General features: G+C 43.2%; 2 protein-coding genes, 1 long non-coding RNA gene, 1 other non-coding gene and 2 pseudogenes across 4 annotated transcripts; 3 read left to right on the forward strand and 3 right to left on the reverse strand.

Annotated features, from left to right (window-relative positions):
* Positions 1-42,704: 42,704 nt before the first annotated feature.
* LOC129020696 (uncharacterized) lies at positions 42,705-48,466 on the reverse strand. Its single transcript, XR_008495887.1, has 3 exons — positions 48,069-48,466; positions 45,863-45,985; positions 42,705-44,888 (listed from the first exon to the last, which is right to left on the reverse strand). It is a non-coding gene; the product is annotated as an uncharacterized LOC129020696 (long non-coding RNA).
* Positions 48,467-57,571: 9,105 nt separating this feature from the next.
* LOC129006650 (antizyme inhibitor 2-like) lies at positions 57,572-65,539 on the reverse strand. The gene is given in 9 exon segments (XM_054436595.1): positions 57,572-57,841; positions 59,088-59,184; positions 59,319-59,470; positions 60,501-60,578; positions 60,580-60,667; positions 61,322-61,456; positions 62,623-62,799; positions 63,739-63,908; positions 65,411-65,539. Coding segments are annotated over 9 exon segments (1,296 nt in total).
* Positions 65,540-69,906: 4,367 nt separating this feature from the next.
* On the reverse strand, positions 69,907-86,270 carry LOC129020697 (neuroblastoma breakpoint family member 3). The gene is made up of 14 exons (XM_054465420.1): positions 86,150-86,270; positions 85,838-86,047; positions 83,997-84,099; positions 82,947-83,161; positions 81,823-81,895; positions 81,148-81,353; positions 79,808-79,859; positions 76,460-76,623; positions 75,366-75,417; positions 74,549-74,721; positions 73,795-73,846; positions 73,006-73,178; positions 72,241-72,292; positions 69,907-71,623 (listed from the first exon to the last, which is right to left on the reverse strand). Exons 2-14 carry the CDS (start codon positions 85,968-85,970, stop codon positions 71,380-71,382), a joined length of 1,692 nt encoding a protein of 563 aa, XP_054321395.1. The 5' UTR covers positions 85,971-86,047; positions 86,150-86,270; the 3' UTR covers positions 69,907-71,379.
* On the forward strand, positions 86,208-95,117 carry LOC129006708 (profilin-1-like; annotated as a pseudogene).
* A 5,875-nt stretch (positions 95,118-100,992) lies between these two features.
* LOC129022943 (U6 spliceosomal RNA) lies at positions 100,993-101,099 on the forward strand. The gene has a single exon (XR_008496610.1). It is a non-coding gene; the product is annotated as a U6 spliceosomal RNA (small nuclear RNA).
* An 8,668-nt stretch (positions 101,100-109,767) lies between these two features.
* LOC129006759 (elongation factor 1-alpha 1-like) lies at positions 109,768-111,676 on the forward strand (annotated as a pseudogene).
* The last annotated feature ends 32,503 nt before the right edge of the window (positions 111,677-144,179 follow it).

Below are 144,179 nucleotides of genomic sequence, written 5' to 3' on the forward strand. Positions count from 1 at the left end.
TAATAATCTACCCACACCATGCTGTACCTTGTTTGTTTGTTTGTTTGTTTGTTTTGACAGAGTCTTGCTCTGTCAGCCAGGCTAGAGTGCAGTGGCACAATCTCAGTGCACTGCAACCTCCACCTCCTGGGTTCAAGCGATTATCCTGCCTCAGCCTCCCGAGTAGCTGGAATTACAGGAGACTGCCACCATGCTCGGCTAATTTTTGTGTTTTTAATAGAGATGGGGTTTCACCATGTTGGCCAGGCTGGTCTTGAACTCCTGACCTCAACTGATCCATCTACCTCGGCCTCCCAAAGTGCTGGGATTACAGACGTGACCCACCACGCCTGGCCCTTGTTTGTTTTTTTAACTAATCACACATCTTAGAGATCTTTATCGGTAATTAGAGAGCTTCCTGGATCTTTTATATCACTGCATAATATTCTATTATATAGACTAGAATAATTCAATTTACCAGTTCTCTATTGGTGGACATTTGTTTCTAGTTTGTTTGTTTTTTCTTTTTTCTTATCACAAACAGTGCTGCAATAAGTAATTGTGCATATGCACTGTTTCACATGTGTGCAGGTATACCTGCAGGATAAATTCCCAAAAATGAATTGCTGATTTAAGAGTATCTTTTTTTTTGAGACAGGGTCTTGATCTGTTGCCCAGGCTAAAGTGCAGTGGCATGATCATGATGCACTGCAGCCTCAGCCTCCTGGGCTCAAGCGATCTTCCCACCTCAGCCTCCCATGTAGCTGGGACTACAGGCATGTGCCACCACGGCTGGTTAATATTTTCAACGTAACAGAGTTTCATCATGTTGCTCAGGCTGGTCTTGAACTCCTGGGCTCAAGGAATCCTCCCACCTCAGCATCCCAAAGTGCTGGGATCACAGGCATGCGCCACCGTGCCTGGCAGGTTGAAAGTACTGTATGAGTTATCTATTGCTGCATACCAGATTATCATAAACTCGGCAGTTTAAAACAACACCCATTGATTAGCTCACAGTCTCATCTGAACTGGGTGCTCAGTTCAGGGTGAAACCAAGGTGGCGGCCAGGCTTGCTTCTTTTTTGGAAGCTCTGGGGGGAAAATCTACTTCCAAGGCCATTCTTGTTGTTGGCAGAATTTGGTTCCTTCTGGTTGTAGAACTGAGTCTCTGGTTTCTTGCAGGCTTCCAGGAGGGGCCTCCCTGGGCTCCTGGAGGACACCCACAGTCCTCACCATGCAGCTCCCTCCAACATCAAGCCAGGAATGGCCCAACAGATCTTTCTCATGCTTCAAATCTCTGATGAATTTCTCTTGCCAGAGAAAGCTTGCTGCTTTCCAAGGACTCACCCAATCAGATCCATCCAACAAGGGTGACCTCCCTACCATTAGGTTAACTGACTTGGAACCTGAGTTAATCTGCAAAATCCCTTTTGTCATATAATGGAATATAATCATTTCGTTCACATGCTCATCTTATTCACAGGCCCTACACTCATAAAAGGGCAGGGGACCACAGAAGAGTGAAGGCCAGTGAGGGTCACCTTAGAATTCTGCCTAACACAGGTGTTTTGAAATTTGGGTCGATGTTGCCATGTTGTCCCCAGTAGGGATTGTGCAGAGGGAACTCTCCTTCTCCAGCAACAGTGCACGTGCCTGCTTTTCCATGGTGCTGCCTACAGAATGTTATCAAACCTTTGGATTTCTGCCAGTCTGATAGGTAAAAAACAGAATCTTAATTGTATTTTAAAATTGTAATTATTGCCTTATGAATAAGGCTGAGCATTTCCTCAAAAGCGTAAGAGCCATTTATATATTTTTTTCTTTATGGCTTCTGGTTTTGAGGCATAGAAAGGTCTTTCTTGCTCTAAAGTTAATCAGAAACTCTATGTTTTCTTTTTTCTTTTTTTTTTAAATTTTACTCTAAGTCCTGGGATACATGTGCTGAACGTGCAGGTTTGTTACGTAGGTATACATGTGCAATGGTGGTTTGCTGCACCCATCAACCTGTCATCTAGGTTTTAAGCTCCACATGTGTTAGATATTTGTCCTAATGCTCTCCCTCCTCTTTCCCCACGCCCCCAACAGGCCCCGGTGTGTGATGTTCCCCTCCCTGTGTCCATGTGTTCTCATTGTTTGGCTCCCACTTATGAGTGAGAACATGCAGTGTTTGGTTTTCTGTTCCTGTGTTAGTTTGCTGAGGATGACGGTTTTCAGCTTCATCCAGGTCCCTGCAAAGGACATGAACTCATTCTTTTTTATGGCTGCATAGTATTCCATGGTGTATATGTGCCACATTTTCTTTATCCAGTCTATCATTGATGGGCTTTTGGGTTGGTTCCAAGTCTTTGCTATTGTAAGTAGTGCTGCAATAAACAAACGTATGCATGTGTCTTTATAGTAGAGTGATTTATAATCCTTTGGGTATATACCCAGTAATGGGATTGCTGGGTCAAATGGTATTTCTAGTTCGAGATCCTTGAGGAGTCGCCACACTGTCTTCCACAATGGTTGAGCTAACTTACACTCCCACCAACAGTGTAAACGTGTTCCTATTTCTCCACATCCTCACCAGCATCTGTTATTTCCAGACTTTTTAAGGATCGCCATTCTAACTGGCATGAGATGGTGTCTCATTGTGGTTTTGATTTGCATTTCTCAGCTCATTGCAACCTCTGCCTCCCGGGTTCAAACGATTCTCCTGCCTCAGCCTCCAGAGTAGCTGGGATTACAGGGGCACGCCACCAAGCCCAGCTAATTTTTGTATTTTTAGCAGAAACAGGGCTTCACCATGTTGGCCAGTCTGGTCTCAAACTCCTGATCTCAAGTGATCCATCCACCTCAGCCTCCCAAAGTGCTGGGATTATAGGCGTGAGCCACCGCAGCTGGCCATTCTCCTATGTTTTCTTCTGGGGCTTTTATACTTTCATTTTTTAAAATCCATAGTTTCTTGGAGCTGGAGGCGTCCCTTGTCATTTTCTCATCAGTGAGTGCAAAGCAGGATCCCAAAAGGATTGGAGTCCAGAGTAGAGAAAGGAGCTGCTGTGGTGGAGTCTGTTCAGTGCAGGCTCTGACCTCCTTCAGCCCTGCCAGGAATCCCAGCCAGCAGATCTTCTTCCAGCTTCCCTTTCTCCAGCACTCTTGATCTTCTGGGCTGGCACAGGGGTCCAGGGTTGATGGGGATCCTAGCTGCCTGAGGAGCTTCCAGTCTGGAGGGTGATACAAGCACATGGCCAGACCTGAATTCAAGCCATGAGAGAGATTCAGAGCCTGGGCTGCGAGTGCAGGGGAGGGAGGGGGGTGCTGATGGGGGGTGGACAGGAGGCTCCAGAGAGGAGGTGGCGTCTGAGCTGAGCCTTAAGAATAAGGGGAAATGTAATGGCAGCGATGACAAAGGGGAGGCACTTCAGTGTAGAGAACAGCAGGAGCAAAGACAAGGAGGTGGAAAATCAGCCAGAAACGTGGCCTGGAGAGGGTTTAGTGGACCATGGGTCCTCGATGGTAGAGACATGACATAACTTATCTCTGTGTCCCATCCTCTGTGCCAGAGGCGGCATCAACCAGAGTTAGACAAATGAAGCAGAAGGGACAGGGGACTTAGAATACTAGGCTGCATCATTTTCTTTTCACTTTGACAGTGAGAAGCAAAGACCTCCACAAAGAAAGAAGCCCTTGACTGTGCCATCATTTTAGAATCTGGGCACTCTCTGCACACCACTGCCCCCTTATGGCTGATCTAGGAATTCTCTCTAAATCCCAGACTGAAGGTGAGGAGAAGGCTCAGTGAGTCTTAGAGATTTGAAAAGCCATGAAATCCTGGTTGGAGAACATCTGAGTCCAAAGGGCCCTCAGAGACTGTCTGACTTCCTCATTACATATAAAGAAGTCAAGAGGGTGCTACCAGGGAGTGGGGACAAGAACACTGAATTCAGTGTAAAACGGCCCTCAGCTTGCAGCCTGGCTCTATTTCTTACTGGCTGTAAGGCCCTAGGCAAGTGGCCTCACCTCTCTAAGCCATAGTTTCCATCTCTCTCAAATGGAGTCTGCCATCTGGCCAGCTTCTCTTTTCTGGGAATGCCATGCCAAGTTCCTCAGATCAATTCTCCTACTGAAAACAACTAAAGGCCGGGCACGGTGGCTCACGCCTGTAATCCCAGCACTTTGGGAGACCAAGGTGGGCAGATCATCTGAGGTCAGGAGTTCAAGACCAGCCTGTCCAACATGGGGAAACCCCATCTCTACTAAAAATACAAAAATTAGCTGGGCATGGTGGTGCATGCCTGTAATCCCAGCTACTCGGGAGGCCAAGGCACAAGAATCGCTTGAACCTGGGAGGCGGAGGTTGCAGTGAGCAGAGATCAAGCCACTGCACTCCAGCCTGGGCACCAGAGCAAGACTTGTCTCAAAAAAAAAAAAAAAAAAAAAAGAAAACAAGTAAAAACACCGACATATTGGTACAACCATAGGGTAAGGCATCACCAGAACAAAGCTAAAGGGAAAACAGAAACTTAGACAGATAAACCACGCAGGAAACTCACATTTACTCGGAGGGCACTTCCTGATTTGAGCCAGTTTGAACTGTTGTTTTGATAACTCCTCTAGGCAAGATACACAAATAAAAGTCCAGAGCACGTGGTGGAAGATCAAATAGAAGATCCTCCCCAAATTAGTTGGGATCCCAAAGAGCCATACTCTCAGAAGTAGACCAGCCCCAGTATAGACTTGTCAGAGGCGTTTGAATCAGAGGAAGAGCAGCTGCATCTTGAATAGGGGCTGGGTAAGATAAGGCTGAGACCTACTGGGCTGCATTCTTAGGAGGTTAGGCATTCTTGGTCGCAGGATGAGATAGGAGGTCAGCACAACACACTGGTCATAAAGCCCTTGCTGGTAAAACAGGTTGCAGTAAAAAAACCGGCCAAAACCCACCAAAACTAACACGGCAATGAGAATGACCTCTGGTCATCCTCACTGCTCACTATATGATAATTATAATACATGAGCCTGGTTCTATTTCTTACTGGCTGTAAGGCGAGGAGGAGGCTAAAAGACACTCCCACCAGCACCATGACAGCTGACAAATGCCATGGCAACATCTGGAAGTTACCCTATAGGGTCTGAAAAGGGGAGGAACCCTCAGCTCCGGGAATTGTCCACACCTTTCCCTGGAAATTCATAAATAATCTACCCCTTGTTTAGTGTATAATCAAGAAATAACCATAAAAATGGACAACCAGAGGCCCATGCTGCTGCTCTACCTGTGGAGTAGCCATTCTTTCATTCCTTTACTTTCCTAATAAACTTGCTTTCACTTGACTCTATGGACTTGCCCCAAATTCTTTCTTGCACGAGATCTAAAAACCCTCTCTTGGGGTCTGGATTGGGACTCCTTTCCAGTAACAGACTTGCAGCTCTAATTTGTATCTCCTGCGTGGTCAGTAACCTCAAGCCTTGAACTTAGATTGAGGTGACCCCAGACTATTTGTGCCAAAGGTTTCTGGAAGAAGCAAATGAAAATCTTCTCTGGAGAGAGGTCCTTCAGTCAAGGCTCCAAATGAGTCACACAAAGAAATATTTAAGTTCGATGGCCAGGACATAGTAAAAGATAATCAGGGCCGGGTGGGGTGGCTCACACCTGTAATCTCAGCACTTTGGGAGGCCGAGGCGGGTGGATTACTTGAGGTCAGGAGTTTGAGACCAGCCTGGCCAACATGATGAAACCCTGTCTCTACTAAAAATTAGGCGGGCATGGTGGCGGGCACCTGTAGTTCCAGCTACACAGGAGGCTGAGGCAGAAGAATTGCTTGAACCCAGGAGGCGGAGGTTGCAGTGAGCTGAGATCGCACCACTGCACTACAGCTTGGTGACAGAGTGAGACTCCATCTCAAAAAAAAAAAAAAAAAAATGATAATCAGGCACATAAGGAAATGAGACCACACTGCAAGAACCAGAAGAAACAAGAGACAATAGAAACATATCTATAAAGAATTTAAACACTGGAATTATTTTACATAGAATATAAAACAACCATATTTAAATAAACAATAGAGTAGCTTGAAAATATTTGCTGTAACAGGATGAAAAGTGGCAGTAGGTTTGAAAAGAGACAAACTGAACTTTGAAAAGAGACAAAATGAATAATACAATTAACTAAAATTTAAAAATCAATAGCAAATTTAAAGCATTTTGGACATAGCAAAAAAGATAATTGGTGAATTGGAAGAAAGGTCAGAAGAAATAATCCAAAATGAGCGTGGAGAGACATAAAGATTAAAAATAATAGCAAGAAATAGTAAAAGACACGAAGAACAAATGAGAAATGGATCTAACACTCTTGTAACTGGAACTTCAGGAGAGAAGAGAGAGAGTAATGAAGACGTGATATTGGAAAAGTCAGTGGCTGAAAATTTCCCAGAACTGATCAAAGCCATTACTCTACAGATTCAAAAAGCCCAACAAATCCCAAGTGGGATAAAAAAAATTTTTTTTTGAAACAGAGTCTCGCTCTGTTGCCCAGGCTAGAGTGTAGTGGCGTGATCTCGACTGACTACAACCTCCACCTCCTGGGTTCAAGCGATTCTCCCCCCTCAGCCTCCCAAGTAGCTGGGATTACAGGTACCCGCCATCATGCCCGGCTAATTTTTGTATTTTTGTAGAGAAGGGGTTTCACCATGTTGGCCAGGCTGGTCTTGAACTCCTGACCTCAGGTTATCCACCTGCCTTGGCCTCCCAAAGTGCTGGGATTACAGGCATGAGCCACTTTGCCTGGCCAGATAAAAACTTTTTTAATTTGCTGGGTGTGGTGGCTCACGCCTGTAATCCCAGCACTTTGGGAGCCCAAGGCGGGCAGATCACGAGGTCAGGAGATCAAGACCAGCCTGGCCAACATGGTGAAACCCGTCTCTAGTAAAAATACAAAAATTAGCCAGGCGTGGTGGTGCATGCCTGTAGACCTAGCTACTTGGGAGGCTGAGGCAGGAGAATCGCTTGAACCCGGGAGGCGGAGGTTGCAGTAAGCTGAAATCGCACCACTGCACCCCAGCCTGGCAACACAGCGAGACTCCTCTAAAAAAAAATTAATTTACACCTAGAAAAGCTTACATAGTGTATGATTCCAACTATGTAACATTCTGGAAAAGACAAGGCCGTGGAGACAGTGAAAAGATCAGTGCCTGCCAGGGGTTTGGGGTGAGAGAGGATGAATAGGTGAGAACAGGAAATTTTTAGAACAGTGAAACTATTTTGTATGATGCTGTAATAGTATATACATTTCATTATAAGTTTGTCAAAACCCATAGAATTTACAAAGAGTGAACCCTAATGTAAGCTATGGACTTTGGTCGATAACGATAATGTTGGTTTATTGATTGTAACAAATGTACAACACCCATGGAGGATGTTGATGTTGAGGGGGGCTGTGTGTGGAAAATGAGGGAAGGGCATATGGAAACTCTCTGTACTTTGTTTTTTTTCTTTTTCTTTTTTCTTTTTTTTTAATTTCGAGACAGGGTCTCACTCCGTCGCCCAGGATGGAGTGCAATGGTGCAATCACAGCTCACTGCAGCCTCGACCTCCTAGGCTCAAATGATCCTTCTAATAGCCTTCCTAGTAGCTGGGACTACAGACATGCACCACCAGGTCTGGCTACTAATTTTTGTATTTTTTTGTAGAGATGGGGTTTGCCATGTTGCCCAGGCTGGTCTCAAATTCTGGGATTAAGCGATCCTCCTGCCTTGGCTGGGATTACAGGCATGAACCACTGCATCTGGCCAACTCTACTCTCTACTTGATTTTGCTGTGAACCTAAAACTGCTCTAAAAAAATGAAGTCTATTAATTCAAAAAGAATTTGCCCCTAGACATATGTGGTGAAATAGCAGAATACCAAAGACAAAGATAATATCTTAAAAACTGCCAGGAAAAAATGTCAGATTATCTTCAACAGAGTAAGGTAAGCTGAGAGCTAACTTCTCAAGAGCAATATTAGAAGACAGAGGATAGCAGAAAGATCATCTTCAATGTGCAAAAAGAAAATAATTGCAGGCCAAGAATTCTATACCCAGTGAAAATATCCTTTAAGAATGAATATGAAATAAAGACATTTTCAGACAAACAAAAGCTGTAAGTGTATTTCACCAATGGACTTGGAATAGAAAGAAAAAAAAGCTCAAATTGAAGGTCAAAAATGTTAGAAAGAATGAAGAGAATTCAAATGGCAAATACATGGCAAACCTAAATGAAACTCAACTGTATAAAACGTTAATAATAGTGGTTAAAATGGAATTAAACTGTTGTAAGCTCCTTACATTGTCTTGGAGTAAATGTATTAATTAACTCTAGACTCGAACAAGTTAAATGTTCAGATTATAACTTCTAGGTTACTGGATAATGAGTAAAACAGACAGTGTAATTTCCAAATTAGTCGAAGAAAGCAGAAGTTTTTTTTGGATGAGATCTACTAAAAACAACAACAACAACAAAAGTTAATATCAGACAAAATGGACTTTAAGGCAAGAAGTACCATTAGGAATAGAGAAGATCACTGTATAATAATAAATGGGGCTGAGCACAGTGGCTCATGCCTGGAATCCTAGCACTTTGGGAGGCAAAGGTGAGCAGATCCCTTGAGCCCAAGAGTTGGAGACCAGCCTGGGCAACATGGCTAAATCGCATCTCTACAAAAAATACAAAAATTAACTGGGCATGGTGGTGCATGCCTGTAGCCCCAGCTACTCGGGAGGCTGAAGTGGGAGGATCACTGGAGCCCAGGAGGTGGAGGCTGCAGTGAGCCATGGATCGCATTACTACACTCCAGCCAGGACAACAGAGTGAGACCCTGTTTCCAAAAACTATGATAATAGTAATAATAATAAATGGATCAAGTCATCAGGAAGATATATCAACTTATATACACCTGAAAATCAATGAGAAAAAAGATAACCAAATCAAATGTTGAACAAAATACTTGAACAGGCATTTAGCAAAAAGGAAAACCTAGTTATGAATAAACATATGAAAAGATGCTCAACATCACTAGTAATCAGACTACAAATTAAGACCACAACAAGATATCACTACACACTCACCGTATTGGGATAATTTACAGTTTTAACCATATCATGTGTTGGAAATTTCTAGACCTACAGAAAAATGTGACTGTTAAGAGAAAAAATAGATAGTAGTATCGGAACCACAGTGCCCCACATACTGGAGTTAGCAGACAAAAAATTTAAGATAACCAATTAATATGTTAAATAAAATAGATGAAAAGATTGGCAAAGTAGATAAAAATAGAGATTGTCAGCAGAGGAAGTGGAATATATTTCAAAAATAAAATGTTCTAGAACTGAGAAATACAACATCTGAAATTAAGAATTTATTGAATGTGTTTAGCAGAAGGACAAAGGACAGGGTTAGCAAACGAAGACAGGTCAACAAAAAATATCCAAGCCAGAAACACAGGAAAAAAAAAAAAATAGAAGAAGGAACAGAGCATAAGCTATGTGGGACACAGTTAGAAGATCTAACATTTGTGTAACTGTGCTTCCAGAAGGCAAGAAAAAACTGAGGAAGAAGCAATATTTGAAGTAATATGGCTGATAATTTCCCAAAACTGTTGAAATATATCAACCCTTAAATTTAAGAAGCTTAGTAAATCCAGGCAGGATAAAAACAAAGAAAAGCACACAAGCATATCATTGTTAACAGCTGGAAACTAAGACAAAGAGAAAACCTTAAAAGCAGCTAAATAAGCTACATGGTGCCTACATTTCAACAGACACTGTAGAATCCAACAGGTAATTTTTTAAGTTCAGAAAAAAGAAAAAAACAAAAACCCTGCTAACCTAGAATTCTATACTGAAAAAAAAAATGCGTAAGATTTAAGGTAAAACAGTCCGGGTGCGGTGGCTCACGCCTGTAATCCCAGCACTTTGGGAGGCCGAGGCAGGCGGATCATGAGATCAGGAGATCGAGACCATCCTGGCTAACATGGTGAAACCCCATCTGTACTAAAAATACAAAAAAAAAAAAAAAAAAAAAAAATTAGCCAGGCATGGTGGCGGGCGCCTGTAGTCCCAGCTACTCGGGGGGCTGAGGCAGAAGAATGGTGTGGACCCAGGAGGCCGAGCTTGCAGTAAGCCAAGATCAGCCACTGCACTCCAGCCTGGGCAACAGGGCGAGACTCCGCCTCAAAAAAAAAAAAAAAAATAGAATTCAGGTAAAACAAAGACATTTATATACAAAGAAAAGGCTGAGAAAGTACATTGCTAACAAACCTTAATAATGTTACGAGAAATATTAAAGGAAATTCTTCATGCTGAAGTAAAATGATCTCAGATGAAAGCACAAACTTTACAAAGCCTGGCGTGGTGGCGCACGCCTGTAATCCCAGCTACTTGTAGGGCTGAGGTCGGAGGATCGCTTGAGGCCAGGAACTCAAGACCAGTCTAAACAACATAGCAAGAGCCTGGTCGCTTTAAAAAAAAATTGTCAGAAAAGAGGGGAGTAATTTCTTTTTAAGCACAAATCTCCTGGAAGTAATACAGGGCACCAAAAAGGACAAATATATGGACAAAAATGAAATAATTAACTAATAAAACGATAATAGGAATGCCTTGTAGGGCTTATAACAGGTAGTAAAATACACAATAATAGCACATAGGGTGGAAGGCAGGTAAATGGAGTTGAACAGTTGTAAAGTTCTTGCATTGTTTTCTTTTTATTTCTTTCTTTTGTTTTTTGAGACACAGTCTTATTGTCAGCCAGGCTGGAGTGCAGTGGCACGATCTCAGCTCACTGCAACTGCCTCCTCCTTGGTTCAAACGAGCACATCCTCCGGCTAATTTTCATATTTTTAGTACAGGCAGGGTTTCACCCTGTGGGCCAGGCTGGTCTCAAACTCCTGACCTCAAGTGATATGCCTGCCTCAGCCTCCCAAAGTCCAAAGTGCTGGGATTACAGGTGTGAGGCACCACACCTGGCCAGTTCTTGCGTTGTTAAAACCATGGGAAACATTAATTTAATATGACAATATATCTGTAATAGGTCAAAGATGCATATTTAAATATCTAGAGTTAAAACTTTTTGTAAAAATGTATGAATAGAACCTAATAAAGGAAAAACTGAAATAGTGAAAACAACTTGATTATCCAAAAGAAGAAAATAATGAAGGAATAAATGAACAAAGAACAAATGAGACAGAAAAACAAATAGCAAGATGGTAGCTCTAAATCCAACTATATCAGTAATTACATTAAATGTACATGATGTAAACAAACAGAAAGACACATATTGTTAGAATGGATTTTTTTTAAAACCCCAATTACATTTTATTTTTAAGCAACACAATTTTAATGTAAAAACACAGAAACGTGAAATAAAAAGATGAAAAAGTATATACCATTTAAATACTAATCTTTAATAAGTTGGTATTACTACATTAATATCAAATAAAATAGGCTTAAGACAAACAGTATTACTAGAGGTAAGATGGACATTAAATAATGATAACAGATCTTTCCAACAGGAAAATATAACAATTCTAAACTTGTGTGCACCAAATAACACAGCTTAAAAATATACAAAGTAAGAATTATTGAGACTGAAAGGAAAAATAGACAAATATGCAGCCACCACTGGAGATTTTAACACACTTTTTTTTTTGAGACAGAGTCTCTCCCTGTCGCCCAGGCTGGAGTGCAGTGGCAGTGGTGCGATTTTGGCTCACTGCAACATCTGTTTCCTGGGTTCAAATGATTCTCCTGCCTCAGCCTCCCGAGTAGCTGGAATTACAGGTGCCCACCACCACGCCTGACTAATTGTATTTTTAGTAGAGACGGAGTTTCACCTTGTTGGCCAGGCTGGTTTAATACACTTTTTTAAAGAAACTCAAACAAAAAATCAGTGAGGAAATGGATTATTTGAATAAAGTGGTTAGCCAACTTAACTCAATTGACACACATAGAATATATATGGAGAATACACATAATTTTCAAGTTCATATGAATGATTTACAAAAATTGACCCTATGCTGGGCCATAAAGCAAGTTTCAACAAATTCCAAAGGATTGAAATCATACAGACTATGTTACTGATCACAATTAAACCAGAAAACAATAAAAGAGAGATACTAAAAAATAAAAGAGAGATATTAAAAAACAATAAAAGAGAGATAATAAAAAGGAACATACTGCTGAATAATCCACAAGTCAATGAAGTCAAAAGAGAAATTAGAAAATGTATTGAATTGAATAAGACAAAATATATTAAAATGTATGAATACAGCTAAAACAGAGCTTGTAGGGAATTGTTTAGGTTTACATTATATTAGGAAAGAATAAATATTTTAAAAATTAATGAAAAGGCTAAAACAAAGAACAAATTAAACCCAGAGTAGGTAGTAAAAAGGAAATAATAAAAATAGAAAACAAACAGTAGAGAATAACAAAAAGTCTAAAGGTGGTTCTTTAAAAAGATTAATAAAATAAATACACCTCTAACAAGAATGAAGAGAGAGAAAAACAAATATCACCAATATCGGGATGTACAAGAGAACATCACTTCAGATCCTGCACATAAAAAGGATAATAAAGAAACATTATGGGCCGGGCATGGTGGCTCATGCCTGTAATCCCATCACTTTGGGAGGCTGAGGTGGGTGGATCACTTGAGGCTGGGAGTTTGAGACCAGCCTGGCCAACATGGTGAAACCCTGTCGCTACTAAAAATACAAAAATTAGCCGGATGTGGTAGCGCATGCCTGTAATCCCAGCTATTTGGGAGGCTGAGGCAGGAGAATCGCTTGAACCCAGAAGGTGGAGGTTGCAGTGAGTTGAGATCATGCTACTGCACTCCAGCTTCGGCAACAGAGCAAGACTCTGTCTAAAAAAAAAAAAAAAGAAAGAAAGAAAGAAAAGAGAAGAAATATTATGAACTACTTTATGTCAACAGATTCAACAACCTCGATAAAATGACCAAATTCCTTGAAATAAACAATTTAGTAAAACTAATGCAGAAAGAAATAGGAAATCTAAATAGCCCTGTATCAACAACAACAAAAAAATCCTGAATTTGAAGTAAAAAATAAAGTTCTAACAAAGATTACTTCAGTTCAACTCAAATGGCTTTACTGGTAAACACTAGCTAACATTTAAGGAAAAAATAACAACAGTCTTACACAAACTGTTTCAGGAAATGAAAGACGAAAGACTTCCCAACATATTTTGTAAGGCGGGCATAAACTTAATACCGAAATCAGATAAAGATATTACCAAAAAACCACAGACCAATTAACATAGTCACAGAAATTCTTAACAAAATATTAGCAAATTGATTTAGCAACATATAAAAAAGATAAAACCTAATGACAAAATGAGGTTTATCCCAGAAATATGATTGATTTAACATTCACAAATCAATTATTGGGATTCACTATGTTAACAAAGAGAACTATAAAAATCACAAAATAACCTCAAGCAAATCCAGAAAAAAATTTTACAAAAATTAACACCCATTCTTTATTTCAAAACAAAAACCAGACAACACACACACACACACACTCACACACACAAAACCTTAGTCATCTAGGAATAGAAGATAACTTCTTGATAAAAGGCATTTATTAAAGAATCTACAGCTCACATCATACTTAATGGAGAAACACTGAATAGGTTTGTGTTAAGATTCCCTATGGCAAATATTTGGCTCTTACCACTTCTATTCGACATTGTACTAGAAAGTTCCAGCCAGTTCCATAAAGCAAAAAGCAAGAAAAGGCATAAAGAGTGGGGGTGTGTGTGGAGGGAGTAAAACTGTCATTGTTCCATACCACATGATTGTGTACATGGTGAACACTATGGGATCTACCCTCTCCACCTCACCGCCCCTCTCCAAAATCCTACTAAAATTAAAAGTGAAGTTATCAAGGTCACAGGCTATAAAATTAATAGGTGAAAATCAATTTTTGTTGTATTAGTCACAATCAATTGGGAAATGAAATAAAAATACTATTTATAATAGTAAATATAGAGTCAATTTTTTTTTAACCAAGATGTGAAGTTAATTCAATGGAGGAAGAAAAGACTTTTAATATATGGTGCTGAAACCACTGGGTATCCATACAGAAAAAAATGAATCTCCATCCCTGTCCTTTTCCATAAATAAAAATTAATTTGCCATGGATGATAAACCCAAATAAAAAAAATAGAACCATGAAGTCTAGGAGAAAATAGATAGAATATCTTTCTGACAGAATATCTTTATAACCTTGGGGTTGGCAAAAGTTCCTTGGAATACAAAAAGCACTATCCATAGAAGAGGAAAATACACATATTGGACTTCATCAAAATTAAACATTTCTTCTCTCAAGAGACACGTTTAAGAAAACAAACAGGCAAGACATGGATTTGGAAAAAATATTTCCACAACACTTGTGTCTAACAAAGGACTTGTATTCAGAGTATAAAGAGCTAAGGAAGGCCGGGTGCGGTAGCTTGTGCCTGTAATCCCAACACTTTGGGAGGCTGAGGCGGGCAGATCACCTGAGGTCAGGAGTTCAAGACCATCCTGGCCAATGCTGTGAAACGCTGTCTCTACTAAAAAATACAAAAATTAGCCGCCCATGTAGGCGGGCTTCTGTAATCCCAGCTACTCGGGAGGCCAAGGCAAGAGAATCACTTGAACCCCGGAGGCAGAGGTTGCAGTGAGTTGAGATTGAGCCATTGCACTCTAGCCTAGGCGACAAGACAGAAACTTTGTCTCAAAAAAAAAAAAAAAAAAAAAAAGAGCTAAAGCAATTTGGAAAAGACAATGCATTTGAAAATAGACAAAAGATTGTGGTAGGCTTACGTGGGCAGTCCGCAATGACCTACGCCTCCCAGTATTCATGTTTCTGTATGGTCCCTTCCCACCTTGCCCTTGGGCTCGGACATGTGATTTATCTTGGCCTGTGGAGCACAATGCAAGAAGATAAACCCTTGCACATTGGGTATTGTCCTCTTTGAATGCTCTATTTTGGAGCTCTGCACCACCGTGTAAAATGACCAGGCTACCTTGATGGGGGACCATGAGGAGAGAGAGACCTGGCCAGCCTCCATCTGCTTCAGCCATCCCAGCAGAGGCACCAGACGTGTGTGTTAGGCCATCTTTGATGCTAAGTCACTGGAACCACGGACCCTCCAGATGATCACAGTCAATATCATGTGGAGCAAAAGACCTGCCCAGATATGGCCAAGTCAGATCGTAGAAGAATGAGCAAATAAATGGTTTTGTCTCACGTCACTAATTTTTGTGGTGGTGTGTTACACAGTAATAGAGAATTTAAATAAGACCTGGAAAACATTTCACAAAAGAAGATATGCAAACGGCCGATAAGCACATGAAAGGGTGTTCAACATCATTAGTTATTAGGAAACTTCAAATTACATTCAAATTCAAACCACAATGAAATAGCATTTCATGCCACTAGAATGGCTAAAATTTTTCTTAAAAAAAGATTAACAATACTAAATATTGGTGAAGACTTGGAGCAATTGGAACTTTTCTGCATTGCTGGTGGAAGTGTAAGTAAGTACACCACTCAGAAAACTGTTGAACAGATTCTTAGTAAGTTAAACATTTATCTGCCTTAGGAACTAGCAATTCTACTCCTAGGTATTTCCCCAAGAAATCTGGGCTGATTTTTTATCTGGTTTCACTAACGAATGAATTATAAGAGTAAAAAAGATGGAAAGGGAACCAAAGATAAAACAATATTTAAAGACACATCAAGACAAAAAAAAAACAGGCAAAGCAAAGCCGTATGTAAACAAAACCATACCAAAAAAAAAATAAAAAATACAGCCAAGCGCGGTGGCTCATGCCTGTAATCCCAGCACTTTGGGAGGCTGAGGCAGGAGGACTGCTTGAGCCCAGGAGTTTCAGACCAGCCTGGGGAAATCCTGTCTCAACAAAACCCACAAAAATTAGCCAGGCGGGGTGGCATGCACCTGTAGCCCCAGCTACTCGGGAGGCTGAGATGGGAGGATCACCTGAACCCCAGGAGGTCAAGGCTATGGTGACCTGTGATTGAGCCACTGCACTCCAGCCTGGACAACAGAGTGAAACCCTATCTGAAAAGAAAAAAAACAAAAAAGCCTAAAAGACACCAGTCTTTGGGATTTGAGTATGAGAAATCAGAATTCCAGGGAATTCCAAGAATTCCTAAAAATTACACACTATTCTGTATTTTTCCTAACAGCTTATGTGTTTTGAAAAGATAATGACTGACCATAAAAACAAATAGTGAACATTTTTCTGTGACAGGGATACACTAAAAATGTCAGAGGTTTTCTGTTTAGTGCACAGTTTTTATTATGCACTAAAGTGCATGGTTTTAATTTATTTTATTATTTTATTTTAATATACCATGACTCAGTGATGTATTCCAAGGACATGTAAAAATGATCTCTACCTTATGCAGACATTTAATAATATAAAACATTAAAAGGAGACATTAACTCAAAGTAAATGCCAAATAAAAGTTATTTAAAAAATGAAACAATAGTATCACAAATGTTTACTTTTTTTTTTTTTTTTGAGATGGAGTCTCGTTGTTGTCGCCCAGGCTGGAGTGGAATGGCACGATCTTGGCTCACTGCAACCTCTGCCTCCTGGGTTCAAGCGATTCTCCTGCCTCAGCCTCCCAAGTAGCTGGGATTACAGGCACCTGCCACCACGCCCGGCTAATTATTGTATTTTTAGTAGGGACGGGGTTTCACCATGTTAGCTATGCTGGTCTTGAACTCCTGACCTCAGCTGATCCACTCGCCCCAGCCTCCCAAAGTGCTGGGATTACAGGCATGAGCCACTGCACCTGGCCAAATGTTTACTATTTAAGTTACTCTTTTTTGAACATCTATCAGAAAAAAGTGTTATTCTTACAATGAAAATTTAAAACACTCAAAGTATTAACTGCCCTATCCAATAGTCTTGATCTTTGTTCTTATGACAAATAATTCAAACATAGGACATTTTATTTCATTTTGCATTGATGTTAGTTGAATTCATAAGATTGTGTCTAATCACATCTTCAGGTTGGGTATGAGGGTACATGCTTCATATAACTTTCTCTCTCTCTCTCTCTTTTTTTTTTTTTGAGACAGGGTCGTGCTCTGTTACCCAGGCTGGAGTACAGTGGAGCAATCATGGCTCCCCCCAACCTCTGAACTCTCAGGATCACGATGTTCCTGCCTCAGCCTCCTGAGTAGCTGGGATTACAGGCATGCGCGACTAAGCTGGGCTAATTTTTTCTTATTTTTTGTACAAATGGAGTCTCACTATGTTGTCCAGGCTTAACTTTCTCCTTTTTAAGGATGAAAATGTTTTGCATTACAAAGAACCATACCCTATAGCAAATAGTCATACACTGGAAAATACCAGCTAATTGGATAGCATTTGAGTAACATATGGGAATTGCCAATGGACTTACTGAATCACAGACTTATTTTACTCCCACACCTTATTTCTTGAACACTACTCATAGGATTTGAACAAAGCATACTCATATCTATAAACTTATAAATAGACACTTTATTTGCAAGAATGACTCACCACTAGCAGCAGACAGGGCCATCAACACACTTATAACATGGTGACAGCTGCAAGCAAGACTGACTCCGTCCTGACCTACCTTCCCTGTCCCAGTCCAAGAAGTGTTGACTTTGACCTTTGACATTGCATGCCACTGTTTTCTGCTCTAGCCTTTGACACAGCGTCAATGGCTTCCTTCAAACCAGTAACAGCTCTATGTTGGTGGTTAAGTTTTAATTTTCACAAGAGAATAATAATAGTTTTTCCTGCCACCGGAGGTTGGTGTTGAAAAAGCTGAGAGAGGAGAGAATTTTAAGGAGGGAGTGGTCAGCTGTCTGGGGACTGGGAGGAGGCTGTGGGCTGACTGACAGGTCAGTGACATGGCCCTCTGAGAGAACGTTCTACACGGATCTACACGGATCGCTCCATGTTCTTCACGGGTAGTTGTGTGTTGAGGTGTGGGCTCCACCTCCCTGGCCGCCTGTGTTCCTGGAACCCGCCCAAACCTTTCAGCCTCTCAGGGCCTTTGTGACGCTGCTCCCTCTTCCTAGGGTGTCTTTCCCCGTCCCTCTCACCCTTCAGGTCTTCCCTCCACTGGCAACTCCTGACCACCTTCTCCAGTCTCTGTCTCCTTGTTCCTTCCCGGCACCCATCGCCATCTTTCATCCTCTCACTGATTTACTTGTTGATGGTGTGTCCCTCCCTCCCGCTCCCCGACAGGGCATGTCAGCTATACTGAGCAGCGCTCTCTGCTGTCTCTTTCCCTGCAGAGCCCTAGCACCTAGCACATAGTAGGTTTCCAAGAAATATTTATTGAATGAATAAACAACTGAATAGATGGGGTAGGCAAGTGCAAATGAAAGCTTAAAGTCGCCTCTCTGGACCTCTATTTCCTGGTTTGTCTGATTTGTCAAAGAGATAAGAACTCCGGTCCTCCCCTTTGAACCAGGCATGGTCAGACCCAGACCGTGAGCAAATCCTACGTGGTTGCAACACTGAGAATGGCCAGTAGGTGGCAGTAAGTCACTGTGGTCGAACTGGGACAAAGCCTGGCCCAATCAGGGCGCGAAATACCTAAAGTTTAATCCACCAAAGTTTATTTCCACCACGAGGCATGCAAGTCTTTCTAAAACACAGCACGCGTGCCCCTGCTACCCTGAATGGAGAACAATGAACCTCCATTTGGATTCAAATCCCAACTCTGCCACCAACAGCTGGGTGGCCAGAGTAAATGGCCTCTGTAAAGTGGGAGCATCATGAGCGCGCAGTGGGTAACGGATATGGAAGGACAGCATGCTGGAGCAGGGCGAGGATCCGGGGACAGCAGGCAGCTGGCTGTAGGGAGCCCACGGCCTCCTCATACTCCAAGCCAGACCCCCGGCCCCCGTTGGCTCTTCCCCAAAGCCCTCCACCCATTCTGCTTCTGCACCCACGCAGCCGCATGTGGCTGAGAACAACGTACATCAGATGACTGGCCTCACTCCAAGGTGACCCCACAAACCTGGAATGGGCCCCTGTGCTTCCGGCAACACAACCAGACTTCACCGGCCCATTAACTCTCCCACCCCCATCCCTCTTCTCCTCGAGTCATCACCAAGACCCCCTCCTGCCCCCTGGCTATTGGCTGTGACCTTGGTCCTTGTCTCACTGAGAAAAGAGAATCAGACGAAAATGCCGCATTCTCAGGATGCCAAATCTTCCACCAACCAGCACCACCCAGGTACTAACTATAGAGGCACCCACTGAGGGCACATCCTCCCTCATGCACAGGGTCGCAAGCCCTTTCACCCCCCTGGGTTTTGCCCTGGCAATTCTCACCTTTCTCTTCTGCATTTTTTTTTTTTTTTTTTTGAGATGGAGTCTCAATTTGTTGCCCAGGCTGGAGTGCAGTGGCACAGTCTCAGCTCACTGCAACCTCCGCCTCCAGGGTTCAAGTGATTCTGTTACCTCAGCCTCCCAAGTAGCTGGGACTACAGGTGCCCGCCCACCACCACACCCGGCTAATGTTTTTTTTTTTTAAATTTTTAGTAGAGGCGGAGTTTCACCATGTTGGCCAGGCTGGTCTGGAACTCCTATCCTCAAATGATCCACCCACCTTGGCCTCCCAAAGTGCTGAGATTACAGGCGTGAGCCACCACATCCTGCCTCTCTTCTGCATCTTAATTACTTTCCCCTCTATGGCTCATACCCATCAGCCTAAAAACAAGCTGTGATCTCTCTCATTCAGAATAAACTCTCCTTTGACCCTGCGTTCCCTCCCTCTAGTTGCACTCCCATGTGTCTGCCGTCTTTTACAGCACAACTTTCTGGGAGAAGGGCCCATGCTCCACCCATCCCCACTGGGCCCCACTGCAGTCCACCTGCCCTTGCCACTGAAACCCTCAGGTTAAGATCACCAGTGACCTCGGTTCTTCCCAATTCCATTCTCAGCCCTCAGCCCACCTCTCAGCAGCATTTGAGAGTTGAGCGTTCCGTCCTTGCAACATTTCTTCTCTAAGTTTCTGTGGCTTTGTCTCTTCTCTATCCGTGGTCACTTCCCAGCTGTCTCATTGGCCCAGGGAATATAAAGTCCATCCAATGCCAATCATTCCCACGTGTGTATCTCTCATCCTGACCTCTCCCTGGAAACCAGATCCTTCTATTTGGCCCCAGTTGGAGGTCTAACAGGCTGCTCAAACTTAACTTGAACTCTTGATTTTAATCCCACCTAACCTGCTTCTCCCCCCATGTCCCTGTCTGTGTAATGGCAGTTCTGGCCCCAAATCCTGAAGTTGCCCTTGACTCCTCTCTGCCTTACACCCCACATCTGATTCTGCAGCAAATTCTCTGGGTCCAACCTTTAAAATCTGTGCTGAACCTGACTGTTCTCACCATCTGCACCACAAACAGCCTACTCCATGCCCCCTTATTTTTGCCAGGAGTGACATAAGTGGCATAGCCTCCTCCTTGGTCCTGCCACATTCTCTCTGTCTCTCTTGCATGCACTGCATTCACCTGCTCAGAATAAAGTTCAAGTCCCAACACAACAAGTCTTGACAGGAGCAGTGGGGACCCTTCTCCTGCCTCATCTCCTTATACTTCCCTCTGAATCACTCTGCTCACCCACTCAGGACTCCTTGACACACCTCCCCGCTTTTCTTTGGTACAGTCTCCATTCCAGCCTTGGAACTTGCTGTTTCAATGCCTGTAGCTGCGACCCAGCAAACTGCACAGCTCCTCCCTCTTCCCTTCAAGTCTCTTCTCCTCAGAGAAGCCTCCCCGACCCCTCCACCTAAAGTAGCCCCGCCCTCTACCATTCACTATCCCCTCATCCTGTTTAATTTCTCTTCACAGCACCAATGCTTCCACTTCATCATTTCTTTATATGGTTTTTATGCCGTCTTCTCCCAACTGGAAGGTAAGTTGCACACAGGTGGGTTCTCACCCATCTTGTTCACCATGTGTTACCTGTATCTGGAACAGTGCCAGGAAGACTAGGACCTCACAGTTTTATTGAGTAGATGGATGGATGGATGAATAGATGCATGCATGGATGGGTGGATGGATGGATGGATGGATGATGGATGGATTCATGGATGGATGGGTGGATGCATGGATGGATGGATGGATGAATGCATGGATGGATGGATGATGGATGGATTCATGGTTGGATAAATGGATACATGGATGGATGAATAAATGGATAGATGGTTGGATGGTTGCACAGATGGATAAATGGATACATGGATGAATGATGCATTCATGGACGGATGGATGGATGAATGGATGAATGGATGGATGGATGGATGGATGCATGCATGCATGCAAAGATGAATGGATGATGCATGTATCCACGGATGGATGAATGGATGTATGTATGTATGGATAAATGGATGCATGGATGGATGGATGGATAGATGGATGCATGCATGGATGGATGGATGCATGCATGGATGGATGGATGGATGGGTGGGTAGATGGATGCATGGGTGGATGGATGGATGGGTGGATGGATGTATGGGTGGATGGATGGATGCATGCATGCATGCATAGATGAATGGATGGATGGATAAGTGGATGCATGGATGGATGGATTAATGGATGCATGGATGGATGGATTAATGGATGCATGGATGGATGGGTGGATGCATGCATGGATGGATGGATAGATATCCACAATCTCATAAGACAGTACCCATAGGGCAAACAAAACACACCAGAATCTCTTGCATCTGAATAAAATGTTATGTTTTCCCTAAAGTCCACTCATATCTGTACTTCCAAACACTTCTGAGGGGTAAGGGTGGATATTTTTACTTCTAATTTGCAGGCTTTGGGAGGATACAGATGAGTAACACATTGACCTGAAGGTCCCTCTGGCTTCTATGGGTGGCATCTGCAGTTCACCCCTGCTCCTAAGATGTCTGAGGGAGAATTCTCTTCAGCCCAAGGGTGCTGGATGATTCCTTCTGGCCTTGACTGAGCTGAGGAGGTAGCAGCAAGATTGGTGGGGCTGACTCTGGCAGATGGGGAGGATTGTTTGCAGAGGCTGTCATTCAGATAACTCCCTCAGCAGGTGAAGTTTATAAAGGGTACAGGATGGAGGTGGTCTTGGCCTCTAGGGCCCACTGCCCTCCCTGCACTGCAGGTATGTGGCTGGTCATCCTAATGTGCACCTACCCCCATCTCTGACAATGTCCATCCTTGTAGGGCACATGCTCTTTCTGAGCTCAGAACTCCCCAAATAGTGGTTTTGAAGTTTTAAAGTGCCTGGGAGACATGCCGTAGCATCTGCTCTATTTTAGAGTTGGCAGGATCCACACCTCATTCATCACACCTTCCAACCTGGGGGCTTCTCGTGGCCAAGGTGAGTTCTGAGGCACACCCTGCACTTGGCCCATTGGCTATGGTCAGATGCTGTGTGTGCTCTCTGAGGAGAGCCAGACCATGGGGCAGGGGAGGCCTCTGAGGGTCAGGCCAGGATCAGGACCAGCCAGAGGCAGGGCCCTGGATATGGACTGATGTTCAGCAAGGATTTGCATTATCTGCATTAACCCTCTCAACAACCCTGCAAGGCGGATACTCATATCATCCTCACTTCATGGGGGGGTGGAAACTGAGGCTCTGACCACACTGCTAGTATGTGGCAGAGCCTGGATTTATTCCAAAAGCCAGAGCTCTCACCACTAGAGCAGGCATCTACAGTTCATCCAAACCCTTTTCTAGAACAACGCAGGGGCCGCTAACTGAATGAAATGAGGACATGTAGGCGCCCATGGAGGGGAAGACCAGACAACTGCCTATGTTCAGCTTGGGCAGCTGTACATCCTTCAAGAAGAACCTGTCAAAGGAGTTGCACATGGGGCCATAGAGGGTGCAAGGGAAGAGGGGTGGCACAGAGCAGAACTCCTGCAGAACCCCACTGCCTGGGCACAAGTGGGGAAACAGCAGCGAGATCACAATACTTCAAACATTTTTATTATTGGCCAGGCGCGGTGGCTCACGCCTGTAATCCCAACACTTTGGGAGGCTGAGGCAGGCGGATCACTTGAGGTCAGGAGTTCGAGGCCATTTCGCTACTAAAAATACAAAAATTAGCTGAGTGTGGTGGTAGGCACCTGTAATCCCAGCTACTCGAGAGGCTGAGGCACAAGAATCTCTTGAACCCAGGAGGCAGAGGTTGCAGTCAGCCAAGATCACACCACTGCACTCCAGCCTGGACGACAGAGCGAGACTCCATTTCAGAAAAAAAAACAACTTTTTTTTCATTGTTATTATGTCTGTGTTGGTGATCTATAATCAGTGATCTTGGATGTCACTATTGTAAAAGTTTGGGGGTGCCATAAACCACACCCATACAAGATGGCAAACTTAATAAATACTGTGTGTGTTCTGACTGCTCCACTGACCAGCTATTCCCCCATCACTCTCATCCTGAGGCCTCCCTGTTCCCAAAGATACAACAATATTGAAATTAGGTCAATTAATAACCCTACAATGGCCTCTATGTGTTAAAATGAAAGGAGGAATTGCATGTCTCTCATTTTAAATCAAAAGCTAGAATTGATTAAGCTTAGCAAGGAAGACCTATCGAAAGCCAAGGCAGGCTGAAAGCTAGGTCCCTCACACCAGTTAGCCAAGTTGAGAATCCAAAGGAAAAGTTCTTGAAGGAAATAGAAAGTGATACTCCAGTGAACACATAAGTGGTAAGAAGGCAAAGCAGCCTTATTGCTGATATGGAGAAAGTTTGAGTGGTCTGGATAGAAGATCAAATTAACCACAGCATTCCCTTAAGCCAAAGCTTAATCCAGAGCAATGCCCTAACTCTCGTCAATTCTATGAAGGCTGAGAGAGGTGAGGAAGCTTCAGAAGAAAAGTTGGAAGCTAGCAGGGGTTGGTTCATGAGGTTTAATGAAAGAAGCCATCTGCATAACTTAAAAGTGCAAGTGAAGCAGTAAATGCTGATATAAAAGTTGCAGCACGTCATCCAGAAAATCTAGCTAAGATCATTGATGAAGGTTGCTACACTAAACAATAGATTTTCAGTGTAGGCAAAACAGCCTTCTATTAGAAGAGGATGCTATCTAGAACTTTCATCATTAGAGAGAAGTCAATGCCTGGCTTCAAAGCTTCAAAGAACTAAATGACCCTCTTGTTAGGGGCTAATGTAGTTGGTGACTTTAAGTCGAAGCCAATGCTATTTTATTATTCCAAAAATCCTAGGCCCTTAAGAATTATGCTAAATCTACTCTGCCTGGGCTGTATAAATGCAACAACAAAGCCTGATGACAGCACATCTGTTTACAGCATGGTTGACTGAATATTTTATGTCCACTGTTGAGACCTAGAAAAAAAAAGATTCCCTTAAAAATATTACAGCTCACTGACAATGCACCTGGTTACTCAAGAGCCCTGATGGAGATGTACAAAGAGATTAAGTTATTTTCATGCCTGCTAACACAGCATCCATTCTGCATCCCATAGATTAAGGAGTCATTTCAACTTCAAGTCTTAATATTTAAGAAATACAATTTGTAAGGCTATAGCTGCTACAGAGAGATCCTCTGATGGATCTGGGCAAAGCAAATTGGAAACATTCTAGAAAGGAGTCACCATTCTTGTGCCGTTAAGGACATTTGTGATTCCAGGGAAGAGGTCAAAATATCCAGATTAACAAGAGTTTGAAAGAAGTTGATTTTAACCCTCAAGGATGCCTTTGAAGTGTTAAAGACTTCAGTGGGAGGAGTCACTGGTGAAAACAGCAAAAGAACTAGATTAGGAGTGCAACCCGGACAAGTGAGTGAATTGCTGCAATCATGCCTGGGCCGGAGGGGTAAAAGGAAAAGTGGTATTTCCCAAGCCAGGTTCGGATGCCACTTTGCAGAAGCTGGAACCACGAAGACATAGCCACTACCTAAGAGCCACCTGGCACAGAGAGGAGAGAGAGACAAACCCTGGCTTTTTCCTTGTCTTCCCAGTCTCCTGTCAGTGGTCCCCAGCAGCTGCTCTCTGCTGGAAGCCAGAGCTCCTGTAGGATAGAACTAAGTGTTGGGGGGCAGAGAGTGGGTCTAGGGGCAACCAGGCCCAGGAGGAGCAAAGGCAGTCAGCGAAGGCGTCTCTGAGGTGGGGACATTTAACTCAGCCCTGAAGGATGAGGAGGCATCAGGCAGGTTAGACACCAGGGAGAGCATTCCAGGCATAGGTAACGGCTAGCAGTGTGAAGGCTCGGAGGTGGGAACAAGCCTAGCATCAGGAGGAATAGAAAGGAGTGTAGTGGGTGGAAGAAGGTAGATGGGAATTTCCTAGGCTCCAAAACCGATGTATGCTACATGTCAAATATTGTCCTGATATTCCAGATGTGAAAGAGGAGGGGCAGAGTGTGGCTTCCAGAACCCAAAGAACCCTTCTGATAAGACGACCTTATATGCAGATCTGATCTAGACTGAGCTGGATGCTTGGAGACCGAAAGGCATTCTGTGTCTTACCAGCCTCTCTTTCCTAGCACCTGCACAAGCCGGAAAGCTGATTCTGGCCCATTTCCCAGTCTGTGCAGCTGTATCCACCACCCTGCCCCTTCCTCCCTGATATGGTTTGGATGTTTTGCCACCTCCAAATCTCATGTTGAAATGTGACCTCCAATGTTGGAGGTGCGGCCTAGCGGGAGGTGTTTGGGTCATGCGGGCGCACCCCTCATGAATGTCATGGTGCTGTCCTTGAAGTAATGAGTGAGTTCTCACTCTGTAAGTCCATACGAGATCTGGTTGTTTAGAGGAGCCTGACACCCCCTCCTCTGTCTTGCTCCCTCTCTTGCCATGTGATGCCGGCTTCCCCTTTGCCTTCAGCCATGAGTGGAAGCTTCCTGAGTCCTCACCAGAAGCAGATGTTAGCACCATGCTTCTTGTACAGCTTGCAGAACCATAAGCCAAATAAACCTCTTCTCTTTATAAATCACCCAGTCTCAGGTATTCTTTGCAGCAACGCAAAACAGACTAATACACTTCCCCTCCAAAGCTTCGGAGGCTCACTTTACAGGAACACTCTTGTATCACCTGGAAAGATGCTCAAACTCTCCTTCCTTTTGCTTGTCAGAGTCAGATTCCAAGGTGAACCAGCTCAACTGCTGAGGCCTCAAAACACACAGGAAATAAAAGGAGAAGAAGAAAACCAAAGAGTAAAACTGTTTTATCAAAACTCAGTATGTGATTGGAAATAAAGCTTTGATAAATCACTTGGAGACAGGTGATGCTCAGGTACTAATGTCTCATGGTCCCCCTGGCTTTAGAAGAGGATGGATCTGGTAATCTGCAGGGTTTTTGTTTTGCTGAAGAAATCCTGCATGTCTGGGCAGAGAAACCTTGCTGAGGACAGAAAAGAGAGGTCCAGTGCTGTTAGCACAGGACCAGCCATCTACCCTCCCTCTACATACCTCCATCTGAATGAATGTTGAATAAATACTTCAAGAATAACTATTTATTGCTGGGACAACTGGGTTTCCACATGTGAAAGAATGAATCTGGACTCCTACCTCACACCATATGCAAAAGGTAACTCAAAATGAACCAAGACCTAAATGTAAGAGCTAAAAGTATAAAACTCTTAGAAGACAGCACAAGAGTATGTCATTATGACTGGGTTAGGCAGGGGTTTCTTAGATATGGTTTCTTATTTATTTATTTACTTATTTATTTATTGGAGATGGAGTCTCACTCTGCCTCCAGGCAGGAGTGCAATGGCTCAATCTCGGCTCACTGCAACCTCTGACTCCCTGGTTCAAGCGATTCTCCTGCCTCAGCCTCCTGAGTAGCTGGGATTACAGACACACACCATCATATCCAACTAATTTCTGTATTTTTAGTAGAGATGGGGTTTCACCATGTTGTCCAGGATGGTCTCAATCTCCTGACCTTGTGATCTACCCACCTTGACCTCCCAAAGTGATGGGATTACAGGCGTGAGCCACCACGCCTGGCTGATACGATTTCTTAAACACCCAAAGAAATGAGGAGATACCACGCGCGGTGGCTCACGCCTGTAATCCCAGCACTTTGGGAGGCCGAGGCAGGTGGATCACCTGAGGTCGGGAGTTTGAGACCAGCCTGACCAACATGGAGAAACCCTGTCTCTACTAAAAATACAAAATTAGCCAGGCGTGGTGGCTCATGCCCGTAATCCCCGCTACTTGGGAGGCTGGGGCAGGAGAATCCCTTGAACCCAGGAGGTGGATGTTGCAGTGAGCTGAGATCGTGCCATTGCACTCCAACCTGGGCAACAAGAGTGAAACTCCATCTCAAAAAAAAAAAAAAAAAAAAGAAAAAGAATAGAAAAAAATGAGGAGAGAAAAATGGTGACAAAAACATCTAACATTAGAGTGTGGTGATGATTGCATAACTCTGTGAAGATACTAAAAGTCATTTAATTGTACATAATTTTTCCAACTTTATTGAGGTATACATGACAAATAGAATTATATAAATTTAAGGTATAAAATGTAGATTCCACAGATAATGTGAGAATCACTGTATGTTACTCACATAGGAGTGAGATTATATAGTACTTGTCTTTCTCTGTCTGACATATTTCACTTAGCATAATGGCCTCAAGGTTCTATGTTGTTGCAAATGGCAGGGCTTCCTTCTTTTTTATAATGAATAATATTTCATTGACTGTAGGCTGGGCATGGCGGCTCATTCCTGTAATCCCAGCACTTTGGAAGGCTGAGGTGGGCAGATTGCTTGAGCCGAGGAGTTTGAGACCAGCCTGGGCAACATGGTGAAACGCCATCTCCACGAAAAATAAAAAAAATTAGCTAGGAGTGGTGTCACATGCCTGTAGTCCCAGCTACTAGGGAGGCTGAGGTGGGAAGATCTCTTGAACCCAGGAGATCAAGGCTGCAGTGAGCTGTGATCGTGCCACTGCACTCCAGCCTGGATGACAGAATGAGACCCTGTCTCAAAAAAAGAAAAAAAATCCATTGACTATACATCCATATAATTTTTTCTTTTTACACAGTAGTTCCTGCATGGAGCTTGGTGTCTGGCATACAAGTCTCTTCACAAACATTTGTTAAATCAGAGGTTAGGTGAAAGAGAGTATTACTGTCTTTCTGAACTTGGGCAAGTGATTTAACCCGTCAGTGCTTCACTTTCCTTTTCTATAATGACTTCTTAAAAAAATGAAATAATTTCCATCTGTCTCAGCTAATACTTTTGTAAAATACCGTGAAATCAGGCAGGGGAGTGGGGCAAAGTGGCCTTGCAATGGTTGGGGTAGGACTGCTGACCTGAGGGCTAGCTGGGTGAGGCAGCTGAGTGTGAGGTAAGAAAGAAGGAGCGATCCTCCAAGGTTTGTATAAAATTGGTCATGTGATCACAACTTCTGAGATCCCAGCAGGAGTCCTAACATCTATCAGCTCGACCACCAGGACACCGGCCCCCTAAAACTAATCCCAACAAGCACCTGTAAAGTCTTCACAGGTGAAGGCTACCTTTTCAGATAGTCCAACAGCTAAATCACCAGTTCCCAAGGCCATTTGCATCACCCACGGAAAACACCAGATCCTTATATACCAGATGCTCTTGATAGCTCATCCCATCATTCCCCCTGCACAAAAGCTGCTATACCAGCAGACAACCACGACAACTACTGAGCTTCTTTACATAGATATAATATCACTGCCAGCAAAACAGCACAAAATGTGTCTCTTCACGGTATCACTATCAATTGGGACCATGCTAGGAAAATCAGCTTGCCTGGATGAGGACCCCTTTTCTTCTTGGGTCACCAGGATTTGAAGGAGATACTCTGACCCGTGCCACTGGTAAGTGACTCACACTTTTACATCCTGAACTGGTCCTGGAAACTGAGATGTCTTCTATGTAAGTGAAGAATATACAACATAGTCTTGAAGGACTTCACAGTGGTGTGGGCCGCAAGCATACTTTATGTGTGTAATGGACTGAAAGAAAAAATAGGCTGGGCGCAGTGGGTCATGCCTATAATCCCCGCACTTTGGGAGGCTGAGTTGGGCAGATCACCTGAGGTCAGGAGTTTGAGACCAGCCTGACCAACATGGAGAAACCCCATCTCCACTAAAAATACAAACTTAGCTGGATGTGGTGGCACATGCCTGTAATCCCAGCTACTGTGGAGGCTGAGGCAGGAGAATTGCTTGAACCCGGGAGGCGGAGGTTGCAGTGAGCCAAGATCATGCCATTGCACTCTAGCCTGGGCAACAGAGTGAAACTCCGTCTTGAAAACAAAAACAAACAAACAAACAAAGAACATTTCAGCTCTACTCTCTTAACAAATTTCAAGAGTACAATATGATATTGTTAACTGTAGTTGCTGTGCTGTACATTAGCTCTTTATGGCTTATCCTGTGCAGCTGAAAGATTGTGCCCTTTGACCAATATCTCTCCATTTCTCCTACTCCCCACCATTCTACTCTTGCTTCTATGAGTTCAACTTTGTTTAGATTCCACGTATAAGATCATGCAAAATCTGTCTGTCAGAAAAAGAAAAATCTGAAAGAAAAAGTTTAAAAAGCCGCCCAAGATGGTTGCAGACTGGACATGTAAGTAATAGAAAGTAAGCCTATGAACTAAAGCTGAAGTCTCACCTGCAAGGCTGGCATTTGTCGAAATATTTCACTGGCATTACTGACTGTAACCTTGACTATCACATGAAGCACAAAAGCAGGATAGACTCAAATATCCCTCACCAGACCTTAAGACACCTATGTAATCATTAACTTTTTCCCCTATATACATTAACTGCACCTTTGCTTTATCTTATGTATAATGTCACCAAACACCAATCAAAATTGTAAGAACACCACCTTTGCTCCACTGCCCCTTCTCTCATTTTCTGTTTTTCTTTTTTTTTTTTTTTTGAGACGGAGTCTCGCTCTGTTGCCCAGGCTGGAGTGCAGTGGCATGATCTTGGCTCACTGCAAGCTGTGCCTGCCAGGTTCACGCCATTCTCGTGCCTCAGCCTCCTGAGTAGGTGGGACTACAGGTGCCTGCCACCACGCCCGGCTAATTTTGTGTGTGTGTGTGTGTGTGTTTTTAGTAGAGATGGGGTTTCACCATGTTAGTCAGGATGGTCTCGATCTCCTGACCTCGTGATCCACCCGCCTCGGCCTCCCAAAGTGCTGCGATTACAGGCGTGAGCCACCGCGCCTGGCCGTGCTTCTCCCATTTTCTACGTAGAAAACATATACATACTGTGCCTCATGGAACCCACCACAGGATGCATTCTGGGTTTGTACTGAGTCTGTGTTCCCGGGCTATAGTCCTCAAACTTATCTCAGAATAAAATTAACTTTGATTTAAGTTTATAGTGCCTATTCTTTCACCTTTTGGGTCAGCAGATGGCATACTCGGCAGAATTCCAGCAGGATCCTCAGACACCCAGAACTCATTCTTAGCACTTGGTGCTTGGTATCAGCACCAACTCATTGTGTTCAAATGGACTCCAGAGGAGCCACTGAGTGCACGGCGTGAGTTACCTGGAATCCGGAGCTCCCTCTCTTCTGTAGAGGTCCAGATCTACTTTATTCTGAGCTGTTTCCAGGACCACGAAAAGGAGAAGTAAAGTCTTCTTCTTTCCAGGACCACGAAAAGGAGAAGTAAAGTAGAGTTTGCTAGATTCTTCGTATGGTTGTTATTGCTTGTTGTTCTCAACTGCTAGAAAGGAAGGAAAAGGTCAACCAAGCATTGCCATGGTTAGAGCGGTAGTTTCTTTCATCAGCTGAGTGTTTCTCTTTTTAAAAGCTTTTTTTGGGCCCGGAGCGGTGGCTCACGCCTGTAATCCCAGCACTTTGGAGGCTGAGGCGGGCGGATCACGAGGTCAGGAGATCCAGAACATCCTGGCTAACACGGTGAAACCCCATCTCTACTAAAAATACAAAAAATTAGCCGGGCGTGGGAGGCTGAGGCAGGAGAATGGCGTGAACCCGGGAGGCGGAGCTTGCAGTGAGCCGAGATCGCGCCAGTGCACTCCAGCCTGTGTGACAAAAAGGCTTTTTTGTCTGCAGCAACCCTTTACCTTCTATATGAGGGCAATTGAGATAGAATTGCTCTCTCCAGCCCAAATCTCAGGTATTCTTAGGTGACTAAGAACCTTGGGGAGGTGTTGGAGGAGATTCCTCATGACTTGCAGCAGTCCCAAAGGGCATCACCATCAACACTCAAATTGCAATAGTTCCTCTAGGAACCTCTCATAAAGGTTAGTCACCTAGTGCTCGGAATAGCACGCTGCTTCAGCAGCAGAGCTTCTCCTGAGACATGCATAAGAGCAGACCACCTCTGGGGTAAGAACCAGAGGAGTGAAGCTCATATGCAGCACCCTTTTATTTTTGAGACAGGGTCTCACTCTATCACTCAGGCTGGAGTGCAGTGGTGTGATCATGGCTCACTCCAGCCTCAACCTGCTAGGCCCAAGTGATCCTTCCACCTCAGCCTCCTGAGTAGCTGGAACTACAGGCACACACCACCATGCCCGGCTCATTTCTTTTTTCTTTTTTGTACAGATAGGGTCTCACTATTTGTATGTCTTCTTTCAGATTGGCCTTGAACTCCTGGGCTCAAGCAATTCTCCCGACTCAGCCTCACGATGTGCTGGGATTCCAGGCATGAACCACTGCACCCCAGCCCGCAGCACACTTTTGACCCTGAAGACAACCTTAGTTTGGTGCAGACAAGGGAGAAATAGGGAGAAACAAGGAAAACACGACATCTAAAGTTGACAGGGTCACCACCTTCCAAGACACCAGTTGGATTTATAATTAAAAGTTATGGTCCTTATTTTGTAAGTTTCTGACTCATTAGACCGATATCACTAAAAATGAAATTAGCTTAACTTGGCCGAAATGGGGCTCATTCAAGATTCTGAAACTGGTTTATTTATATGCACAGTTGGAATGACCCAGCTCAAAAATTAAACAGAAAGCATGAGACAGTTATTTCAAATGGTATTTAGATGCTTCTAAAAGAGGGAATGATAGAATTGCTTCCTCTCAGGAGGTGAACCACAAGATCTTGGAAACTGTTTCTTGACTGGAAACATTGTTTGAAGTCTCTACAGTCTCACGTCCTCTACCTACCACTCCTTCTACTGCCTCAGAACCCTTGTACCCTTTGCTTCCAGCTCCTCCTTTATTCCTTTCTCCACCACCTCTAGAAGTTTGTTTTGTTTTGTTTTGTTTTTGAGACGGAGTCTCGCTCTTTCGCCCAGGCCGGACTGCAGTGGCGCGATCTCGGCTCACTGAAAGCTCCGCCTCCCGGCTTCACGCCATTCTCCTGCCTCAGGCTCCCCAGTAGCTGGGACTACAGGCATCGGCCACTGCACCCGGCTAATTTTTTTGTATTTTTAGTAGAGACGGGGTTTCGCCGTGTTAGCCAGGATGGTCTCCATCTCCTGACCTCAGATGATCTGCCCGCCTCGGCCTCCCAAAGTGCTGGGATTACAGGCATGAGCCACAGCGCCCGGCCCACCCACAGAAGTTTTGACAGCATCTTTTTAAAATAAAAAGCCTAACCCAAGGGGAGAACTTTTAGAAGCTTATACTCCTGGACCAAGGCAGAACTTACAGCTCTTACTAAGAAATTTCCAGCTCCTACCCAGGATCCTATAGGTTTCACTACAGGGTTTAGTCTAAATTGTACGAACTTACGAACCTGGCTATTCAGATGTGTATCAGCTGGTTCACATGTTAGTATCTGGGAAAAAAAAAAAAAAAAGTGAGGGAATCTTTATCAAAGGCTGACTGGAAAGATTCATTAAGCAATTTTCATAAAGAAAAAGCCGAAGACCAAGAAAGAACTCGGGAACTAGCAAATCGTTTAGCACAAGTAATTTCCCAGATATTTCTTAAGACCACTGCCTCGTCTAAAGACCAGCAATGTAAACAAAGAGCAAATGAGACTGTGCTGGACTATTTTGAAATATCTGAGAGGGATTTTAAATAATATTTGGGAATGAATAAAGAAAGTCTAAGGGACTATCAGAATGATTCTTTATTAAATTCAATCTTCTTTCATGGATTCATTGAGCAATTGGCCAAGGTGGTCAAATTGCACCAAATAAATTGGGATTCTGTGCACACTTCAGAACTACTGAATATTGCTGATAAATTGGCTAGAGTTATACAGCAGAAGAAAGATTAAAAAGCCACTAAAATAATGAATTTACAGCATCAACAACATACTGGTCAATTTATCTGATCTAAACAGAAGTCTCCCTTTCAAAAGGGAGTCCCATAAGCATCTAAAGATGTCTATTATTATTGCAAGAAAATAATACATCTAAAGAAAAATTGCAGAAAGTTGAAATGGGTACAGAAACAGAAAGAAAAAGAGAAAGGAGAAGAGGAATAGGGGGACTCTAAGAAGATAAAGAGGGCCTTCCCCTGTCTTTTAAGCAACACTCTGGGGGAAGTGGAACTATATAGAAATGGAGAAAAAATGAAGGCATTAGTTGACACAGGATCTTTCCTTTCTGTTCTCAACCCTACCTTTTTAAAGAGCCCTCTTCCTTGGAGTAATCAAATTATTCAAATGATAGGGTTGATTAGATAATCAACCAATGACTATGTACAAATAAAAACTTTTCCCTTTCCAATTAGGTCATTTAGATGGACATTCTTTTCTTTTGGTGCCCTTAGCACCAGTACATCTTATAGGAAGAGATTTTCTGGAGCTTTATAATGTTCATATTTCCTTCTCAAAAAGAGGAGAAATGTTTTTGAAAATGGCTGAAGCAGAGCTTGCAGTGAGCCGAGATCGTGCCACTGCACTCCAGCCTGGGCGACAGAGCGAGACTCCGTCTCAAAAAAAAAAAAAAAAAAAAGAAAAAAAAATGGCTGAAAGAGCATTGACTGAAAATGATAAATCAGGAAGTTTAGATCAAATGATCATCAAAATTCAATAAAGTAGTAAGACAAAAAAGAACCTGATGCTTTATTATGCCAAATCCTGGTTGTTTATGGTCCCAGTTGCCTACTGACATAGTGAAAAATTTAACATCCACTCAAATATGGATACAGGTGGATTCAAATAAGCCACTTACCAATATTAAATCATATTCATTAAAACAGGAAGCCATAATAGGAGTAAAACAAATAATCAAAGATTTCATTGATTTAAAAAATGATTATTCCTTGCACCAGTCCTTATAATACTCCTATCCTTCTAGTACCAAAACCTAATGGGAAAGGATGGAGATTCACATAAGATTTGAGAGCCATTAAAAATATTGTCATTCCTTGTCACCCAGTAGTTCCAAACCCCTACACTCTTTTATCTAATATACACGTAAGCAGTAAATATTTCACTGCAACTGATTTATGCAGTGCTTTTTAAAATATCAGTTGATCCTGACAGTCAATACTTGTTTGCCTTTACCTGGGACACCAGTCCATCTGGACTGTTATGCCTCAAGGTGATACTGAAAGCCCAACTTATTTTCCACAAATGTTGAAGGCTGGCCTGGATGAGCTAAATATTTAAGGAAATTCCACTCTACTTCAGTATGTGGACAATCTCTTGTTATGCTCCTTTAGCCTGCATGATTGTAAAAACAACTCCCTTTACTTGCTAGAACAATTAGCAAACAGAGAACACAAGGTGTGTACAGAAAAACTCTAATTTTGCTTAATGGAAGTAAAACATTTGGGACATTTAATTTCTAAAGAGGGACAACATATAAATCTGGATTGAGTTACTGGAATTCTTGCATACCTCACTCCAAAAAATAAAAGGTAGCTCCGGGATTCTTAAACTTAACTGGCTACTGCTCTAGGTGGATCCCCAATTTTTCTCTCATGGCACAGCCTTTATATACATTGTTAAAAGAAAACCAACTTGATTCTATACAGTGGACAGCAGAAGGACACACAGTAATTCAAGAAATAAAGGAAAATTTTACAAGGGCCCCTGCTTTGGGCCATCTAAATTATCAGCTGTTATTTTTCCTTTTTGTTTATAAAAAATATGATAGCACCCTGGGTATTCTGACCCAAAAACACAAGATATTCTATCTCGTCTATCTGACAAGATAGACCTATTGACCATTATAGTCAGCAGTGACACACCGTAGCACATGTGCTGCCCCCTTGGCTGAGGTCTATTTCCGTAGCTGCAAGCTCTTTAAGGCCACTCAGGCAACTGTAATGCAGTCTCCTTTGACTGTATATATACTTCATTCTGTAGAAACTCTTTTAAATTCACAATATATGCAACACTTTTCTGTTAACAGATTAGCTTCTTCTAAAGTACTTTTACTCTCTGCTCCACATATTATCCTCCCTTACTGTAATACCCTTAATCCCACAACATTACTTCCTGAAACAACTGATGAAATGCCTCATGACTGTGTTTTACTAACAGAATAGCTTTTGATGCCCAGACAGGATTTACAGGAGACACTGCTATAAAATGCTGATGTTATCTGGTTCACAGATGGATCATATCTAAAGGATGAATTTGGAAAATAATGAGCAGGCTAGGCCATTGTGTCTCTTGTGGACATTATAGAGAGCAATCCCCTGCCTAAAGTAGAATCAGCACAGTTAGCTGAGTTAATAGGGCTCACCAGAGCTTGTCAAGTGGCCAAAAATCAAATGGTTAATGTTTACCTTGACAGCTATTCTGCTTTGGGTGTAGCTCATGATTTTGGAATGTTGTAGAGATAGCAACCTCCTCCAGATGTCCTATTAATGTGGCTCTCAAGTTTCTGATCATTTAGAAGCCATCCAATTAACAACAACAACAAAAATAATGGACTATTATCAAGCCCATTTATAATAGCTCTGGACATGTCCAACTTTGCTCTCCAGAGAGTAAAGGAAATCATTTTTCTGATTCAACAGCAAAAAAGTCTGCATTAACACTGATATCAAATAAAACGAGAGAGGTGGCTATATTTAAAATGCACTCCATTGAAAAGGAACTCCAAGAGGCTCAAGAAAAGGCTTCAGAGAGGGAAAAGCAGATATGGCTGACAAAAATGGGGGTGCTTTTTCTCCACTTGCAAATTATGGTATGGACCCAATGACAGACTAGTTTTGCCTTTGGGATTTCAATTTTCTATGTCACAGCATGTCTATGAGCTCACTCACTGGGGGCCTGAAAAAATGATTGCCCGGGGAAAACAAGTATTATTGGGAATTCTCACCCACAATAGCTCATAGACTTTATGCTAAATGTCCAATTTGTCCTAAACCTAATCCAGGAAAGTGACTTCACAGATTTCAAGGGCATTTCCCTTTGCCCACTGGACCTTTCAATATATGGCAAATGAATTTTATCCAATTACCTCCAGCCCAGGGTTATAAATATGTGCTGGTTATGATTTGTATGTTCACTCATTGGATTGAAGCATTTCCTTGCAGAAGAGTCATGGCACAAGCAATAGAAAAATATGTGTTGCAGTGGATAATTCCCTCTTGGGGAATTCCTTCCAAATTACTTCGCAATAGGGGACTCATTTTACTGGAGAGATTATCCACTCCATTTGTAAAATCTGGCTCCTTTTCCAATATTTTCATTTTGCTTACCATCCACAGTCTTCTGAATTGGTAGAATGGAGAAATGAAATAATAATAACCCAGCTGGCAAAATTAATGAAAGCTTTTCATATTATGTGGCCCAAGGCTCTTCCATTGGTTTCACTCAACCTAAGAGCAAGTCCTTTCAGAAAACATCAATTATCTCATAAGATAATTACAGGGTGACCTATGAAATTGGATGGTGGTTTATATAAACCAACTTTACTGAAAGGAGATATACTCCATTATTGTCAAGGCTTAACTAAACATCTTTTCAAAAAAAAATCAATAAAACTTATTTTAACAGTGTGCTCCCAGAAGATGAAGATCTCAAATACCACAATCTCTAGCCAGGTGACTCTGTTTATTGAAAAAGACATCAACTAAAAGTCTTGCTTCAACCTCATTGGAAAGGAGCTTATCAGGTATTGTTGACTAATCACTGTGAAGCTAAACTTGAAGGAGTTGACTCCTGGATCCACGTTTCTCAGTTAAGAAAAGCTCCAACACCTAAATGGACTTCTAAGTCCACCAGAGACCTCCAATTAAAGATCTCTAAGAGTTCCGACTCCTCCAAAGGTGGGAAGGAGACAACATCTGAGTAGACAGCATTTCCCAAGATACAAGATCAGGTCTGTATTCACGATGATTTTCTTCTGCATATACCTTTTGTTTTTGCATTTTCCTGTCATGATGATGAGTATCCAGTAACATCCTCTCGTTTGTTTGATCCCCATTTCTCTTATTGGGAAATCACTCATCTAACTTATATGGAAGTAGAACAAACCTTTCTTTTTCGATATCAGGAGGATATTGGAACTCTGATGTTGACTTCTTGGAATCAGTTCGATGTTCCTATAGCCTATGGCACCTTCTTTTCAGGCATAATATACTATTAGGAACCCTATTTAAAGAAATACATCCAGAAAATTCTTCTCAATTCGATGCCTGGTTGGACAGTTTTTAATACTTTACTAATAGCTCACTGTATGACTGTGAATCTAGATAATCAATTACTACCCGAAGTCCTTGAGATAATTGAAAACAGCTGCAGCTTTTGTGCCTTGCCGCAGTGTCTCTTGCCCTAGAGATCAGAGGCTTTGTTTTTGTGGCTGTAGGTCTATGAAACATTCTAATGAAACTGGGAATCATACAATGGGAATTACTAAGTGATATGGTTTGGCCTGTGTCCCCACCCAAATCTCATCTTGAAATGTAATCCCCCCATGTGGAGGGAGGGACCTGATGCGAGGTGATTGGATCATGGGGGTGGTTTCCCCGTGCTGTTCTCGTGATAGTGAGGGAGTTCTCAAGATTGCTAATGGGTTTAATTGTGGCACTTCCTCACTCTTTCTCTCTCTCTCTCTCCTACCGCTATGTAAGATGTGCCTTGCTTTCCCTTTGGTTTCTGTCATGATTGTAAGTTTCCTGAGGCCTCCACAGTCATGTGGAACCATGAGTCAATTAAACCTCTTTTCTTTATAAGTTACCCAGTCTCAGGTATTCTTTATAGCAGTGTGGAAATGGTATTCTCCAGTAGTATCCTCATCCAGTTGGTGGATAAGAATACTGCCAGAGGATAATTTGGGAATTCAACCAGGGAGAATGTGAAAAGTCTTATGGTATACTCAAACTAAACTATATCTAGGGGTAACTGCTACATATCTCACCCTAACTTGGAACACCAAACATATTTGGTTTCACAATCTGTACCTAAATTGCACTTCTGCTATAGTTGTTCAATGGCAACAACATATTGGAGGATAAAACAGCACTGGCCAACTAAGGTAAAAAGAAACTTAGGTGCAACAGGGGAATGACTTGTGATATTAGGACAAGTTAAAAATGTATTTTATGAAAAAAGACATTCACAAGAAAAGTTGATACTTACCAGTCAAAATAGATTAGAAGAAATACTCTTTCATGAGGAAAGTAAGGATCAGGAAGCTGCATGGAAAGATAATGACACTGTTGCTAAGTGGATAAGTCAAACAGCTCAACTAATGAGGGACCACACCAAAACCCAGCAATGAGAAAGAGCATGCATCCAAACTCAGCAAGGTTTATTGACCATGCTAATCCAAATGGAAGCAAAAGCCTCTAAAACATGGACAACCATTTTGGATACAGAAGAACGAGGTGTGCATTTACGGAAAAAACAAATCCTCTTCTTCCTGGAAAATTACTACCAGGGCGAGTAGCCTAATTTGCTGCACTCTACAGCTTTAGCATCAGATATGGTTTGGCTGTGTCCCCTCCCAAATCTCATCCTGAATTGTAATTCCCATAATCCTCACAGGTCCTGAGATGGAGCTGGTGAGAGGTAATTGAATCACGGGGGTAGGTTTCCCCCATACTGTTCTCGTGACAGTGAATAAGTCTCATGAGATCTGATGGTTTTATAAATGGGAGTTCCCCTGCACAAGCCCTCTTGCCTGCCACCATGTAAGACGTCACTTTGCTCTTCTTTTGTCTTCCACCATGATTATGAGGTCTCCCCAGCCATGTGGAACTGAGTCCATTAAATCACTTTTTCTTTATAAATTACCCAGTCTTGGGTATGTGTTTATTAGCAACGTGAGAACAGACTAATACAGCACCCCATATACATAGTCACCGGACCTATTACATAGTACAGCTAATAGGAATAGGGATTATTTTAACAATACCTACATTCTCCCAATGGGCGGTTGATGGACCATATTAAGTAATAATACTTGGAATCCAATTTCAGTTCTAGATTGTAAACACATTCAGGGAGACTAGTACTGTGCCTGTTAGATTTGGAATCCTGAAATCATGGAAACATGACCTCTAATTTCTACCCCTGTTCAAAACAATATATGGAGCCCAGGCGACATAATAAGACCTCATCTCTAAAAAAAAAAAACAAACAAAAATTAGCTGGGGCTGTTGGCCCGTGCCTGTAGCCTCAGCTACTTGGGAAGCTGAGGTGGTAGGATCACTTGAACCCGGGAGGTCGAGGCTGCAGTGAGCCATGATCACACCACTGCACTCCAGCCTGGGCAACAGAGCAAGACCCTGTCTCAAAAACAAAACAAAATAATATATGGTATATGGGAAAAGAATGCTTTTGTTGGGAAAGGAAAAAAATAAGATTGTAACCATTCTCATTTTTACCTTAGTTGGCCAGTGCTGTTTTATCCACCAACATGTTGTTGCCATTGAACAATTACAGCAGAAGTGCAATTTAGGTACAGGTTGTGAATCCAAATATGTTGGGTGTTCCAAGTTAGGGTGAGATAGGTAGCAGCAAATAAGTTTGCAACCAGACAATATTTGATTTAAATTATACTGCCATTTGGTGCAATATGGAGTTCATAGAGAAGTTACTTTTAGGACAAATATAACACTTAAGATCATGATATGTGACATTATTATAATGTTGATAATAAAAAATTTTGAAAATTGAAACTCAGTTCACCTCAAGTTGTATTTCCAGCAAAAAAAATGAATGGCTAGAAGAGCAATTAGATAAATCATCAATTAGTTACAGTTCTAAGTGAAATACACTAAAAAAATCATAAGGTACAAATACAAACAAACAAAAGGGGGAGGAAAATTATTAGATTAGTCATAAGACTATCAAAATATAAGTTCAAGGTTTTTTTCTATGATAGATTGTTTCCTTTCTTCATTGTCTTTACCTGAAAGGACCTTTCAGTTTTTCACACTATTATTAATTATTTTTATGGTATGTCTATGTTACAAATGTTATAAATGCTGCAAAAATTGCAAATGTCACTGAAAGAATAGAACTCCAGCCCAAATTAAGTTAGCTCATTGATCTGAACTAATAGCTGTAGCATGTATGTAAGAGTAGCCTTCTGATGACTATTTGTCCAACACATTATTTTCCTATTTCTGATCAGCTGAGGAAGGGCTTTCTATTTTAAATTTTTTTTTTTTTTTTTTTTTTTTGAGACACAGTTTCGTTCTTGTTGCTCAGGCTGGAGTGCAGTGGCATGATCTTGGCTCACTGCAACCTCCGCCTCCTGGGTTCAAGTGATTCTCCTGCCTCAGCCTCCTGAGTAACTGGGATTACAGATGCCCACCACCACGGCCAGCTAATTTTTGTATTTTTAGGAGTGACGGGATTTCACCACGTTGGCCAGGCTGGTCTTGAACTCCTGACCTAGTGATCCACCCGCCTCTGCCTCCCAAAGTGCTGGGATTACAGGCATGAGCCACCGTGCCCGGCCTTGTTTTAAGTTTTTTCGGTCCTAAAGTCCCAAGGTTTATAAAACACATTAAATTGCATATTCTTCCTCCCAACTCCTCAAGGCTCTTCAGCAATATGGTTGACCATGAGACACATCATCGCATCTGAGGAACATCCTAAGCAAATAATTCTAATTGCAATGATCACCTCTTTTCTCCATAACATGAGGAGATATTAGCATGACAGGAGAGCTTCTCACATTCTGAAAGGAAATACAGGAATTTTCACATCCTCACTGACAAACCAAATGACAGAACTTCATATAGGAGCGACAAATAGAACAAGGGCACTTAAAAATTCCAATTTGATTCCCCTATGCCCTATAATTCCAAGCAAAGGGGACCTGTCCTCTTCAAATCCTTCAGATATATTATTTAGTTTTCAAAGTCGTCTTTTGGAGAATTTTAACCAAAAGGGAAAGATTGTTAGAAAAAAGAAAATCTGAAAGAAAAAGTTTTAAAACACAGCCCAAGATGGCTGCAGGCTGGACAAATGGGTACTAATATAAGGCCTACGAACCAAAGCTGAAGTCTCGCCTGCTAGGGTGGAGTCTGTCAAATATTTCAGTGGCATTACTGATTGTAACCTTGCCTATCAGATGAAGCACAAATTCTAGGTAGAATCAATCACCCCTCACCAGACCTTAAGACCCCTATGTATTCCACAACTTTTTACCCTATATATATTAACTGCATATTTCTTTATTTATGCATAATGTCACTAAGCACCAATCAGAATTGTAAGTGTCACCTTTCCTTCAATGCCCCTGTGGAGACAGGAAGTGACTCCATGTTGGATGTGAATGTGCCATGTTGTGTTCTAATTAGCCCCAGTCCTGCAAATGCCTTCTGATTCTTACTTTATTTACTATCCTTAGTGTAAGAAGATGACAATCTTGATGTCATCACACAAATCATAGGCTATGATGCATGTAACATTCTTGCCTGTTCTGGAGGCTGCCTTTTATTGTCTTGCTGGACACACACGCCCTTTCCCTATGGTACATAAGCCCTGGGTCTGGGGAGTAGCAGTGTGGAGATCTATCTTCTGTCTTGCAGCTAAAATCCCAAGACCACGCTTCTGCCTGTAAGTTCTCTCCCAGTAAAACACTCTAGACCAAACTGAATTTGTTTCCCTCCTTTTCTGGTTTCCAGCTCCTTTGGCATTTGGGGGTCATTTTGGATATAAGGCCCTTTCATGGAACTGCCCCCATCTCCATTTTCTTTCTTTCTTTTTTTTTTGTTTGTTTGTTTGCTCTGTTTTGAGACAGGGTCTCACGCTGTCACCCAGGCTGGAGTGCAGTGGCATGATTTTGGCTCACTGCAACATCTGCCTCCTGGGTTTTGTTCAGATGGAGTCTGGCTCTGTCACCCAGGCTAGAGTGCAATGGTGCAATATTGGCTCACTGCAACCTCCACCTCCCGGTTCAAGCAGTTCTCCTGCCTCAGCCTCCTGAGTAGCTGTGATTACAGGCGTATGCCACCATGCCCGGCTAATTTTTGTATTTTCGTAGGGACGGGGTTTCACCATGTTGGCCAGGCTGGTCTCAAACTCCTGATCTCAGGTGATCTGCCCGCCCCGGCCTCCCAAAGGGCTAGGATTACAGGGGTGAGCCACCGCGTCCAGCCTAAATTTTTAAAATATATATTGAGAGAACTGAAAAGAGGAAGCAGGGATATATAACAGAAACAAGGACCATCCCTCATATGGAAAGTCAATACATGACGTTTGAAGCAAGGGTTGTGAAATCGCATCACAAGCTTGTTATTTGGAACTATTGAGATAAATGCTAGAAGAAATGCCTAACAGAATTTAAAGTATTGGCCTTGGAGGTCAGGAGTCCAGGAGCTGGGAGCTGAGGAGACGCACTCGTGAGTCCATTTTTGATAAACCTCAACTGCGCCACGCATCCTTTAAATTTGAAATTTTTGAAAAGTTAAAGGTTAAAACAAATCAAAAGGGCCTTGCAGAGCTGTGTTCTCACCAGTCCCCATGGCAGCCTCTTGGCAATTCACAGATAGGGCTCCCACTACCCAGGTTAGCTCAGACCATAAGCCTGGGTGCCTCCTCCTCCTTCTCATGTGGGAGGTTATGTAACCCATCCAAGGTCACAAAGGCAGCGGGTGTCAGTCCACAGTCACGGCTCAGGGCTTCTGCCAGAACAGGGACCTCCTCGGGGTGGGGCATGTGAGTGCCCTTGTGCTGTGACTCAACCCCGTTCCCCGTGTGACTCCACAGGGAGCTCAGAGAAAGTCAGCCCACACACACTTTCACCTGAGGACACCCCAGTGGGGCAGAGCGGGACTTCCCTGTTCCACCCCAAGCAGGACTCATGCCCCAGACTTTCTGGGGCACATTGCTACATATTTCAAAATGAGCGAATAAGTACTTTTGTGAACATGGCTAGTGGGGAAGAAAGGAGATTATTGCCCTCGTTTTGTGGATGAGAAAATTGAAGTTAAAAGAGGGTAATGGGCCGGGTGTGGTGCTCACGCCTGTAATCCTGGTGCTTTGGGAGGCAGAGGCAGGTGGATCACCTGAGCTCAGGAGTTTGAGACCAGCCTGGGCAACATGGTGAAACCCTGTCTCTACTAAAACACAAAAATTAGCTGAGCGTGGTGGCACGCACCTGTAGTCCCAGCTACTTGGGAGGCTGAGACAGGAGAATCACTTGAACCCAGGAGAGAGAGGTTGCTGTGAGCTGAGACTGCACCACTGCACTCCAGCCTGGGTGACAGAGTGAGACTCTGTCTCCAAAAAATAAAACAAAAAAGAGGATAATGATTTGTTCAGGGCACACCACTGATCCCACCCCTGATTTGGATGCAGGCCTGACTCTAGCACCTGGGTTCTTGGGTCACTGAGGTAAAGCACACTGACTCAGGTTTATAAAATGTGGGCCAAATAGCAGCTGAGTCACTGGGTTGCTGTGAAGGTCAAACGAGGTCAGGTAGATATGGGACTCTTGGGAGGGTTGTTGGTACATCACCACTAATGGTGATGATGATGTCAGAGCTGGGAGGGCTGGAGAGATGCCCCAAACCTGGGGTTCAGGTGTAGCCTGTTGAGGCTCCCTTGAGAATCTAATGAAAGCTGATGACCCTCTGTTCTGCAGGCAGCCTCAAGACAGTGTTTTGTACGTTAAGACCCTCCTAGGTGCTCTAACATCTTCCATTTCCACAGATGATAAAATTAAGCCTCTGGCTGATATTTCCTTGGATCTGTTTCCCAGCTTGGGAAGGTGTTCTTGAATTCTGAAGCAGACATCTGGAGCCTGCGACTGAGCAGCTTCCCTGATAGGAAAGGGGAAAGATCTCTAGTTACCTTCCAGGAAGATGAGAGAAGGTGCCTGTCTCCTCCACGACCTAACTGTACACAGCAGGATGCAATTACCTCTAGAACCACTGAGGAAGCAGACAGTAAACTGGACTTCCATCTGTCCCAAGGCACAAAAATATTTGCAGGCACCTCCCCTGTCCAGATTCAGACTAGGCCCCTCCACCACACCAGTCCCCACAGCTGGATGGAAGCCTAGAGGTTAGGAAGGAGGAGCGCTGGTTGCTTTCAACACTTCAATGGTGAAACCATGCAGAGAAGCACTTCTCATGTTAATCCATCTCACACACATTCCAAGAGCACCTACTATGTGTAAGGCACACAGTGGGACAAGCAGATGAACAAACAGAATCTCTATGGGAAGTGGTGAGTGATATTCTAGCAGTTTTCATACAATGCTGCGGGACAGAAAATACACTCTAGCTGGGGGAACTGACCAGGAAGGAACACTGGGGCTTGTTGAAACACATGATATTGGAAGTGACTATATCAAGGTGCCCCAAAGTGAACTCATGACTTTTACAACCAACCTGACCTTTCACCGCCCAGTGAAAGTTGCCATCATCTGATTCAGTCACATGTCACACTTCCCACACTCTCGCTCCCCATACACATCTCGGGTCTTGCTGACTTTTACTCCTCTGTGTCTCTGCTGTCCACTTCTCTCCATCTTTAACATCTACTTCAGCAGCTTCTCCTTTCGTCCGCCCTCCAATCCAACTTCCAGTCTGAAATAACCTCATCTAAGAACAGATGTGATCATGGTTAATCCCTTTTGAAAATCTTTCAATGGGCCGGGCACGGTGACTCATGCCTATAATCCCAGCACTTTTGGAGGACGAAGCGGGCAGATCACCTGAGGTCAGGAATTCAAGACCAGCCTGGCCAACATGGTGAAACCCCGTCCCTACAAAAATACAAAAATTAGCTGGGTGTGTTGGCATGCACTTGTAATCCCAGCTACTCAGGAGGCTGAGGCAGGAGAATCACTTGAGCCCAGGAGGCGGAGGTTGCAGTGAGCCGAGACCATGCCATTGCAATCCAGCCTGGGAGAGTGAGACTCCGTCTCAAAAAACAAACAAACAAACAAACAACAAAAAATATATGTGTATTTCAATGGTACTTCTATTGTTATCTATTTTTTTGTTTGTTTGTTTGTTTTTTTGTCTGAGACAGAGTCTCGCTCTGTCACCAGGCTAGAGTGCAGTGGTGCCATCTCGGCTCACTGCAAGCTCCGCCTCCTGGGTTCAAGCAATTCTCTTGTCTCAGCCTCCCAAGTAGCTGGGACTACAGGCGTGTGCCACCATGCCTGGCTAATTTTTTTTTTTTTTCATTTTGAGTAGAGACGGGGTATCACCATGTTAGCCAGGATGGTCTCGATCTCCTGACCTCGTGATCTGCCAGCCCTGGCCTCCCAAAGTGCTGGGACTACAGGCGTGAGCCACTGCGCCCAGCCTGTTATCTGTTTTAACAAGTCCCAGTCTTCCTTCCAGGTCTGGTTCAAATGGAACTTCTCCCCATTTCCCCAGTAGGGTATGTTCTCTCTCCTGCAGTATTTCATGAGAACATCAAGAACAGGGCTTAGGAGGCCCCGCTTAGTCTGGCCCAGACCTTTTTTCTGCCTCATCTTGCATCGTAGCCCTCCTCATTATCCACCCCTCCGCAGAGCTGCTCTGCTTGTAATAAGTCATATTACCTAGGCTCACTCTCATCTCACCTTTTTGCATACGTTCTTCCCCATCTCCGGCCAAGTCCATTTTTCTTCCCCTCTTTACCTGGATGATTCCTTTCATTATTTTTTTTGGCTGCCCAGACACTCATTCGTAAGAGGTGCTAAAACCTGAGAAAATGAAGTGTTGGAAGGATTGTTTGATAAGCTGCTTGGAATGTCAGTGAGTTCTCTAAGGGGCATGCCTCAATCATAATGGCTGGGAGTTGATTGCCTTCCTAGAAGATTGCGTCTGGGTAAATACTAGGCTCTTGCTTTGCTAGTAATTAGGGTGAGCAAATGTGGGCCACAGCTGAATTGTTTAGGACAGGAAAGAGAAGCCAAGGACTGTCAAAAGAAACCTTCCTTTTTCTAAACCTTCCTCCACATAATGTTGTTCCTCCCCCAAATAAATGTTAAACTAGTTTTAGTTGAAATTGAGAGCAAAACCCACAAACAATAAAAAGGAAGTCAGGAGAGGCAGAAAAAAATGAACAGAACAGAAGAAGGTGTCATTAAGAGTTAAATATCATCAGAAAAAGAAGAGATGTGCATAAAACAAGAACACTATGCTATGGAAAAGCAACAATCAGAGAACAAGAAACAGCTCTTAGAAATTAAAAATGTAGGCCGGGCCCAGTGGCTCACGCCTGTAATCCCAGCACTTTGGGACGCCAAGGCAGGTGGATCACCTGAGACCAGAAGTTCAAGACCAGCCTGGACAACATGGTGAAACTGGTCTCTACTAAAAATACAAAAAATTAGTTGGGCCTGGTGGTGGGCACCTGTAATCTCAGCTACTGAGGCAGAAGAATCGCTTGAACTTGGGAAGCCGAGGTTGCAGTGAGCTGAGATCATACTATTGCATTCTAGCCTGGGTAACAAGAGCGAAACTCTGTCTCAAAAAGAATTAAAAAAAAAAATAAAAGAATAAAAATGTAATAGCTATTTGGTCAGGATAGGGTCAATGCTGTAACAAACCATCACAATCTCAGTGGGTTGTGACTATGAAAGCTCGTTTCTTGTTCCCATCACAGTCCCATTCTTCCCCAAGTCACAGGAAGGAATTAGCTCCATGTAGTCATTCAGGGACCCAGGCAACTTCCTTCATGAGGTCTTGCCATCTCCTAGGATATTGAAGTACACTGCTTCTAGCCAGCAGATGAAAGAGAGCAGGAGAAGAAAAGAAGATACAGAAAGAAAATAAAAGTTACTGGGCACCATTGGGGAAGATGGGGCACCAACTTATTTCTCTAAAAATTGTTAATTAAAGGAAAATAATTAAGCATTTTTTATGCCTAACTGCATTTTCTGGTAATTAAATAGCCAAAATGAATGAAGGAAAGCTCTTCTATGCAGAAGAATTTCAGCTACTACATGAAGAAAAAATTAGAAAATTATTATTTTTTAAGCCCCTAAGAAAATAACGGATTCAAGCAATGGTTTTCAATGGATGCCAAAATCACTCAGTGAAAGGTTGATGGAGAACTTTTCAGGGAAGCGTAAGGTTGCCATTGCCTGAACCTTCTTAGCATCATTAAAAGCAAGACCATCAGACATCATATGCCTCCAGGTGTCATGCACTGGAGACTTACAAGGTACCCCACGAAGTATAAAGAAGCAAGTGACTGTATCCCTAGTGTAAAAACTCTACATGAGAATTGACCCAGTTTCTTCAGGAAGTCAATAGCACTGAGAGCAAATATAGGAAGAGGAATTAATTTATGTTAAAAGAGAGTTAGAGGCTGGGCACAGTGGCTCATGCCTGTAATCCCAGCACTTTGGGAGGCTAAGGCAGCCAGATTACTTGAGGTCAGGAGTTTGAGACCAGCCTGGCCAACATGGTGAAACCCTATCTCTATTAAAAATACAAAAATTAGCCGGGTGTGGTGGCTCACACCTGTAGTCCCAGCTACTCAGGAGACTAAGGCACGAGAATCAGTTTAACTGGGGAGATGGAGGTTGCAGTGAGCCAAGATCACACCACTGCACTCCAGTCTGGGTGACAGAGCGAGACTCCATCTCAAATAATAATAATAATTTTTTAAAAGTCAACTAATAAGGTGATGAGTCTGGAAAGGATGGCAAGAAAGCACACTTCATAAATATGAAGGAAAATGAAGAAACCACTTGTAGTATTAGGGTTCTCTAAACGGACAGAACTAATAGGATATATATATCTCTATAAAGGGGAGTTTATTAAGTATTAACTTACATAATCACAAGCTCCCACAATAGGCTATCTGCAAGCTTGAGGAGCAAGGAGAGCCAGTCCGAGTCTCAAAACTGAAGAACTTGGAGTCTGATGTTCAAGGGCAGGAAGCATCCAGCACAGGAGAAAGATGTAGGCTGGGAGGTTAGGCCAGTCTTGCCTTTTCACGTTTTTCTTCCTGCTGTATATTCACTGGCAGCTGATTAGATGGAGCCCACCAGATTAAGGGTGGGTCTACCTTACCCAGCCCACTGACCCAAATGTTAATCTCCTTTGGCAACATCCTCACAGACCCAGGATCAATACTTTGCATCTTTAATCCAATCAAGTTGACACTCAGTATTAACCATGATAAGTCCATCCCTTGTCAACCTGAACCCATACACATCTCCTGAGATCATACGTAATCTTCAAATAAAGACAATAATAAGGTCATAATTATGCCTAAAATAATACAACTATCCTTGGTACAACTGGAAACCCACCAATACCCAACGCAAATATTATTACATAAAGTTAATAATACTTAAATGTTGATATGAAGTCAGTAAATCTTATGTCACATGATAAAGAAAAAGGAAATAAAATGGATATATTTTCTTAGTACAAGTGTATACATGCACAAACATGTTTTTAGCCAAAGAAGGAGGAAATACTCATGATAGTTACAGTCCTCATTTCTGCAGCTGGTCACATGGTCATACGTCGTATTGATGACTACCTTCTTCTACTACCCATTCTGTATTCCCTTTGCCTTCAGCAAGCACCTCAGCAGGTTGTGGTTTTTTTCCTGGAGTGACCCAAACCTTCATTCTTGAGGGATCTGGGCTATTTGTAGTCCTGCCTGGATTGGGCTACTGTAGTTTCCCATTGACCTTAATCAAAGGGCATGGTAATACTAAGAGATGCTCTAAAGGATGTCCTGTATTCCATGCATACTCTTCCTTACCTCTGTTATGGAGTAGTAGACTGATTTCATCTTGATAGTTCACCTTCCCACTCCATCTCCCTTCTGGCTCCCCCATCTGCTGAGAGCTACTTCCACTCAATAAAAACTTGCACTCAGTCTCTAAGCCCACATGTGATCTGATTCTTCTGGTACACCAAGGCAAAAACCCTGGGATACAGAAAGCCCTTTGTCCTTGTGATAAGGCAGAGGGTCTAATCGAGCTGATTAACACAAGCTGCCTATAGATGGCAAAACTAAAAGAGTGCTCTGTAACACACACCCATGGGGCTTCAGGAGCTGTAAGCATTCACCCCTAGACGCTGCTGTGGGGTTGAAGCCCCACAACCTGCCTATCTGCATGCTCCCCCTAGAGGTTTGAGCAGCAGGATACCAAAGAAGCGAGCCACACCCCCATTGCAGGCCCTGCTGATAAGGGAACTTTTCCCATTTCACTTGTGCTGTGATTCAGTTCCCTGGGTGACTCCACAGGGAGGCTGGAGGAAGAGAGTTCTCCCAGAGGGACCATCCCACACCCACTTCCACCTAAGAACACCCCGAGTGGGGCAGAGCAGGCCCTCCCTGCTCCACCCCAAGCAGGGCTTGTGACCTGGCTTTTCTGGGGTGTGCTCCTGCATACTTCAAGCTCAGCCAACGTGAGATACTCTAACTCGGGTGTAGGGTCAGGTGGGGAGAAATGAATGAGACCGGATCGAGCCAACTCAAGCCTATGCACCGAGTTAAGGGCGTACACACTCACTGGGCAATGGGGCAGGGTATTATCGTCCCCATTTTATGGATGAGGATATTAAAGTTCAAAAGTTTAGATGGCTTGCCCATGGTCTCACAACTGCTGTGGAGTGTGGTAGTGAAGTTCATGGACTCCGCAACCAGACTGCCAACCTTTGAGCCTGTTCTGCTGCTGATCTGGGCAAGTACTTGACCTTTCTTTGCTTCCATTTTCCTCCGCCAAATGGTGAGGCGAACACATGCTACTTCGTAGGGTTGTTATGAGGACTGAATAAGCCAATACACATGGAAGGCTGAGGATAACTTTTCCTTTGCAGTCACAACTATGCTGTTTGGTATAAGAGGCCTACCTTTCGGCCTATTTTGGCTTTCAGTACACCTACCTCACTAAGTTTAATATTTCTAGCTTTTGATTTAGAGCAAGAGATGTGTGACGTCTTCATTTAAACATGTAGAGACCATTTTAGGGTTATTGATTGGCCTAATTTTAATATTATTGCGTCTCAGGGAATAGAGAGGCCTGAGGAGAAGGAGAGAGGAGTCGGGGAACCACTGATTGATGTAGTAGTTAGAACACATGCAATATTTCTTAAGTTCTCTGTCTTATATGGGTGCAATTTGTGGCACCCCAAAACAATTACAATAGAAACATCAAAGATGAGTGATCACAGATCACCATAACAGATACAATAGTAATGAAAATGTTTGGGCCAGGTGTGGTAGTGCACGCCTGTAATCCCAGCACTTTGGGAGGCTGAAATGGGCGGATCACTTGAGGTCAGGAGTTCGAGACCAGCCTGGCCAACATGGCGAAACCCCATCTCTAATAAAAATACAAAAAAAAAAAAAAATTGCCCGGGCATGGTGCCTTGCACCTGTTATCCCAGCTACTTGGGAGGCAAAGACATGAGAATCAGCTGAACCTGGGCAGAAGTTGCGGTGAGCCAAGATTGCACCACTGTACTCCAGCCTGGGTAACAAACCTAGACACTGAAAGGAAAGGAAAGGAAAGGAAAGGAAAGGAAAGGAGGAAGGAAGGAAAAGAAGAAATAGAAAGAAAGAAGGAAAGAAAGAAAGAAAGAAAGGAAGGAAGAAAGAAAGAAAGAAAAGAGTGAGCTTGAAATATTGTAAGAATTACCAAAACATGACACAGAGACACAAAGTGAGCACATGCTTTAGGAAAAAAGGTGTCAGTACACTTGCTCAACATGGGGTTGCCACAAACTTTTGCCACAAACATTCAATTTGTAAAACAAAACAAAACAAAACAAAAACACAAAAAATATCTGCAGGTGCAACAAAGCAAGTGCAATAAAATGAGGGTCGCCTCTACTGTAAATTGCTTTTGTAAAGATGCACAGCTCTACCAAGTGCCACCAACAATGAGCATAGCTTTCCTTCCTCCACTCCTGATCCTGAACACCCCTGCCCAAGGGTTCTTCTTTTTTGCCACTGTGATGAGCAACCAGCTCAAGCCAGCCCAAGTCAGCTCAAATGGCAAAAACTGGTCCAAACTCGCCAAGACCTTTCTTGGCCTCCGAGTCCGTGCTGTATTGGATCCAACCAGATAAAACCAGCTCAAACGGGCCCAAACCCAATCAGCCATGTCAGTCCAAGCTTACATATTCTTCCAACCTTTCCAACTTTTGTCCAAATCTCCTCCTGGCTTCCTGAGAGCCACCACTTGAACAAAAGCACACACTCCCCAGAGTACGCAATGTCACTCAGGCCCTGGGCAGCCTAACTCACATGGGCTCTATTCAACACATGCTGCAGTGTCAAAAATCTACTAAAAGATATAGTTGGGTTGTTTTGTTTTGGTTTGGTTTTGCCTTAGCCAAGGTTTTTTTGTTTTTTTGTTTGTTTGTTTTGATTGCACTTTGAACTTGCACTTTTTTATTTTGATTTGCACTTCACTCTGAACAGACTAAAGAAGAAATTTCTTGGTAGGAAAGTGAGGGATCTCAGAGAAAGCAGGCAAAGAATTCAGCCTCAGGAAAGACAGGAAACCAGGAACTGGAAAGCCATCAGGAGTTTCAGGGACACTTCTCTCATTCATGTCTCCATCCTGAAGTGGAAACCGAGGCCCAGGCAGGAGAGAAGCTTGTTCAAGGCCAACAGCCCTTTATGAGCAGAGCCTTGTCAGGGGCATTGGGGCCCTCACTGCGGGGGCCTGGAGATCGGAGGCGGATGCTGGCTGGCTCAGTCTGTGACCAGGGACCTGACTCACCAGGAAGCCCCTAGGTGCCCACTGGCTCCACCACAGGCCCACAGTGACCTGGCCATCCTCCTCAGGACCCTGGAGCCCTGAGAGGTTGTGTGGGATCAGAAGCTATACAGATTAGGGGCTCTCTTTATGATTTAAGGGACAGAATGCAAAATTATTAAAACAGAATTGCTGAGCCCATCCCTGGGTCTTGAAAGGGGCTGGAGAAGAATGAAGACCACTGGGGGTTCAGCCGCATTTGCTTCATGATGAATCTGCCTCTGTCAGAAGCAGCTAGAGGCAAAGCCCGAAGAAGAAGCCCTTGGCAGAGCCGCAAGAGCGACACCGCATTCCTTGCACACTGCTGCCCCATGAAGGCCCAGAGGGCCTTGCTGAGGTCTGAGAGGGGCTGGCCACCAAGGGAACGAGAGACTTGTTGTCAGACAGTCCTCTACTGTCACCAGCTGTGTGATAACAAGCACATCAGTTCAGTTCTGTGAGCCTCTCTTTCGGAAGTGATCATAAAAGCATCCCCTTCCACCTCACAGGTGCTGAGAATGTAAGAGAAGAAGGTCAGCTCTCTCTCTGCTGGTGGGACAAAGGGCCCAGTGGTGGCCTGCAGGCTCAGGGGTGTCTGCTCCCTCTGCCTGGCCTCTATCTGCTCCTGGCACCTGTTCCCATCTCAGAGCGGGGTTGGGGCCAAGCCCTGGGGCCTTGAATAGCAGCGGGAGGCAGACAGAGTCCTGGGCAGAAGGGGGCAGGTCCCCAGTAAGACCCCATTTTCAGGTCAGGGAAGGCCTGAAGGCTGCGGGCCAGGCTGCCAGTCCCACGGACTGGAGTGGGGACTCATAGTGCCTCTTCCAGCCCACCCATGGCTGCCCATGGACCAATTGGCACAGACTTCCTCCCCCATAAAAGGTCCATAAAAGCCCTAGGCTCAGCCAGAGCAGATCAGAGGATGGCCAGAGGATGACGAGGGCAGAGAGACGATGGCACAACCAGCTGCAGAGAGGAGTACTCTCTGCTGATAGCTGGAGATGATGGGATGACTAGCTGCAGAAAGGAGCTACCTTCTCCACTGAGAGCTACAGAGACAACCTGCTGGCAGGGAGGAGCCACCCTCTCCAAGGCCTCCTCTCCACTGAGAACTGAACACTGGACAGATGACCTGCCTGCAGAGAGGAGCTACACACTGCCAGTCTCTGAGCTGTTGTAACACTAAATAAAACTCTTCTTCATCTTGTTCACTCTTCACTTGTCTGCATACCTCATTCTTCCTGGACACAGGACAAGAACTTGGGCAAAGATGCTGTGGCCACAGATGTTTCCAGCCAAAAAATCGACACCCCAAAGATCCCGTAACACTAGGGCACTTGGACTTTATCCCGCACGTATGGGCTGCCACGAATGGAATTACACAGTGGGAAGCAGGCTCAGGAGAACACGTTGGAAGGGGCTCTGTGGTGGCCAAGTATGGTAGCAAATGCCTGTAATCCCAGCACTTTGGGAGGCCAAGGCAGGCGGATCACCTGAGGTCAGGAGTTCGAGACTAGCCTGGCTAACATGGTGAAACCCTGTCTCTACTAAAAATACAAAAATTAGCCAGGCATGGTAGTGCATGCCTATAGTCCTTGCTACTCAGGAGGCTGAGGCATGAGAATCACTTGAACCCAGGAGGCAGAGGTTGCAGTGAGCCAAGATCATGACATTGCACTCCAGCCTGGGGGATACAGCGAGACTGTCTCCAAAAAAAAGAAAAAAGAAGGAGCTCTGTGGGGTCATGTGGTCAATGGATTAGAGAAAATGAGACCACAGCAGGGAGGCACCAGGCTGTTATGCTGCCTCTGGAGAGAACTAGTGAGGGGCTGGAACCTGACAGTGACCTGGGAGAGAGGGAAGAAGGGAGGGGCTGGGTGCATGAGACATTCTGGGGGTAGAACAGGAGGGATTTCAAAAAAAAAAAAAAGCTGTTGGCTTTCTCTACCACCTCCAGTGTGAATGACTTGGTGGCCCATTGATGAGGGAGGTGATGGAGAAGTTCAAAATGGAGGACAAAGCCCAGATTTCTAGCTGAGGAGTGAGGTACACTCTGGCTAAGCAAAGCAGCTCTTCCACTAGATGGGGGCCCACAGGGGGCTCCCTTTGGCTTGTGTTGAATCTGAGTGATGTGTGGTACATCCTTGGGTTGGTGGTCAAGAAGCTGTGAGATTTTCAGGTCTGGAGTATGGGAGAGAGGTCACAGCTGGAGAGAGAGAACCTGGGAACCACCAGCAGAGGTGAATCCTGGTGCTATGGAAAGTAGACACAGATGACCCCAGGCTGAGAAGTGAGATCCAGCCTCAAGACTTGGAGGCCATAAGGGCCAAAGGGTGAACTGCGACAGGGGGTTGGAGGTTGAAGTCAAATCATGCCTCCACAAAATTTGTGTCCACTGGACAACTGGTGTCCTTATAAGAAGACGAGAGGTCACAGAGACAAAGAGAAAAACGTTGTGAGGCAGAGACTAGAGTTATGCTGCCAGAAGCCAGAAAAGGCCTGTGGCTACTGGAAGATGCAAGAGGCAAGGAAACATTCTTCCCTGGAGCCTTCAGAGGGAGAGTGACCTTGCCAACCCTTGGCTTCAGGCTTCTAACCTCCAAAACCATGAGAGAATACATTTCTGTCATTTTTATTTTATTTTATTTTATTTTTAAAAATAAGACAGGGTCTTTCTATGTTGCCTAGGCTGGTCTTAAACTCCTGGGCTCACATGATCCTCCTGTTGGATACAATGAGTTCAAAATTTCTCTTCAAAGAATCAGTATGTCAATATGTTCAGTCTTTGTCCTCCATTTTAAAGTTTAACTTCCCCGTAGTTTCAGTAAACAACATTTCCCCCCAGTTTTAATCAGCAGTTCACATCTGTTCCCCTGGTTACCTGCTCTGCATCCTGACTCATCCCAGTCACCTGCTTTGACCTGAATCACCCCTGGTCACCTGCTCTGACCTAAGTCGCCTTTAGTTACCTGTTCCTAACTGTCCTTCCCACCAAACTACTCACCCCACCACTGGTTGGTTAGACCTGGAGACCTGTGACTTACATACTCAGACTCACTCACCCTCTCCCACCCCCCAGGGGCAAAGAAAACTCACTGGAATGTCTTCCATCTGGATAGAGTTCACATTTCCCAAAGCCTGCTCACACCCCTAAGTATCGTACCCATAATCCGTGCTTCTTACATCCTGAGTGTTTGAGCATAACCAAGACCATTTTGCAGGCGGGAAATTTGATGTTCTGGGATGCCCTCATGAGATGCACCTGATTGGATGGGCTGTTGAGCTCCTCTAACTTCTCTGAGTGGCCTCTGTTACCCCAATCTGCTCTTTGCTTCCCACGTGTCAGGGGAAATTCCTCTTCATCTCCAGGGACTCTGGGATCCCTGAGGACCTGGCTGAGTTGAGTGGTAGCAGAGAGGGTGGGAGAAGCCCTGCTGAAGGGAGGGGAGACACCTTCCTTGGCTGAGCTGGAAGCTGAGAAATCAATGGCTGTACCCTCTATAGCTGCAGGAATGTGGCCTTGGAGTATGACGAGCATCCTCCCTTCTCTCCCCTCCCTCCCCAACCAACTGGTTTACCTGAAACTCAGGAGCTTCCTAGGACTCAGGATTTACAGTGCTAGCACCAGGAATGTTCCAGACAAATCCAGGCAAACTGGTCACCTCATGTCCCCAGGCTCTGCAATCTCTGTTTCTCATCTCCAATCCTGGCCACTCACTGTTCTCTGAGCAGAGGCTCATTCCCATGCCTGAGCCAAGTTGTTCCCACACCTGAGCCACGCTTCCTACCCGCTTTTACCTACTGATTCTGCTCTGCCTCCAGGTCCCACCATTCTCCCTCCAAGAAGCCACCCACTCCTCCGAATCGATGGCTTCCACCTGAACTGTCCTCAAAGTATGTCCCATGTTCCTCCCTGTGCTGCAGCCAGCTGCGCCTGCCTTTAGCTTTCCACAGGCCTCAGGACTTCTTGAAGACTGGATCTGTGCCTGCCTCAGCTGTCTCCCTAGCACTGGGCACACATCCTGGCTTGGCCTGAGTGGCATACCCTACCAACACTCTATGAAAAGACCCAGGATGCATGGTGGGGTCTCTGTGGACATCTAGACTCCAGGAGGAGAGCCAGCAAGAACAGGGTGGCCGAAGGAAAAGCTGGCCCTAAATGATACATTCATCCCTCTCTTAATCCCAACAACACTACGGGGAAGTTATCATTCTTACCACCATTTTACAAGGAAAACTAGAGTTCAACTAAGTTAGTTAATCTGCCCAAGTTCAAAGCTAGTAGCAGTGGTGCCTAAATTTGAGCCCAGTTCTCCCTTATTCCCGTGACATGCTCTTAACCACTATGATATGTTGATGCATTTTATAGAAACCCTTTCTGGGACAAGGCAAGGACATGAGTAAATAAAAAGTGGGGAGGAGCGGCAGGATGAATTTGAGGATGTAAACTGACACCAGTTAGGTATGAATTGAGCAGGTGTGTGGGCTGCATTATTTAACATAAAAGATCAATAGCCCAATTTTGTAGTCACTCTGAGAAGAAGTAGCTTCTAATGCATCCCCTTCAACCACCGCTCAAGAGAGTGGGAAAGGAGGGATGCAGAGGCAAACGACAAGGAGGGTGGGCAGGGCAGGCCGCTGCTGAGAAAAGTCAGTGTAAGACCTGACCGAAGACACAGGCATGCGGTGGCTCACACCTGTAATGCCAGCACTTTGGGAGGTTGAGGCGGGTGGATTGCTTGAGCTCAGAAGTTGGGGACCAACCTGGGCAACATGGCAAAACTCCATCTCTACCAAAAATATAAAAATTAGCCAGGTGTGGTGGTACAAACCTATAGTCCCAGCTATTCAGGAGGCTGAGGTGGGAGGATCACCTGAGCCCTGAGAGGTCGAGGCTGCAGTGACCCAAGATCATGCCACAGCACTCCAGCCTGGGCGACAGAGTAAGACTCTGTCTCAAAAAGAAAGGAAAGAAAGAGAAAGGGAAGGGAGGAAGGGAGGGAGGAAAGAAAGAAGAGAAAGAAAAAAGGAAAGGAATGGAAAAGAAAGGAAAATGAAAGAAAGAAAAGAAAAAAGAAAAGAGAAAAGGAAAGAACTGACCCAAAATGACAGCAAGATGTTTTTGGAAGGTCCACATAGGATTTCATAGTTACCCAAACCTCTGCCTCCTCCCTGCCATCCCAACTCCCAACAGTTCCCAGGGGCCTACCTACCACAGTGTCTTAAAGCCCTCCAGCCTAGCTGGCTCTGGGTTAAGGCTCTGCCTCCAGAAGGCTCCTGGGGAAAGGGCATGGGTTACAGGGTGGGTGTCAAGGCCTTTGTCTATAGCCCTGAGGCTGCACACACAGCAGCAGAGCTGGGGCCTGGAGGCAGAGCTGGGGCAGTGGGCGTCTGAAGCAGGAGTAGGGCCAGCCAGTGCCTAGAGGGCCTGGGGATCTCTTTGCAATTCTCCACCTCCCTGGGAGAGGGGCCAGAGGCAGATCAGAGTCCAAAGGTCAGATGGACACTTTGACTTCAGTGAGTCAACAGGAGAAGGGAGATTCCCTGGGGCCAGTTCCCACCCCAAGCTCAAATGAGTGTGAGGTTTCCTGCTTTCTCTTCAACCCCAACCCCTAGGCACCCGAGCTGGGGGCCCATTGTGTAGCAGATGGTGGCGGGCAGGAAGCCATTGAAGCTGGAGCTTATGGAGGACATGTATGCGCCCATGGAGGGGAAGACCAGCCAATCGCCTACATCCAGCTCGGGCAGCCGCACATCCTCCAGGAAGAGCCTGTCAAAGGCATCGCACGTGGGACCATAGAGGGTGCAGGGGAAGAGGGGCGGCTCTGAGCAGAACTCCTGTGTGACATAGGAATGGGGGTCAGAAAAGACAGCAGGCTGGCCTATCCCACCCCCTTATCTGGAAGGCATTGAAAGACCTGGAAGGACACTCCCAGGGGCACACAGGTGTACACTGGCTGGGACCCATCCCTCCATGGCCCCTGCCCAGCCTGGCCAGGTCTGATGTGCCTACAAGTAAGGGCTCAGACTCCTCCTCTGTAAGTGGGGCTGTTGTCTTCAATAGTTGCTATAAGGCAACAGTTGAAAACTCAGTTACCTAGAGGTCAAGCAGGTAACACAAATGAGTGAAATGGGCCAGGTAAGTCTTACAACAAACTGGAAAGTCAATGTCTGTCCAAAGGGGAAAGCCACTGCTGGAAGTCCCGTTCCAGCAGATCACAGTGCCTGACATGCTAGACTAATTTGTTGAATTATTTGTTGCCTTGTTGTTCTGCAGGCCATGTATCATCAGATCTCTCAAATGTTTGAGAGGAGCTAAGAAAATCCAGGCTTTTATGAAATATGTCTAGATTTTTAAATATGGGCAACTAATTGAAAACCATTGTGGGAACCAAACAAACACAAGGTCTCCTACTGGTTCCTCCACATCCAGTACTCACTCCTTCTGATGAGAAGAGAGGCAAATACACACATGAAGACACACACAGAAACACTTCACACACATACGCACTCATACATGCATGCAGACACACATCATATACATGACCAAATGTGTGCACACACCAAAACTTTCACTGGCCGGGAGAAACAGTCAAGATATTTACAAAGCAGTGTGGCCCGGACACCAACCCATCACATTAGGAGACAACTGCCGTAGGCTGGAGGAAGATCCTGTCGGCCCTACAGGGTCAGGTATTGAAGCTTTGTTGCTAGATCATGGGAGGGACTGAGCAGCAAGGGTGTCGGCAGGGAGGCCCCTGGTGGACTTGGGGGAACAGCTCTTTAACCACCAGGGAGAAGGAATGGCTCTTAAGCCACCAGGGAGAAGAACTTCAATATTTTGGAAAACAGCCCATGCCTTTGTGTTCTGGTGATCATCCCTTTGCCTGACAAGGCCCACATATCCAGCTGCTGCACGTGCTCTGACCTGTCGAGCACACGTCCTGTACGTGTCCACGTGTGCTCTATGCAGCAGGCCAGGACCTGCCTCTGGGGTCCAGCACAGCCACTGTTCCCAGTGGGGGAGGCACAAGGCACCTCAAGGTAAGGGACTAGACTCTTGGGGCTGGAGTGGCCCCCTTACCTTCACCACGATGGGAACCCTTGGGACAGGCTCTCGGTGGCAGAGGCGGAAGGAGCCATAGTGGCCGTCATTGAGATAATACATAGCTTCCGGCTGCCTCCTGGGGAGTGCTCAGTCACTACTCTGACACCCCAGCTCCTGGGACAGAGCCCAACCCTCTGCCCTTCCTCTCCTCCAGGGCCTGGGGACACCTGGACAGTGGCCTCCCCACCCAGTGCCATCCTGGCCCACCCACCGGGCTCCAGCACAGCCTTCTTGGCAATGATGTTGACAGCGGCCGTGCAGACAGGCTCCACATAGAAGCGGCCAGGCTCTGCGATGACCTTGACACCACACTCCTCAGGGAAGTCCTGGGCCAGGGCAGCACTGATCACTCTTGCCAACTGGAATGGGGTGGAGGGACAGCAGGAAGAGGTTAACTCATCCAGCACGTGTTGATGTGCCAGCGCCTGTGCCAACGCCTTACCTGCATCAGTCCTTTCATCCCCAAGGCACCCTGCAGTGTAGGCGTTAGAATTATCCCTGTTTACCAAAGAGGAAACAGAAGTTGAGAGACAGGAGGTCACTTGTGTGGGGTTGCTGGCCACCAGGCTCCCTGAGAAGTCCTAAGGTGCAGCAATTTAATCTGATGCACCGTAAAAAGGCGAGTGTCTTGTGGACCCAGGGAATGTAAACTCCCAACTGTAACTGTAACTGTATCGGTGATGCTAACAAGAATTCTACATTCTACAGGAAAACATATACACATACAGACACACAGGCACACAGAGAGGCACAGCCCCCAGACACCTTGCTGCAGCTGCAGTGGACACCCTGTGTCACCTCCCCTCAGCCTACCTGAGCTCATCTGCCCTGTGCAAGATGATTTCCAGCCTCCAGTGCCTGCCTCCCTTTGCTTCTCCCTCTGTGGGCTTTCTCCAGCACCCTCGGAAACTAGCTGGAATGTGGGGAAATTAACACCCCCAGACCACAGCCTTCAACCAAAGAGGGACAGGAGTTGGTGAATAAAGGACCAGCCCCATGTCCTCTAGTGGGATGATTCTGAGGTTCTACATTGTCCCCAGGGGGACTGGTGCAGGGGCCCACAGTGGTAACCAGCTCATAGATGAATTCTCTTTTGACTTTTCTCCCTTCTATCTCACTTTTCTGACTTCCTCATTGGCGCTTCCACGGATCATCTCCAAAAAAACTACTTGTATCCAAGTGTTTGTCTCAGAGTCTGCTTTTGGGGGATATCAACGCCAAGACATGCACATACACACATACCCGCCTGTGCACACAGAGCACCGAGACACACTAGAGAGACCTAAACACACAGAGGTACATGCTTGAACACAGACCCCCCACCACACACACATGCCTGGGCACACATGTGGACCTCCCTGAACACCCCCAGCACCCTTGCCAGCTCACCTCCTCAAACTTGGATCCGGAGCCCTCCATTCCGGGGAAGCCTCCTCCAATGTCCAGGCAGCTCATATCATGCCCAGCCCCTGTGGCCCACTTCAAACACGCACCGGCAGTCAGCGATAGCTTGTGTGAAGCTCTGGGGTGTCTGGCAGTTGGAGCCCACGTGGAAGCTAGCACAGCCAGTGCGTGTGACACAGTGAGAGATATGTACTGAAACACATGTTCCAAACCCCAAAGCCACACGGACTGTGGATAACCACGACAGAGACAGAGAGGCACAGTCACACATAAGGCACAAAGCCACTGGGGCCAAATGCAGAAACAAACAGCTGGAAACATAACTGATTACACTGGCATAAGTGTGTGCTTTCAGACACCTGCACACTCAGGTCAACGAGGCACCCACGAAGGGGCACTCACCCTGAGTACTCACACCTACACACACTTAGACACACAGTGCCATGGAGCCCATGATCTCAGCACTGCCACGTGGGCTGCTCTTCCCCTCATGGACACTTCACAACAAGACCCCAAACCCCAGGGCCTCAGAGCAGGGAGGCCCTGAGTAACCTTCACATCATATCCTGCCCCTTTAGACAGATGGGGTCTCACAGGCCCAGAGAGGGGCCACAGCTTGCCATGGGCCCCAACTGATTACACTTAGGCCAGTGTAATCAGTTATGTTTCCAGCTATTTGTTTCTGCATTTGGCCCCAGGGGCCTCATGCCTTATGTGTGACTGTGTTTCTCTGTCTCTGTCACAGTTATCCACAGCAAGGGAAGGACCAGAACCTAGGGCTCCTGGAGTCCTCAGGCGTCACTCACCTGGCTCCGACCATGGCCAACCCCAGGTCTCTGGCAGACGTGAGCAGGTGCCCACATGCTTCCAGGCTGGCCCCGAACTTGGTGCTCAGAGGGAAGGTGCTCTGACTGTCCTGGGTCCTCAGCCGGAGGAGCAGTCTGGAGGAGGGACACCGAGGATAGGGAGGAGGGAGAGAGCACTTAGCCAGTGATGCCAAAGGGCCCCGGGTTTCTTATACTACCCCCACCCGGGCCCAGCTGATCCCCACATCTGGGAGGTTTTCCAATGCCACCAAATCCATGTGGCCATCACACCAGCCCAACACACGTATGTATACATCTACTTTTCACCAGGTACACCCAGAGAAGGGAGGGTAGGAAAATGATAGTATTGGTAAGCACCTACCATGTGCCAGGCAACATGTCCCCATGTTGTAAATGAAGGAACTGAGTGTTAGAAATGTTAAAAGAGACTTGCCCAGGCCGGGCACAGTGGCTCATGCCTGTAATTCCAGAACATTCCGAGGCTGAGGCGGGTGGATCACCTGAGATCCATTCCTGTGGATCACAGGAGTTCGAGACCAGCCTGGCCAACATAGTGAAACCTGAACTCTACTAAAAATACAAAAAATTAGCCAGATGTGGTGGCAGGTGCCTGTATTCCCAGCTACTCCGGAGGCTAAGGCAGGAGAATCACTTGAACCCAGGAGGTGGAGGTTGTGGTGAGCTGAGATTGTGCCACTGCACTCCAGCCTGAGCAACAAGAGAAAAACTCTGTCTCAAAAAAAAAAAAGAGACTTGGCTGGGCACGGTGGCTCACACCTGTAATCCCAGTACTTTGGGAGGCCGAGGCAGGTGGATCACAAGGTTAGGAGTTCAAGACTAGCTTGACCAACATGGTGAAGCCCTGTCTCTACTAAATATACAAAAATTAGCCGGGCATGGTGGCACGTGCCAGTAATCCCAGCCACTGAGGAGGCTGAGGCAGGAGAATGGGCATGAACACGGGAGGCAGAGGTTGCAGTGAGCCGAGATCGCGCCACTGTACTCCAGCCCGGGCAACAGAGAGAGACTCCGTCTCAAAAAAAAAAAAAAAAAAAAGAGACTTGCCCAATGCATACATCAGGTAAGCAACAATGCCAGGATTTGAACCTGGGCTGTCTCACTCCAAAGGCAGCTGCCAGACCCTCTTAAAATGGCTGGGCCTTGAGGGTCCTCCCCTTCACTTGTCTCAGATCAGCATTTGTCAGGGGTGTGCTGTGTTGGGTGATTCATTCTTCACTGCTGACCCTCACCCTACCTGCCTGCACCCCTGCTGGTCTCACCTGGTCCTGGGGTGGTGCTGGGCCACCTTGGTGAGCTCCTCCTCGCTGTCGAAGTTCAGGAGCTGCACCCTGTGCTGGGCAGCATACCGGATGGGGGAGGCAGGCTTGCAGGGGCTGGCATAGATGATGCACGAGAGGGCCACGCCCAGGCCCAGCACCTGCTCCAGTTCCACCTGGAGTGGCCAAGAGCCAGAGTTGGGGGCTACCTCACTGCCCCCCCACAACTATGTAGGGACAGAAACACTGTGCATGAGCCAAAGAGGCTGCCCTGATGGAACCCCGGGTTGGGTCTCACTCCCTGCTCCCTCGCTTTCAGGCAGGAGCCCTGGGTGGGGCTGGCCGGGTGCTCATTATGGAGTCCCTGCAGGGCAGGGCAGGGCAGGGCAGGGCTCATAGTCTCAATGTGCCGGGCACTCCAGGTGCTCATAGTCTCAGCTTAGAACCAACCCCCCTCCCATCAATTTCAGCCCCATAGAGAGGAGATGGGCTGGCTTCCTAGAGGCAGCGGGTGCACTTAATCCTGCTTAGTGGAGGGCTTCTCAGAAAGGGAGGAAGGGCTGGTCTGAAGGCAGTGAGTTATCTCAATTGACTGTTAACAGTCAGTTACAGATGAACTCCTTGTTCTACTCTTCTTCCCCACTTCTCACTATTACACTTGACTAGTCTTAAAAAGAAAGGAAGGAAGGAGAGAGGCTCAGCAAAATACTCCCATCCTGAGTTCTCCCTCTTCCCACCCTTGGGCTTCGGCTCTAACCTCCCTCAACACTGCTGAATCCCCTTCTGCTAAGAACCCCTTGGAATGTTTCACCTCCGGTGTAAGAAAAAAATGCCAACTTTGGATCAGTCATCTCTGTCTCTTACCGTATGTTGGCCCATGGGCAAGTGATCCCCCTAAGGCTGTCTCCTCCTCTATGAAATGCGGATCCCCTGACTACCTTGCAGAGCTGATGGGAGGATCAAGGAGAATGCATGTTAGGTCCCCTGCAGTGTGCTTAGCACATTTCAAGTGCTCCGCGGGACAGGGGACACTTATTCATGACCTTAGCAGCAGCAGCATGGGATTCACCCCCTTCCAGCTGGCCTGGCCTAATCCTTGGCGGGCACAGGCTTATCTGGCTGGCACAGTCAAAGCCGGTGCCCAGGGCGGCCAGGACACGCAGCACCCAAGTGCTACTGTTGCACTTCACTGCATAGAAGGGCGAGACCTGTGGCAGGGCTTGGCAGAAGGCCTGATGGCGGCTGGCCAGCATGTCCAGGTCAGCCAGCATGAAGGGGTCTTGCTGGTCCTACGGGGCAGGGAGACAGGGAGGAAAGGCTGAGGGGGTGGATTATCTCATTTAATCCTCATAACAGCTCTATGAAGTAAAGGCTGCTGTTATCCCCATTTTGCAGATGGGGAAGCAAAGGCTCAAAAAGGTGGTCACTGGCTCAAGGTCCTACAGCAAAAGCATGGCAAAGACAGGGTCTGAACCCAGGTCTCCTAAGTCTAGGGAGACCGTCCTTGACACTGTTCCATTCTGCCTTGTGACATGTGCCATGGTCCTGGGTAGGAGAGAGGAGCCTGCTGGGCTGGAGCAGCTCCAGGCTATTTGTTCTACAGTCATTCAACAGGGTTATCCAGCACCTACTCTGTGCCAGGCTCTAGTCTGGGTACTGGGGAAAGAGCAGTGAAGAAAAGAGATCAATCAAATCCTCATCTTTGTGCAGCTTCCATCCAACTGAGCCACAGAGAAAAAGGCGTGGACTCAGGCAGCATGAGCTGATTAATCAACTATCATGAGCCACACAATGTGCTGGGGGAAGGGATGGAGATACTATATAAATCATTCCCATTGCACAGATGCAGTCACTGAGGTGCAGAGAGCTGGAGTGCCTCACCCAAGTTCTTACTGCTGGACAGCAGCACAGTTGACATTCAATCCCAAAAAGAAATGGCTTCAGGGACACCTGTAGGCCAGGATATTTTTGAGATACCTATTTTTTTCTTCTAATTTTCTCTCTTCTTCTTCCCCTCATTGATGCCAGTGTCTGGCTCTATAATGTCCCTGGGGAGAGATGTGGCCAGGCAGGAGGCAGATGTGGCCAGGCAGGAGGCAGCTGGCCTTCTTAGGGAAGCTTAGCCCTTGGGAGAAGAGGATGCCAGGGTACAAGAAGAATGTCATGGTGACACCGATAGAAGGCCCTCCCTGACCAGGAGGAGGGTCCCTTGACTGGCAGGGATGGGGTGGTGAAGATGGTAAGAGAGCTGAGACTTTGTGTCCTAAGGGAGTCTGAGGGGAGGTAGGATGGAGCCCCTGGAAGCCAGCGGGGAAATGGTAAGTCACCGGGTGAGTCTAGAGCAGGCCTTCCCAGCCTTCATGTGCAGGCAAATCCCCCAGGATCCTGTCAACTGTGTGCTCCATGCAGTTGGTCTAGGGTGGACAAAGAGTCTGCACCGCCAACAGGTTCTCCAGTGATGGCGACAATCAGATCCAGATGAGACTATGCCCAGAGGCAGCACAGCCCTAAAAACCCAGGGAGCCGGGGAAACCAGGAGGACAGGCAGGCAATCGTCTTTGTAGACCAAAGCTGGAGGACCCCACAGCTTGGCACTGGGTAAAACCCCAAGTGGTGGAAGCAGGCAGGGCAGGAAGAACAAAAGTCAAGCTTTCCCATTAGCCCCAGCACAAGAGAGCCTTGAGAGAGACAGCCTAATGGCGTTACAGAACGGTGAAACACAAAGCCTTATTTCTTGCCACTAAGGAAGACCTGAGGCTCACAACTCCCCGTCTCTCCCCTCCCTCCATACTGAATCAGAAAGCTCCTGGATCCTCCGCAGGACCATCTGCTGGGCAGATTCTTCTGGCCCCATGGCGATGAACTCCTTTGGCCATGGCCTTCCGTGGGCTTCCTTCAGGTCCCCGAGGCAGGTGCTCATCCCTGAAACTCCAACTGAGCCCTCTACCAGGCATGGTCCTGGCATCCTGGAAAAGACTTGCTCTCATGACCCAGCCTCCTCCTAGCTCCCAGCTCCCCACTCCCCACAGGCCCTGGGAGCCAGAGCTCCCAAATAAGTTTTTTTTGTGTGTTTTTGTTTGTTTGTTTGTTTTGTTTTTAAGATGGAGTCTTGCTCTGTTGCCCAGGCTGGAGTGCAGTGGTGCAATCTTGGCTCACTGCAACCTCCACCTCCCAGGTTCAAGCAATTCTTCTGCCTCAGCCTCCCTAGTAGCTGGGACTACAGGCACCTGCCACTGCGCCTGGCTAGTTTTTGTATTTTTAGTAGGGACAGGGTTTCACCATGTTGGCCAGGCTGGTCTCCAACTCCTGACCTCAAGTGATCTGCCCACCTTGGCCTCCCAAAGTGCTGGGATTACAGGCATGAGCCACCATGCCCAGCCTGGAGGCCAGTATTATAAGTGAGGTAACACAGGAGTGGAAAACCCAAAACCGTATGTTCTCACTTATAAGTGGGAGCTAAGCTATGAATATACAAAGACAAACAGTAATATAATGGATTTCAGTTGTCTGTGTACAAGTACTGCACCTTCTTGAACAAATTTATTCCCAGGCATATGATTCTTACAGGTGCTATTATAAATGAAATCATTGTGTCAGTTTTCTTCTCAGATAGTTCATTGCCATCACAACGGATTGTTTGCTGAAAGTTTGCTGAATTCACTTATTAACTCTGATTTTGTGTGTGTATGTGTGTGTGTGTGTCTGGTGTCTGTGTGCATGTATGTGTGTTTGCATTTGTATGTATGATTTGGGATTTTCTATACATAGGATCACACCATCTGCAAATTGAGATCATTTTGTTTTCTGTTCAAAAATATTTTTTCTCATGTTTATTTTTGAAAGATAATTTGGCCAGGTGTAGAATTGTAGGTGAGAGTTTTTCTTTTTTTAAGTACTTTATTGCAAACTTCTTGTTTGTAAAGTTTCCTATGAGAAATCTAATGCCATCCTTATATTTAGTGCTCTGTACGTAACATGTTCTTTTCCCTTTTATTACTTTTAGGATTTCCTTTTTATCACTGGTTTTGATGGATTTGATTAAGGTGTTCCTTGGTGAAGTTTTCTGCATGTTTCTTGTCCTTAGAATAATCATATTTCTGTAATATTTGAAGTTGATGGTTTCCATGGAGCTTCTAAATCTTTCATCCAGTATGTTTTAAATATCTTTGTCTGTCTTCTCCACTACCTGCCCTTCAAGGATTCCATTTAGCCCTATACTAGGGTGTTTAAAGTTTTTATGCTGATGGTCTTTTTATGTTTTCAAGTCATTTGTTAATGTGTGTTTCATTTATGTTAGTTTCAACTTCTATTCCTTCTAGTTCAATAATCTTCTCATCTGCAATGTTTAATCCAGTGCCTTCTTCCATTTCAGACCGTAAATCATAGTTTTTATCTACAGAATTTGATATTTAAAAAATCTTCAACCTCTCCATTTAATTAAAATACAATTATACTAATTGCTCTAATGTCCTTTTCTTCTATTTCCAATGCATGTGTCAATTTCAACTAGATTATTAGATTCTTCATTATGTGTCATGTTTTCCTGCTTCTTTGGCTGCTTGATATTCTTTTATTTTTATTTATTTATTTTTGGGGGGATGGAGTTTCACTGTCGTTGCCCAGGCTGGAGTGCAATTGTGTGATCTCAGCTCACTGCAACCTCTGCCTCCCAGGTACACAAGTGATTCTCCTGTCTCAGCCTCCCAAGTAGCTCAGATTACAGGCATGCACCACCATGCCCAGCTAATTTTTTTGTGTTTAGTAGAGACGGGGCTTCACCCTGCTAGTCAGGCTGGTCGTGAACTGCTGACCTCAGGTGATCCACCCGGCTGCTTGATATTCTAAGATTTGATGCTGGAGCTTTGGTGTCAATGCTCAAAAGTGCCCAAAGACACCACTCGACCTCAGTGTCTATGCACACCCAAGCTTTTGCAACAGGAGAGGTACTGACAGCAGAGATGAGTGTGCTACAACATGCTGGTAGAGGGCAACCCAATTGTGCTTGGGGCTCCCTATGCCTCATAGAAAAATGTGCCTTCCTTAATTTTTCCCATAAGAACCACCCTACTTCATGCCCTGTCTCTCTGCCCAAACACCAGGACAGCCCTCGGACCAGTCTCAACCACCCAATGGACTGACAAAGGTCCAGATATGATTCAGTGGAGAAGACATTCTCTTGTCAACAAATTGTGTAGAAACAACTGGACATACATATCCCCAAAGGAAAAAGATTCACCTGAACCTCAATACTGACTCAAAAACTAACTCAAAATGGATTATGCAACTAAGTATAAACTATAAAACTAGAAAAAGTATAGCAGAAAATATAAGACAAAATCTTCACAACACAGTTAGGCAAAGTATCCTTTGTTATCAATAAACACAAACCATTAAAGAAAACATTGATAAATTCAACTTATAAAAATTAAAAATTTTTGCTCAACACAAGACAGTATCAAGAGAACAAATATAAGCTGCAGATTGGGAGAAAAACAGGGGAAATGACAAATGTGACAAAGGCCAAGTGTGATAATTACTTGCACGTGTCACTGTGACTGAGCAACAGGGTGCCGGGACATTCGGCCAAATGTGATTCTGGTTGTATTCCAGAGAGTGTTTCGCATATGATTAACATCGGGATGGGCAGAATAAGTAAAGCAGATTGCCCCTCTTAACGGGGGTGGGACTCATGCAATCACTCAAAGGCCAGGAGAGAATTAAGAGGACTAATGGGAAACAAATGCTTTCCTGCGTATCCAGCTTTCCTTCCATCTTGGGTATTTCAGCCTCCATAATCTGAGAAGCAAATTCACATATGTATACATACACATATATATTTCATAGGTATGTGGCTAAGAGTGTATTTTTAAAAGTTCAGCCATGAGATGATTGGTGAAACCCGCCAATGAATAAGGGTGTGTTCTATTATATGACTCGGTCTTCTTTTGTACATGATTGAAGTTCTGCATTTGAAGTAGGAGGATAGGAGACAGCAAGTCCACCTAGGATGATAACAGCTGAATTTCTCAACAGACACTTCAAAGCCCTAGGGGTTAACTTAGAGAGTCAAAAATCCCACCCATAACCCTGCCCCTAAACACCAGGGCTAGGGAACACTGTGGCCCTCAGGTGATTTCCTTTAACTGGGTGTGGGAGGCACACAAGGGCAGAAGGAGCAGGAAACACTATGCAAATCGAGGCCAGGACAGTACGGAGGGCCTGTTCATGACAGAACACAGGTAAAACTCTCCTCAGAAAGAGCATGTGGAAAAACACAGATCATGCCTGAGACCTGATGGATTAGAGCACTGGCTACCGGGGAATTGAAAGGAAGGGGCTTCACCGCGCAGGGGGGGCCAGAGGTGCCAGTCTTGGAAATGCAGAATTGCTGGGAGATGGGGAGGCATGTACAAAGGAAGCATCCTCTGGAGACTCATAGTGAAGAGAACAAACAAATGAAGTAACTGGCAGAAATTACAGGTCCTGGTGGAACAAAATAGAATCCGACAACGAGAACATACACCATGTATGTCCCGCAAGGAAGACAATATCTCCTAAAAACGCAAGAAAAGTCATTTTGGGCAAGCACTTTATATCCAGTAATGCGGCCCATGTATCAAGACCGTGAGAAAGATTATTAAACATGCTAAACTCAGCGAGACCTGATTCCCTCATGAGGACTCTGTTAAGGATGAGTACCACTCAGCAAGTGATGACTGTGACATTCACTTTTGAACAGCTCATGAGCATTAATATATTTAATTGTGGATCTAAACCAAAAACCAAAGTGCGGGCAAGATGACAACCACAGAGTGTCACTGCTGTATGTTTAGGTTCAAATACTATTATGAGAAGTGGCAGGTAAAGGAGGTAGGAAAAAGAAAACACATCATGTAATTGACTGTCATATGGAAATATTTGACGTTGGAAGTCATAATTTAAAACATATAAACCAAATATTAGAAGTGTGTCTAGTTCAAAGGGGGGAAAACTATGAAACATTTTTAGTTAATATCAAACATGAGCTATACAACCCTTCCTAAATGCCAGAGGCACACACAGACACACACACTCACACTTTCTCAAAGAATATAAATAACTAGAACCAAGAAATGGAGTAAATACATTCTGCTATATATGGTAAACATAGCCTACAAGGTGGAAGAGATTAGAAAATAAACAGGGAAATGGAAACGTTTTTATTAATTCGCATCAGTACCCACCAAAACCAATCAGCATAACAAAAGATTATAACACTGAATGTAAAAAAATCCAACAGTCCAGAGTGATAGGCAAAGTTTTTAATTATATAGATTAAAATAACTTTGGACAAAAATTAAAACGCAGGCAGAGAATTTTTTTTTCAACAACAGACACTAGCAAAAACAAAGGCCCAGTAAAAATTGAGACAGAAAATTTCCAGATGATTAATAAATGATAAAATGTTTAGAGGATGATCATTGGAATACAGGACATTTATACTTTTAAAAACCACTCTCCCAAATACTTCATTATAAGTAAGGTGTCTCTAAAAGGGATAGATCTCCTAGACCCCTCCTTAACCAAGTAACCAGTCGTGATATCGTGATAATGCTGATGGACAAACTAGACCTTCCCTGCCCACAGATGGGCTGAGGTTGGAAACTCACAGTGTTGACTCTGCAGTGTTCTTGACAAAATGTTTAGGCTGAATTTAATCATGAAGACATTTTCAGACAACTTCAGAATGTAGACCATTGAGCCAGACAGCTGACCTGTCCTCTACAAACAAATCCATGTCACCACAATCAATGACAACAACAAAAAGATGAGGAAATATTTGGGGTTCAAAATAACTAAAGAAATGTAGCTACATTATCATTTACTTTTTTTGAACCCAAAATTTCCCTCCTCCTTTTTGTTGTGTGATTTGTGGTGACGTGGACTGTGTGAAGGAGACAGGTCAGTTGTCCTGCTCAGTGTTCTACATTCTGCAGTTGTCTGGCGATTATCTCCTATGAAACTCAGGCTAAGCGTTTTCTGCAAGAACATGGCATTGTTCATATTCTGCACCGGAAGAGTCCCGGGTGACATGCTGTCTCCTGCCAGCGGCTCCTGACTCCTGTTCTTTATAGGATGGAATTGAAAGGAGCAGGGCTAAGGCCTCTCAATGCTGTTTGTCCATCTAGCCGTGGTCTTCCTAAGTATTGATATCAATTGGAGACTGAAGGACTATGGCTTCTCTACTCAAAGGAGCCTAGTGGGATTGCAATTGTCAAGAGCAGTCAGTGGTTCTGAAATACAATCCTCAGCCAAGGATCCCTCCTGTGTCACAGATGGATCAGCTAAAACAAACCAACACTGAAGATACAAAGAATGGGGTTAGGTTCATTGAAATCAGGGTAACACCTTTGGATGAGCTAAACACAAAGATGACACTGACCTTAAGCAGGTATAGAAGCTCAGAGACATGCCTGCAAAATGAAATTCCTGAGGAATTTTGTAGCTACCCAGAGATATCTGGTTCAAATTAGAATGTCTGGCAGATCACTCCCGGCATGTGCTACATAGTCATGTGAATGTGTCACACCTAACTTGGGTCCAATGTCTTCAGACTGAGCACAGGTGGCTACTGGCATGGTCTGAGAATAGGAATAGAGCCATGCCCACTTTCCCATCCTATGTCTGGGCTTCCAAAGGGAACTACAGTTTCATTCAAACCTACATGTGCCTATAGGTCCTGCCTGCAGCAATGACATCTCTCAGCTTAGTAAGGGCTGCTTAGTGTGGGAATATGACTCCCATCTGGAAGACCAGGTGGTGCCTTATCACCGTCAAAGTAAAAAACCTGTTGTCCACGTCAAGGGCCAAGCTGACGTGTTGTTCGTCAAATGAGTAAAAGGCACTTCTGTAGTGTTGGAATGAGGCATGTAGTTCAAAGTAAGTTGAAGGAGTCAAATAACATCTATCCAGTGAGTCCTGCAAGACTTCAGGCTCTTCTGCTTCCATCAGCACCCCGTCGAGCCTGGAAAAGGAGACAAAACTAAAGAAGCAGCCATGGAAAATCAGACAACACAGAGCCCCAACTAGATTTCAGGGGGAACATAAGGAAGTGGTTAAAAAAGGAAAAGGATACATCCATTAATGATGTAAAAAAATTATTGCTTTTATGTTGGGATAGAACAGGGCCAGGTAGAAAACAATGAAAGAGAAAGACAGAGAGAGACAGAGAGAGAGAGAGAGAGACAGACAGAGAGAGAAAGTGAGCTCAGTGAATTTGCCAGGTGACACACTGATAAGGGAGTAAAAGGACACTCTGAGTTAGTGCCTTCATGACGCACAGCAAACAGTGATCATGAGAAGAGTGAGCGCAATAGTTTTCCATCAAGTGTGCTTAAAATTCCATGCAGTCGCCATAAGGGTACAACTTCTGAGTTATGGTCAACCTATGGTACATTAGTAAATGATAAGGGGAGGAAGAAATGGAAACCTAAACGTCTACTGCAATGAAAACCAATAGAAATGTCAGTAGAAGTAATTCAGCCTTCATTGAAAACATGAAATCAAACACAGTGTTTTCCCTGGATCTGTTTTCTCCAGGTGTTAACACAGAATTAAGCGACCACAATTGCTGAAAGTTACCTGGGGCATGGTAGGTTTTGATCTTCTTCCCCTTCTTGGTACTTTTCAATTTCTGCAATAAATTCAGACATGGACAGACACATTAAGCTGATTCCCCTACACACATAACATTCCACTGTCTAATCCTCACACAGGGACCTCAGGCTCCTCAGTATAAGAATAGGACACTGTGAGGGATATATTTCAGGAGGCCTGAGGCTGGTCATGATAGAGATTCCTTGGTTTTTGTCCCAGAAACTAAGGGTAAAATGTCCCTATTCTGGTAGATCATTATCCCGATATCATTTGTCCCAAGTTTGTGCAAATGGTTATGCCATATTTTTCCAATCAATTTAAAGCAAATGCCCTCAAATGATTTCTAGGAGAAAAACTGCAATATTGAGCCCTGTCTCATCAAATACTCAGATTGTTCATGGTTGTGAGGATTTTAGACACTGAAATTAGAGTGAGAAAGGAAATCTACGAACCTTTGAGTCAAAATAATATTTCTCTGAATTTGTCCCATCTGCCCAGGTCCAATGCCTTGAGAGTAGAATCAGAGTGCCACAGGCATGGCCTGAGACTAGGAAGAGAGCCACGCTCACTGACCCATCCCATGTCTGGGCTTCCAGGTAGAACTAGAGTTTCATTCAACCTACATGTGCCTATACGTCCTCAGTGCAGCAATGACATCTCTCAGCTCAGTAACGGCCTCTTGGAGCAGGAATATGATCTCTATATGGAAAACTCAGTGGATCCTTATCACCTTCATAGAAAGGTACTCACCATCCACGTCAAGAGAAAAGCCAATGTGTTCTTCCTCTAATGAGTAAAAGGAACTTCCGTAGGGCTGGCATGAATCAGGCACTTCTAGATAACTGGAAGGAGTCGAATAACATCGATCCAGTGAGTCCTGCAAGTCCTCATGCTCTATTACCTCCAGCAGCTCTCTGCTGAGCCTGGAAAAGTAGAAAAAGTAAAGAATAAGCCAGGGGAAATCAGACACAACAGAGCCCCAACTAGATTTCATGGGTAGCAAAAGGAAGTGGTTAAAAAAGAAAAAGGATACATCCATTAATGAGGTAACAAATTATTGCCTTCAGTTGGGATGGAACAGCCCCAAATAGAAAAGAATGAAAGAGAAAGACAGACAGAGAGACAGAGAGACAGAGGCAGAGAGAGAGAGAGAGAGCGCTCAGTGAATTGTCCAGGTGACACACTGATGAGGGAGTACAGGACACTCTGAGTTAGTGCCCTCAGGACACACAGTGTACAGTGATCATGAAAAGACTGTGCTCAATAATTTTCCATAAAATGTGCTCAAGTTTCCATGCAGTCACCATGAGGATACAGCTTTTGAAGTATGGTTGACCTACAGTAGGTTAGTAAATAAGGGGAGGAAGAAACGGAAACCTAAATATCTACTGCAATGAAAACTAACAGCAATGTGAGTAGGAATAATTCAGGCTTGGTTGAAAAAGTGTAATCGATAATGTTGGCCTGCTCTGCTTTCCCTGAACCAGGAGTCTCCAGGTGTCAACACGGAATTAGCTGTTGACAATTGGTCAAACTTACCTGGGGCATGGTGGGCCTTGGTCTTCTTCCTCTTCTTGGTCCTTTTTAATTCCTGCAATAAATTCAGACAGGGACAGACAAAATAAGCCAATTCACCTACACCCATAACAGTCCACTGTCTAATCCCCACACAGGGGCCTCAGGCTCCTCAGCATGAGAACAGGACAATGTGAGAGATATACTTCAGGAGGCCTCAAAGCCAGTCAATAGAGATTCTTTGGTTTGCATCTCAGAACCAAGGGTGAAATGTCCCTATTCTGGTAGACAGTTATCCCAAAATCATTTATCCCAAGTTTGTGCAAACAGTTATGCCTTATTGTTCCCATCAATTCAAAGAAAATGCCCCAGATGATTTCTAGGAGGAAAACTGCAGTATTCAGCCCTGTCTCATCAAATGCCCAGCTCATTCATGGTTACAAGACACTGAAATTAGAATGAAGGAGGAAATCTACAAACCCTTGAGTCCAAATCATTGTTCTGTGATTTTTTTACATCTGCATGGGTCCAGTGTGCTGAGAGTGGGCTCAGGTTGCCACAGGCATGGCTGGAGACTAGGAATAGAGCCGTGTGCACTGACCCATTTCATGTCTGGGCTTCCAACGGAAACTACAGTTTCATTACAACTCTATACGCCCACAGGTCCTGCCTGCGGCAATGACATCTCTCGGGTCAGTAAGGGCCACTTGGAACAGGAATATCACCCCTATCTGGAGGACCAGGTGGAGTCTTATCACCTTCATAATAAGGTACTCACTGTCCACTTCAAGAGCCAAGCCAAGGTGTTGTTCCTCCGGTGAGTAAAAGGCACTTCTGTAGGGCTGGCATAAGTCAGGCAGTTCAAGATACCCACAAGGAGTTGAATAAAATCTATCCAGTGAGTCCTGCAAGACTTCAGGCTCTTTCTCATCCAGCAGCTCCCTGCTGAGCCTGGAAAAGTAGGAAAAGTAAAGAATAAGCCAGGGGGGATCAGAAACCACACAGCCCCAGCTAGATTTCATGGGTAACATAAGGAACTGTTTGAAAAGAAAAAGGACAGATCTACTAATGAGGTAAAAAATTATTGCCTCCAGGTTGGGACAGACCAGGGCCAGGTAGAAAAGGATGAAAGAGAAAGACACACACACACACACACACACACACACACACACACATTGAGAGAGAGAGAGAGAGCGAGAGAGATAGTGAGCTCAGTGATTTGGCCAGGTGACATACTGATGAGGGAGTCAAAGAACACTCTATATTAGTGCCCTCAGGACACACAATGAAGAGTGATCATGAAAAGAGTGGGCTCAATAATTTTGCATAAAATGTGCTCAAGCTTCCCTGCAGTCACCATGAGAATACAGCTTTTGAGGTATGGTCAAACTTCACTAGGTTAGTAAATGATAAGGATAGGAAGAAATGGAAACCTAAACATTTACTGTAATGAGAACCAAAATCAATGTTAGTAGACATAATTCAGACTTGTCTGACAAGATGAAATCATTACTTTCAGCATGTACTGTTTTCCCCGGACTTGGCGTCTCCAGGTGTCAACATCAAATTAACTGTCCACAATTTCTCAGACTCACCTGGGACCTGTGGCCTCTTGGTCCTCCTTTTTCACTTGATCACACCAATGTCCTGCAAATAAATTCAGACGGGGCCTCTTACATGAAGCAGTTCTTCCTTGCACACAGAAACATTCCTCTGTCCAATCCTAACATAGGGACATCAGTCTTCTCAGTGTGAGAACAGGAGACTTTGTGAGAAATATACCAGGAGGCCTGAGGTCAAGTGTTGAGAGAACTGACTTGGTTCTTTTCATGAGCCTTGGGCAAAATTCCCCTGTTTTGGAATGTGATCTTCCCAATGTGCTCTGTCCTAGGTTTGAGTACACAAAAGAGCAATGTTTTTCCCAATAGATTTGAGGCAAATCGTTCTAACGCCTTGTAGGAGAGATACTGCAATATTCAGGCTTCTCTCATCAAATACCCAGGATTTGATAGTTTATGAGATTGTGGACACTGAGATTTGATGGAGGGGTGCAATGTACCAGCTCTTGAGTCAAAATGAGACTTGGTTCTACACAGAAGCATCAGCTATTATGGCTTTTGTGGGTGAAAAGCCAGCCATTTATCTAGAAAACATACCAGCAAGATGATGGACAGATGAGCTAAAACAAGCCAACTTAGAAGACACAGAAAATGGGGATAAATTCAGTGAAACCTGGGTCACATCTTCCACAGAGAGGTAGACAAGGGTGACACTGGCCTTGGGCAGGTAAAGAACTGCACAGACATGCTTTGGGAACAAAACTCATAAAGAACTTTGTAGCTGGCAAGAGATATTTAGTTCAGGTGAGCTGATCTGACAGACAACTCCTGGACATGTGCTGCATAGCTTGGTGTGAGTTTGCCACACCTGCCTTGAATTCAATGTCCTGACAGTCGGTCCAGGGTGGCACGGGCATGGACTGAGACTAGGAAGAGAGCAAAGCTCACTGACCCACCCCACGCCTGTGCTTCAGACTCGATTCCAGAGTGATTGAAATCTACATTGATATATAGGTTCCACCCACAGTGATGGAAACTCTCAGCCCAACCAGGTGGGCAAGGCCCAAAGATTATGGGGTCTACTTGGGACATGAGCTGGAGCTTTATCACCTTCACAATGGAGTACTCACTGCCTATGTCAAGAGCCAAGCCGACTTGCTGTTCCTCTACTGAGTGAAAGGTGCTCCGGTCAGACTGGTATGAGGCAGACATGTCAGGAGGAATTGAGAGAGTCGAATAACCTTCATCCCAGGACTCCTGGGGGGCTTCCTCCTCTTCAGACTCCTGCAGATTCCTGATGAGCCAGGCAGGACAGGGATAACAGAAGATATAACCAACAGAGATTAGACAATAAAACCTTCCAGATGATCTGATAGGAGACAGAATGGAGTGCTCACAGAAACCAAAGGCATTTTTCCTTCAAGAGAAATAAAACTATCCTTCTAAATGCAGGCTGGAGGGTGACTGTTCAGAACAAAAATGGGCAGCACATGCTCAGTACATTTGCCACAGATCAGCCAATGCAGGGCACCCAGACTCTCCCTGTAAACTACCATCATGACTTGCAGCACAGAGAACTAACAAAGGACTTCAACTACTTCGTATAAATTGGGTTGAATTTTACATGCAGCATTCAAGTGAACAGAGCTCTTGAGGCAGTGCAGACACAGATCTTGTGGATTAGGTGTCCCCTTTTTACAATATTTTGATATAATACGTTTATTTTTTCAATTTCTTTGCTTGCACAAATACTAACAAACATACTAACAAACAATAAGCAGAAAGCATACATACATTCTCTCTCTGGATTTAAACACATGGGAGAGAACAGGTGACACCAAGAAATCCCTGTTTGAAGGTCTGGAGTGGACCTCCAGCAAACTCCACCAGACCTGCAGCTGAGGGACCTCACTGTTAAAAGGAAAACTAACAAACAGAAAGGAATCAATGTCAACAAAAGGACATCCACACCAAAACCCCATCTGTAGGTCACTAGCATCAAAGACCAAAGGTAGATAAAACCACAAAGATGTGGAGAAATTGGAGCAGAAAAGCTGAAAATTCTAAAAACCAGAGCGCCCCTTCTCCTCCAAAGGATCACAGCTCCTCACCAGCAATGGAACAAAGCAGGATGGAGAATAACTTTGACGAGCTGACAGAAGTAGGCTTCAGAAGTCGGTAATAACAAACCTCTCCGAGCTAAAGGAGGATGTGCAAACCCATCGCAAGGAAGATAAAAATCTTGAAAAAAGATTGGATGAATGGCTAACTGAATAAACAATGTAGAGAAGAACTTAAATGACCTGATGGAGCTGAAAACCATGGCATGAGAACTATGTGACACATGCACAAGCTTCAGTAGCCAATTCGATCAGGTGGAAGAAAGGGTATTAGTGATTGAAGATCAGATTAATGAAATGAAGTGAGAAGAGCAGTTTAGAGAAAAAAGAGTAAAAAGAAATGAACAAAGCCTCCAATAAATATGGGACTATGTGAAAAGACCAAATCTACATTTGATTGGTGTACCTGAAAGTGACAGGGAGAATGGAATCAAGCTGGAAAACACTCTTCAGGATATTATCCAGGAGAACTTCCCCAACCTAGCAAGGCAGGCCAACATTCAAATTCAGGAAATACAGAGAACACCACAAAGATACTCCTCGAGAAGAGCAACTCCAAGACACGTAATTGTCAGATTCGCCAAGGTTGAAGGAAGGAAAAAATGTTAAGGGCAGCCAGAGAGAAAGGTCAAGTTACCCACTAAGGCAAGCCCACCAGACTAACAGTGGATCTCTCTGCAGAAACCCTACAAGCCAGAAGAGAGAGGGAGCCAATATTCAACATTCTTAAAGAAAAGAATTTTCAACCCAGAATTTCATATCCAGCCAAACTAAGCTTCATAAGTGAAGGAGAAGTAAAATCCTTTACAGACAAGCAAATGCTGAGAGATTTTGTCACCACCAGGCCTGCCTTACAAGAGCTCCTGAAGGAAGCACTAAACATGGAAAGGAACAACCAGTACCAGCCAGCCACTGCAAAAACATGCCAAATTGTAAAGACCATCGATGCTAGGAAGAAAGTGCATCAACTAACAGGCAAAATAACCAGCTCACATCATCATGACAGGATCAAATTCACACATAACAATAGTAACCTTAAATGTAAATGGGCTAAATGCCCCAGTTAAAAGACACAGACTGGCAAATTGGATAAGGAGTCAAGACCCATCAGTGTGCTGTATTCAGGAGACCCATCTCACGTGCAGAGACACACATAGGCTCAAAATAAAGGGATGGAGGAAGATCTACCAAGCAAATGGAAAGCAAAAAAAAAAAAAAAAAAGCAGGGGTTGCAATCCTAGTCTCTGATAAAACAGACTTTAAACCAAGAAAGATCAAAAGAGACAAAGAAGGCCATTACATAATGGTAAAGGGATCAATTCAACATGAAAAGCTAACTATCCTAAATGTATATGTATCCAATACAGGAGCACCCAGGTTCATAAAGCAAGTCCTGAGAGACCTAAATAGAGACTTAGACTCCCACACAATAATCATGGGAGACTTTAACACCCCACTATCAATATTAGACAGATCAATGAGACAGAATGTTCACAAGGACATCCAGGACTTGAACTCAGCTCTGCACCAAGCAGACCTAATAGACTTCTACAGAACTCTCCACCCAAATCAACAGAATATACACTCTTCTCAGCATCACATCACACTTATTCCAAAATTGACCACATGGTTGGAACTAAAGCACTCCTCAGCAAATGTAAAAGAACAGAAATCACAACAAACTGTCTCTCAGACCACAGTGCAATCAAATTAGAGCTCAGGATTAAGAAACTCACTCAAAACCGCACAACTACATGGAAACTGAACAACCTGCTCCTGAATGGCTACTGGGTAAATAACGAAATGAAGGCAGAAATAAAGATGTTCTTTGAAACCAATGAGAACAAAGACACAACATACCAGAATCTCTGGGACACATTTAAAGCAGTGTGGAGAGGGAAATTTCTAGCACTAAATGCCCACAAGAGAAAGGAAAGATCTAATATCAACACCTTAACATCACAATTAAAAGAACTAGAGAAGCAAGAGCAAACAAATTCAAAAGCTAGCAGAAGGCAAGAAATAACTAAGATCAGAGCAGAACTGAAGGAGATAGAGACACAAAAAACCCTTCAAAAAAATCAGTGAATCCAGGAGCTGGTTTTTTGAAAAGATCAACAAGAAATCCCTGTTTGGCTAGTTCACCTGGCTCATCTGATTGCAAGTTCCTATCTTGAGAGGACTACAAAATTAAAACCAACACAAGGGCCACAAATAATGTATAACATTGTTAATAAGGACAACTTGTAGCTGGGTGAATGGAAGAAAAAGTTCTATTCATTGCTTCCTCATTTTCTCTAAATCTACAATCTCCAGCTGCCACTATTGAATTAACAGCCCACAATTCCACAGCATTACCTGGGAGACACTGGCCCTTTTTCTTCCTCTTCCTCATGATCACTTTCATTTTCTGTAAATAAATTCAGAGAAGCAGGTCACATTAAGCAATTCACACTTCATGTATAACCAAATCAGTGTCCAGTCATAGCACAAGGACATAACTGTTCTCAGTGCAAGAATATGGATTCTGACAGGAGTATTCTAGAGTGCCCTAGATTAAGTCTGGTGAGAAGTAGATGACCCTGCTTTCCAGACCCACAGGCCAAAACTTCCCTCTACATGTAGACCATAATGACATATTCATTATGGTCTACGCAAAGTTAAACAAAATTTTTCCCCCAAAATCACCAACAATTGGTCAAACAATTTTCTAGGAGTGTTGTTGCAATACTGACTTATATCACCAGGTAACATGGACATTAAATGTTTAGAGGGATCCACACATGAAACTTGACTGATAGATAAATTCTAACAACTCTTGCATTAAAAAGAATCTGTGATGTGGGAGGTCAAGGCAGGTAAATCATTTGAGGTCATGAGTTCAAGAACAGCTTGGCCAACATGGGGGAACCCCGTCTCTACTAAAAATACAAAAATTAGCCAGATGTGGTGCTGAGCACCTGTGGTACCAGTGACTCAGAAGGCTGAGGCAGGAGAATCACTTGAACCCGGCAGGTGGAAGTTGCAGCAAGCCAAAATGGAAAGACTGCACTCCAGCCTGGGTGACAGAGCAAGACTCCATCACAAAAAAAAAAAAAAAGAGGGAGAATCTATGATGCTACAAAGAAGCATTGGATCAGCCATTGCATTGATGGGGTGGAGAACCAGGGTCCAGCCTTGCTTTATGGAACTATATCAGCAAAGTAAAAGAGAAAAGTTTCTGTCCTGATTTCAAGGTGACTGTGCAGCTAACTAAGCTGACTTAAAGGAGATCAAGATTAAAGCTGAGAACAGTGAAGCCTGGGGAACAATATTTCCAAACACAAAGGCAAGGCTGCCAGTCTCCTTAAAAAGGCAGAGAAACTCCATGGACATTGTTCAGGGACAGACGACTTAATCACAGGTGACAAGAGATACTGAATTGAAGCTACCAGGCCTCATGGATACTTCCTGTGTACCTCCTGCACTCAGGTGACTAAGAGATTGTCACACTTGTCTGGGGTCCAGTAACTTGACACTGCGGACTGGGAGACAAAGGTATGACATAAGCTGAGAAAGACAGAAAACCTCCCTGATATCTCTGTTTGGAATCCCATCATAGATTTTATTAAAACCAATTTGTGTGTATAGAGCCAGTCTTCAGAGTTTATCTTCCTCAGCATAGGAAAAGGTGTGAGACAAAGGAAAATAGAGGCTACCTGGGAGAAGGTTTAGAGCATCCTGCCATTCATCATCAGAGGATGAGTCAATGAGAGTTGAGTCGACTTGGTCTTCCTCAAATGTGATTTTGCTGTTCACGTGAGGCTGGCTGGACTCACAAGGGCCGTGGCTATTTGAACAAGTGACGGCACATTCCTCCAGTGAGTCCTCAGGGACTTCCTTTTCTCCAGCCTTCTGCACCTCCCTGATGAGCCAGGTGGGAGAGAGATGACAGAACATTAAACACAGAGGGATTGGACCCCAGGGAGTCCTAGCTGGTTTTGACAGGAGGCATTAAGAGAGTGGTCCCAGAAAGCAAACAGGAACAGTGGTTCCCTTTAAGAGGGAACAGGCAATCCTCTTCTCTCTGCAACAGAGCATGGCTGCCATGGGAGCCCGAGAGGAAGAGAGCAACTGGTGTTCATTGCACTGGACAGATAGGAGCCGAGGAGAATGAAGACTCAGCTATCCCTGTACGGTACAGACATGACACCCGCCACACACAGAGAAACACACCAGCTGCCACACCCTGTGTCCAAGCTGGGTTGAGTTTCACATACTGTGGCCAAGGGAATGCAGGCTTTCGGCCCATCGTAGATGCCAGACAGGGTGTGCCTCCTAGACCTTTTTCATATGTTACCACCCATTACTTGCTCCCGATTATTCAGTGTTACCTGGGGACACATAATTCCTGTACTTTCTCAGCCTCCTCAACTTTAACATCTTCATCCTCATCTTCGTCATTTTCTGTAAATACAGAGGTGTTCGTTCAGATATTTCCCACTTCACACTCTGCAAGCACAGTCAGCCCAATGTGCACACAGACAGGAACATCTAGGCATGGGTCACTGTTCAACCGAAAGCTCTCATGTTTTATCTTTAACAAAATGCCCTGGCATGGTTTCCTGATCCATCAGGCAACGCATTTCTGATCTGGAGGGCCACCATCAAGATGTGGCCAAATATTGAAAAGACCTTTTGCTCCCCATGTGATGGAGACTTCTACAGCCTCTCTCTGGACTTTGGCAGCTGTCTCCCCCACCCCGCTACAGGTCTGATTCCCAGGCACAGGCTTGATGTCCTGTCACAGTTCACATTTCAAACCTAATTCTTTCTCTTAGGAGAGGACAAACTTGTCCTACAGTCCTCTATGCATCAGGAGACTTCACAGGCCCTCCATGTGGCTTCTGTCCTGTTATTCATGGACATTCCCTCCATGGGGAGTGCTCCAGTCTCAAGCACTTCCTACCACCAAATGCCCCCACATCAAGTGCCTTCTCCAACACCACACGGCGAGGGGCTTTATCTCATTTTGAAAAGCAGTCGTAAGTGTTCCCACATTTGGATGCTTCAGACCCTTGCAAGGGACAATTTGCCTGCCTTTGCAGATGGAGACAGAGAAACTCAGGAAGGATAAATCACTCACTCACCGACAGTTACTAAGAACATTGCCAAAGAGACAGCCTAGGAACCCGCCTTCTGAGTCCAGAGCTCTTTTCACTCTAACAAGCACCCTCCTGTCACAGCCTCCTTCCTGTCCTTTAAAACTAGAAACGTGCTGCTTCTTGCTCCAAAGACCACCTTCCATCAAGGAAGGAGGGACATTTGCAATACTGTGACCTCCAACCCCATGGGTTTCCCATCTCTGTTCTTACCCAGGAAGTCCTGGTCATGTCATGGCCACATATGTTTAGTGGAAAAAAACACCACCGATACAACTGTCATTGTGAAAGTATGGAAGTCTGGAGTCTCTCATAAGCCTGGGGTTTTGGGTCATCAGGGCCTATGGCCACCTTACCTGGGCTGAGCTTTTGGATGAGGTGCTGTGCCAGCCTACATCCCTCAGCCAGCTGTTCTCGGAGGTCCCGCCCCTGGGAGTTGTCCGACTCATCCGGAGGGAGGAGGGCCTGGAGATGCTGACTCAGTGAGCGGGAGGCATCTCTCCCTTCCCGTAACTTCTCCCTTAACTGGGTCAGCTCTCGTTCCTGAGAGTGAACCAGGACTTTATATTGCCTAAGGTGAGATAGTAGAGAAAATTTAACAGTGGAAAGGGATGAGTGATCAGTTCTAATATTGCGACACAGATTTCTGAGACAATGTCCTCAAGGAGACCTCCAAGCAGAAGGTCAGCACCTGTGTAAAGAAATGTCTGTGGCCAAGAGAAAGAACAAAAGATGGTTCACAGGCTTCCTCTGTATGAGAGAGGGCTCCTGGAAGACCCTCCACGATCTTCCATTCATCTTTCTCTTCTGTCAACAAAAGTAGGTGTCTTCCTAATTCAGTTTCAAAAAGACATCCATCCTTTCAGTTCCTCACTCTGGCCATGGACATTTCCATGTGAATATACACATAGTGCATCTTGGAGCGACTGGATGCAAAGCCATGGACAGAAATGAGGCCAGGTGCAGATGGGGCCAATTGAAAAGACGAAAGAAAAGAATGACAGGCTCGAGAAGGCAACACTGATGGAGTGAAAGGATGAGAAGCCGCAGTCAGTCAGGAGGTGATTCTGACTAAGGGTGAGTGGGGTGGTGATGGCACATCATTTTGGGTATGCTGAATGCTGCTGGGTGGTTCCCACTCCTTCGGTTAATTTTGTGTTATGCGCATTTCACCTCAACAATTACTTGTTTGAAAAACAGAAAATAAGGCTCTGAGAAACAACTGCAACCCATAACTTATTATTAGCCTTGTTCTCTGCTTGATAAATCTTTGTGTGTCATGAGCCTGCCATGGCAATTCCTGCCCTTCCCCTGGCCCAGCTGAGCTCTGATTTCTCCCCACCGAGCTGCTGTACTTCAGAGATTTACACAGCTGCCACCTGCCTGACCCCACGGGGCCCCCTCACCTGAGCTCCTCAGCTTGCCCGAGCTGCTCTGCAAGCTCCTCTTCCTTGAACAGCCGCTCATCCCTCAGCATAGATTTGATGAGGTCTTTGCAGTCTTCATACGCTGAGAAAAGACACACACGCCTGCCTCAGTGAAAGGCTGGACATGCTGCTCTGGTCACTGCCTACAGAGCAGGAGCCAGGTCCATCCCAAGGACAAAACTATCCCCAGTACCAGGCTCTAGGCAGGGATTTCCACATCTTTACTCTTCAGTCTCCAGACTTTCTGGCATCTGATCCTCCAAAATTTAGAGACGAAGAAAGAGAAACTCAAGGCACATCAAGGAAGTGGACAAGATGATTCAACCACAACGAAGTGGAGTCAGAATTCACAGCCCCTGAGGTCTGACTGAATGCCCGGCCACTTTCCCAAGCCTTGCAGCCTCTCCTCTAAAACACTGCACTGGGGCATGAAGTAGTGATTTCTCCCACAGTCGGGAAGGCCCCTCGGACTATGGGACTGATGGTTTCCCTTTTACTGGCAATTTCAAGGACAAATATGTCAAAGATCTTAAACATCTTTGATTTTTAAATCATATCTTCAGATGTGATTTTAAAAATCACATCTGAAGCATAAAGTATGAGACATCAGACCATAAGGCCATGAAGGAAATCTGCCCAAATACTAATAAGGTTTGTGTTAATTTAGAAACAGTAGAATGAAGAACTAATAGATAGTGTTTACTCTGTGCCAATAAACGTTCTAGGAGATGGACAAGAAATAGCTCATGTAATTCACTGTAGCAATTTACCGAGGTAGGTATTTCTCTAGTACCCTATGTACAGATGAGGAAACTGAGGGACAGACAAGACAAGCAACTTGGATGGAGCCCAGGAGACAGGCCCAGCGTCCCTGCTCTGCACACTGCACTGCTACTTCCACACTCGGGCGTGATCTTTCTTCCTCTTTAAGAACAAGAGCCTGTGCCCCAGGAAGCAGGACTTCCCTCTCACCAGGGTACTCTCTGCTTTTCTTTTGATGAGTCTTGCCCTGTCGCCCAGGCTGGAGTGCAATGGCATGTTCTTGGCTCACTGCAACCTCTGCCTCCTGGGTGCAAAGGATTCTCCTGCCTCAGCCTCCCGAGTAGCTGGGATTACAGGCGCCCGCCACCACGCCCAGCTAATGTTTGTATTTTTAGTAGAGATGGGGTTTCTCCATGTTGCCCAGGCTGGTCTCAAACTCCTGACCTCATGATCCACCCGCCTCAGCCTCCCAAAGTGCTGGGATTACAGGAGTGAGCCACCATGCACAGCCCCTACTCCCTGCTCTTGATGCTGTCACTTATAGATACCACAGGTTCTATTAGGAGCAGACTCCTCTTGAAGCCCCTCAGAGTGGGTACTGTGTACTATCACCAAGTTTCCCTCAGGGTCCCTAGAACAGAGCTTTGCCTATTGGGCCTCAACAGAAGCTTGAACAGAATAAGGGTTCACTAGTCCCAGACATTTAGTACAACAGACTAGATGTTATTTGTCTGCCAGATCTTATATGGTACAGAGAGGATTCTTGAAAACACGATTTAGCCTCTTGGAGAAAACGGGTCATTCTGTGCCTGTGTCCCAAATGAATAACTGCGATTTTAACTCTAGGCGCACCCCCACCTGACTGCAAACATGGAAAGTTGCTAAATACTTTGGTACCTCTGACTTCCAAATTTAACAAAATGTGAAAATGCCCATTTCTATTTTCCTAGAAGTATGGGAAGGTTGAAATTATTTTTGATGGAGAGAGCATTTAGTTTCTCAGAGAGAAGACAGGACATCATTCATCACTTTTGTGATGGTGAGCCTAGAGAACTTACCGTAATTATTCTGCCGGTTGGCCAGGAAGTAGGCCAGTTGAGTTACAAGAAATTTCTGTTTGAGGTTTCTGAACTGCTGTTTGTTCTCTGCCAGCTGGGGGCGGGATTTCTTGTTGATTTCTAGAATGTTCATCTCTGCCTTCTCACTGGACCAAGGGCCGGTAGATATCACCACGCTGACGTTTGCGGCAGAAGAGGTGGAGCCAGGGACTGGGGAGAAGACACCCAAACACACGATGGGTTAAAAACTGATGAAATCAAATAGGTTTAATCAGGACTGAGGGATGTCAGTAATTGAAATTCTTAACTTACTGTTGAGAAAAATGTGATCAGTCCCCACAGCACTTTAGGATCCTTAACGACAAAAACAATGTTCGAGGTGCCTGAGCTCAGAGCTGAAGGCATTGCCAATAGCTCAGTCTCCGACAAGAGTGAGGAAGATTGTGGCCAGTGTGCCAGGTAACGGTCTGCAGTTGCAATAACAGAATTATAAGGTGGGGGTGTCATGGAATCTTAGGAGCCCTGCATTCCAATTGCCTAGGCTTTGCTGAAACACAGGCACCCTGGTCTCACCTGAGGGTCACCACCAATGGGGATCATTCCTCCAAAATTCACCCTCAGTATTCATGTACCCTTGTGACAATGCTACAGACCCATCTCTTTCCCAATATGTCTAAGCACATTCCTCACTGTTTATCGCCTGTCTGTACAACATCATCCAGGCAGAACCGGTTTCCCAAAAGGTTATATTTTCTTAATGGTGGTCATGAAGTCACCCCACCGGCTCTAAATTAAAACAGATCTTAAGGCTTTTCCACAAGTGTAAGATATCAAACTTTTAGCCTGCCATGATTTCCTCTGGGTCTTCTGCAGTTTTGTCTGTATCCACTAGAAAGTGAATGAATAATTCATTTGTAAAAAATGTTGTCTTTCCTGTGTCAGTATTCTTCTTGCTGCTTCCCATTGTTATGTTGATTTCTTTTTTCTTACTGGGGCACCATCTTTGCTTTTCATTACACTCTAGACCAGTTTGACATCCCTATGTCCAGAGCTCTTCGTCTATGTGGGTTGATTTGTTTCTTAATGTCACTGAGTGCTACATTTTATACTTGTCACTCATGGATGTCATTCTAGTGTCACAAGAGCTCTTTTCAAGGTATCAAGTGATCAAAATCATTTATATAGAGATCTCCTGAAAACACGTGTGACCATCTATCTTGGGAAGTTTCATAAACCTGATGCTATTTTGTTGTTTCCATTTTGTTTTCCCATATACTGAAAAGAACAGGGCCATGAGCGGTTCTTACGGAATATGGTTTGATATCTATTTCATTGGGTTGGACTAACACCATTGATTTTTGGTTTCATTCCACTAACAGAACATGGTAAGATCAAGGTTATGGTCACGGTTAGTTGGTGATCCTCAGTGTTGCAGTAGAAGGTGAGTTTGAGATGAGAGGAATGAGTAGGAAAGAGTGATCCCCTGAACCACCTCCTCACTTTCTCAGCTTTCATCCCCATCTAGGTTTTGTGAGCCTGGAACTTGGGAGACTGTTCTGTATCCCAGGTCTCCTACGATTGGTTGCTGGACTTGCCTGAGTTGAGGGTGCAGTGAGTGTGATCCTGGGCTGCCCAGCATTCATGTGGAAGTGAAGGAAGGAGGACTGGATCAATCCCATTTCAAAGCGTGTCTCTGTGCAGCCCATGCTGTCCTCCAATGACACTGTAAGGATACTGCTTTGAGACGTATCAACAGCTTTAAGTAAATGTATTTTCTGGCATCTGGGAGACCTGACATTCTGTGTCATAATGAAAATCTGTCATGTTTCTTTATTTTAAAAATGATAAAACTGCAGGTTCACAGAGTTACATGACTTACTTGAGGTCACACAGGGATGAGTTTTCAGCACTGCCAATAAAAGCAATCACAGTAATTATTCAGTAATTATTCATAGGACCCATATAATTCAGTAAATATTCACATAATTATTTACTAGTTCTTCATTGACCAATTCGTACAAGGCATTTTGCTCAAAACTGTGCTCATATTTGGACATTGTATCTTCATCATAATCCTGTGGTAATGCTATTATCCATAAGTAACAGGTAAGAAACCTGAAGAAGAGGGATAGCAAAGCATCTATTTGGACATATTTCCATCTTTTTTGGTTTTTGTGATGCTGGAAGAATGACCAGAATGAGTCATAGGAAGAGTATACATTCCTGTAGTATTTTCCAGGACAGAGGTGTGACCTCCTAGAGTACTGGGACCAAAATTCCCAAGTGTCTGCAACCTTGCTTTAACAGTGTGGGAAATAACATCTATCACCTGGAATTCCCCTGGAACTCTGGAATATACAAGAGAAGTATGAGACTTGGGTCTTCCCTTGGTGTGTTTAATTCACTCTTCTATGGAATACCACTGATTCTCACTAAGACTTTGGCCTTTTCATAACCACAGTGTGCATTTTATGGAGAAGATTTTACAGTTTGCTCTATTTAGAAAGAATAAATATGAGCAATGGTTTAGGTTTTATGCCCTGGACTTAATATTTTTCTGATTCCTGTTTTGAGATTAAATTCTCATGTAAATAGAAAAATACTTATTATTTCTCATAAGGCCAAGTTTGTTATTAGTTTGAGTTTTTGAAGATGAAGTATAAACTTTTGATTTTATCTTTGTCTGTCCCCGTCAGCACCACTCGTTGTCTCTCAGTATGACCTGGACTTGCCCCTGCACTTACCCTCGTCCTGCTGAACCATCTCCATGCACTGTCCAATTCCATCAGTGATTTGGGCTCCTCCCAAGGCTCCCTGAAAAGGGCACAGGGATCAGGACGTTAGGCACATTCCAGACACAAAGGCAACCCATACTGTAGAGTGGGCAGCTGTGTTTCCACTTCCCTAATATTCCAGTGATGTCCTAAAACTGAAAGGAACACTTTCCCTTTTTAGGGGTCTGTTCTTCATGTCTCAGTGCCTCTGATCTAGTGAACACAACTGTCCTGAAAGTGAAAGAACTTGCTAAATTTCTAGTTTCTTGTTAGGTGGCTAAAATAGATTTATAAGACTTCCTTACTTACCCATGACTAATGAAGTTTGAATTCTTAGCAGTACGATTCTTTTTCTTGTAAGGTGAGCAGCTTAGGAAAGATTGGCCATCTTGCTGTGCAAAAAGAGGCAAACTTAATTTCTACTCAAAGCATGCTTGAATTTGAAATTAGGGCTTCCACTCTTCCGAAGTTGGAGTGTCACTGCATCAGGCATGTGTCCCGAAGGGCTCGTGTCTCTGCTATACTCAAAGTTTAAATGGAGCCCAGCAAGCCAGATCTCCTTTACTTCTAGGTTCCCTCAACAGTTTCTCCTCTGCTTTAGAGACTGCATTGAAAATATTCTTGTTCTGCTGTTGTGTTTTGGCTGTGGAATGATGTGATGCAGCTCAATGGGTCCTACCCCCAAGTTGATCGAAGTAAGCAACAGCTGGGAAAGTCAGTGCAAATACAAGTTCATTGTTCTCCTTGCAGGGATTCCGATTCAGAGGGCTCAGGTGGGGTCTGGAATGTGTTTGTTAACATGACTCAGATGTGCAGTCAATTTGGGGACCCACTGACAGCATTGACCTTACAGTTTATGGGATGATTCTTTCTGTTTTGCTGATGAAGAAACTGAGGCACAGAGAGTCTGTAACTTGCCCAAGTTCCCCTTGCTGTAAGTCCTGGAGCCAGATATCAGGTGGACCAGCCTCTTCCCATCCCCTTCCCACATTTTCCAATTCAGCTGGGTCAGTTCTTTCCAAGTATGTATTTCTCTCCCCTACACCTCATTTCTGAAAAAAGGAAAACTTCTGGAATTTAACTTCTTTCATCTAACACATTTCCTCACAACATGCAGCCAGCATCATATTTTGGCCACTTACTATTAAAGTGAGATGCTTTTTTTTGTTTTGAGACAGGGTCTTATTCTGTCACCTAGGCTGGAGTGCACTGGTGATTATAGATCACAGCAACCTTGAACTTCTGGGCTCAAGCGATCCTCCTGCCTCAGCTTTCCAAGTAGTTGGAACTCTAGGCACACATCACCATTTCTGGCTAATTTTTTATTTTTCATAGAGACAAGGTCTTACTATGTTGCTCAGGCTGGTTTCGAACTTCTGGCCTCAAGCGATCCTCCCACCTAGGCCTCCAAAAGTGCTGGTATTACAGGAGTTAGCTACTGAACCTGGCCCTGAAATGCTTTTTTTTTTTCTTTCTTTTTTTTAAGGAAAATACAGGACATGGAGATGTGGAAAGACACCTTGCTTTATTACTGTTGTTATTATTATTATTTCTACAGTATAATTTATATATCACAAAATTCACCATTTTTAAGCATACATTTCAGTGTCTTTTACCATAATCCAAAACTTTCGCAACAATCACCACTACCTAATTCCAGAATATTTTCATAATGCCAAAAAGCATGCCTGTACTATGGGCAGTCACTCTCCAATTCCCCCCTTCTTGCGCTCTCTGACAACCACTAATCTACTTTCTCTATATATTGATGTACTTGTTCTGGGCACTTCCTCTATATGGAATAACAAAGCGTGGTATTTTCTATCTGCTTCTTAGAATATTGTTCTCAAGTTTCATCCTTTTTAGCCTGCATCAGTACTTCAACTTTTTATGGCCAAATAATATTCCACTATATGGTTGTACCACATTTTGTTTATTCATCAACTGATGGTGGTTTAAGATGTTTCCACTTTTTAACTATTATGAATAATGCTGCTGTGAACAGCTTTGTACAAGTTTTTGAGTGAACACCTGTTTTTCGTTTTCTTGGTTATAAACCTAGGAGTGCAATTGCTGCATCATATGTCACTTTATGTTTAACTTTTCTTTATGTTTAACTTTTTGAGGAACTCACACACTGTTTACCAACTTCAGTAGCTATGCCATTTTAGATTCCCAATAGTAATATATGAGAATTCCATATTCTCCATCACTTTTGAAACATGTGTTGTCTTTATTTTTTTCTTAAGTCATACTGGTGGGTGTGAAGTGGCATCTCATTCTGGTTTAAATTTACATTTTCCTACTGATGAAAAACATTGAACATCTTTGCATGTGCTTCTTGGCCATTTGTGTGTTTCCTTTAGAGAAACCTCTACTCACAGCTTTTTTCCCATTGTTAAATGTGGTTGTCATTTATTGCTCAGTTATATGAATTCCTTATATACTCTAGGTACTAGACCTGTGTCAAATATATAATTTGGAAATAGTTCTCCCATTATGTGGATTATCTTTTCACTTCCTTGATGGTGTCCTTTGAAGCATATAAGTTTTTTATTTTAATGAAGTCCATTTATCTATCTATTTTTTGGTTGTTTGTGCCTACTTTAAAAATGTCTAATCCAAAGTCACAAAGATTTGTACCTATGTTTCCTTCAAGACATCGTCTTTTGAATGAGAACTTTCCTGGGTTTTAGAGGAGGGTGGACATTGTTTATTTACGCCTCCTGTCCATTACCAATTTTTCTCCTGATTGTTATTCATATGCTCACCACCCCTCCATGGAGTATCCATGGCCTGTAACAGAGCTCTGGGGACTGATATCCTTCCACTGACTTTGGTGCTGGTGAGAGCCCTGGTCATGTGATTCAGCTTGGCCTTAACCCGACCCAGTTGCACATATTCCTCAGGCCCTTTAGAGTTGAAGTTGAGACCTCTGTGAGAACGCTTGCCAGTCCATGCTGTTCTAAGGCTGGAGCAAACTTCCTCTGTCTATTCCAGACAGAGGGGACTGCAGGGGTTGGACTCACTCAAGATATTTCTGGTGTTAGAAAGACCTGTTTCAGGGTTTGGGGAAGATTGCTCAATATGAACTAGGTCCTCTCTAATTATTTTTGCTGTATGTGTGACTTCTTTCTAGAAACAAAGAAGAATATTTATGTTAGAACATTTTGTCTATTCTTTGTCAATTGTTGTTTATCTACAATTTTAACATGGATAAAGGAGAGTTCAGTGTAAATATATTCTTAACAGCTAATTATGGCTCATGTCCACTGCCATGTGATCATATTTAAATCTATCAACTATCCTGTTACTTAGGTATTATCCTGTTCCTGATGAGAAAACAAACTCAGAAAGATTGCAAAATTTCCCTAGGTCATAAAACTAGTGAGGAGAGGAATAAGAATTAGAAACCAATTCCTTTTGGCCTTCAAAGCTAACCTTGTACCATTAGATCAAACTGATTCACATACTTTTGCTGGAATTAGTCTCAGAGTTGTGGTTCTCGCTTGGTTTTTCCAAGGAAACAGTGTGCCACTTTAATATCATTTCAAACTTTGAAATTTAAAACTATTTTTATTATACTTTTTTTGTCTTTGTTCTATTCCATTGCTTTTGGTTTCTTCTCAACGGATCCCTCTTATTTCTAGGCTAAATATTTGTTACCTACTTTCTGTCAATTTTCAATTTTTGAGTGTTTGTTATTGCTCTCTTTGTTGTATGCTAACAGTTCTTCACTGAGGTAAAATTTGCATAGAGTATACTGCAAAAAACCTAAAGGTACAGATTAATAAATTTTAATATAATTATACATTGTATAATAACACCCAGTTAAAGACAGAGAACATTTTCCCCCATGCCACAAAATTCTGATGTGGTTCTTGCCAGTCAATACTCATCCCCCAAATGAAGAATATATTCTGAATGTTGTCACTGCATTAGCCCCTTTGTGTTGCTGGAAAGGAATACCAGAGGCTGGGTAATTTATAAAGAAAAGAGGTGCCTTTTGCTCATAGTTCTGCAGGCTGCACAAGAAGCATGGCACCCACATCTGCTCCTAATGAGGGCCTGAGGCCGCTTCCACTTGCAGCAGAAAGTGAAAAGGAACCAGGGTGTGCAGAGATCATATGGTGAGAGAGGAAGCAAAAGAGAGCAAGTAAAGGTGAGAGGCACTTTTTAATAACCAGCTCCTACAGGAACCAAGAGAGTGAGAATTCATTCACTACCTTCTCCCAGGGTGGGGATTAATCTATTCATGAGGGATCCACTCCCATGACCCAAACACCTCCCATTTACCCCCACCTCCGACACTGGGGACCACATTTAAACTTGCGATTTGGAGGGGACCAATATTTAAACTTAGCAGCCACCATAGATTCATTTTGCTTGATCATGTGCTTCATAAAAATGGAATCATTTTGGCTGGGCCTGGTGGCTCATGCCTGTAATCCCAAGACCTTGCAAGGCTGAGGCAGGCATATCACCTGAGGTCAGGAGTTCAAGACCAGCCTGGCCAGCATGGTAAAACCTTGCCTCTACTGAAAATACAAAAAATTAGCCAGGTGTGGTGGCAGGTGCCTGTAATCCCAGCTACTTGACAGGCTGAGGCAGGGAAAATTTTTGGAACCCGGGAGGCAGAGCCGAAATCGTGCCACTGCACTCCAGCCTGGGGGACAGAGTGAGACTCCTTCTCAAAAAAACAAAAAAATGGAATCATTTAGTACTTTCTCTTGTTTTGACTTCTCCTACTCAGGTGCTTATATAGGCCACTAATTTGTTTGATTGTGTTTTTCCCTTGTTTCATTTTGTTTTGGCCAAGTAATATCCTAGTGATTCTATATTATTACACAATTTGATATCCATTTTTCTGATGGGAGACAGGTTTACTTGTTGGCTACTGTGCATAAGTAACTATGAATATTCTCATACAATTATTTCTGTGAAGGTACATACTTATTTTCCTGGGTATCTATAGCTACGGATGGAGTTGCTTGGTGAATGGGAAGAAAATGGACACAGAGTTTTGCAAAGTCATTGTATTATTTTACATTTCTAAGAAAGATGTAGGCCATTTCCAGTTGCCCTACATTCCCACACACTTAATATTTTCAGTCTTTTAAATTATAGCCATTCTACTAGGTGGGTAGTGATATCCTATTTTGGTTTTCTCAAGCCTAATGTTCAGTAAGATATGTTCTTATGGAAAATATCTTCTCAAAATTTTATGTTCATTGATATACTGGTGTGTTTGTCATTTTCTTTGTAATCTATAGGGGTTCTTTATATATTTTTATATATTTTGAATGCATCCATTTATATATACATATTTTTTGCTATATTATATAGCAAATAATTATTTTCTATTCCTGGTCTACAGATAGCTTTTAAGTTGTTAAACAACAACATAATAAGCAGAAGGTTTTTAAAAATGAAGTGCAATTCGCTTGATTTCTTATTGTGGTGAATGTTACAGTATCTAGTCTAAGAAACATTTTCTTATGTCAAGTTCAGGGAATTATTTCGTATTTTTCCTTTACAAGGCTTCTAATTTTAACTTTCACATCTTAAGTTAATTTCAATGAATGATGGAGAGTGGTTAATATTAACTTTTTAAAACAACAAATATTATTTCACTCAAAATCATTTTACTTAAAAGTCTTTCATTTCCCCAATGAAGGGCATTGGTGTCTTTGTTTTTAAAACATTTAGAAGTGGCGGCGTGAGCATGTTCTCACTCATGGATGGGAATTGAACAACGAGAACACTTGGACACAGGGCAGGGAACATCACACACCACAGCCTGTCCTGGGGTGGGGGGCTGGGGGAGGGAAAGCATTAGCAGAAATACTGAATGTAAATGACGAGTTAATGGGTGCAGCAAAGCAACATGGCACATGTACACCTATGTAACAAATCTGCACGTTGTGCACATGTACCCTAGAACTTAAAGTATAATAAATATATATATATGGCGGTGCGAGGGCCGCTGCAGAGCCTTGGTGAGGAGGGCAGCCCCTGCCCGCAGCTCTCCGCCTCCCCTGCCCGCCAACCCAGGCGGCCCCAGCAGCAGCGACCAGGGGAGCCCTGGCAGCCGCGCAACGGCCGGGTGGACGCCTCTATCTACAGCCTCGTGGCGGATGGGACCTGTCAGGTTCGCGGTCATCGTGGGCAACAAGGACTCACCCTCCCTCTGGGAAAACCTTCGTGAACATCACGCCAGCTAAGGTTGGTGTCCTGGTTGGCAAAGACTGGTCAAGCTTTTTTGTGAATGGGCTGACACTGCGGGGCCAGAAATGTACTGTGTCCCGAACTCACTGCTGCAGGATGGGGAATTGACTGTAGATCTTCAAACGAAGAGCATCGGTGGAGCCCCCACCTTCAATGTCACTGTCACCATGACTACCAAGACACTAGGCCTGCTGATGGGCAAAGAAGCTGTCCATGGCAGTTTCATCAACAAGAAATGTTATGAAATGGCCTTCCACCTTCAGCGTTCCCAGTACTGACCTCCTTTGTTCCTTCCCCTCAACTGTTCCCCACAGCTTTGCTCCCCTTTCCTTCTCATACACACATATGCCATTTTAATTTTGGGGGCCATTACCCCACACCCCTATTGCTGCCAAAACCACATGGGCTGGGGGCCAGGGATAGATGGACAGACACCTTCCCCTACTCATAGCCCTCCTGTGTGTGCTTGGAAAACTTTTTTGAGGGATTTTTTATGAATAAAAAAGATTCTACTAAAACAACTAAATAACTATACATACGTGGTCATATTGTTTGAATCTGTATTCTTGTACTTTGATATATTTATGAATACTTACACCAGTACTACTGTTTTTAAATTACTGTAGCTTTAAAATCAGGTTTGAAGTCTAGCAGAGTAAGTCCTTCAACTTACTGCTTCTTCAAGACCGACTTGACTATTCTAGGTTCTTGGATTTTCAAATACATTTGGAAATTAGCTTTTACATTTCTCTAAAATCTCCTGCTAGAAATATTAATCAGAATTCTGTTGAGGTAATATGCTAACAAAATTGAACCTTCAAATCAATGAACATGATACATATTTCTCTATTTAGTCTTCTTTAATTTTTCTCACTAATTGCTTTTAGGGGCCTTGTACCTGCTTCATTGTATGTATTCTTAAGCATGTAATGATTCTGACTATTAATCTCTATTGTGTATTGAATTTCATTTTCTAGCTGCTAACTGCTAGTATGGAGAAATTAAGATGATGAAATCAACGCTATAAAGGCATCATTTAGGTGCAACAGGCTGCACCACTTTAAAATGTGTAATTCAATGCATGTTTACAAATGTATACACTAATGGAACTACTGCCACAACCAAGATAGAGGAATTTCCTATGCCCCAAAGTTTCTTGTACCCCTTTGCAGTTCACTAGTCTTTCAGCCCTCCGCCTTAAGGAGCTGCTGTCACTTCAGGTCCGTTTCCATTTTCAACCATTTTCTATAAACAAAATTATACCCGTATTCTTTTGTGTCTGCCTTCTTTCATGTATCAACATAATTTTAAAATCCATCCATACGAGTATTTGCATCAACGGTTAATGCCTTGTAATTGCTGAGTAGTATTCCTTTGTGTGGCTATACCATGTTTGTTTATACTTTCACTTGTTATTGGACATTTCTATCATTCCACATTTGGGCTATTATGAAGAAACTATCATGAGCACCCATACGTGGCAGGCCAGGTCTCACTAACACAGGCCTCCCTAACAACTGTTTCAGTACCGACTGAGTGGTCCAGTTAAATATTAAGAGGGGGAAAAAAAAAAGCCCGTGCCCTTATTACAAAGGCTGGAATGCAACCAAAGCCCACCAAGAGTTTTGCCTAGGCTTTTCCTGGGCCTTAAAGCATGACAAAATAATGAAGGCATTCTTAGCAGGAGTCATTTAGTATTAAACAAGTTTTATTGGGGGTCTGAAGAAACTCCCCAGGCCTCCACAAACAAGTTTATTGGAGGTCTGAAGGAACTCCCCATACCTCTGTGATTTAGCGGGAGACAAGATAAGGGTGCCCAGCGCCTAGACCCATTTAGATTAAGTGAATTTACTGAGGCTCCAGAGGAAGGTCTTCAGGACTCAGACCTTAGTTATAGATTAGAAGAAGTTAATCACTTATGTATTTAGATGAATGCACACTTCCACATACATACATAGTTTAGAAGGTACATAAGCTCAGGAAAACTTTGTAATTTTGAGTTGGTCTGGTGATAATTTCCCAGCCTTTTCCCTGTAACCAGTTGCAGAAGTAAAAACTCTTCCTCCCCAGTTCATCTGCATCTCGTTACTGGGCCACAAGAAATAGCAGCCCACCCCTCAGTCTGGTCTGGAAATACACATATAGGTCATGTGCAGACATAGTGTGTAAATTCCTAGGAATGGAATGACTGTCCGTCTGATTTGTATATGTTTAACCTTTAAGAAACTGTTAGATTTTCAAACAAGTCCTACCATTTTTCATTCCTACAAGTATAAGACTTCTAAGTGCTTTGTATCCTCACCAACGTGCTATTTTCGGCCTTTTTAATTTTAGCCATTCTCTTGGATATGTACTGGTATCACATTGTTGTATTGATTGATCTCCCTGATGACTAAACAGTAGGGCATCTTTTCCGATGCTAATTGACCATTCATGTATCTTCTTTTCTGAAGTATCAAGTCTTTTGAGAAATTGTTTCATTGTGCTGTTTATCTTATCAGACACTATATATATATATACGTACACACTCTAAAAAAACCCTTTGTTGGACGTAAATATGATATCTCCTATATTGTGGTTTCTTTTTATGTTCTCTTAATGTTCCCTGTTTGGAGATAACGATAGATAATCTTCAAAAAGGTGAATATACACACCCACACCCACACCCACGCACACATATATATATATACACACCCACACACACAGGTGAGCCACTGCACCCAGTCTGTTGAATTTATTTATAAGCACAACATGTATTTAGATGTTACTTGAAATGAAATTGTATTTTTATTTCATTTTCTAAAATCTCAGAATTCACCACTGTATAATTCATCCATGTATCAAAAACAAAACAAAACAAAACAAAACAAAAAAACACTTGTACACCAAAAGCTAATTTTTTAAAAAAAAGCAGCAATATGGGGTCAGCCGTTTTAGATTTCTCTCGGTGTTTTAATTTTGCAAAGGCAGTTTCAGGAGTCAGATCTCCGGTGTTCCTGGGCTTCAGGTAAATCCCTATGGGAAGAGCAGAGTCCAGCCCAGATCTTAAGGGATAGGGGAAGTACTTCCCTAGCTGTCCCCTCTAAACCTCGGCCACCCTGGACTGCTCAGCCCAAATCTCCCAGCCAGAAAAATATACCTTCCTAGGTCTGCCTGCAGGACAGGTGCACAGAGAGGAGTCCAACCCCTGTTATAAGCAAACGCTGGCAATGATGAGAAGTGGAGGGAACCTAGAAACTTCCCATCCACTCTTTCCACTCTGCAAATGGAAAGCTGTGGGGCCCAGAGGTCTCCAGATCATTCAGCAAACCAGGAGTGAAACTGGGAGTAGGACCAAGGCCTCAGACTCCAACAGGGAGCTTGTTCCACTGCCTCAGATCACCAGTTGCTGTCTCCTGGGGTCGTGTCTCTTGCCCTCCACTGCAGATTTAAGGGGTATAATTTTAAGCAGTCCTCCTATTTTTCGAATGTCTCGTTCGTTATTGAAGTTATGAATGATGGATCCGGAGCATATAAATAACATGGCTTTAAAGAAAGCGTGGGTGCAGATGTGTAGAAATGCTAGATGTGGTTGGTTGATGCCAATTGTGACTACTATAAGTCCTAGTTGGCTCGAAGTAGAGAAGGCTACGATTTTTTTGATGTCGTTTTGTGTAAGAGCACAGACTGCTGTAAATAGGGTAGTGGTGGCGCCTAGGCATAGTGTGAGGGTTTGGATTGGTGGGTTGAAGCATCTCAATGGAAGTGTCTTCGAATGGAAGTGGGAGCCTGTGTGCATCACTCAGGGTCTAGTCATCTCCCCACCCTCTCCCCACCCTCCCTCTCCACGTGGACTGCTGAGGTCTCAACCTGAGCTCTTCTGGCCCTCCCAGGCTGAAGCCACCACCTTGGGGCGGCCCCACCTCAGGGATCAGTTGTAATCTCCTGCAGGCTTACACCCCACCTGTGTGCTGTGACCCAGAGCCTCCTCTGCCTGTTCCAGTGAAGGACAATCAACAGGGAGTGGGCTGCTCTCCAGGTTTTTGTCTGCTAGCCATGCCCAGGGCAGGAGGTGGGGAGGAGGGCAGAGATGGCAGGGCTGTGAACCCCAAATATCTGAGACAGATCTCAGTCAATGTAGAAAGTTTATTTTGTCAAGCTTAAGGATGCACCCATCACACAGCCTCAGGAGGTCCTGACGTGTGCCTAAGGTGGTCGGGATACAGCTTGCTTTGATTCATAGGGAGCCAGGAGACATCAATCAATATGTGTAAGATGTACATTGGTTCAGTCTTGCAATGTGGGACAGCTTGAAGGCGGCAGGGGTGCTTCCAGGTCATAAGAGACAAAAGGTTGATAAGAGATGAAAGATTGCATTGAGTCCTTGATCAGCCTTCCACTAAATTGTGAATACACAATTTAGTCTGACTCAGTGAATCTGCATTTTTACATAAACAATAGGGCAGAGGAAACAATCAGATATGCATTTGTCTCAGGTGAGCAGAAGGATGACTTTCTATCCGCACCTCTGAAGATCAGCTATTAGTTTACATTGCCAGGGTGAAATTCAACAGAACTGTTTTAGGATAAAGACCTTGAGGCCCACAACAAATTTTCTTGTGGGCAGTTTGTGAGGGAGGTATGTAGCTATCTTATTTAGGAATAAAATGGGAGGTGGGTTTGCCTGACATATTTCCCAGCCTGATATTTCCCTTGGCTTAGTGATTTGGGGATCCCGAGGCTTTATTTTCCTTTCAAAGGGCCCAAGTCTTCCTCTGCCTGGGGCAGCAGAGATAGGAGTCTTTCCCCAGAAACGAACCTGCTCTGAGACCTTGGACCAGCTGTTCTTCCTTTCTCCCAGCCTGCCTCTCGCTCACTGGCCCTCTATGGCCCTTTCTCCTTGGTATAGCAGAGGGCTTAATCCCAAGGGCTCGACATCAGCCTGGTTTACCACTTACCAAGACTGGTGTGCCACTCACAACGAATTTGCAATGGACAAGTTAGTTGACTACTCTGAACCTCATTTTTTTTCATCTGGAAAATGGGGCCTTAAGGCCAGTTATGAAGATTAAGATATAAAAAGAAAATATATACAAACTGCCTCACTGTCACTGCTGCTGTTTGTGTCTGTGTTTCTATCCATAGGAACTTTCCCTGCCAGATTGTGTTGGTCCCTCTGCTTAAAACAGGGACCAAATCTGCATTGCTGGGTCCCCAGTGCCTAGGATAAGACTTGGGCCAGGGCGTGGTGACTCACACCTGTAATCTCAACACTTCGGGAGGCCAAGGTGGGTGGATAGATTGAGCCCAGTAGTTGGAGACCAGCCTGGGCAATATGGCAAAACCCTGTCTCTACAAAAAAATACAAAAATTAGCCGGCTGTGGTGGCACACGCCTGTGGTCCCAGCTACTTGGGAGACTGAGCAGGAGGATGGCTTGAGCCCAGGAGGTTGGGGCTTCAGCGAGCTGTGATCATGCCACTTCACTCCAGCACACCAGCCTGGGCAATAGATACCCTGTCTCAAAAAAAAAAAAAAAAAAAAAGACTTGACATAGAATTCAGTAAATATTTGTAGGATAAATTAATAAGTGGATGTCACAGCTAACATATGAGATCTGGGATTTAGATCAACTCCTATCTGACTTCACATCCTGTAGGTATCCTGAACAGAAACATCAATGGGGAAGAATTGAGGGCCCAGAAGCAAAGCTGATAGCAAAAACTAGAACATATCACCAATCACCAAAGAAGGTGAAGGGGACACAGAAGCAGTGCTGGGACAATAGGTAAACAGTTTGGAAAGTAAAGTCTGTTTGGAACCTCACTTCTCAATAGAATAAAAGTGAAATGGTCTAAAAAGTTAAATAAATAAATATATATGTGATCATATGATTCCATTTATATAAAATATCCAGAATATACAAATCCACAGAGATAGAGAGTAGATTTGTGGTTGCCTATGGCTGGGGAAAGGGGAGAGAGGAATGGGCAGGGCCTGCTAATGGGGACAGGGTTTCCTTTTGTGGTGGTGAAAATATTCTGCAATTGGATAGAGATGATGGCTGCTCAACTTGGCAAACATGCTAAAAACCACTGAATTGTATGCTTTGAAAGGTCAAATTTTATGGCATATGAATCATATCTCAACAAAGTTGTTTAAAAAAACAGATTGTGTGCTCACTTCAGCAGCACATATACTAAAATTGGAATGATACAGAGAAGATTAGCATGGCCCCTGTGCAAGGATGACATGCAAATTCGTGAAGCATTCCATATTTTTAATGATCAAGTGGGCTTCATCCCTCGGATGCAAAGCTGGTTCAACATACACAAATCAATAAATGTAATCCAGCATATAAACAGAACCAAAGACAAAAACCACATGATTATCTCAATAGATGCAGAAAAGGCCTTTGACAAAATTCAACAGCCTTTCATGCTAAAACTCTCAATAGATTAGGTATTGATGGGACATATCTCAAAATAATGAGCTATTTATGACAAACCCACAGCCAATATCATACTGAATGGGCAAAAACTGGAAGCATTCCCTTTGAAAACTGGCATAAGACAGGGATGCCCTGTCTCACCACTCCTATTCAACATAGTGTTGGAAGTTCTGGCCAGGGCAATCAGGCAGGAGGAAGAAGTAAAGGGTATTCAGTTAGGAAAAGAGGAAGTCAAATTGTCCCTGTTTGCAGATGACATGATTGTATATTTAGAAAACTCCATCGTCTCAGCCCAAAATCTCCTTAAGCTGATAAGCAACTTCAGCAAAGTCTCAGGATACAAAATCAATGTGCAAAAATCACAAGCATTCTTATACAACAGTAACAGACAAACAGAGAGCCAAATCATGAGTGAACTCCCATTTACAATTGCTTCAAAGAGAATAAAATACCTAGGAATCCGACTTACAAGGGATGCGAAGGAACTCTTCAAGGAGAACTACAAACCACTGCTCCATGAAATAAAAGAGGATACAAACAAGTGGAAGAACATTCCATGTTCATGGATAGGAAGAATCAATATAATGAAAATGGCCATACTGCCCAAGGTAATTTATAGATTCAATGCCATCCCCATCAAACTACCAATGACTTTCTTCACAGAATTGGAAAAAACTACTTTAAAGTTCATATAGAATCAAAAAAGAGCCCGCATTGCCAAGACAATCCTAAGCCAAAAGAACAAAGCTGGAGGCATCACACTACCTGACTTCAAACTATGCTACAAGGCTACAGTAACCAAAACAGCATGGTACTGGTATCAAAACAGAGATATAGACCAATGGAACAGAACAGAGCCCTCAGAAATAATACCACACATCTACAACTATCTGATCTTTGACAAACCTGACAAAAACAAGAAATTGGGAAATGATTCCCTATTTAATAAATGGTGCTGGGAAAACTGGCTAGCCATATGTAGAAAGCTGAAACTGGATCCCTTCCTTACACCTTATACAAAAATTAATTCAAGATGGATTAAAGACATAAATGTTAGACCTAAAACCATAAAAACCCTAGAAGAAAACCTAGGCAATACCATTCAGGACATAGGCATGGGCAAGGACTTCATGTCTAAAACACCAAAAGCAATGGCCTCAAAAGTCAAAATTGACAAATGGGATCTAATTAAACTAAGAGCTTCTGCACAGCAAAAGAAACTACCATCAGAGTGAACAGGCAACCTACAGAATGGGAGAAAATTTTTGCAATCTACTCATCTGACAAAGGGCTAATATCCAGAATCTACAAAGAACTCAAACAAATTTACAAGAAAAAAAACAACCCCATCAAAAAGTGGGCAAAGGATATGAACAGACACTTCTCAAAAGAAGACATTTATGCAGCCAACAGACACATGAAAAAATGCTCATCATCACTGGCCATCAGAGAAATGCAAATCAAAACCACAATGAGATACCACCTCACACCAGTTAGAATGGTGATCATTAAAACGTCGGGAAACAACAGGTGCTGGAGAGGATGTGGAGAAATAGGAACACTTTTACACTGTTGGTGGGACTGTAAACTAGTTCAACCATTGTGGAAGACAGTGTGGCAATTCCTCAAGGATCTAGAACTAGAAATACCATTTGACCCAGCCATCCCATTACTGGGTATATACCCAAAGGATTATAAATCATGCTGCTATAAAGACACATGCACATGTATGTTTATTGTGGCACTATTCACAATAGCAAAGACTTGGAACCAACCCAAATGTCCATCAATGATAGACTGGATTAAGAAAATGTGGCACATATACACCATGGAATACTATGCAGCCATAAAAAATGATGAGTTCATGTCCTTTGTAGGGACATGGATGAAGCTGGAAACCATCATTCTCAGCAAACTATTGCAAGGACAAAAAAACCAAACACTGCATGTTCTCACTCATAGGTGGGAATTGAACAATGAGAACACTTGGACACAGGAAGGGGGAACATCACACACCGGAGCCTGGTGTGGGGTTGGGGGAGGTGGGAGGGAAAGCATTAGGAGATATACCTAATGTAAATGATAAGTTAATGGGTGCAGCACACCAACATGGCACATGTAAACATATGTAACAAACCTGCACGTTGTGCACATGTACCCTAAAACTTAAAGTATAATAATAAAAAATAAATAAAATAAAAAACCAAACCAAAACAAAACCAAAAACAGATTGCACAATCTTTGTATCCATCCAGGGGCATCCAGGATCACCAGTTATTCTCTTATTAAAAAGTTAAATATATATATTTATATAAAAATATATAATATATATTATATTTTATATAAAAATATATAATATATATTATATATTATATATAATATATATTATATATTATATATTATATATAATATATTTAATATATAATATATTATATATAATATATAATATATATAATATATAATATATATTATATATAATATATATTATATAAATTATATATAAAAATATATAATATATATTATATATAAAAATATATAATATATATTATATATAAAAATATATAATATATATTATATATAAAAATATATAATATATATTATATATAAAAATATATAATATATATTATATATAAAAATATATAATATATATTATATATAAAAATATATAATATATATTATATATAAAAATATATAATATATATTATATATAAAAATATATAATATATATTATATATAAAAATATATAATATATAATATATAAAATATATAAAAATATATAATATATAATATATAAAATATATAATATATAAAAATATATTATATATAATATATAAAATATATAATATATAATATATAAAAATATATTATATATTATATATAAAAATATATAACATATATTATATATAAAAATATATAACATATATTATATATAAAAATATATAACATATATTATATAAAAATATATAATATATTATATAAAAATATATAATATATTATATATAAAAATATATAATATATATTATATATAAAAATATATAATATATATTATATATAAAAATATATAATATATATTATATATAAAAATATATAATATATATTATATATAAAAATATATAATATATATTATATATAAAAATATATAATATATATTATATATGAAAATATATAATATATATTATATATGAAAATATATAATATATATTATATATAAAAATATATAATATATATTATATATATATTTTTTTTTTTTTGAGACAGAGTCTCACTCAGTCTCCCAGGCTGGAGTGCAATGGCATGATCTCGGCTCACTGCAATCTCTGCCTCCTGGGTTCAAGCGATTCTCCTGCCTCAGCCTCCCGAGTACCTGGGATTACAGGGACCTGCCACCACACCCAGCTAATTTTTTGTATTTTAGAAGAGATGGGGTTTCACCGTGTTGCCCAGGCTGATCTTGAACTCCTGAGCTCAGGCAATCCACCTGCCTTGGCCTCCCAAAGTGCTAGGATTCCAGGCCTCCCAAAGTGCTAGGATATAAAAAATCAGCCGGGTGCAGTGGCACATGCCTGTAATCCCAGCACCTTGGGAGGCCGAGGAGGGCAGATCACTTGAGGCCAGGAGTTTGAGACCAACCTGGCCAACACGGCGAAATCCTGTCTCTACTAAAAATACAAAAAATTAGCCAGGCATGGTGGCGCATGCCTGTAGTCCCAGCTACTTGAGGAGCTAAGGCAGGAGAATCGCTTGAATCCAGGGAACAGAGGTTGCAGTGAGCAGAGATCACACCACTGCATAGCCTGGGTGGCAGAGCGAGACTGTCTCAAAAAAAAAAAAAAAAAAAAGAATTGACTAAAGTATCTTTAAAAGAATTACTTTCTAAGTTTGGATGTGACACAAGAGATCACACTTGTGAAAGATCATCAGGTCTGGTGGCACCTGATTTATAACTTGTGTATATTCATAAATATAAAACTCAGCTCTTCCTGGGAGTTAGAACACCTGAGGATTAACTAAAAGGATAGTGTGGCCTGAATAAGTCACTCAGGTTTTGGTTCCCTTGACTATAAAACCTTAATAAGTAATTTAATGCAGTGATTGTGTTCTTCTTCTGTATCCCAGCTTCTAATAAAATTATGTCACCTTTCCTGATCCTCCATTTCCTCATCTGAAAAGTGGAATTAGTATGTTAGTATTTGATACCAGCATTGTTTTGAGGATTAAATAAGAGAATCTAAGTAAAGATCTTAGCTTAAACCCTGTTAGTTGAAATCCCTGGGGTTAGAGGACTGTTCCTGGCCTCACCTGCCTGATACACATGTTAGCAGAAAGTTCTTAGCAAATGGCTCTGACAGCTCTGTCTTTCTCAGAGGGCTGTGACCAGCCTGTGCAGAGCTCTGGTGGGTAAATAGTTTTCAGCTCAGTCTGCCTGATTATATTCTCATTTCTTCTGGAACATCACTACAAACAAAGTAACAAGTTTGATCCTGTGAACTAAGCATGGAGTTGGAATTCAAGGGTGACTAGCTAACAATGGGAGTTAGACCCTTTAGATCCTGGGATGGCCATGTGAATAAAGTAAAAAATACTTCAGTTTTTCTTTAACTATGCTATTAAAAGTCTTCTTTGTGTGCAATATCTGAAGCTTCACCTTAAGGGAGATATTTCACATAAACAAGATGCCAATATTATTTTGCCTTAAATGTATAAAATCTATCATCTGTTTTGTAGCAAGGATCAGAAGAAAAATAAACCAGGTCCAACATTTCTATGACTCCCATGTTGGATTAATGAATATGGAATCTTTATAAATTATGCATTGCATAATTTCACTATTTCTTATCATCCTCATAACAACCCCATGAAGCACTAATCATCATCTCCATTTTACAGATGAAAAATCAGAGGCTTACAGATGTTTAAAATGAAGAATTTCCATGGTTGTCAGTAAGTGGCAGAGCCAGGATTCAAACATGGGTCTGTCTGATTCCAGACCCCAGGCTTCTTCCACCAGTGCTTAACTCATTGAATAGTATTCACAACTGTTGGGAACAGGCCCCCCAAAATCTGGCCATAAACTGGTACCAAAACTGGCCATAAACAAAATCTCTGCAGCACTGTGACATGTTCATGATGGCCATAACACCCACGCTGGAAGGTTGTGGGTTTACCAGAATGAAGGCAGGGAACACCTGGCCCACCCAGGGCAGAAAACTGCTTAAAGGCATTCTTAAACCACAAACAATAGCATGAGTGATCTGTGCCTTAAGGACATGCTCCTGCTGCAGATAACTAGCCCAACCCATCCCTTTATTTCACCTATTCCTTTGTTTCCCATAAGGGATACTTTTAGTTAATCTAATATCTATAGAAACAATGCTAATGACTGGCTTGCTGTTAATAAATACATGGGTAAATCTCTGTTCGAGGCTCTCAGCTCTGAAGGCTGTGAGACTCCCTGATTTCCCACTTCACACCTCTATATTTCTGTGTGTGTGTCTTTAATTCCTCTAGAGCCACTGGGTTAGGGTCTCCCTGACCGAGCTGGTCTCAGCACACAACAACATTGAGAAGTGACTATTATTATGTCTGCTTAACAGAGGCATCTGTAAGGTCAGAGAGGGGCAAGACCTCATCCAAATCAAATTACTACCAGAACTGACAAAAGTCATCTCGAAAGTAACCTTAGATCTGGGTCTGATGCAGGCCAAACCTAACAGTCAATCTCAAGAGAACAGATGGCATCTGTCCCTGCCAGTCTACCCTTCCTACCATATACCCACCACTTACTGCATCCCTCTCTGTTCCAAACCTCTGCAGTCATGCGTCCTTCTTTCAGAAACCCTTTCCCTCCAGCCTAGCCAGCTGCTATTCTCTCCAGTTTTCAATTCAAATGGCACTATGTGCTCATCATGAGTGCTGCCCATCAGCTGTTTCCAAGTCTCCTCTTGAGCACGGGATAAAATTATACTTCCCCACTGAGGCCATCAGTGCAAGTTAAGTTATACTGCAGTAACAAACAATCCCCAAATCATAGGAGCTTATAACTACAAAGATTTCTTTCTCACTCATGCAGTGTTCCCATGTGGGTCAGTTTTGCTCTGTTCCGTCATCTCCAGGACTCAGGCTAAGGGAGCACTCAGTCCCTCATGGCACATTTCTACTTGAAGACCAGTAGCCAAAGCAAGTCATGTGGCTAGGCCAGATGTTAATGAGGAAAGAATTATAATCCTTCCACAGGTGGGGACATCAAACATTCTGGCAATAATAAGGTCTATTATACTCCTCACCCTTGAAATGGGATATGGCCATGTGGCTTGCTTTGGCTAATGAAACGTGAGTAAAGTGATGTTACCGCCAGTAGGAAGCTTTAAGAGCCAGTGTTAATTCACCATGTGCTCTGTCCCTTTGCAGAAGTAGTCAGCAGCCAGTGGCTACTCTATCAGCCCAGTTCCTAGGGCAGGGAAAGCATAGAGCAGGGCCCCCAGCTCTCTTCCTTCATAGGGATATAGTTTGAGGCAATCACAGCCTTATTAGTTTAAGTACTGAAATGTGAGGGTTGTTTGTTACTGCAGCATCAGTTAACCCATTCAGCTCAATACATGCCTCCTTTGGAAAAGTTCACTTTACTTACAGGGAACAGTGGGAGGTGATCAGAACTAGACCCACTAGCTAGGTGTGGTGGTGCACACCTGTAATCCCAGCTACTCCGGAGGATGAGGCAGGAGAATTGCTTGAACCTGGGAGGTGGAGATTGCAGTGAGCCAAGATCACACCACTACACTCCAGCCTGGGAAACAGAGCGAGACTCCATCTCGAAAAAAATAAATAAATAAAATAACTGGACCCAGGCATTGGTCAGTCAGGAAGCTTCCTGGAGCACTGAGTTTTAAGGAGGATTAAAATATCATAGGATGGGGAAAATCTTTAGGACATTATTCTGGGCAAAAATTTCTTGAGCAATACCCCACAAGCACAGGCAACCAAAGCAAAAATGGGCAAATGGGATAACAAGTTAAAAAGCTTCTGCACAGCAAAGGATACAATCAGCAAAGTGAAGAGACAACCCACAGAATGGGAAAAAATATTTGCAAACTATCCATCTGACAAGAGATTCATAACCAGAATATATAAGGATCTCAAACAACTCTATAGGAAAAAAAATCAAATAGTCCAGTCAAAAAGGGCAAAAGATCTGAATAGACATTTCTCAAAAGATGACATACAAATGGCAAACAGACATATGAAAAAGTGCTCAACGTCTTTAGTCATCAGAGAAATGCAAATCAAAACTACAATGAGATATCCTCTTACCCCAGTTAAAATGGCTTATATCCAAAAGACAGGCAATAACAAATGCTGACAAGGATGTAGAGAAAAGAGAACCCTGGTACACTGTTGGTGGGAGTGTAAATTAGTGCAACTACTATGAAGAACAGTTTGGAGATTCCTCAGAAAACTAAAAATCGAGCTATCACATGATCCAGCAATCCTACTGCAGGATATATACCCAAAAGAAAGGAAATCAGTATATGGTAGAGATATCTGCACTCCCATGTTTATTGCAGCATTGTTCACAACAGCCAAGATTTGGAAACAACCTAAGTGTCCATCAACAGATGAAAGGAAAAAGAAAATGTGGTACATATGCACAATGGAGTACTATTCAGCCGTAAAAAAGAATGAGATCCTGTCATTTGCAACAACATAGATGGAACTGAAGATCATTATGTTAAGTGAAATAAGCTAGGCACAGAAAGACAAACTCCTCATGTTCTCACTTATTTGTGAGATCTAAACAAAAATAAAAAACAATTGAACTCACGAACATAGAGAGTAAAACGATGGTTACCAGAGGCTGACAAGGGTAGTGGAGGGCTGGCGGGGGAGGTGGGTATGGTTGATGGACATAAAAAAAATAGTCAGACAAACAACCCCATCAAAAAGTGGGCAAAGGATGTGAACAGACACTTCTCAAAAGAAGACATCTATGCGGCCAAGAAACATGAAAAAAAGCTCAACACCACTGATCATTAGAGAAATGCAAATCAAAACGACAATGAGATACCATCTCATGCCAGTCAGAATGGCAATTATTAAAAAGTCAAGAAACAACAGATGCTAGTGAGGCTGTGGAGAAATAGGAATGCTTGTACCCTGTTGGTGGGAATTTAAGTTAGTTCAACCATTGTGGGAGATGAATGAGGAGCAAAGTCACGTCTTACACGGCAGCAGGCAAGACAGTGTGTGCAGGGGAACCCCCCTTTATGAAACCATCAGATCTCATGAGACTTATTTACTATCATGAGAACAGCATAGGAAAGACCTGCCCCCATGATTCAATTACCTCCCACTGGATCCCTCCCATGACACGTGGGAATTATGGGATCTACAATTCAAGATGACATTTGGGTGGGGACACAGCCAAACCATATCATAAAGGAAACATTGAAAAGTCACTTGGAGGCAGAGTGGGTCCCTTGAGGGCCTACTTGAGTGACGGCAATGCAGGTTTTCTCACTCTACTAAATGGGATTGCAAGGGTGGGAAGGAGCCGGACTGTTCTGAACAGGGGAGGAAGGGCTTCCAGGAACCCCAGAGAAGGCAGAGAACAAGAGCACCTAGTGTCACAAATAGTCTCCATGCACTAGATATGTAGAGAACAATGATAAAAGGAAAAAATAAAGACAAAGATCTGCTTCCAAAGTTTTCTCTAAAAGTTTCCTTCAGTTCTAGCCCCATGGAGGGGCTGAAAATACCCATCTAGCTTTCTTTATCTCAATCCCACTATTTGAACTACTTGAACCTCATGTTTATAAATTTCCTTTTAATAATGCCATTATTTATTCTTTTGTTATAAGTCATTTCAGGGGTGAACTCTAGTCTTCTAGAGGCTTCAGAAACACACAGTATGCATCACCTCAGTGTTATAAAGCCCTACCCACCTCAAACCACTCAAGAATGTCAGAGAAGAGCTTTCTTGCAATGGGTGTGCTGCCAGAACACAGGTATCATGAAAACCACTCCTAAAAGTCAAAATGGGAAAGGAAAAAGATTCATGTCAACATTGTCATCACTGGACACATAGATTCAGGCAAGTCCACCACTACTGGCCATCTGGTCTCCAAATGTGGTGGAGTTGATAAAAGAATGGTAGAAAAACTTGTGTCTTCTTTTGGTCACAGAGGAGGCTGCTGAGATGGGAAAAGTCTCCGTAAAGTAAGCCTGGGTCTTGGACACACTGAAAGCTCAGCAAGAGTGTGATGTCACCATCTCCCCGTGGAAAGTTGAGACCAGTGAGTACTACATGACTACCATTGATGCCCCAAGACACAGAGACTTTATCAAAAATGTCATTACAGGCACATCTTAGGCTGACTGTGCTGTCCTCATTGTTGCTGCTGGTGTTGGTGAATTTGAAGCTGGTGTCTCCAAGAATGAGCAGACTCATGAGTGTGCCCTTCTAACTTACACCCTGGGTGTGAAACAACTAATTGTTGGTGTTAAAATGGATTCCACTGAGCCACCCCACAGCCAGAAAAGACACAAGGAAGTCATTAAGAAAATCAGCACTCACATTAAGAAAACTGACTACAACCTCTATCCCCTGAGTAGTAGCATTTGTGCCAATTTCTGTTTGGAATGGTGACAGCATGCTGGTGCCAAGGGTTCACATGCCTGGGTTAAAGGGATGGAAAGTCACCCATAATGATGGCAATGACAGTGGAACCATGCTGCCTGAAGCTCTGAATTACGTCCTGCCACCAGCTCGTCCAACTGACAAGTCCTTGTGTCTGCCTCTCCAGGATGTCTACAACATTGGTGATATTGGTACCGTCCCTATGGGCTGAGCAGAGACTGGTGTTCTCAAGCCCAGCACAGTAGTCACTTTTGCTCCAGTCAACGTTACAACTGAAGGAAAGTCTGTTGAAATGCATCATGAAGCTTTGAGTGAAGCTCTTCCTGGGGACAATGTGGGCTTCAATGTCAAGAATGTGTCTGTCAAAGATGTTCGTTGTGGCAATGTTGCTGGTGACAGCATAAATGACCCACCTGTGGAAGCAGTTGACTTCACTGCTCGGGTGATTATCCTGAACCACCCAGGCCATATCAGTACTGATTGTGGCCCTGTGCTGAATTGTCAGACAGCTTACATTGCTTGTAAGTTTGCTGGGCTGAAGAAAAAGACTGATTGCTGTTCTGGTAAGAAGCTGGAAGATTTAAACTCTTAAAATCAGGTGATGCTTCCACCATGGATATGGTTTCTTGCAACCCCATGTGTGTTGAGAGCTTTTCTGACCAGCTCCCCTGAGTCCTTTTGCTGTTTGTTGGTTTCATCAAAGCAGTGGACAAGAAGGGTGATGGAGCTAGCAAGGTCGCCAAGCCTGCCCAGAAAGCTTGGAAGACTAAATAAACATTATCCCTAGTACCTGCCACCCCAGTCTTAATCAGTCATGGAAGAACTGTCTAGAACTGTTTGTTTCAATTGGCCATTTAAGTTTAATAGTAAAAGACTGGTTAATGATAATAATGCATCATAAAAGATTCAGAAGGAAAGGAGAATATTTTATGAATCATTTTTGTTTTGTTTTCGTGTGGCAATTTTCAGTAATCAGATTTTTTGTTTTTGGTTTTGGTTTTGGTTTTGGTTCTGTTTTTTTTGTTTTTGTTTTTGTTTTTTTTTTTGAGACACAGTTTCACTCTGTTGCCCAGGCTGGAGTACAGTGGCACCATCTTGGCTCACTGCAACCTCCACCTCCTGGGTTCAAGCAATTCTCCCACCTCAGCCTCTGAGTACCTGGAATTACAGGCATGCCACTGCACCTGGCAAGTCATTAGTTTTCAAAATTAGTAATTTTTAATGGAAACAACTTGACCAAAAATCTGTCACAGAATTTTGAGATCCATCAAGATAAAGTTTAATGAGAAAACTGTGTCTTCTTTTGGTCAACACTGAAACTTTTATAGAAGTGCTTAGGCAAACGACTTCATAATTTATTTCTGGTGTTGAACAGCTGTGAAACCTTATGAGAATATAATTCTGAGTTACCATTTTTTTTCTGGGTTAATTTGAGGGTGTCTTCCCCACCTATTTTTTTTTTTTTTTTTTTGAAATGGAATCTTGCTCTGTCATCCAGGCTGGAGAGCAGTGGTGTGATCTCGGCTCACTGCAACCTCTGCCCCCAAGGTTCAATCCATTCTCCTCCCTCAGGCTCCCGAGTGGATTACAGGTGCACGCCAACATGCCCGGCTAATTTTTGTATTTTTAGTAGAGACAGGGTTTCACTATGTTGGTCAAGCTGGTCTCAAACTCCTGACCTCAGGTGATCCACCCACCTCGACTTCCCAAAGTGCTAGGATTACAGGCATGAGCCACCATGCCCAGCCTCCACCTATTTCTAAGCAGGAGGAATCTTGCTTCAGGTACCTAGTGAAAAGCTATGCGAGGGCTCTGTTGAATTGTGTATTAGTTAATTCTTACATTGCTATAAAGATAGTACTCTGAGACTGGGCAATTTATAAACAAAGGAAGTTTAATTGACTCACAGTTCTGCGTGGCTGAGAAGGCCTCAGGAAACTTACAATCATGGTAGAAGGGGAAGCAGGCACCTTCTTTATAAGATGGCAGGAGAGAGTCTGGGCAGACAGGGAAGAGCCCCTTATGAAACCATCAGATCTCATGCAAACTCACTCACTATCATGAGAACAGCACGGGGGAAACTGCCTCCATGATCCAATCACCTCCCTCCCTCGACACATGGGGATTACAATTCAAGATGAGATTTGGGTGGGAACACAGAGCCAAGCCGTATTAGATTGCAACACTGTTGGTTAGTTTAGAAATGCAGCATGCTTTTGTTTACCTGTGATTTACTTTAGAAGACCAAATCCTATGATACTAAAGGCCATGTGTTACATATGAAATTTCATGTATTTACATCAATATTGAGTAAATTTGTTGAAATCTCAAAAAAAGGAAATGACAGAAAAGATAGCCAATATTCAAAATTATTTTAAAAATATTGTTATAATGTGGTTAAATTATAACATAACACATATATAACACATATCGCATTGATTTATGTAATATGATATCAAATTCCACCTTGAAAACTTATGTGACACTCTTTCTATAGTTTGTCATTTTCACAATACTATTTGGATGTTATTTAAATATACAATTTTAAACTCTCCTAGAACCCATCTCCCTTTTATTTTTCAAGATTTCCACATTCTCTAATAACAATTGTCCTTAGTGTTTTCATTGAAGCGTCTCTCATTTTATTTTAGTTTTTGGTGTTGACCTGCCAGCTCTAGCCCTTCAAGGAAAAACCTTTTCTGAAGAACTGCGTAGCACAACCCTTACAATACAAACGTGTGATTTTAAAACACTTGCATTTCTAATAACATGAATTATTTGGAGTCGTTTTGCATTGTCCTACTCGGGAACCCCCGCCCAGGGCACACGGAGGCGCCACATTCAGCTTTGCCAAGGAGTAGTCATGTTTCAAGGTGAAGTTCATTGCCACCCATGAAGTATTTATTCTTGCCAAGGCTGTTCTGCTTAAATCAAATCAAGCTTACAGACATTTATCTCAGTTTACAGAAGATATGGGAGATGAAGGAACATCAAGTGGAGATAATTAGACCAATTCAGAAAGTGGGATGTTACACAATTTAACCCTCCCAGCCTCATGGAAACAAGCAGAAGGGAAAACCATTCAAGAGAATTCAGACATATAACAATTAACTACAATGTGTGGTTAGTGATTAGAGCATAGTTTGAAAACATCAGCTATACAAGACATTTCGGGGGAAATTGAGGAAACTTGCATTGGAATTCACATGACATTAGGGAATTGCTGTTACTTTTTTAGGTGGGATAGTAACCATGCGGTTATGTAGGACAGTGTCTTTTTTTTTTAAAGAGATGCTTGCTGAAATAGTTAGAGGTTATGTGACAGGATGTCCTTACTCTGAAATGTTCTTTTTAAGTACTTATTTGAGACGGCGTTCCCCCTGCTGCCCCCACCCCCGTCACCCAGGCTGGAGTGCAACGGCGCAATCTCAGCTCACTGCAACCTCCGCCTTCCGGGTTCAAGCGATTCTCCTGCTTCATCCTCCAGAGTGGCTGGGATTACAGGTGCCCACTACCACACCCAGCTAATTTTTAGTAGAGACGGGGTTGTGCCATGTTGGCGAGGCTGGTCTCAAACTCCTGACCTCACGTGATCCACCCGCCTCAGCCTCCCAAAGTGCTGGAATTACAGGCATGAGCCACTACGCCCAAAAAAATTCACATCAGGTGCGGTGGCTCACGCCTGTAATCCCAGCACTTTGGCAGGCTGAGGTGGGCTGATCATGAGGTCAGGAGATCGAGACCATCCTGGCTAACACGGTGAAACCCCGTCTCTACTAAAAATACAAAAAAATTAGCCAGGTGTGGTGGCGGGCACCTGTAGTCCCAGCTACTCGGGAAGCTGAGGAAGGAGAATGGCATGAACCCAGGAGGCAGAGCTTGCAGTGAGCCGAGATCCTGCCACTGCACTGCAGCCTGGGTGACAGAGCAAGACTCCTTCCCAAAAAAAAAAATCTGTTGATGGGTGGTGGTGATGGGTGCACAACAACATGAATGTACTTAATACCACCTAGTAATATACTCAAAAAGGGTTAAAATGGTAAATTTTATATTATGTATATTTTACCACAATAAAAAACAAAATACTCGTCCACTTGGGGCTGCTGAACAGAGACAAGATCTTACTGAGGACAGCCTACCAGTGACTTGCTGCCTCTGCCTGCAGGACTCTTGGGTTCTTCTTCCCCGACACCAGCCTCAGCTGTTGGTGGCAGCAGAAAGGGGTTGGGGGAGCCCCCTTCCCCATGGATCAAGCCCATCATGCCATCAAGAATCTGAGTTTGGTGGCTTCCCACCCCATGGTTCAAAATCTCTTAGGATCCCAGATCCAGCAAATCTAATGTTGCAAATGTTTTGGGGTCAACCAAATAGGGACTGACTCTCCCTCATTACCAGACCTTACTTTGTTTTCAGTTCCAATTAACCAGAAATCATGAGGCACTTAGAGCCTTTTATTCCCTACTAATTACAATGCAAACTGCTACCCACATTTTCTTGCTTTTGTCTGAGGGTGGGATCCGTCAGTTATCAGAGCTGATGTGTAGTCAGTCTGTTTGGCAATAGGAGCCAACAGGGATTCATTACCCACCACCCACAGCCAACCCCCTACACTGCAGCAACCAGGAACCTGGGGAAGATGAGAGTATGGTCACCCCCTTTTCATTGTTTCACTCAGGGTAGAAATTCAGGGCCTATGGGGACATTGCAAATTCCTTTAACCTGAACAGCAATGCTGATGTGCAAGTTCCTAGAAAGCAGCATGGACATTCACAGAACATTAAGCAAGCATGATGACTAAACCAAAGGGAGTTGATGCAGAGCATTTCAACACCACATAATTAATTACCCAGCAGAAAGATATTTCAGCAAAGGGCCTGGAGACCACATGATTCTACTTCCTCATCATAGATCTGCAACTGACTTCACAGATGGTGTGCAGCAGTCATTGCATGAGGTGCTTAAGAATAATCACAATGTTTTAATTCCATCTGCTTCCCCTGGGGAGAGAAATTCTTACTTGACAGTGAAGCTGAGGGAAGAGAGAGACCCTCTCATATTGTTTTATACTCAGTACCTGTTTTAAGAAAAAACAACAAGGAAGTAAAACCAAAGACAGGCAGCCTGGTGCCAGGCCCGAAACCAGGCCTGGGCCTGCCTGGCCTAAACCCAGTAGTTAAAAATCAACTCATAACTTAGAAACCGATGTCATTCATAGATTCTAGACATTGTATAGAAGAACATTGTGAAACTCCCTGCTGTGTTCTGTTTTTCTCTGACCACCAGTGCATGCAGCCCCTGTCACCTACCGCCTGCTTGCTCAAATCAATCATGACACTTTCATGTGAAATCTTTAGTGTTGTGAGCCCTTAAAAGGGACAGAAATTGTACATTCGGGGAGCTCAGATTTTAAGGCAGTAGCTTGCCAATGCTCCCAGCTGAATAAAGCTCTTCCTTCTACAACTGTCTGAGAGGTTTTACCTGTGGCTCATCCTGCTACAAAGCCACACAGTACAAGGCAGTCTAGATTATCTTCCCCATTTGCTTCTGACAATGTGAAGGTTGACACTGAGTCTGCCATTCTCCAGGGCAAATATCTTTAGTTCCTTTCACAGATGGGTTGACCGAGGTCCAGAGATTGTGGGTTGTGCCCAAGATCACAAGCTCAAATTCATGTGTGATGGACAGCAGAGCAAGGGTTGCCTTGGAATCTGATGAACACCCTGTGGCTAATCCCAACTGGGGTGAGGGAATCTCCCCACACTCAGTACCCAGTCCTGATTAGGGTTAGAGTAGCATTAGTGGTCCTATGGGCAGGAGTCCTTCCTTTCTCCCTTATTCCCCACAGGAAAATTTTTAATTGATGAGTATCATTGCCATGCATGCATTCGTATTTCTACCACCTATGTATGTATCCATAGACAATATAAAGTATTATTTTGCGTGTTTTAAAAAATTTAAAATAAATGGTATCATGTCATATCATTTTGCAACCTGCTTTTTTTTTCAGTCTTTAGTGTGTTTTAAGTTTATCCTTATTGGTTCATGTAACTCTACTTAAATTATTTCAAATACTATAAAGTAGTCCACTGTTTGAATAAACCTCAGGTTATCTACCCATTTTTTTTGTACATATATATATTATATAGTGAATTCTTACAATAACATAAGCTAGAGAAAAGAAAATGTTATTAAGAAAATCACAAGGAAGAGAATATATATTTACTGTTTATTAAGAGGAAGTGGGGTCATCATAAATGCCTTCATCCTCATTGTGTTCATGCTGAGTAGGCTGAGGAGGAGGAGGAAGAGGGAGAAAGAGAGAAGGGTCGGTATTGTCATATCAGGGGTAGCAGAGGCAGCAGAAAAGTAACATATAAGTGAACCAACAGAGTTCAAACACAAACCCGTGTTGTTCAAAGGTCAATTTTTCTTCTTTTCTTGTATAATTTATTGGGTGCAGTGTTCTAAAGATGTATTTTAGGTATAGTTGGTTTATAGTGTAGTTTAAGTTTTCTATTTCATTGTTGGTCTTCTGCCAAGATATTGTATTCATTATTGAAAGTATTCAACTACTATTGTTGAATTGCCTAGTTCTCCCTTCATTTGTCAGTTTTTACTTCATGTATTTTTGGGCTCTGTTGTTAAGTGCATATATGTCTATGATTGTTATATCTTCCTGACACATTGACCCTTTTATGATTATAAAATGTCTGTCTTTAGTAACATTTTTTTGTTTTCAAGTCTATTCTGTAATATTAGTAGAGCAACACCAGCTTTCTTGTGATTTCTGTTTGCATGATACATTTCTCCGTTCTTTACTTTCTTCTTCTTCTTCTTCTCCTCTTCCTTCTCCTCTTCCTCCTCCTCCTCTTCATCTTCTTCTCCTTCTTCCTCTTCCTCTTCTCCTCCTCTTCCTCCATCATCATCACTGTCATCATTTCACTATATCACCCAGGCTGGTCTCAAACTCCTGGGCTCAAGGAATTCTCCTGCCTTGGCCTCTGGAGTAGCTGGGACTGCAAGTGCACACCACTGCACCCAGCTCAAATTACCCATCCTTAATTGAGCACTGATTAGGTTTTTGGACTTTTTGCTATTACGAACAGAGATGCAATGTCTCCTTGTGCACATGGGTGAGTTTTGTCCCCAATAAACATCTATTAGTGGAATTGCTGAATCATAGATGGGCTTATCTTAAAATTTCCCAGATATTGCCACATTTCCTTTCAAAATAATAGCCCCAGATAGTTATGAATTCCTGTTTTCCCAGGAATCTTGCCAGCACAAAATGTCATTAGCCTTACTAATTTTTTATTTTATTTTATTTTATTTTAAATAGAGATGGGGTTTCACCATATTGGCCAGGCTGGTCTCAAACTCCTGACCTCGTGATCTGCCTGCCTCAGCCTCCCAAAGTGCTGGGATTACAGGTGTGAGCCACCACATCCTACTAGCCTTACTAATTTTTAAGTTTTCTTGCTGAGACCAGCTCAGTCTGGGAGACCCTAACTCAGTGGCGCTAGAGGAATTAAAGACACACACACAGAAATATAGAGGTGTGAAGTGGGAAATCAGGGGTCTCACAGCCTTCAGAGCTGACAGCCCCGAACAGAGATTTACCTATGTATTTATTAATAGCAAGTCATTCATTAGCATTGTTTCTATAGATATTAAATTAACTAAAAGTATCCCTTATGGGAAACAAAGGGATGAGCCAAAATAAAGGGATGGGTTGGGCTAGTTAACTGCAGCAGGAGCATGTCCTTAAGGCACAGATAACTCATGCTATTGTTTGTGGCTTAAGAATGCCTTTAAGCAGTTTTCCGCCCTGGGTGGGCCAGGTGTTCCTTGCCCTCATTCTGGTAAACCCACAACCTTCCAGTGTGGGCATCATGGCCATCATGAGCATATCACAGTGCTGCAGAGATTTTGTTTATGGCCAGTTTTGGGGCCAGTTTATGGCCAGATTTGGGGGGCTTGCTCCCAACAGTTTCTATTTCCCTGCTTTTCTATATGTCATTCATTGTTGAAAATGTCACTCAAATTTCTCTATTGTTACCTGTTTTGTCTGTTTGATATCATTTACTGAGAGACGCACATCTAAATTTCTCAAATTGTAGATTTATTTATTTCTCTTTGTGCGTCTGTCAATTTTTGCTCTGTATAATTTATAACCAGGGTAAGTGGAAGTTCACGTGGATAAAGCAAAATTCATGAACTCGTGGATGCCCAGAGATCACAGAGAAGGCTGTATGACTAGGGACATGAACTTTCCTGGTTTGCTCAAGACAGATGGGTTTCCCAGGATGTGGAACTTTCAATGGTAAAATAAGGGAAGTACAAATGACCAATTCTAACATTTTCATGAATGACCCACAGAAGTGGAGTGTGGGGGAGGAATCCTGCTTTGGGGCCTCCCCAGCATCTAACCTCTATGTCGTCTTTTCTTCTCATACCAGAATTTGCCAGCCATTAGAAGTTGGGTAACACTGATAACACTGATCTCACCTTTGGGTGGGCTGGTGATGAATGACATATTCTTGACCTGCAGACCACCGGCAGAATTCAAGCGGGTACATGAACTAATATAAGAAAGTAATTGTATCTTTATTTTCACCAGGGTCCCACTGAAATTTGTCATTTTCTTTGATTATGAATACAAGAAGCATCCACAGTCACATTAACAATACATGTGTGTTTTTGACCCAGAGGAAATCACGGATATTCATATTACATGACAGTTGTTCCAGACATCTCAAAAGTAAGGTAATTATTACATTTGCTGCTGCATACAGATGATCAAAGTCTTTTCATCTGATGCCCCTGCAATGTTGCTAGCCAATATCAGACAACTCTTTGCCATGGGACAATGATGTCTCACATTCTCACACTGGTGACCCAGACACATTAATTGCTTTCTAGGATCCCCTATTCACATTAGTTTATCAATCAGTGGAAGGAGCTGAGTCAAAGAGCACTTCACAGTTTAACACTCTTATTAAAGCGTAGCACTCCCTGATATGTCATTTTAAAATCAAATTAAAACTTTGACTTGCACATATTTATAGTATACTGTCTTATTATGTATTAATTCAAAAATGTATATTACTCTATTGGAAGTTTGTTTATTCATTATTTTGGTAGCCATATTTTAATATACTTTGTTTCCTCTGTGATTTTTTTCTGAGACAGAGTCTCTCTCTGTTACCCAGGTTGGAGAGCAGTGGCACAATCTCTGTCACTGCAACCTCCACCTCCTGAGTTCAAGTGATTCTCCTGCCTAAGCCTCCCAAGTAGCTGGGACTACAGGTGTGTGCCATCATGCTTGGCTAATTTTTGTATTTTGGGTAGAGACAAGGTTTTGCCATGTTGGCCAGGCTGGTCTTGAACTCCTGGCCTCAAGTGATTCACCCACCTTGGCCTCCCAAAGTGCTGGGATTACAGGCATGAGCCACCATACCCAGCCTCCTCTGTGATTTTATACATTTTACTTTGTGCACTTAGACACATTCTGAGGCCTGGTGTGGTGGCTTATGCCTGTCATCCCAATACTTTAAGAGGCCAAGATGGGAGGATCACTTGAGGCCAGAGGTTCAAGACCAGCCTGGGCAATATAGTGAGAACCTATCTCTAATAATAATAATAATAATAATGAATTTTTATTTAATTTAATTCAAAAATAAAAACACTCTGAGAAGGGATCCTTTGGCTTCCCCAGGTGGCCAGAGGCCTATGGCACTGAAAAGATGAAGAACCACTGGCTTGTTCCATCCCCCAGCTAGTTTTATTTTTATTATTTTTATTTTATTATTTATTATTTTATTCTGTTTTTATATTTCATAGTGTTTTTCACCTTTTAATACACTATATAGTCTACATTTAAAAATTATCTGTGCATCTCTACTAGAAAATGAAATCAATGGAAACAGAAATTTTGGTCTGTTTTGTTTGCTGCCATACCTCAGACATGGGAAAATGATATGTCAGCATTTAAGAAGCACTTGGTTTTCAAGAACATCATGGCAGACGGCAGCCAGGACCAGATTGCAGCTCCCACTTGGACAGACAGAACAGTGTGTGGAGACCCACATCATGAACTTTTGGTCCAGAACTACTGCAGGAATAAACCAGAAAAGCTGAGATAACCCACAGACCCTCTGAAGGAAGCAGATTGCTCCCACAGGACCCAGGAGACACTTCAAATACTGTGAGTGCACAAGCTGTGGAAGTGGGAATGGGATCATCTGGCCCGAACACACACCCTCACTGGAGAACCTGAAGGTCTAGATCACTGGAGAAGATTCTGATCTTACCCGGGGCTAAGTCAACTTGGAAAGCCCAGCAAAATACAGGGGTAAAGGAAGCAGTGGAAAAGCCCTGTGGGCTCTCTGGGTCTCCTGGGAAGCCATTTCTGCATTATCTCATGGGGTCCTTGGGGAGGGCTGCCAGAGGTACTAGGAAAAGACCACAGGAAGAAGGAAACCATCAGCTGAACTTTGTAGCAATTCCAACCAAATGCAAAGTCTCCTGGCCAGAACTTGGGGGAGGACATGAATCCAGTGGGCAGACTGCACAGGTTGGGGAGGACTGAAAGCCCTGTTTGCTTTCACAGCTGGGAAGCTGGTAGCCTGGGGCAAATTCTCAGCGCTGCTTGCCCACTGCCTGGAAACAGACTCAGTGCTGCTAGGGGTGGAGCATGGTGTGAGTGAGACTGGCCTTTTGGGTTCTGTGGGAGCTGAGTAAGGCCTGTGACTGCTGGCTTTCCCCCACTTCCCTGACAACCTGCAAGACACAGCAGAGGCAGCCATAATCCTCCTGGGAACATAACTGCATTGACCTGGGAACCATACTCCCATCCCCCACAGCAGCTATAGCAAGACTCATCCAAGGAGAGTCTGAGCCCACACATGCCTAGCCCTGCTCCTACCTGATGGTCCTTCCATACCCACCCTGGAGTTAAAGACAAAGGGCATATACTCTTGGGAGTTCTAGGGCCCTGCCCACCACCTGATCCTCCCTATACTACCACATCTGATGCTCTCTTGAAAGTACCACCTCCTGGCAGGAGACCAAACAGCACAAAAATAGTGCATTAAACAACCAAAACTGAGGAAACTCACAGAGTCCATTTCACCCCCTGCCACCTCCACTGGAGCAGGTGTTGGTATCCACAGCTGAGAGAACTGCAGATGGTTCACATCACAGGACTCTGTGCAGACAACCCCCAGTACCAGCCTGGAGCCTGGTAGACCTGCTGGGTGGCTAGATCCAAAAGAGAGATAACAATCACTACATCTCAGCTCTCAGGAAGCCACATCCCTAGGAAAAGGGGGAGTACTACATTTAGGGAACACCCCATGGGACAAAAGAATCTGAACAGCAGCCTTGAGCCCCAGATCTTCCCTCTGACATAGCCTACTCAAATGAGAAGGAACCAGAAAAACAACTCTGATAACATGACAAAGCAAAGTTCTTTAACACCCCCCAAAAAATCACACTTGCTTACCAGCAATGGATCCAAACCAAGAAGAAATCTCTGATTTACCTGAAAAAGAATTCAGAAGGTCAGTTACTAAGCTAACCAAGGAGGCACCAGAGAAAGGTGAAGTCCAATTTAAGGAAATCAAAAAAATGATACAAGAAACAAGGGGAGAAATCTTCAGTGAAATAGCGTAAAGAAAAAACAATCAAAACTTCAGGAAATAATAAATGTAGTTAGAGAATGCAAAATGTTCTGGAAAGTCTCAGGGATAGAATCAAACAAGCAGAAGAAAGAACTTCAGAGCTCAAAGACAAGGTTTTCAAATTAACCCAATCCAACAAAGACAAAGAAAAAAGAATAAGAAAAAATAAACGAGGCCTCTGAGAGTTTGGGGTTGTGTTAAACAACCAAACCTAAGAATAATTGGCATTCCTGAGGAAGAAGAGAAATCTAAAAGTTTGAAAAACATATCTGGGGGAATAATCGAGGAAAACTCCCAGTCTTGCTACAGACCTAGATATCCAAATACAAGAAGCTCAAAGAACACCTGGGAAATTAATCACAAAAAGATCATCGCCTAGGCACATTATCATCAGGTTATCTAAAGTCAAGACAAAGGAAAGAATCTTAAGGGCTGTGAGGCAAAAGCACCAGGTAACCTATAAAGGAAAACCTAACAAATTAACAGCAGATTTCTCAGCAGAAACCCTACAATCCCTATAAGGGATTGGGGGCCTATATTCAGCCTCTTAAACAAAATAATTATTGGTCAAGGATTTTGTATCTAGCAAAACTAAGCTTTATACATAAAGGAAAGATACAGTCTTTTTCAGACAAACAAATGCTGAGAGAATTCACCACGACCAAGCCAGCATTACAAGAACTGCTAAAAGGAGCTCTAATTCTTGAAATAAATCCTGGAAACACATCAAAATAGAACTTTTTTACAGCATAAATCTCACAGGACCTATAAAACAAAAATACAACTTAAAAAAAGTGTACAGGCAACAAATAGCAGGATGAATGGAATAGTGCCTCACCTCACAATACTAACATTGAATGTAAATGTCCTAAATGCTCCACTTAAAAGATACAGAATTGCAGAATGGGTAAGAATTCACCAGTCAACTATCTGCTGCCTTCAAGAGACTCCCCTAACACATAAGGACTCACATAAACTTAAGTTAAAGGGGTGGAAAAGACATTCCATGCAAATGGACATGAAAAGGGAGCAGGAGTAGCTATTCTTTTATCAGACAAAACAAACTTTAAGACAACAGCGATTTAAAAAGACACAGAGGGACATTATATAATGATAAAATGTCTTGTCCAACAGGAAAATATTACAATCCTAAATATACATGCACCTAACACTGGAGGTTCCAAATTTATAAAATAATTACTGCTATACCTAAGAAATCAGACTGACAGCAACACGATAATAGTAGGGGACTTCAATACTCCACTGACAGCACTAGATAGGTCACCAAGACAGAAAGTCAACAAAGAAACAATGGATTTAAATTATACCCTGGAACAAATGGACTTAACAAATATTTACAGAACATTCTACCCAACAACCACAGAATATACATTCTATTCATCAGTGCATGGAACTTTCTCCAAATAGACCCTATGACAGGCCACAAAACAAGTCTGAATAAATTTAAGAAAATTGAAATTATATCAAGTGCTCTCTCAGACCACAGTAGAATAAAACTAGAAACCAACTCCAAAAGAAACCTTCAAAACCATGCAAATACATGGAAATTAAATAACCTGCTCCTGAATAATCATTGAGTCAACAATGATATCAAAATGGAAATTTAAAAATTCTTCAAACTGAACAATAACAGTGACACAACCTATCAACACCTCTGGGATACAGCAAAGGCGGTTGATATGGTTTGGCTGTGACCCCACCCAAATCTCAACTTGAATTTTATCTCCCAGAATTCTCACATGTTTTGGGAGGGACCCAGGATGAGGTAATCGAATCATGGGGGCCAGTCTTTCCTGTGCTATTCTTGTGATAGCAAATAAATCTCACAAGATCTGATGGGTTTATCAGGGGCTCCTGCGTTTGCTTCTTCCTTGTTTTTCTCTTGCCACTGCCATGTAAGAAGTGCCTTTCACCTCCCAAGGCCTCCCCAGCCATGTGGAACTGTATAAGTCCAATTAAACCTCTTTTTGTTACCAGTTTCAGGTGTGTCCTTTTTTTTTTTTTTTTCCTCGAGGCAGAGTCTTGCTCCATCCCTCAGGCTGGAGTGCAATGGCAAAATCTCGGCTTACTGCAACCTCTGCCTCCTGCATTCAAGTGATTCTCCTGCCTCAGTCTCCTGAGTAGCTGGGATTACAGGTGCATGCCACAACACCTAGCTAATTTTTTGTATTTTTAGTAGAGACAGGGCTTCACCATGTTGGCCAGGCTGGTCTCAAACTCCTGACCTCATGATCCACCTGCTTTGGCCTCCCAAAGTGCTGGGATTACAGGCACAAGCCATCGCACCTGGCTCAGGTGTGTCTTTATCAGCAGCATGAAAACAAACTTATACAGTAAATTGGTACCAGTAGAGTGGGCATTGTTGAAAAGATACCTGAAAATGGGGAAGCAGCTTTGGAACTGGGTAACAGGCAGATGTTGGAACAGTTTTGAGAGCTCAGAAGACAGAAAAATGTGGGAAAGTTTGGAACTTCCTAGAGACTTGTTGAATGACTTTGCCCAAAATGCTGACAGTGATATGGACAATAAAATCCAGGCTGAGATTGTCTCAGATGAAAAATTTGTTGGGAACTGGAGTAAATGTGACGTTACTAAGTTTTAGTGAAAAGTCCAGTGGTATTTTGCCCCTGCTTTAGAGATTTTTGGAACTTTGAACTTGAGAAAGATGACTTAGGGTATCTGGCAGAAGAAACTTATAAGCAGCAAAGCATTCAAGAGGTGACTTGGGTACTGTTAAAGGCATTCAGTTTTATAAGGGAAGCAGAGCATAGAAGTTTGGAAATTTTGCAGCCTGACTATGCAATAGAAAAGAAAAATCCATTTTCTGGGGAGAAATTCAAGCCAGCTGCAGATATTTGCATAAGTAACAAGAAGCACAATGTTAATCCCTAAGACCATGGGGAAAATGTCTCCAGGCCATGTCAGAGATGGCCCCTCCCATCACAGGCCCAGAGGCCCAGGAAGAAAAAGTGGTTTCATGGGACAGGCCCAGGGTCCCCATGCTGTGTGAAGCATGGGGACTTGGTGCCTTTTGTCCTACCCACTCCAGCCATGGCTGAAAGGGCCCAATGTAGAGCTTGGGCTGTGGCTTCAGAGGGTGGAAGCCCCCCAAGTCTTGGCAGCTTCCATGTGGTGTTGAGCCTGTGGATACACAGAAGTCAAGAATTGAGGTTTGGAAACCTCTGCCTAGATTTCAGAAGATGTATGGAAATGCCTGGATGCCCAGGCACAAGTTTGCAGCAGGGGCAGGGCCCTCATGGAGAACATCTACTAGGGTAGTGCCAAAGGGAAATGTGGGGTCAGAGCCCCCACACAGAGTTCCTACTGGGACACTGCCTAGTGGAGCTGTGAGAAGAGGGCCACTGTCCTCCAGACCCCAGAATGGTACATCCACCAACAGCTTACACTATGTGCCTGGAAAAGCTGCAGACACTCAATGCTAGCCCATGAAAGCAGCTGGGAGGGAGGTTGTAACTTACAAAGCCACAGGGGTGGAGCTGCGCAAGATGATGGGAACCCATCTTTTGCATCACTATGACCTGGATGTGAGACCTGAAGTCAAAGGAGATCATTTTGGAGCTTTAAAATTTGACTGGCCCACTGGATTTCAGATTTGCATGGGCCCTGTAACCCCTTTGTTTTGGCCAATTTCTCCCATTTAGAACAGTTATATTTACCCAATACCTATACCCACGTTGTATCTAGGAAGTGACTAGCTTGTTTTTTATTTTACAGGTTCATAGGCAGAAGGCACTTGCCTTGTCTCAGATAAGACTTTGGACCATGGACTTTTGGGTTAATGCTGAAACGAGCTAAGGCTTTGGGGGACTGTTGGGAAGGCATGATTGGTTTTGAAATGTGAGGACATGAGATTTGGAGGGGCCAGAAGCAGAATGATATGGTTTGGCTGTGACCCTACCCAAATCTAAACTTGAATTGCATCTCCCAGAATTCTCATGTTTTGGGAGGGACCCTGGGGGGAGGTAATCAAATCACGGGGGCTGGTCTTTCCTGTGCTATTCTCATGAAAGTGAATAAGTCTCACGCGATCTGATGGGTTTATCAGGGGTTTCCACTTTTGCTTCTTCCTCATTTTTTCTCTTACCGTCACCATGTAAGAAGTGATTTTTGCCACCCCCCGTGATTCTGAGGCCTCCCCAGCCATGTGGAACTGTGTAAGTCCAATTAAACCTCTCTTTATTTCCAGTTTCAGGTGTGTCTTTATCAGCAGCATGAAAACAAACTAATACAGCAGTGCTAAGAGAAAAGTTCATAGCCCTAAATGCCTACATCAAAAAGCCTGAAAGAGCACAAATAGACAATCTAGGGTCACACCTCAAGGAACTAGAGAAACAAGAACAAACCAAATCCAAATCCAGCAGAAGAAAGGAAATAACCAAGATCAGAGCAGAACTAAATGAAATTTAAATAACAACTGCAAAATACAAAAGATAAAACAAAAACTGGTTCTTTGAAAAGATAAATAAAATTGATAGACCATGAGCAAGATTAACCAAGAAAAGAAGAGAAAAATCCAAATAAGCTCAATTAGAAACAAAACAGGAGGTATTACAACCGACACCACAGAAATACAAAAACTCATTCAAGGCTACTATGAACACCTTTACACACATAAACTAGAAAACCTAGCAGAGATGCATAAATTCCTGGAAAGATACAACCCTCCTGGCTTAAATCAGGAAGAACTAGATACTCTTGTTAAAGATCGTGAACTCCAAGTTTCTTTTCAAAGAATCAGTATGTCAGTATGTTCAGCTCTCTTATTCTTTATTCTCCATTTTAAAGTCTAACTTCCTGGTTCTATTGCCCAGCTTGCCTCTAGTTTCAGTAAACAAGTTTCCTGCCAGTTCTAATCAGTAGTTCACATCTGTTCCCCTGGTCAACTGCTTTGTCCTGAGTCACCCCTGGTCACCTGCTCCATCTTGAATCACCCCTGTCACCTGCTCTGACCTGAATCATCCTGAGTCACCTGTTCTGTAACCACCCCTCCCACCAAACTTCTTACCCCATCACTCCAGCTCGTACCCCTGCTCTCTTTAAAATAGCCCATCGGAATTAGCTTAGACTGTGCAGTCCAATCCTAGCCAATAGGGGAATGACACAACAGCAGGGGCTACCTGCATCAGGAATAAGAACTGCTTCCCTTCCCTTGTTCAGGTGTGCTTTCACCATTACTCCATCCATGAGTCGCACCCTTCTATAGAAGTAAAAATTGCCTTGCTGAGAAAATTAAATTTATCTTCAAGTGCTATTTCTCCGCAGCACCAAGGAACAGGCATTTGTTTCTAACAATCTCGTGGCCCATATGGGGAGCTATTCTCCTCTAGGGGTGGCCTCTATTCCTCTCTCGAGAGGAGGCATGCCCTGCTGCCTTGTTGCAGTGGCCTCAAGAGTAAGGAATCGAGACTCACCTGGTGTGACAAATAAACCTGGACTCAGCAATGTTGAAAGAAATCAGCCAGCGACCTAGGGGAAAGGATCCTCACACACCACAGTGACCAGGCAACTCTGTGCACAGACCAAGGAAGGAAACACCCGGGAGCCAGCAAAGTATTTCCTTGGTGGTCGGGACAGACCAGTGTAAGAAAAGCCACAGGGGGTGGTGGTATTCCTTGATCGGGACATTTCAAGGTAAGAAAAGCCACGAGGGAGGTGGGGCAGTGAAGTATTCCCTGGTTGGGGTATATCTTGGAGGTTAAAAAGAGGCAAGACATTTCTAGCAAGGGAAATTGAGACTCACACCAAAAATGGGAAATACCCCAAGTAAGGTAAGGGATAAAAAGGATAAACTAGCAATGATAATATTCCCCCTAATAATCCCCTCAGCCTAATGATAAAATATTAGAAGGATAATGAAAGGACCAAAAACAAGAAAAAGCAGCTGCTCTCCCAGACCCTTCTCCTATCCCTGTTGTCCCTCTCCTTATAATTCTGCCTCTTGGGAATGTTCCCAAGAGCCCACTCATGACCAGCCTGAGTACCCTTCCCTAAAAGGACTTCACACGAGATAGAGCAATGTAAAAAGGATATTCAGATCTTCCCTTTTCCCTCTTCTCAGGGGAAGAAAGAGGCATGATCCATAGAGCTGCAATGGGATCCTAGGAACTATGAACACTCTTCCCCCTGCTCCCGGCCAAAACGTTCCTACAGCAGATCAAAAATTTCCCACCCAAGACCCCTGGTGGGACAATAACAATGCAGCCTACCAAGAAAATATGCAAGACCTTAGGGAATTGATAATAAAGGGGATTAAAGAATCAGTACCCCAAACCCAGAATCTTACCCAAACATTTGATATACAGCAAGGGAAAGATTAAGGGCCTATAGAATTTTTAGACAGATTAAAGGAACAAATGAGAAAACATACTGGTCTAGGTCTCGAGGATCCCCTTGGACAGGGAATGTTAAAACTTCATGTTGTCACTAACAGTCGGCCAAATATTAACAAGAAATTACAAAATATAGGGAACTAGAAAGATAACCCTATAGAAGAGCTTCTAAGAGAAGCCCAAAAAGTATATGTAAGAAGAGATGAAGAAAAACAAAAGCAGAGGGCAAAAATTTTATGTCCACCATACAACAAAGTACCCAGGGGGCAAGAACCTATAAAGAACTTAGACCCCCACTCTCCAGGCAACATAAAGGGTACAAAAGAGTAAAGCTAGGAGACTCAAAGGTAGAGAAAAAAATCTTAGAGGTGAGAGAAAGACTGACAGAGGGGACAGAGGAAGTCAGAGAGAGAGAGAGAGAAAGAGACAGAGGAAGTCAGAGAGAGAGAGAGAGATAGGGAGAGGAAAAGGGAGAGAAAGAGGACAAAACAAATGTTTCAAATTAAAAATAGGTCACTTAAAAAGAGAATGTCCCAAGTGGGAAAAAGAATAAAGTCATATGTAAAAGCAAATCAGCTAATATTAACTTTCTGCTAATTCTGGAAGCAGGGACAAATCTATAAGGAAGAGATTTAATGCTAAAAATAGGGTTAGGCCTCAAAATCAATCATAGAAAATTCCTCCTTTCCCTAAACTTACCACCACAGCAAAAGATGGGAACTGAGGAAAGTTACAGATTCCTCCAATTCATGTTAAATTAAAAAAAAAAAACACTATTAAAAACACCTGGGGAAGTAGTAAAGAGAAAGCAATGTACCCTATTTCTTTGAAAACTAGGGTAAATTTAAAACCTATAATTGATAATTGAAGGTCGTCTTGGTGATGGGCTTCTTAAACCCTGTGTGTCTCCCTATAACACTCCAATATCGCCTATAAAGAAGCCAGATGGGGGCCGGGCACTGTGGCTCACACCTGTAATCCCAGCACTTTTGGAGGCCAAGGCACGTGGATCATGAGGTCAGGAGATTGAGACCATCCTGGCTAACACAGTGAAACCCCGTCTCTACTAAAAATACAAAAAATGAGCCGGGCGTGGTGGCAGGTGCCTGTGGTCCCAGCTACTCCGGAGGCTGAAGCAGGAGAATGGCGTGAACCTGGGAAGTGGAGCTTGCAGTGAGCTGAGATCACACCACTGCACTCCAGCCTGGGTGATAGAGTGAGACTGTCTCAAAAAAAAAAAGAAGCCAGACGTGTCATACCAGTTAGTGCAAGACCTTGGAGCTATTAATCAAATAATCCAAACTACCCACCCTGTTGTTCCCAATCCTTATACTATTACAGTCACCAGTGGTTTACAGTGATAGATTTAAAAGATGCCTTCTGGGCTTGTCCATTAGCAGAGACAGCTGGGACCTATTTGCCTTTGAATAAGAAGACCCTCACTCTGGTTGAAAATAGCAATACTGATAGACAGTCTTACCCCAAAGGTTTACGGAGTCTCCAAATTTATTTAGTCAAATATTAGAACAAGTCACTTAATTAGCAAAGGTAAACAGAAAATTGAGCTTGAACGGATTGAAGGCATAATATCCTTCCCTCTGCTGGAGACTAAACAAGAACTTAAAACATTTTAGGATTAGTTGGGTACTGTCATCTATGGATAGACTCTTATGCCCTAAAAACACAACCCTTATACAAAAAGCTCATGCAAGATGGGCCAAACCCCCTCATTTGGCAATTACCAGGAATCCAACAGGTGGAAAGGTTAAAACATCTGTTAGTGGCCAGCACGGTGGCTCATGCCTGGAATCCCAGCACTTTTGGAGGCCGAGGCGGGCAGATCATGAGGTCAGGAGATTGAGATCATCCTGTCTAACATGATGAAACCCCGTCTCTACTAAAAATACAAAAAATTAGCCGGGCATGGTGGTGGGCACCTGTAGTCCCAGCTACTCAGGAGGCTGAGGCAGGAGAATGGTGTGAACCCAGGAGGCAGAGCTTGCAGTGAGCCAAGATCACGCCACTGCACTCCAACCTGTGTGACAGAGCAAGACTCTGTCTCAAAAACAAAACAAAACAAAACAAAACAAAAACATCTATTAGTAACTGCCCCCCCCAGCTTTACCCTCCTTAAGCAGCCATTCCATCTTTTTGTCAGTGTAAACAAGGGCATAACCTTAGAAATACTCAAAAGCACAGAGGCCACTGACAACCTGTACCCTTCCTATGAAAAATCCTTAACCCAGTAACCTGTGGATGGCCCAAATGCATTCAGTCTGTAGCGGCAACTGCTTTGCTAACAGAATAAAGTAGAAAACTAACTTTTAGAGGAAACCTCATTGTGAGCACACCTCACCAGGTCAGAACTATCCTAAGTCAAAAAGCAAAAATGCAGCTTACTGACTCAAGAATCTTAACGTATGAGGCTATTCTGTAAGAAAAAAATGATTTAACGTTAACTACTGATAATTTGTTTAACCCAGCAGGTTTCCTAACAGGGGATCTAAATCTTAATTAATTACCATACAAAGGTCTGATCAGACCTAGGAGAAACTCCCTTCAGGTCGGGACGACACTTATTTATAGATTGTTCCTCCCAGGTAATTGAGGGAAAAAGACACAATGGGTATTCAGTAATTAACAGAGAAACTCTTGTAGAAATAGAGTTAAGAAAATTGCCTAATAATTGGTCTGCTCAAATGTGTGAGCTGTTTGCACTCAGCCAAGCTTTAAAGTACTTACAGAACCAGGAAGGACCATCTATACTGATTCTAAGTATGCCTTTGGAGTGACTCATACATTTGGAAACAGTTGGACTGAACGAGGTCTTATTAATAGCAAAGGTGAAGACCTGGTCCACAAGGAATTAATCACCCAAGTATTAAATAACCTTAAGTTGTCAAAAGAAATAGCTATTGTCCATGTCCCTGGACACCAGAAAAGGCTTTCTTTAATTAAAATCCCAAACTTACAAGATTTTCCACAAAAGTAAAGTTTGCTGTTAGAAGTAAATGCTTATTTCTCAGTGCCGCAAGGAAAAACCAGCATTCAGACAAAAAAAAATTCTCAGCAAGGCAATTTTACTTTCTGCAGAAAGGGTGCTTCTCATCAGCAATGTCACCATGAAAGCACACTGAACAAAGAAAGGCAGGAATATTTATCCCTTATTGGGTCCTTACTGCTGTGTCCTGTCTCCACTGGTTGGAGCTGGACCTCACAGTCTAAGCTAAACCTGATTGGCTAACAACTTAAAACTTTCCTAAATAGGTAAAGGCAATGGAGAACAAGAAAAAAAAAAAAAAAAGAGAGAGAGAGAAGGAGAGAGAGAGGAAGTTGCTTGTAAAGGACTTAGAAAAGTAATAACATTTCCAAATAGGAAAGGGGCATAGGCTGTGAGCTGGGACATGCCTGAGTATGTCCAGAATAAATATCTTGGTTAAAGTACAAGGACATAGAATGTACTTATTCCCTTGTATCTAACATCCACATAGGATAGGGCTTAACAAAGAGTTATTAGCAAAAAGCAAGAAGGCTTTGAAGGAAGTCAGTCTTTAAAAGAAACTATTATTTCTAACATTTATTATTTATTATTTAACAAAAAGGGAAACTTTGAAGAGGAACTTTTTGCTTTCCACAATTTCCCCCTCTTGATTTTATAGTTCTTCCTCTTCAAACTTTCTTAATATGTCTTGGCTTAGTTGTTCTGCCTGAGTCTCTAAAAAAAAAAAAAGCTTCTCTGAATAAGGTGGAGTAGAGTTAAGGGAAGCTTTAGTAAGAGCCATTTTTATTAACCTTTGCACCAACTCTCAGATGCATGGTATAACCCAACACCCAAAAAGAAGGAGTATACTTATTACAGTTGCTAAAGAGGTAAGAATTGAGGCTACGGTCTCTTTCCATTGGCCAAACCACCCTTCTAGCCATTTTGAAACAGGGTTATTAATTCCAGAATTTTTAGCTAGTTCTTCAGGTAAAGCAGTAAGGCCTTTGTAGGGCTGTTGTTATGCTTCCATTGGGAGCAGTGTTGTTTGGGATGAAGGTACAACATTGGATTTTAATTATAACACAACTACCACATTTTTCAACTAATATCATATTCAAAGCCATTCTGTTTTCCCAGGCCATTTGGCTAGTGGACCCTAACTGTTCCACTATTCCTTTGACAGCATCTTTAGTGTAATTAATAAACCGTTGTTGATTATAAAAAATATAGTTTATCCAATCTTTGTTTTTATTAACTGTTATCCATGGGAGGATAGATTCAAATGCTGCAGCTATTTGGAATCCCTAGCTTTATATTCATCTGGTACACCCTGTGGAATGCTGATTGCATCTAAATAGACATGGGGGTTGAAAGACCAGTAAGGGGCTTCTCTTGTTTTACGATGTCATGTTTTTTCTTTTTCTGGTTGATGAAATGTCAGGGTAAAAGGGACAGCCAATTGAACTAGAGCACAAGTACCACTCCAGTTATTTGGCAGAGTGTCCAGTAAAGGTCCTCCACAATACCACCATACATCTGCTCCGGGATGAATAAGGATGGACTGATGGGTCAGCTCTTGGAAGTGCCTGACCTCACTGCATCCTGTTAGGTCTCCAAGGAACACCAAATTTTCTCCTTGTCATTGGAGACATGAGGTAAAGTTGCTCTTGGAAGATGGAGGCTGGATGTCCTGCGAGGGCTGACCCGCAGAATGCTGCACTTCAGGAAATAGCAGAGAGACATTTTGGCACAGTTCATTATCCCAGGCTGTAGGATTTTGAAAAAGAGCTACCATGCAGTCCATGTCTTGTCGATTAGAGGGCCATGTGGGTGGAAAGAGGACAACCTGGGCCTCTGGCCTACCATGTGTACGAGCGTAACAATCGCTTTTATTTAAAGTGGAGATGGACTATTTAATCCATTCTAGCCAGGCATTTACATCCTGATACCCTGTCTCAATTGCTATGGTTTGCCTTAGGTTTTCTACTTTTACTACGGAGACTTTTGTTTTGTCATTGTTTCTGGGAGGAGTGATTGATAGAGGTTGAAGGAACAATAAAGCGTATTTCAAAAATTCCTTTACTATCTTTCCTGAAATGTCAGCTCCCATACCATAAATATGACTTAATGAAGGGGAAGAGTTTTCAGATGTTGCAATAGTAATAGTAAGCTGTATAGGATTACATTGGTTATATTGACAGCTAGAAGGAGTAATTCTTTTGGTGAAATGAATATATGGTTTTAAGGACTGATACAGACCCGTGGAAGCAGTCCATCTTAGACCTTCAGTGTTCCATAGGACATTAGACCAAGAAGAACATAGAGATTCTGTTTTAGAGGGACAAGAGTCTGATTCCCACCAATTAATACAACTACTATTATCTGGATTACTAGTATCCTTACAGGAACTCAATATGTCTTCCCAATCTGAGGAAGTCCAAGAGGGACAGAGACATTTTTCTGAAGTAGTAAGCTGTCTTTGGTTATGTAAATTTCCACAGGGTATAACTAAACAGGCATCAAAAGTAATAACTTGAGGTGAATTAGATCTAGTTACATTAATAATAAGATGGGGAGTAGTTAAAGGGAAGAAAACAAAAATAAAAGATAGACAGATTAAGCTTTTCTTAACTTTAATTTGGTAGGGCTTGAGCCTGGAACAATGGCCCACGATTCCGAAGGTGATGACATTTTCTTGACTTGGGTGTGATGTGTTCATCCTTTTTCTGCTGTGCAAATGGCAGTATCAGTGGTTAGCAGCACGAGGTAGGGTCCTTCCCAGGCTGGCTCGAGTTTTCCTTCTTTCCATCCTTTGATGGTCCCCAGGCTGGTGCTGGTGTACTGGAAATTCTAGGGCTGGTGCCTGTGCTAGAAGACCTCTGGTTTTAAGAGAAGAAAAGGTAGAGGAGAGACCAAATATATAATTTCTGAGAAATTGATCCTTTGATTCAAATGTGGGGACATGAGCAGTGGAATGTAAGTAAGGCAACCCATATAACATTTCATAAGGGGACAGGCCAACATCTTTCCAAAGGGTGGTTCTAATCCTTAATAAAGCAATAGGAAAGCATTCAGCCTATGGCAACCGAGTCTCTAGGACTAATTTAGTTAGGTGGCTTTTAAGGGTTTCCTTTATCCTTTCCACTTTCCCTGAGGAGGATGGGTGCCAAGGAATGTGATATTCCCACTGTATGTCTAGTACTTGAGCCAACTTTTTAATGATATGTGCAGTAGAATGGGTTCCATTGTCTGAATCAATGTTTTCTATTAGTCCGAACCTGGGTGTAATATGTTCAATTATTGCTTTAACTACGTTACTAGCAGTTGCACTTGGAAAAGGGATAGCCTCTACCCAATGGGTGAAATGATCTACTATTACCAATAAATACTTTAGCTGACCAGTTGGGGGCATTTCAGTGTAATCAGCTTGGACATTTTGAAATGGTCTTAGTGCTGGATTTCTTCCTCCAAGTGGTAATTTTCTTAGGGCTTATTTGTCTTCTTACAAATTAGACAACTGTCTGTAGCTTGTTTTGCTAAAGCATAAATCTCAATATACCCATAAACCCTGAGAACTGCATCACACATAGCTTGGGGCCCCAGTGAGTTCTTTGATGTAGTTGAGATAAAACCTCCCTCAAAAGAGGCTTAGATAATATTTCTCTCTGGTCTGGGAGTATCTATTTCCCTTCTGAATTCCTATTTGAGCTCCTATTTTTACTAATTTTTCCTTCTCAGTATGACAGAAAATAGGAACTACAGTGGGAGAAGGAAGACAAGGAGTTAAGTGAAAGATGGGTGTCTCAGAGGAAACAGCAGCTTGCTTGGCTGTTTGATCCATAAGAGTATTTTCTCAACTTTCAAAATAAAAGTTGTGTTGGTGTCCTGGAACGTGGACAATGTCTATTTCCTCTGGTAATTGAAGATTATTCAGGACACAATTAATGTTTCATGAGCAAGATCTTGACCTTTACTATTAATAAGGCCCCGTTCTGCCCAAATTTTTCCAAATGTGTGAGACACCCCAAAAGCATACTTAGAGTCAGTATAGATGGTTCCTACCTGGTTCTATAAGTATTTTAGGGCCTGGCTAAGTGCAAATAGCTCACAGGCTTGGGGAGACCAACTATTGGGTTATCTTCCTGATTCTACTTCTTTGAGAGTTTCCCCATCGATTACTGCATACCCATCATGTCATTTTCCCTCAATTACTTGGGAGGAACCATCTATAAATAAAGCTGCCCTGTCTTAAAGGGGGTTTCTACTAAATCTGGGCTGACTTTCGTATAGTCAATTAAATCTAGACGTAGGTGTTCCCTTTTTAGCAGTGGGTTCCCTGTCAAGAAACCCACTGGGTTAAGTAAATTGTCTGTAGTTAAGGGTAAATCATCTTTTTCTAATAGGATAGCTTCATATTTTAAAATTCTGGAGTCAGTGAGCCATCTTCCTGCTTTTGGCTTAGGAGAGCTTGACTTGTTGAGGTGTACTCACTGTCAGATATCCTCCAAAAGTTAATTTCCTACTTTCTTCAACCAATATCACCATGGCCGCAACGGATTGAATACACTGAGGCCATCTGCAGGTGACTGGATCTAGAACTTTTGACAGGAAGGCCACTGGCTGTCGGCAGCCCCCATGTTCTTGGGTAAGCACCTCTAGAGCCACTCCATTATCTACGTTAACAAAAAGATGAAATGGTTTTTCTAGAGAGGGTAGGTCCAGGACAGGAGCAGTTAGTTATGAGTCTTTCCTTTTACTCCCCATTCTGATCAACCTCTTCAGAAGTCCATATGAAGGGATCAGGTTCTCCTTTAGTTAGCTTCTCATATGGAAGTTTACTTTTTAATGCATATGAGTCAATCCATAAATGGCAGTATCCAACTAACCCTAGAAATTTCCTGAGTTCTTGCTTGGTTTGAGGCAAGGGCAAAGACACAATTCCTTTGACCCATTTGGGTCCTATACTTCCTTTGTCTGCATTTATTAAATGGCCTAAGTATTTAACTTCAGGTTCTACATATTGAAGCTTTCCCCTTGAGACCCACACCCTTCAAACTGTAAGTGGTTAAGAACATGTGTAGAAAACCCAGCTACCTTCTCTATGTCTTCTCCAGATATAAGAATATCATCCACATATTGGAGCAAACGTAGCTGCTTTGGGACAACAACTTTTTCTAATACTTGCTCTAAGATTTGACCAAAAAGATTGAGTGAATCTGTAAATCCCTGGGGTAAAACTGTCCATCTATACTGTTGTTTCCATCTTGAATGGGGACCTTCCCATTCAAAAGTAAATATATCCTGGCTGTCTTCAGCCAAGGTATCTGCCCAGAATGCATCCTTTAAGTCTATTACTGTGAACCACTGATAACCGTGTGAAATTTTACTAAGAATGGTGTAAGGGTTGGGTACGACAGAATGAGTGGTCTGGACTATTTGATTGATGGCTGTGAGGTCCTGCACTAGTTGGTATGACCCATTTGATTTTTTGACTGGTAAAATTGGAGTGTTGTATGAGGACATACAAGGTTCAAGTAGTCCATCTTTAATAAGACTCTCAATTACAGGCTTTAACCCTATCCTTCTTCTAAAGGGATAGGGTATTGCTTTCTTCTCACTACCTCCCCTGGAGTCCTTAACCTGATATGTATTGGAGGAATTCATAGCTTTCCTTGGTTTCCTTCCCTTGACCAGACATCAAGATGAATGGACTTCTCATCTCCTGTGGTAAGCAAATTTAAGGAAGTTAGAAAACCTTTGGGCCAACTTGCAGACCTATACCTAGTTTTAACATTAAATCTCTCCCTAACAGATTGGTTCCTGCTTCAGGAATTAATAAAAGTTGAATACAAGTTGACTGATCTTGGTATTTTGCTTCTGTATTTTCTAAAACTTTCTCCTTAAATTCTTCTCCTTTTACCCCAGAAACTAGCAATTCCTCTGTAGAACAAGTTAAATCAGCTGGTGGAAAACAAACAGACAAGCGAGCAGCTCCTGAGTCAATTAAAAAGGTGATTAATCCATGTTTGGGTCTCACTTCTAAATGTATCAAGGGCTCCTGGTGGGACTCGAAATAGAAAAGACAAAGCCTCTGACCCCCCTATTCCTTTTCAAAGGTAGTCATGAGTGGAAGAGCTTCTTCTGCTTTTTCTAATTCCAGACATTACCTATTAAAATGGTCTGGTCTTCCACATTTATAACATCTGTCTTGTCCTTCCTCTCTCCCAAGCCCAGGGCCCCTTTGTCTTTCCTCCTTACCTTCACATCCACAGCCCTTACAGCACTTACTTTGACCTTTTCCCTTAATGTACTGACCTTGCCTTCTTTCTCTTTGCATTCCTGAGTTCCCTGACTTTCTTCTTTCACCTTCTCTAGAAAACTTTGCAGGTGTGGGTCTAAACTTAGCCCCTGGTATCATTTGTCCTGGTGAACTCTGCCAAAAGATTTTTGCTTTCTGTCTCTGCCTTTCTTCATCTCTACTTACATATACTTTTTGGGCTTCTCCCAAAAGCTCTTCTACTGACCGATTCTTCCAATTTTCCAGTTTTTGCAATTTTCTTGCAATATCTGGCCAACTGTTAATAATAAAATGCAACTTTAACAATCCTTGCCCAAGGGGGCTTTCTGGGTCTAAACCAGCATATTTTCTCATCTGTTCCCTCAGTCTGTCTAGAAACTTCATAGGCCCTTCATCTTTTTCTTGCTGTATATCAAAATCCTTAAAGAGGTTTTGAGGTCGGGACACTGATTCCCGAATTCCTCTATCATTTCCCTTAAATCTCTCATGTTATCCCTGTGGGCTGCAATACTGTTATCCCACTGCAGGTCTTGGCTGGAAATTTTGGTCTGCTGCCAGAACATTTTGGCCCAGAGGATGGTCACACTCCCAGACCACCACAGCAGCTCTGCGGATTATGTTCTGTCCTTCCCCTGAAAAGAGGATACCTAGGATGGATATTAATTCAGCCCAGGTATGTAACTGCGGGCCTAAAAACTGATCAATTTGATCTGTCACTCCATAAGGATCATCTAATAATGGCTTGAGTTCTTTTTTTTAGACTTCGGACTTCGAACCAGTTAAGGGAGCATTTACAAAGCAAATTGCCCCCCCCCTTTTGGTACCTCCCTTAAAAGAAAGAACTTTGAAGATGAATCCTTAGAAGTGGGGAGGGGGAAAGGAAGACTCTGAATATCCTTTCTACATTGTTCTATTTCCCGTTGAAGTCTTTTCTTTAAAGAAGGATATTCAGACTGACAACACTTGGGTCCCTGGGACAATAACTTCCATGAGTCCGGGTTGTATGGGGGAGGAATAACCTGAGTATGAGGATCCAGAGGAGAGTCTGGAACTGGGTTTGGGATGGGGTTTGGGGTGGTGGCAATTGCTTGAGGAGGGAGTGGTGGGTTTTTGAGAAATGAGGGAAGGTGGTCTAGAGGGTCCCACTTACTCATGGATGTCTTAGAAGTAGAAACTTTGTTCTCAGATGAGACAGCCTCTGAGTCCTTTTTACCTTCTAGTTCCTTTCCATCTATTCTTAGCAGGTAGAGAAGAATGGCCCCTGCCACCAGCACAGAGCATAGTCTATTTCTTCTTGTGAGAGAGGACTCTTGTCATTAACATACATTATTAGGAGTTGACAAACCCAGTCCTCATCCAACCCAAACTTTGGCCAGAAAACTGTGGGCTTGAGGATTGGCTCTTTAGTCCAAATAAAGCAGCAGTACTTTATCATTTGCTGCTTTCCCTTGAGTTTAGTCCTCTCATTGTCTTTCCAATACTTTAACATAAGCCCTAAAGGACTATTGGTGGGGGGGGGGGATTTGACCATCTGCGTTCTTTCCCATCCCCGTTTTACTAGAAACATTCCCCATACTGAGTACCAGTTAGACTCAACCTCTTGACCCAGAAGTTTCTTGCTTATCCCATTTTCCAGAGGCTTGCTTAAAACAACATCACGTGTGGCCGGGTGCAGTGGCTCACACCTGTAATCCCAGCACTTTGGGAAGCCAAGGCGGGTGGACCACGAGGTCAGGAGATCAAGACCATCCTGGCTAACATGGTGAAACCCCTTCTCTACTAAAAATACAAAAAATTAGCCAGGCATGGTGGCCGGCACCTATAGTCCCAGCTACTCGGGAGGCTGAGGCAGGAGAATGGCATGAACCCAGGAGGCAGAGCTTGCAGTGAGTGGAGATCACACCACTGCACTCCAGCCTGGGAGACAGAACAAGACTCCATCTCAAAAAACAACAACAACAACAACAAAATACAATAACAACAAACAAACAACCTCATGTGCTTGAGGTTTTTCATCCTTCTTTTCCCAGGGAGGATTCTAACTATTCCCCCCCACCTTCTGGAGGTCTCTTTCACTCTTTTCCTTTTGTTTTGCCCTCTCTTGCCTCTAAGCCATATGAAATGATTACAGAATTTGCAGAGAGGACCCACTCACACCATACTCATGCATGCACACTCACACTCAACCTCCAGAATTTTGACCACCAAGGAAATACTTTGTCACCCCCTTGTGATGTTTCTTACCTTGGTCTCTGCACAGAATTACCTGGTCACCGCAGTGTTGCAAGCCCTTCTTTCCCCGTGTTGCTAAGAGCCTGGGTTTATTCCTTGCAAAGGGTGGGTTTTGATCTCCAGCCCTTAAGGCCACCACAACAAGGCAGTGGGGTATGCCTCCCTGAGGGGGTGACCAAAGACCCCTTCCCAAAGGAGAATGGGAATCCCAGAGGAGCCTCCAGAATTGTTAGAAGTAAATGCTTATTCCTCAGTGCCACAAGGAAAAACTAGCATTCAGACAAAAGGTTTTCTCAGCAAGGCAATTTTACTTTCTGCAGAAAGGGTGCTACTCGTCAGCAATCTTGCCATGAGAGCACATTGAACAAACAAAGCAGGAATATTTATCGCTTACACATTGGATCCTTACTGCTGTGTCCTATCTCCATTGGTTGGAGTCTAAGTCTAAGCTAAATCTGATTGGCTAACAGTCACAGTCTAAGCTAAATCTGATTGGCTAACAACTTAAAACTTTCCCAAATAGGTAAAGGCAGTGAAGAACAAAAGGAAAAGAGGAAGTTGCTTGCAAAAGGACTTAGAGAAGTAATAACATTTCCAAATAAGAAAGGGGCATAGGCTGTGAACTGGGACATGCCAATATCTTGGTTAAAGTACAAGGACATAGGATGTACTTATTCCCTTATATGTAACATCTACATAGGAGAGGGCTTAATAAAGAGTTACTAGCAAAAAGCAAGAAGGCTTTTGAAGGAAGTTAGTCTTTAAAAGAAACTATTATTTCTAATATTTATTATTTATTCTTTAACAAGAAGGGAAACTTTGAAGAGGAACTTTTTAGTTTCCACATTTGCTCAAAGTTAGCAGTGTAACATGTATTATCCTAACTTCTAATCTTGTGGCCTTAGGCAGTCTAGTCCACAGACATGAAGGAAGTTTGCTTTGGAGAAAAATGGTTATCATCTCTGACATTTAAAAAAGGAGAATTTATATAAAAAGAATCTTGTATGGTAAATTCTTGTCCTAAAATAAATTAACTGGTTGTTTAAAGAAAGGGATGTTTACAACAAGTCAGAAAGTTGAGGCATGTTGAAGATTATCTGTGAAAGTTGTGAAAAATGTTATAAAGGGGAATTTATGCAAGAAATGTTGTATAATTTAAAAGTAATTAGGCCTCCTGAATGTAAAACTATTGAAGAAACAGTTTATGTGCAAGGTGGGTAAGGAAAGTAAAATATACTTTTGGTAAAAGGAGTATAAGAAAGCATAATAATGTGGATTTTTACCTACACTAAAAAATTAAAAAATGTGTTTTGAAGGTTTAAGCAAGTTTTGAAATGTTAATTGTAAAGGAAATTCTGTGTGTAAACATATTGGCTAAAGTTAAGGGGGTATCATCCAGTTTTTCTGTTAACTGGACATTAAAATAAAAGCACAACAGGTTTTTCTTAAAGCACTAATCTGCTCTTTAATAAAAATTATAAAGGGTTAAAAAGAGTATAAAAATTTTACCTTATGGTCAGACATTAAAACTGGATAAATAATGTCTATAAGATTTTATTAAAATTGAGTTTAACATTAATAGCACACTAATATAAAGGTAAAATTTAGCTTATCTAGTATAAAATCATACAGGAAGCATTGTCAAATATAAAATGGTGTTTGGCTTTCTTTGGTTTAAAAACAAATAAAAATGGTGCTAAAGAAAATTCAGAAGGAAAATGGATATTGCTAGACCAGAGAGAAATATTATCCAAACCCCTTATGAGGGAAATCTTGTCCCAACTACATCAAGAGACCCATTGGGGGCCCCAAGCCATGTGTAACACAGTCCTTGGAGTTTATAAGTGCATAGAAATGTATACCCTGGCCAAACAGGTTACAGACAATTGCTTGGTAAAAGATTACCCCTTGGGGGAAGGAGTCCAGGCTTAAGCCCATTCCAAAGTCAAATTGATTACACAGAGATGCCTCCAGTTGGTCGTCTAAAGTATTTATTAGTAATAGTAGATCACCTTACTCACTGGGTAGAAGCTATTCCCTTTTCAAGTACAAATACTAATAATATAATCAAGGCATTAGTTAAAAATATCATACCCAGGTTTAGATTAATAGAAAACAGTGGTTCAGATAATAGGACTCATTTCACAGCACATGTCACTAAGAAATTAGCCTGGATACTGGATATAACATGGGGATATCATACTCCCTGGCACCCACCTTCATCAGGGAAAGTAGGAAGTTATATTACCCTGTTAAGAGTCCGAACTGCTCCCCAAAAAGACAGGCCTATCTCCTCATGAGATGCTCTATGGATTGCCTTATCTACATTCTACTACTGATCTCTCTATATTTAAAACAAAAGAACAATTTCTCAGAAATTATATACTTGGTTTATCTTCTACTTTCCCTTGCCTCAGAACTAAAGGTCTTTTAGCACAGGTGCCACCCCTAGAGTTTCCAGCACACCAACATCAGCCTGGGGACCATGTCCCTGTCAAAAGTTGGAGAAAAGGAAAAATTCGAACCAGCCTGGGAAGGATCTTACCTAGTGCTCCTAACTATTGAAACTGCAGTCCAGACAGCAGAAAAAGGGTGGACCCCTCACACTCGAGTCAAGAAAGCGCCGCCCCCTCCAGGGTCATGGACCATAGTCCCAGAGGAAAACCCTACTAAACTAAAGCTAAGAAAAATTTAACTCTCTTTCATCTATTCTATTACTTCTTTCCTCGTTCTACTGCTGACCACCTAGTTATTAATGTAACCAAGTCAATATTGCCTCAAAATATTACATTTGATGCTTGCTTTGTTATACGCTGTGGAGACTTATCAAGTCAGAAGCAACTCTCCACTTCAGAAAAGTATCTTTATCCTCCCTAGCTCTCCTCAGACTGGAAATATGTTAACTGGGATAGGTTAGTTTGAGAAGAGTTTGACGAAGATTCCAGTATAAACTGGGAATCTTGTCCTTCTAGAACAGAGCTTCTCTGCTGAAGTTGGTCCAGTGCTCTATAAAATACTAAAGAGCAAGGATGGACTGCTCCAACTAGTACTTGCAGTTTCTTAAAACCATATGTTCATTTTACTAAAGGAGTTACCCCTCCACATTGTCAGCTGAACCAATGGAATCCAGTACAGATGACCATCGCTGCTCCCCAGAGTTCTTCCCCTTCATTAAGCCGTTTCTATGGTATAGGGGCAGAAGTCTCAGGGAATAACCCCCATAGGATCCTTTGAAATGCGCTTCATTGCCTCCTCACCTCCTGCACCCCCTTCTCCCTCTCTTAAGTTCTCTGCTAACCAAACCTTCTCTTGTTATATACCCAATGATAAAACCAAAGTAGTTGTAGAGGTTAAAGATTTAAAACAAACTATAGCAATTGACACAGGGTATCAGGACATAAATGCTTGGCTTGAATGGATTAAATATTCTGTTCTCATGCTGAACAAAAGCGACGTTAGACTTGTGCGACAGGCAGGCCAGAGACCCAGATTGTCCCCTTTCCACTTGGGTGGTCCTCTCACTGACCGGGCATGAGCTGTATGGTAGCTCTCTTCCAAAACCCCACAGCCTGGGGTGATGAGTGATGCAAGACTCTTTCACTGCTATTCCCTGAGGTTAAGAGCCCTGCAGGTCAGCCCCTGAGGGCCATCTGGCCTCCAGCCCCTGGTGTTTACTTCACCTCCTGCCTTTCATGGCAGAGGAAAAAGT

Source organism: Pongo pygmaeus, chromosome 1 (assembly GCF_028885625.2).
Source record: "Pongo pygmaeus isolate AG05252 chromosome 1, NHGRI_mPonPyg2-v2.0_pri, whole genome shotgun sequence".
In the NCBI taxonomy this organism is placed as follows: domain Eukaryota; kingdom Metazoa; phylum Chordata; class Mammalia; order Primates; family Hominidae; genus Pongo; species Pongo pygmaeus.

What these genes read in the sequence shown, in the direction of transcription:
- LOC129020697 (XM_054465420.1), bottom strand. Translation starts at nt 85,970, where the DNA reads ATGAACATTCTAGAAATCAACAAGAAATCCCGCCCCCAGCTGGCAGAG. An exon ending in CAGGAATTATGTGTCCCCAG is followed by an intron (nt 81,354 to 81,822) that starts GTAACACTGAAT and finishes CTGGCTCATCAG; the next exon opens with GGAGGTGCAGAAGGCTGGAG. An exon ending in CAAGAGGCCACAGGTCCCAG is followed by an intron (nt 74,722 to 75,365) that starts GTGAGTCTGAGA and finishes CTACTTTTCCAG; the next exon opens with GCTCAGCAGGGAGCTGCTGG.